Source organism: Vipera berus, assembly GCF_964194415.1.
Source record: "Vipera berus genome assembly, chromosome: 3".
In the NCBI taxonomy this organism is placed as follows: Eukaryota; Metazoa; Chordata; class Lepidosauria; order Squamata; family Viperidae; genus Vipera; species Vipera berus.
Window position 1 is genome coordinate 94,044,035 of NC_138204.1, and position 144,179 is coordinate 94,188,213.

Here is a 144,179-nt window from a genome sequence, read left to right on the forward strand (position 1 = left end):
TATCGAAATTACTTTTATCTCTTCTTCCATTATTTATTTGAAGTTTTAGTTGCTCTCGTTATTCTCATCCCTTTGCTCTTTTGTTCTTGTCCCTTCTCTCAACACCCTTTCCTCCTGTTCTATGCTATACTTACTGCGTTGCTTCTCTGTCTCGTCTCCTTGCTGTCTGATTACTCTTTCCCCTCTCAGCCTTTCTTCTTCTTGCTGCCCAAAGTATTGATCATAGAAAAGTTCTGCTTTCTCTAATGTGTCCATCTATGTCTCTGTTCTTGCCAATATCATTACTCCTTCTGGTATTAACCATCTAAAACTTATCCCTTTTTAAATTAAGCATTTCATCAGAAATTGATACTCCTTTCTCAGGTCTCTCACTCTTCTTGGGATCTGTTTTAACATCACTATCTCTCTCCCTTTGTATTTTATTTTAACATTTGTCAGCTTCTGTAGTATATCTGCCCTTAATGCTTTTTAAGTAAATCTTATATGCACCTCTCTGGGGAGAGAATTTCTCGTTGCATATCTAGTATGTATTCTAAATATCTCATCTACAGTATATCATTAATTACCTTTTCCTTGCTTTCCTCCAATGCTTCTGCTAATATTCCTGCCATTACAACTGCTAGGTTCTCTCCTTTTTCTTCTTCAACATTTTGGAATCTTAAATAATAATCAGCTCTATCCATCTCTAAAGTGATGATCATTTTTTTCCTGATTCCTGTCTGTTAGTGTAAGTCGGTTATCAATCTCCTCGTCTCTTATCTGTTAATTCAATTCTTTCTTCAGCTTGGATGAACAAGGGCGGGGCGGGGCCAGCACTGCAGCGGGACAACACATCCTTTGGGAGCTCCTGAAGGATTGTCGCTTTTCAGCTGTTTGGGGGGTCTGTCTGAGTTTCAGACAGATCAGAGCCGTCCTGTAGGGACGGTGAAGAAGGGAGGCACACTTTGGCAGCACAGGAGGGATTGCAACCTCCTGGAAAGCCGAAGGAAGCTTCCCGGACCAGCAGCTGTCAGATGGCCATTGCGAGCCGCCACAAGCCGGGGCGGCCACTTGGAAGATCTTGAAAGTAAGTTTGGAGGACTGCCTGGGTGAGATGATGGAGAAACCTTAAATGCTGGAAATAGTGTGTGTGTGTGTGTGTGAAATAAGAATTTGAAGGCGTGGAGAAGTGGGTGGGGGGAGCGGACTTTTAAACTGCTCCTCTTCCGGAACTGCAGTGGCGGACAACAATGGAAGGCAAAAGAAGGCAATGAATCAAGTATCTCAGCTGAGAATACTCTTGGAAGTTTAGGAAAAAATAAGGGAGAGTAAGTGACCTTGAATGACAGCTACTGGATTCACTGATAAGAAGTTTACAGAGTCTGTTTTTTAGTTTGTGGAATGGTGGATTGTTTTTCACTTTGGAGACCATATTTTTGATTTTCTCTTCTTTTGGACTAAGGCACGGAGATTCTGAAACTAACAAAGAGCATAACTTGTATGGATTAATTTCTTTCTTCCCCTCCTTTTTTTTAGATATAAGGATATTTGGCTTTTTCCTTCTCTTTTTCTTTCCTTTTCCCTTTGTTCTCACCTCTTCTTGTCACTGAAATTTTTCGTACTTTTCTTTTCTTTTTTGGAGCACATTTGGATTATAATACCCCATTGGTATTTGGATTACAAACTACTGGAGAAAATGAAGAAGACTACAACACACCCAGCAACAGCTGCCCTAATATCACAGAGTCCGGTGGCACAGAAATCACTGGACAATACAACGCAGCAAGAGAGATCCAACATGTAATTGAAAAATATGATATTGGCTCTACACACAGACTTCAAAGAAAGGATTGGCAAACTAGAAGAGGACCGAAAAGAGGTCAAAGAACTGATGGAGAAAAATGAACAAAGACTGCAACAAGCTGACATAAGCTTTCAAATGCTTATGAAAGAGGCGATCAGAGCCAACAACTGCTTTATCCTCTTTTTTCCCTTTGTTAGGAATATTACGTCCGGGTTGCAAAACTTCAAACCATCACTAGAGGGACCAACAGATGAGTAAACTTCAATCTTCTATTGCCACCAACCGGCCTTTCCATTTCATGCAGCACCAGCCACTTCTGAGCTGCTTCGGAAAAAAACACGGAGCTTCTCCACAGAACAAAACTCGCTTTTGTTTGCATCGGGTGGGTCCCAAGGAAAACCTTAGCCTACTTAAACGTATGCCTTCCCGTTTTATTCAGACGTGTCTGCAACGCCGAGCGGTTGCTCACAACGCAGCCCGCGTTTCCAAGATGAGCCGGAAATGAAGGCTGTGAAAGACCAGCCCCTTTTCCGCTTCGGAGGATCCGAGGCGCCGTGACGACGGCTAGAACGGCAGTAAGGGTTGGGAAGCGTAGAGATCCTGCCTGCTGGAGGACGGATTTTGTGGTAGGGTGATCAAGGAAGGCTGAATCGCTTTCCACGGGAAACCGGGTCTGTCGGTCGCTGTTGTTGCAAATCGCCGCCTTTTGCTTGCATGCTGCCTTTTGCATTGGACCGCCGTTTAGCCTTCTGGGTCGAGATATTTATCGATCGTCTATCTGCGGAGAGGTGCGGCTAGAGAGTATCGGATCCTATGGAAGAATCGTTTGAGATACATTGATCACAGATCTATGGGCTGATTTGCAGTAAGTTGGCAACGATTTTTGACCGGTTAGAGAGGGGAGTTGGTTTTAAATTACAACTAAATCTTGAGTGGCCTTCTCCTAGTTCAGGGGTAGGCAACCTTGGCTCTTTTATGACTCGTGGACTTCAACTCCCAGAATTCCTGAGCCAGCATGGCTGGCTCAGGAATTCTGGGAGTTGAAGTCCACGAGTCATAAAAGAGCCAAGGTTGCCTACCCCTGTCCTAGTTGCTTATGTTTTGGCATGACTGCTTTGCCGTTTTGTTGCCTTGACCCTCATCTGTGTGCAGCTCTCCTAGTGTCTTCGAGAATTACACATTACATTTTTGATTAATACATTAATCAGCTATGGTGCACAGAATAGGGGTACCAGGGCTTCCGCTGATTTTTATTATTTTTAGAATCTCGTTCAGACATTTAATTTCATTTTACATGTAGGTTTAACCCTGTTGGTCCATGAACCTGACTCTGATAAGTAGACCTTGGATTGGATTAAAATGAGAATAAAAATAAGGCCTAAATCTGGATTGGATTAAAATGAGAATAAAAATAAGGCCTAAATCTGGCTGTCCTGTTTTAATTCACAACTGCATTTATCACATACCTGTAAAGTACACTAAGGCAACCTTTTGTCTTTTTCCTGAGCAGTGTTGTTTTATAAATATTGTAAATCAAAACTTATGTTCTATGATAACCGTGATAGACATAAAATTGATTAATTGATGAAGTAGTGGGTCTTATTTAGAAGTCATTTTGGCCTTTATGATTTTAATGCTAGCTATTTCTTCATTTTTCATGGAAACATCTTTATAGGAATTACAAGGGGGATATTAACTGCCACACATAATCTGTTTAAAAACAACTGTTATCAAGTAACATTAGTAAAGGACAAAGTTAAAGGTGCAGACAACCTTTCCCATCTTCTCTCCATCTGAAAACATGGGATCAGCAAAATTTAGTTTTAACAAACATCATTGCTCGTTTATTCTCTGTTGCTTCAAGAGGACACATAATAAAGGCTGGAAAGGTTCAGCCTGAGTGAACATTTGGGATTTTCTTTTTTAATTTCATAGAAACAGTGAAGCAAAAGAGAACATTTGAGTTAACATGAGGATATGCTGATTTAGTCACTCAAGTTGTAAATCCTATTTCAGAAGCTCAGTGAGGATAAACTGACATTAAGATAATATATAATTCAGGACAGCTTTTTGATGCGTTTAATATGGGGAGTGGAGGAAGTACCAGAGTGAGGCTTGGAGCTAAAAAAGTAGGTAAAAAGTGAGGCCTCAGTTTTACTAGCCACTGATATAAATGATATTATTTTATCTTTAGTCAAAATGACCTGGGTTACACATCTGTACTGCTTCCAAGCAATGAGTGCTTGTATCTGTAGGACAATATTACTGATTTGGTACAGTAATGAGTTGCTTTAAGAAACAACGTTAATTTTAGACTCTGAGGCAATGCTTATATTATTAATTTAGAAATAAATGTTTGCCTCAGTCATTTAAACTGTACTATGAACAGTGTCCAGAAAGCAATGGAGGATGCCTTCTATTTAATGACACAGTGTTCTTTCTTATCACCTCAGCCTCTGCTAGTTAAATAGCTATCGCAGCAAAATTCCCAGAGTTATATTTTATTTCTCTATGTTGAAACTGGACCCTTTGCAGCCCTTCATAGCTCCATAACAAACAAAAAAAAACCAATTCAAAATTATGCTCATTGCTTCCATTATCAGAAAAATATTTATTGATGGATTTGGTTAAAAAAAACCCCAACTCTCAGAAAGTAACAGGTATTACTTGCAAGATTAACTCACTACTGTGCTACTTTTCTGGTATATAAATGCTGTAAGATGATCCATGAATTCCAGGTTTAAATAACTCGTTGTTGTTAGTTGCGAAGTCATGTCCGACCCATCATGACCCCATGGACAACGTTCCTCCAGGCCTTCCTGTCCTCTACCATTTTCTGGAGTCCTTTTAAGCTCACGCCTACTGCTTCAGTGACTCCAGGCAGCCACCTCATTCTCTGTCGTCCCCTTCTTCTATTGCCCTCAATCTTTCCCAGCAGTAGGCTCTTCTCCAGTGAGTCCTTCCTTCTCATTAGGTGGCCAAAGTATTTGAGTTTCAACTTCAGGATCTAGCCTTCTAAAGAGCAGTCAGGGTTGATCTCCTCTAGGACTGACCGGTTTGATCGCCATGCAATCCAAGGGAGTCTTCTCCAGCACCATAGTTCAAAGGCTTCAATTCTTTGGCGCTCAGCCTTTCTTATGGTCCAACTTTCGCAGCCATATATTGCAACTGGGAAGACCATAGCCTTGACTATACGCACTTTTGTTGGCAGGGTGAAGTCTCTGCTTTTTAGTGTGCTGTCTAGGTTTGCCATGGCTTTCCTCCCCAGGAGCAAGCGTCTTTTAATTTCTTGGCAGCAGTCCTTGTCTGCAGTGATCTTGGAGCCCAGGAAAATAAAATCTGTCACTACCTCCATTTCTTCCCCATCTATTTGCCAGGAATTGAGAGGGCCGGATGCCATGATCTTGGTTTTCTTAATGTTCAGTTTCAACCCAACTTTTGCATTCTCCTTCTTCACCTGCAAGAAGAGGCTCTTTAGTTCCTCTTCACTTTCTGCCATTAGAGTGGTATCATCTGCATATCTTAGGTTGTTGATATTTCTCCCGGCAATCTTAATTCCAACTTTTGATTCATCTAGCCCTGCCTTTCTCATGATGTGCTCTGCATATAAGTTAAACATGCAGGGTGACAGTATACAGCCTTGCCAGACTCCTTTCCCAATTTTGAACCAGTCAGTGGTTCTGTGTCCAGTTCTCACTGTTGCTTCTTGACCCACATATAGGTTTCTCAAGAGACAAATAAGATGGTCTGGTACTCCCATCTCTTTAAGAACTTGCCACAGTTTGTTGTGATCCAAACAATCAAATGCTTTAGCATAGTCAGTGAAGCAGAAGTAGATGTTTTTCTGGAACTCCCTAGCTTTCTCCATGATCCAGCATATATTGGCAATTTGATCTCTAGCTCCTCTGCCTCTTCGGAATCCTGCCTGTACTTCTGGTAGTTCTCGATCCGCATACTGCTGGAGTCTAGCTTGTAGGTTTTTAAGCATAACTTTACTAGCATGTGAAATGAGTGCAATGGTGCGATAGTTTGAACATTCTTTGGCACTGCCTTTCTTTGGAATTGGAATGTAAACTGATCTTTTCCAATCCTGTGGCCACTGTTGAGTTTTCCAAATTTGCTGGTAAATTGAGTGTAACACTTTTACTGCATTGTCTTTTAAGATTTTGAATAGCTCAGCTGGAATACCGTCACCTCCACTAGCTTTGTTGTTGCTCAGCTTTCCTAAGGCCCATTTCATTTCACATTCTAGGATGTCTGGCTCAAGATCAGTGACCACCTCACTGTGGTTATCTGGGATGTTAAGTTCGTTCTTGTATAGTTCTTCTGTGTAATTTTGCCACCTCTTCTTAATCTTAAACATTTTTATTCGAACAAGCCGGCCTGGCCTGATGGGGGATTGGTGGGGTTTTTTATTGTTGTTTTATTGGGGTTTTAATATTGTATTGATTGTTTTAGTGGGCATATATTTAATCCTTTTTTAATTTTTGTAATTCTGTATTTTTATTCTTGCCCTGTTCACCGCCCTGAGTCCTTCGGGAGAAGGGCGGTATATAAATATTATTAAATAAATAAATAAATAAATCTCTTCTGCCTCTGTTAGGTCCCTGCCATTTTGGTCCTTTATCATGCCCATTTTTGCATTAAACGTTCCCTTCATCTCTCCAATTTTCTTGAAGAGATCTCTAGTCCTCCCTATTCTATTGTTTTCTTCTATTTCTTTGCACTGTTCATTTAAGAAGGCATTCTTATCTGTTCTAGTTATTCTCTGGAATTCTGCATTCAATTGGGTGTACCTTTCTTTTTCTCCCTTGCCTTTCGCTTCCCTCCTGTCCTCAGCTATTTGCAAAGCTTCCTCAGACAGCCGTTTTGCTTTCTTGCATTTCTTTTTCTTTGGGATGGTTTTAGTTGTTACTTCTTGTACAATGTTGTGAACCTCTGTCCATAGTTCTTCAGGCATTCTGTCTATGAGATCTAATTCCTTAAATCTATTTGTCACCTCTACTATATATTCGTCAGGGATATGATTTAATTCATACCTGAGTGGCCTAGTGCTTTTCCGTACTTTCTTCAGTTTAAGCCTAAATTTTGCAACGAGAAGCTCATGGTCTGGGCCACAGTCAGCTCCTGGTCTTGTTTTTCCTGACTGTATAGAGCTTCTCCATCTTTGGCTGCAGAGCACATAGTCAATCTGCTTTCTGTGTTGACCGACTGGTGATGTCCATGTGTAGAGCTGTCTCTTGGGTTGTTGGAAAAGAGTGTTTGGTATGACCATCGTATTCTCTTGACAAAATTCTATCAGCCTGTGCCCTGCTTCATTTTGTACTCCAAGGCGAAACTTGCCTGTTATTCCAGTTATCTTTTGGCTTCCTACTTTAGCATTCCAATCCCCCAAGTTGATGAGGACATCATTTTTTGGTGTTAGTTCTATAAGGTGCTGTAGGGCTTCATAGAACCGGTCACTTTCATCCTCTTCAGCACCGGTGGTTGGGGCATAGACTTGGACTATTGTGATATTGAATGGTTTGCATCGGATTCGAACTGAGATTATTCTGTCATTTTGGGGATTGTGTCCCAGTATTGCTTTTCCTACTCTTTTATTGAGTATGAAGGCTACTCCATTTCTTCTGAGGGATTCTTGCCCGCAGTAGTATACCTGATGGTCATCTGAATTAAATTCACCCATTCCTGTCCATTTTAATTCGCTGATACCTAAGATGTCGATGTTCAGTCTTGTCATCTCTTGTTTGACCACGTCCAGCTTTCCTTGATTCATGGATCTTACATTCCAGGTTCCTATGGAGAAAACATCTTTACAGCATCGGACTTTCCTTTCACCACCAGACACATCCACAGCTGAGCGTCCTTTCGGCTTTGGCCCAGTCGCTTCATTCTTTCTGGCGCTACTAGTACTAGCCCTCTGCTCTTCCCCAGTAGCATATTGGACACCTTCCGACCTGAGGGGCTCATCTTCCAGCGTCATATCTTTTTTCCTTTTGGTACTGTCCATGGGGTTTTCATGGCAAAGATACTGGGGTGGGTTGACATTTCCTTCTCCAGTGGATCACGTTTTGTCAGAACTCTCTGCTATGACCTGTCCGCCTTGGGTGGCCCTGCACGGCATAGCTCATAGCTTCATTGAATTATGCAAGCCCCTTCGTCACAACAAGGCAGTAATCCATGAAGGGGTAAATAACTCTAACATGTGGTATAATTAATAGACTCTAAACACAGCTTACTTTATTCCAATTCAAACAAACTTGCTCCTGTATGAATGAAGAATAATGTTTCTTTGAGTTTCCTATTGCCCTTGCTGAATCATATGGAAATATTAATTTGTCAGAAGATTGCCAGTTCTAATGATTGTATATTTTCATGATAGGTTCTTGAAGAATGTTTGTTCCCAGATCTCTCAAAGTCAAGAGGAATGTGGTTGATGAGGAGTGCTGTCTCGCTAAGAAAAACAAATCCTCCCCCAATGAATTTGTATCTGAAAAGTCTACAGAACTCAAAGATTCCGAGTCTGACATAGTAGGTGCAGCAACTGTTGAGACTGATTCATTGAAATCAGTAGAAGGACACACTGCGCCACAGATATTTTTAGATTCAACTCTGGCCCTTTCTGAATCAGAGTCAGAAAACAATGAGGACTCTTGTGATGCAGAAGAACCCATAAAATCTTTCAGTAAAATTCAGCGCTGGCCACAATCTGGGGAACCTGTATGTGTGGTCTGTGGTCGGTATGGGGAATACATCTGTGACAAGACTGATGAAGATGTATGTAGTTTGGAATGTAAAGCCAAGCACCTTCTACAACTCAAAGGGGAGGTGGAAAGCTTAAAGCCTACTAAGAGTGAAGAAGCCATTTCTCAACCTACCTTACCTGGTGTTGCTTATGTGTATGAAGAGAATGAATTCCTGTTAAGCCTTGAGGATGAGCAGATCGAAAGTTTAAAACAGCAGCTTGGCATAGCTGTTGAAGGGCAAGGAGTTGCAAGACCCATTGTTGAGTTTGAACATTGTGGCTTCCCAGAAATTCTCAGCAGCAATTTAAAAAAAACAGGCTATGAAGTCCCAACCCCTGTCCAGATGCAGATGATTCCAGTTGGGTTACAGGGCAGGGATATTTTGGCAACTGCTGACACGGGCTCAGGGAAGACTGCAGCTTTCCTCCTTCCTGTTATAATTAAAGCTTCAGAAGAGGTAACCTTTGTTCATTGACTGGATCCAGGTTTGTTGAAAAGAATTGTTCAGACCATTCTAAAGCATTATCCTTTTGAGAAATTCTGCATAAGATCTCAAACTTTGTTGTTGTTTGCCAGAGAAACTACAGTATACATCTAAACTTTTTTTCAATTTAGGTTTTTATCTTTCTGTTACCTCATTTAAAATATGTGATTAAATTTGTGATATCACCTGTGGAAGAAATTTATACCTGGGTAATTGAAATATACTTACTTCTGAAGACTGATTTTTTTTTAAAGCATAATCATTGTAATGAAAGCATAAGCAAATCTTCCCATGATCAAATGACTCCTTTCCTTCTACTTGCTGTCACTTATTCACTTAAGGCAGAATATTGGTTTATTGATGTATACCGCTGCAATATGCTATACATCAAGGGTCTTCAAACTTGGTCCTTTTATGACTTGTGGACTTCAACTCCCAGAATTCTTCAGCCAGTGTGTCTGGCTGAGGAATTCTGGGAGTTGAAGTCCACAAGTCATAAAAGGGCCAAGTTTGAAGACCCCTGTTATATATGGTGTAATTACTGACATCATTAGATTAATCATGGATGTAGTGATGGTGTTGACTTTGTCTGATATAAATTAACCCCTCTTGCATTTTATTTTTCTGAAATTTTTAATGAAAGGAAGAATCAGTAACCTGTTATTTGTTTTTATGCTTTTTAAGACAGAGACTTTGTCTGCTCTTATTCTGGCACCAACAAGAGAATTAGCTATACAAATAGAGAAGCAAGCTAAAGACCTCATGATTGGTCTACCAAATATGAGAACCGTTCTTCTGGTTGGAGGATTGCCTTTACCACCCCAGCTTCATCGCCTGAAGCAAAATGTTAAGGTAAATCACGTTATGTTATGTCCTTAAGATCTGAACAAGCATTTGATGCAGTTTACGTTCAGAATGGCATAAAAGTCAGAGAACTTGATTGAAAGAGTGCATCTATTTTATTGGCAAGTTCCAGAATAGCAAATAATTATTTTCAAAACAACCATAAGGGAAAAAGAAAATAATTTTTTTTCTTCTTATTCATTCGCTCAGCAAGTTAATTAAAACTTTGTTAGGAGTAACAAACTTCATAAAGCAAAATGCAGTATTGTGACGTTATAAAAGTTACAGTAAAGCAAGAGGTAGTTCATGATTCATTGCTTCCATCTTTACAAAGACAAAGCCTTTTAGCATAGAGAATTTTGTGGTATTTGCCCTCTAACATTGCTGACAGTAATGCAGTTATTTGTAGGACTCAGTTCTTACTCAAAGAGTAAATAACAGCTATGGCTTGAAGGGCCTTGCACAGCTCCATCTTGTATACTAATTGTACCCATTCCTGGATCTGGAGGTTTTCCTCAAAGTTACTCATAGTTTAATCTCCTAGTGATTGGATTACTGCAGTGTGTATTCTACATGGTCTGCCCTTAGTACTTACTCAGAAGCTTCAGCTGGTCGGCTTCCGGTTCGCGTGTGCGGCGCTTCCGGATGTGCAGGAAGAGTCCACTCTCTGCGGTCCGATCTTTCTTCCTTGTCCCTGAAAAGGGTTGAAAGTCGCCCTGGAGGGGCAACCACCGTGAGGAGGCCCTCCTGTGATTGCAGAAGGGTGGCAGCCCTCCACTTGAATCCAGAGCAGCTCCTTTGGCCCGAAGAAGAGACTGGGACCAGAAGACCTGGCTCTTCGAGCTCTCTGGCCCAGGCTGAGAATTTTAATTTTAATTTTAATTTTAATTGGGGTTTTTACTTTTTTTTCAGGGATTGATGTAATTTTTTAAATTGTTTTTAACTTTTGTATTTCTTGTTTTAAATACCCTGTAAACCGCCCTGAGTCCTTCGGGAAAGGGCGGTATATAAATCTAGTAAAATAAAAAATAAAATAAATAAAGATGGCCGATCATTAAGCCACTCCCTGCCGAAAGCCAAAAGCACTACCTAGCACTAAGAAGCAATCTGGAGGACCTGGGTGAGACTTTACCTTCCTTATTCCCCTAACCATTTTCCTATGGGACTTTTCTGAAAATTTTCCTCCCCTTTTTTTGAAAGCATGGCATTTATATACGTGGGGAATAAATTTCAAAGCCTTAAAAAATCAAGTGATTCAGCAAAGAAATTAAGCAATCTTATCTCTACTTACTAAAAAGCTTTTATTTTTTGTGGGGATTTACTACCCTATTTTCTGTTTAAGCTGTGAATTAAGGAAAAAAAAGAATGGACTAATGTTACAAAAGTTTTATATTTATTTGGAAAAATTTTTTTTACATCGCATTCTATATGCTATTGATAACATCTTGTGGCGAAACGTGGTACAGCAAGTAAATCTTTTTCTTATTGTGAAAGCTGACTGAATACCAGAGCTGTCCTTGACATTACTTTCAAAGATAAGTGAGGGAGCACCTGGCACTGAAAACAACTCTTTTGGAGGTGGATAATCATTGACTGTGATTAAAATAGTCTCCATGGAAGATTTAGCTGTAAACAATAACAAAATGGATGAATACATCCCACCACTTAATTACAAACTGATATTGGACACGATTTTGGCAATGACAGAGCAAATTAAAGCCAAACTGCAAGATAAATCTGACATCTTAAAGCCACCAAATCAAACTCTGACCTTACATGAGGAACTGACAATCCAAAAGCAAACAGAGGAAGTGGACACTAACACTAAAATAGGAGACTGCAAAGAACAGCAAATGCAACCTACAGAGAAACTTAAAAGTCCAAATTTCAACGTCAGTTATAAAACTTGCAACTCAAAAAGCAACAACACCTGAAGAAAGCAACATTAAGAGTGAAGATATTAAAGGCCTTCAAGTACACTATGTTGAGGATTCAGCTAATCAAATGACAACCATAACACCAGCTACTACTTTCTATCTAACCCAGATGGAATTGGAAGAAGAAAAAGACCAGACTGTTCTAATGACAACTATATTACATCAAATATCAAAAACTGAGCTATTAAAGCAAAATTTTAATGGCTACAAAGGGGACACTTTCTTTACAAAACTGATATTTGGTTGGTCTCCCTAGATTCAAATAAGGGGTATAGGAAGAAAGGGAGATAGATTTGCGAATTTAAAGACGCTAAAAAGCAAACCTGATTGGCACAAAAGGAAGGCGAGAGTTAGATTTAAAAAATTGAATTTGTCTCTTTTTTGGGGATTCCTAAGGATAGAGTAAAAATATCTTTTAATGGATTAAGGGGAATCTCTAAAAAATATAAGGGAAAACAAAATTAAGCTCTTAGAATACAACCCTGAACTATATTATAGAATCTAGAATGACACATGGAATATATTAGTTGTAATGATATAGACAGAAACTCATCTTGTATTTAACTTTTAAAAGAAAGTTGGTTATTAGAACCGATATATATAAAATAGAATTTGGAAAGATATAATATAAGTTATCTTGCTATAATTGGTGAATTGTTAAGATGATAAGTAGACGGTACTGGTAAAAAATAAGAATGTTTTGAAATGAACATTGTAAGTTTTGTAAACAGGATAATTACTATTGAAATAGGGAAATGTGGGTTACCCAAAAAGTAAGCTTTCTTCCATTTAGCATAGGCTAACCTGGATTACTTTATTGCAATTAGGTAAAACCTAAAAGCAGGATATTGATATGTATTAGTGAAAACATATTGAATTTTTTTTAACTGACTAGGTCACAATTAGAAATGTATTAATTTGATTAATTTGACTGTTATAACTAAGGGAGTCGGAGAGGGAATCCTTGTTGATGTAAGCTGAACTATTTACAAATAACTTGTTATTTGATATTGTTTACTTTTGATTACCCAACCACTGCATTGCTTCACAAATATTTGAATGTAAATATTAAAAAATTAATAAAACTTGTATATAAAAAAAGAAGCTTCAGCTAGTTCAGAAATCAGCAGCATAGTAGTTCTGTATGTGCACTGATGTGTGCATATGTGCATTGATAATGCCTCTACTCTGTAAACTGCACCAGCTACCCCTACAAAATAAAGAGTCTTGGATTAGATCTCTTCTCCATTTCCAGCCCTTTGAACTCGTCCATAAAGATACCCTGGTCACTAGTATTTAAAGCTTCTGAAAGAATCAGGAGAGCCAGGGTGGATGTAATATTTTCACCTGAGTTTACCTAGGTGAGTAACAAATGTGATCAATGCTGGGCCCTTTGAACTACAGCATGACACCCTTCTTAGCAACCTTTCCTTAAAATGAAAATGAAGACAGGCTTCTTCAGCCATTCTTCAACCTCCTTAAATTCAGGCAGGATCACGCTTTGTCTTAAAACATTCACTTTTGGACGCAGCCATATACCAACCAAGAAGGGCATAGTTCTCAAATGCTGGTAGACACAGAGGTCCAAGGAATTGTCCTTTTTCTCCAGGCTAATAGAATCAAACTTTCCCCAGATAACTACATCAGTCCATGTTTCAACTACTTCCACAGAACCAGTGGATCCATCTCCAAGCAAATCTTAAGTAATTTTATGTTTCATGTGCTGTGAAAAATCCTGTTTTGCAAATGTAAACATTTTCTCACCTTGGACATTTGATTTAATATGTTTGTTGGAATTTGTAATAACAATGAATTTATTTTCTATTATTTGTATTTCCTGCCTTTTATTTTAGGTGATCATAGCTACACCTGGAAGGCTCCGAGAAATTTTAAAGCAATCCTCTGTTCAACTTCATAATATTAAAATTGCTGTTGTTGATGAGGTAAGTGTATATTATTGTTCAAAAAAATGTGTGGATAGTCACTAGTGTAATGACTTCTATTTTGAGGGGGGAGATTAAATGACTTCTGTGTGGTAACTAAGCACTGTAAACCATAGTCGGCAAAACATTACAATTTTGATACTGTAGTTTATGCATAGTTAGATTTTTAGCAAGTTTGGGTTAACTTAGCATAAAATGTAATCTTGTAGTATCTCAAGACTTTTTCATCTGCCAACTTTTAAAGATAGGTTACAACAGTTATAAATTACAGTGGAAGATTTTCTTGTACTTGGCAAAGAGGCAGCTGAGTATGTAAAAGTGTTTCCTTTCATCTGCTTTGGTCATTGAAATAGGCCAAATTTCAAACAACTTTCTATCATGCTGGACTGTTATTGTTGACAGAAGCAGTGGCCAGAAAAGAGACATAATTTGAGATTCTGGGAATATGTACTTCTTAATCAGGTTGCCTTTGTTACTCAAAGAAGCATTACTATAATACTTTTTCCCCATTACAACCACTATCTAAAGAGTGCACTTTCTCTCTACATGGGCATCAACATTCAGAACCTGTTGTGACTCAGGGTCAGCCTGTGGGTTCGGCACCCGGCTCAGATGTATCGGATGACTCAGATGAGGGGGAGGAGGTGTGTGTGGGTGACGAACCGGCTGATGATGGCTTGGAGGCTTTGCAGAGCCCTCAGCCGGGGACCTCTTCTCAGCTGCGTGAGCCCGATAGTGCGGAGGATGATGACCCACAGCTGGCCCTGTTCAAGGACGCCCGACGCAGGAGGCAGTCGAGCAGGAACAAACAAAGAAAGGCTGTGGGACTCCTCGGGAGGAGGCACAGGGAGACCACGCCCTGAACTCTAAATAAAAGGAGTGTTTGGGGAGGGGCTGGTTGCTGAAAGCAACCCTTCCGCTTGAGGATTCAAGTTCCTGTGTTTTTGTTTCTTGTTCTGTTAATTGACTATTAAATCTTGGCAAACGCTTTTCAGCCTTGGACGCTCTCCAGTCTCTTCTGTTTGAATAGGGGTTTGCCTTACTACAAGGCCGGAAGAGGGCTGGTTCAGAACAGAACCATCAGCTGGCATGATTATTGCTGAGAGATGAACTTCATGCCATAGTGAAGTAGTTAAGTTTGGGAAGCGCTGATCTGAAATTCCAGATAGATGTTGATAATGAATGTAAAATAATGTTTTCACGTATCTTAAGAATAAAACACTAGCTAATCCATTTCTTTTTTAAAAATAGGTTGACACCATGCTAAAGATGGGCTTCCAGCAGCAGGTGTTAGAAATTTTGGAAAATATTCCCAATGATCATCAAACCATCTTGGTGTCAGCCACAATGCCTTTAAGCATTGAACAGCTGGCAAGCCAACTTCTGCAGAATCCAGTGAAAATAACAGTTGGAGAAAAAAATCGGCCATGCTCCAATGTTCGCCAGATTATTTTGTGGATAGAAGAACCTTCCAAAAAGAAAAAGCTTTTTGAAATATTAAACGTTAGTATCCTCATGAAAAAACAAGTCTTTGCTTCTTTTTATCGACCATAGATGATTGGGAAAAAATGACCTAGAACCATTGCTATAATCAGTTCTGCTCCTGGAAATATAACCATTTAAACCATACATCTATTCCTCTTGGGCAGCTTCTCCATTGAAATGTTGATAGTATCAATTTTATTGGTTATGTAGACTTGCATTTTACAGCATGCATTCATATATGTATATGTATATATGTATATGTGTGTGCGTGTATGTATAGGTGTGTGGGTGGGTGTGTCTGAACCTGTGATGGTGGAAGTTGCTTAAATTAAAAAACAACTCATATTCAAAGAATTATGGCATACTCGAAGGCATTTTAGCTATGTTCGAATAGAAACCAGGCCACGCTATATCGTACAAAGTTTTCACAAAAGTGTTAAAATAGTTTGTATTGTGGCATGTTTCCTTGATAAGAAACTAAAACACCAAACCTTTGGGCTGTGAGAATTTAAACAGCTCTTTTGATTTGGTCAGATTACTTAAATCCTCATGCTGTTAAAAGCTTTTTTTAAAACGATGGTAATAGAAAATAATGGCTGATATTTGCCTTCTTTTTACTATTCGAAAACTAATCAAAACATAACTTCTTCAGCCTTAGTAATATTGGAAAATAGTTGGATAGTTCTTTTGCTTTATTTACTACAGCTAAATCTCACACTATTCCATTTATCTTTTTTTGGTACATAAATTAAATCTTTTTTACCTTATGCTCACTGTAGTCTCCCTGTTTCCCCCCCCTTCTTTTTTAGGATAAGAAACTCTTTAAGCCTCCAGTACTGGTATTTGTGGAATGTAAGTTGGGTGCTGATCTTCTGAGTAATGCGGTTCATAAAATCACAGGTTTACAGACAACCTCGATGCATGCTGACAAATCACAGTCAGAAAGAACTGCAATTTTACAGGTTTGTAAACATCTAGGGCCTATCTCGAAGCTTGCTAAATCTGTGGTTAAAGAACTCTTAAACCAAAGGTTCCCAAGGTTACGTATGAGGACCTATGGAGTTCCGCAAAGTCAAATATTTCAACATTTCTATGTTTTAATTTCTAATACATTAAATATCGATACAGTAACTACAACCCATATAAACCAAACTCTTTGGGGTACTTAGTCATTTTTAAAAATATAGAGGGGTCTTAAGACCAAAATAATTGAGAACTGTTCCTGTACACACACCAAATAGCTATTAGGTAGAGCAGGGGTCTTCAAACTTGGCCCTTTTATGACTTGTGGACTTCAACTCCCAGAATTCCTCAGCCAGTGTGCCTGGCTGAGGAATTCTGGGAGTTGAAGTCCACAAGTCATAAAAAGGCCAAGTTTGAAGACCCCTGAGGTAGAGAGTTTGAGATTTGAGATTGACCTCTTAGTGAGTTTCCTTTTAGATGAAAGTTATTTTTCATATCGCAAAATATATCTCGAGTTTCATTGTGTTGGCTAAAGCAGCAATGGAATCAGATTTGGGAATTTTAAGTTCATAGGAAATGTCTCGTGAGGAATATGCTTTCAGTTTTATTAAATTACATAGGTCCTTCTTTATCTTTATTGTTCAGCTGTTGTTTTTGTTTTCTTTGAAATATATTCAGAATTTTTGATGATGTCTTTGTAATTTTGAAAAGTATATTTCTATTCATGAAAATAATGTTTATATTTCCCTTGTCTTAGGGATTATTGCAAGGGAAATATGAAGTTGTAGTAAGCACTGGAGTCCTTGGGCGTGGACTTGACCTTGTCAATATTAAGCTGGTTGTGAATTTTGACATGCCATCTAGCATGGATGAATATGTGCACCAGGTAAATATACTTTCTGATTTAAAAGGCACAGTGTGATATTGAACCTTTCAACAAAAAGCAAGCCTCATTGCTCAAAAGTCCTACAAAGTGCTTGATGATACCAAGTGGACAGTGGAGAAAGGACTTTTAAAATTAGAAGTTCACTCCTGAGTATGTTACACATTTTAAAGAGTGCTAAAGAGGTTCGTTCTGTGTTATGCTATAGGGTTAAACAATGAATTTATTTTTCCGAGCACATTTTGAAGTAACAGGTAAGAAGACTAGCGTCTATGGAGATTCATTTAAGCATCTATGGAGATTCTTAATCATCCAGGTTATATTTGTCCCAAATGTGTTTTTCAAAAAACAACTGGACTTCCTTTGTTTTTTTTCTTGAAAACATTTTGCTCCTCATCCAAGAAGCTTCTTGAATGAGAAGTGAAATGTTTTCAAGAAAAAAAACTAAGAAACTCCAGTTGCTTTTTGAAAAGCACCTTTGGGAACATTCATTTAAATAACTTCCTTACTAAAATTAATTAAAATGCAGTTAGCAACATAGTTTTGTGATGTGACAATTACTCTACATATCCTGCCCCCCCCAAATAAAATAAAATAAAATAAAATCTTGTGGCTGTAAGTTCAGGACTATGTATAGTTACCTATAACATTTGTCATTGATTATAATAAATACCACTGCTTTTCCTTTTTTAGGTTGGAAGAGCAGGTCGGCTGGGTCACAATGGAACTGCAATTACATTTATTAATAATAACAGCAAGAAACTTTTCTGGGATGTGGTAAAGCGAGTTAAACCAACTGGCACCATTCTCCCACCTCAGTTATTAAATTCTCCATATTTACATGACCAAAAGCGGAAAGAACAGCTGAGGAACAAAGAATATCCGAATGATCTTGTAACTGGGGATAATCTTATGGACATTATTAGAAAACATGATAAAAGTACTTCTCAAAAGTAACAAGCTAAATTTAAAAATATAATTTGTTTATGTTAACTTGTTTTATATGCAAAATTTCAATCCATTTCTATGGATGTGCTTTAATAAAATATAAGTTTGTAGCCCCATTAATTCAAATGAAAGCTAAGCAAGGTATTAATTTTTTTTTCATTTACACTGATGCTTAATTTTGGTGAGAGCTGATAATTTATACATCTTATGAGATATAAAGAGTGCCAAGATAATGACTTATCCTGGATCATTTTATACAGTATTTCATTAAGGTCTTAGATCTCAGGTTAAATGGCAAAATACATTATGTATTTTCAGTGGCTGGGTTTAGTGCAATTTATGTAGAGAAACGGGGAATCAGGAAATTTCACTGTTATCAAATATTACAGCATTCCACATATACATTTATTTAGTAGCGATTAATTGTGCTAAATCTGAGGGATAAAGGTATTTGGATTAAAATAAAGGCTCTGGTAGTCTTAAACTTATTTAAAATGTACATTTAAGTTCAAATTCAGAAGATGTTGAGACAAGCAACTGGTCAAATACTTCTGAAATATATTATTTATTCTGCTGTACCGGTTAGCAAAGATTCAGTGTTGTAGGAGGGGGGGTTAATCTTGTTTTCTTACAAGTAATTATTTCCAGTCCTAGTTCAGATTGACAGTTAATTGGGCAAATAAATTCAATTCATGTGTGTCAGATTTTTTACCTGGACGGGAATCCAAAATTGAAAAAGGGCAAAAAGATCTTGAATCTAGGGATGGTTATCTATTCAACTTAGTAGTCAGAAATCTCTAGAATGAGTAATTGTGCCGTTTGAGTATCTCGTTTTGAAATTAAAACATGCAAAGATCATTGGCTACCTGGCTGCACAGTAATACATGTATATAGAAGAACATCAGCAGAATACAAATTTAATATGCAAATAGCGTGAGCTTCTGTTTTGGGCATCATAAATTAATGGGCAGATAAGAAAAGATTTCCACCTACCAAAATTTTGCAAGGCAACATTCAGCCAGTAGTGAGTATTGAGCTAGATTAGATCTTCCCAGTCTGGGTACTTTCAAGATAGGTGGATATTAATTTCTCAGGTTTTTGGCAGTATTCATGTTGGCTAGGAATTCTGGGAGTTATATCTGCACATTTTTTATTTAGTGCAAATATTGATATGTTGGCATGAATTATAGAGGGGGATTGAGTTGAGTTGGGGAAAGCTGGATGAGAGTGACCCAACAATTTACCTCAGTATAAAACAGCTTGGAATAAATATTGATGATTGCAGTGGAGGTAGAGTGGATTTCAAAAGGGAAAAAAAATACAATTCTTGAACCTGAGATACACTGATTGAATTGTGCAATCAAATTGGTGTCAACTCTTACCGAACACATAGATAGACCACTTCCAGCCTGTCCCTCAGGTCTTCCAATGTGCTGTAACTGAGTCCACTTTGTTGCTATTCATTATTCTCTTTCATTTCATCTTTCAAGCATTATAGATATCTCAAGATATGATATTTACTTACCTACCTACCCTACCCTACCTACTGTCAACTGACATGAACTGTCTATAAAACCCATGTTATAAAGCTGTATGAGTTTTTAATTGTCATGAACAACTTTATTTCTAGAAGAAAAATGGCTTCCTCTTTTGCTTTCCTTTTTAGTAAAATTATTCAAATAAAGAGTTAATATTTTTTTTATTCTACTGTGATCTAACCTTTTATTTAGATTGTGTTTAATAAATTCATACTGTCCTATAAAGCTAAAAAGTCCTAATGTGAAAAAAGGGAATTGACAAATCTGAAAAAAGTGTATGCTAATTTAGACCATGGCTTTTTAATTTGTCCTCTCAATTTTTCTTACAGTCTAGAAATACAGCCTGAGACAATAGTTGACTATGGCTAGCCACACTCAAGGCTACACTTTCATCTAGTTACAAGATGGCTTTACAGACACTTAGGGATTTGAAAGGCTGCTCTTAGATTGATTTATTTGTTTATTTAACATATGGCATGAAAGAAATGGATAGCAGCATTAAGGACATATAGAAAGAACATAATAGTATGATACATATAAGATGGAGATATATGGCCAATTTTGTAAGGTATAAGAAATCCAAGAAGTTATATATTAAATTACAAATTCCATTTTAAAATTGAGGGCACTCTGATATGCCATACTTATCAATTAGAAGGCTTAAATCTAGGAAGCCTCCCCCCCTCTTCCCCCTCCTCCCCCCGATATCTGCACAGCAGTTGCACAGTACTAACTTCGGTGCAAAATCCCAGTAGAAAGAAAACTGGATTAGTGAACTTCAAGACTCAGGAAAGAATGTAACTGACCATACACAAAAATTTAGCGGGTTTTGATGCTAGCTGCCAGTGCTGGAAAACTTTGAACAGGATTCACAATTTAACATGGTATCTGTCAAAATTCTCTGTTTAAATGGGGCAGAATATCTTCCCCCTGAAAGTGAATGCAGTGCTCCCCGGCAGATACTGATCATACTGTGCTTAGCTGCCATCTGAGAGCTTATGCAGGAGGACAAGTAGACTTCCTCCAATTAACAAATACTGTGCTTAATTGGATAAAGTCCTAGATATTAATATATAATTATTTTATCTTTGTTAACCAATATATTTTAAAATGCTCTTAGATAATTGGATTGTACAAGCTCTAGAGGTGCAAAATTGGAGAAGGGACATAGCTAGGTATCACAGAAAAGATGTACTAGCAATTTGGCTTCAAATTTGAAAGTGTAGTGGCTACCTTGTGTTTTAAAGTATTTAAAGGTGGCAGTTAACTACTCTGAATTTTCAGCAATATTGTCTTCATGCTGCCAACAGAATAGACTCTCCCACGTATTTCAAAACGGAACCTAATTAATCTTGTGGCCATCTAGGCTCCAGGAGTGATTCTTAAGCTTTGGGGCAAATACTATAATTTTCTAATAACTGAGTTCCAGCTAATTTCCTTGCAATACTGTGCTAAGGTCATCAGTGCTTTTTAAAGGCCACTTGGCATTTTTGAAAGTATTGTTGCATCATCTGCTGAGATACAATAGATATTTGTCTTTTAGCAAGTTTGGGGGAGTGAAAGACCATGTTATAGAGATGACCTACCATGGCGTTAATATGAAAGTTAAATAGGATCGGGGCTAATAAGCAGCCTTGCTTGATGCCCATCTGAGTTTTAATAGAACACAGAAATGGCCCTGGGGTTATATTTTACTTTAAGTGACATATCTTCATGCGGCATATGTCTTAAATGCAGTAGATGCAGGTCAGTTGAAGAGGTGTCCAACTTCTCCCACAATTTAATTCAGAAAATGGAGTCAATTGCTGGTGTGAAATCTGTGAATGTGACAAAAAGAGATGTATTGTAGGAGGAATGAATTCCAATGAGGTACTAGAATGCAAGCATCAGAAGCGGATAGCAAGTCTCCAACCAATCCTGGAATATCTATTATGGATAGATATGGAGCTTGCTGCTGATGTTAAAGAGGCTAAAATTAACACATTCTTTTTTTATGTCGGGAGAATAACTCAGGTTCCCAGTCCTTGGGGGCTTGTCCAAAGGTATCTAGGCAGGTAAAGAGTGAGAGCAGAAGTCCTGATTGTTTTTGGGAAGTGCTGATTGTTTTTAATGGCCTCTAGAGGGCTGATAGAAAAAAGAATGGGAAGGCTGAATTGTTGAAAATTGGGCATTAGATGGGAGTGCCTGAATGGTGACACCATCCTGTTATATAATTATTAGCCCCAATATACAATCACAAGGCCAACTGAAGCCAATTATAGGTGGAATTAAGTAACTACTTGTACAACTTAAATAACTGTAAAAATATCAGGAAATGAAATTTAAACACACACACACACAAGGGGGGGAGAGGGAGAGAGAGGGAGAGAGGGAGAGGAGAACTGATTTAAGGAAGTCTAAATATTTTAGGAATATTTTATATTCCAAGGGACTCTTAAGTACATCAAATAATTTATTATTTGTTATTAATCTCATTAGCACACACACAACTACTCGTTTGAAATCAATACGTTTCTCTTCGACCATATGCTAGTTATTCTACACATCCAACCATCTGAAGTAAAGTTTCGGAGGTCCGTTTCGCAGTTGCAGCTTTATCTTAATGTACGATCGAAACCAATGGCTTCTATTACAGAGATTTCGGGCACAAGCAGCAGTTTTATTTAGTTTTACCTTTAGAAATTAAGAAAAGCTCGAGATGGAAACGCAACCCTGAAGCAAGTATTTTTTTTTTGAGAGCTGATTGCAACGAAACTTCATTTTAAAGTATGCTGGATTAGTGTTCATTTAAAGTGACAAAGTTTTTCATTCTATTCTATATCTCTAATTTTTCCCTCGGCTCGCTTTAGGGCTCTTCCCATCGAAATGGGAAAGAGAGCAAACATCTCTGAAATATCAGGCTCAGCCCGATTCATTACAGCATTTTGGTCTTGGTTGACCGCGAAATGAAAGTGTTCGCTTCAGAACCAGAGGTATCGCTATAGCGCCCTAGAGGTAATTCCTTGACTACGTCTGGTCCTCCCCGCTTTCGGGAGCTGCGTGTGACGTCATCCACCCTCTCAACCAATAGCAAACATCGCGGCGCATTCGAAAAGAGAGTCGGATGTGCCGCTGAAATGATAGTCTGTTGGTTTGACGTCGAAGGGCAGGTAAGCAGTAACGCGCGAAAAGGTCACTTCTAAATGTGTCTTCCTCTTCTTTACTCGAAGGATTGTTTATTGAGTTTCTAGATTTCCATAGGCCGCCGCTTCTTTAATTGGACTCTTGAAGCAGTTTTTCTTGGCATGCGAGAAGCACTGTAAAGCTTGCCTTGGCAAAAAAAAAAACAACCAAGATTATTGTTTCTTTTAATGTCGGGTTCGAGAAATTGAGGCTTCCCAAATGTTTTGGCGTAATTTGATTGCAAATGCCATCATCCATATTCCCTACAAAAGGTGGGAATTGTAGGCTAGCAACATCAGGAAATTGAGGAGTCCCCATCGTTGTTTTAGTTCAGTGGTTTTCCAACTTGCCAACTAAGATGTGTGGACTTCATCTCCCAGAATTTCCCAGTCAGCACGCTGGCTGGGGAATTCTGGGAATTGAAGTTCACTCATTTTAAAGTTGCTAAGTTTGAAAAACACTTTTTAGTCCCTTCAGGAAGGATTTCTTTAATTTGAAAACAGTGTCAGATGGTTGTTTTTTTTAATTCAGTGAATGTGTGCAAGAATTGTAAGGAATTATAATTTGACACCAAAATTATCATGGATCAAGCATTCAGACCTTTTCAAAAATAATATAAGTAACAGGTTGATTGGGATCAAAAGATGGGGTTTGTACAACTTTCATAATTGTACAGAAGAGAGTTTTGTAAGCCTGATCAAAACATCTGCAGAAACTCCCCCTTTCACATAATTCATCAATTTAAAATTTGCTGCTATATTGTAATGAATTCATTGTTCCAAAGTACTGTGTTTTAAGAGGCAAAAATGCTTTTCACATTTCTTTATCTTTAAAGAGAAGCAGACTGAAAGTTTGATTTTTGAGTTCCATTTACTACTCCATCCACACTTTTTCAGTACAGGCCCTCACTTCGTGGAGTATCCTCACCTAGAAGAAGGGAGATTCCTGTCCTTGCTGCACTTTGTAAGCAGACCCAAACAATCTTCCCCTACTCTGAATTTGGCCATTAGTTTAAAGTAGGTTTAGTTTTATTGTTGACTTTTTAAAAAAGATATTACAAGTAGTCTTCCACGACACCCATTCATTTAGTTATCGAAGCTGCAGAAATAATGAAAAAAGTGACTTATAACCATAGCAGCTTCCCTGTGGTCATGTGATCAAAATTCAGGTGCTTCCGTAATCAGCATGTATTTATGACTGTTGCAGGGACCTGGGGTCATGTGATCACCATCTCCAACTACCCCAGCCATCTTCAGACAAGAAAAGTCAGTGAGGGAAGTTGGAGTTGCTTAATGACCACATGATTTACTTAACAGCTGTGGCCAAAAAAGGTTGTAAAATTGAATGTGACTCAGTTAACCACTTAATACCTGCCTTGCTAAGTAACAGAAATTCTGGTCTCAGTTATGCTCATAAATCACGATAATGTTAATTTTCTGTGCTTTACAATTTTCTCTGCTTTAATTTTGTTGTACCCTATGTAGAATATGTTAGGAATAAGAAGGATTATAAATACTGGGAAATAGATGAATAAATATGACTTTAAATGTCAGAAATAAATGCCACTAGTCAGTAAGATATATTCTAGCAGTGCAGTCTTATTTGAAAATTAAAATGTATTTTACAAGCTGGAATCATTAATCATTAGACTGAATAGGCTACCACCTACTGTACAATCCTAAAGCACTTTATTCTGAATTTTTCCACCTGAAAATAATGCTTTTTTCTTTTTTCTTTTAACAGATGCCATCTGAGTGAGATTAGGAGCCAATTCTTTTTTTTTTCCAGACAGACCTTACATGAGATAATTTCAGTTTTACAGCTGTAGTTGGTAGTATTCCGCTTTAATGTCTATCGTTTCTGTTCCTAAGAAAAGCCACGTTAGTGAGCTTGGCGGGTCTTCACAAAAACCGCCCTCAGGAAATGTCTCTTCAACACTTGGATTTGGACAACAATTAAAACCGTGTGTATTAGAATACGAGAGAACCAGTTCACTCTTACAACCTTTGAATAAGACTGCGGAAATAAACAGGACCTATGTAGTTTCCGCCTGTAACAAACTGTCCGGTGCTTTACCTGCATATACATCAGAAATTAAGCTGACTCTCCAAAGAGGAAGAGCAACCAGTAAAGGAGAATCCAATGTAGATAAAATCCATGGCAGTGATAGTACACTACTGGAAGAAAGATTAACCCTCCAGCCCCGAATTGCAACTACAGCAGCTGAGAAACTTAAGACAAATAATATTTATGAATCTAAAACAGAAAAAGCGGGATACTTGCCACCAGAAAGTAATAATGCTCCATTTTCATCCAGAGGTAACCACAGTGATGTTTCACTTATTAAGGCTACTGGAAAGACAAATTCTAACACAAATTATAGTAATGTTACTGGGAATGTCACACCCATAAAACCCAGGACACCTGCTGCTTCTCAAAATCAAAATGAGATTTCTCGATTATTACGCTTAACCACAACTAATCCTAACGGTAAGCCATCGGCATTAACAACATCTGGAAGGTTCAGTAAATCAAATGGAACTGAAAACCGGCAGAATAATCTTACTAAAAATGAATCTTTAGAAAGACAGAAGACCCCAAGGAAAAATACAGCAGAAGTATCAACCGTTCAGAATGCCAAGAGTCCTGCCACCTCCATCTTAAAAAGTAGGACGCCTTGTCTTCAAATCTCACAAAAGGAAAGCTGTGCTTTATTCACTCCAAGCAAAATGGGAAAGATGCAAGAAAATACCACATATACTCAACGAGCTGCTTCGGCAAAAGAAGACAGCATAAAGCAGAATGTGTCCTTTAAAGACAATCCTTTTAAAATAGAAAACAGTAAAGTGACTGTGGCCGTGAGGGTACGGCCCTTTAGTTTCAGGTAAGTCTTCACACAGACCATTGTAACTGTACCCAGGCATTATCTTCCAAGGTGATGATAATCATGGACACCCTTTTAGTGACGTACAAGAGTGATCCAATTTTATTCCTGTTGTCTCTTTCCCTAGTCCAGGGTTTCTCAAATTCAGCAACTTAAAGCTCTGTAGGCTTCAACTCTCAGATTTGTCCATCCAGCCTACTGGCTAAAGAATTCTGGGAATTGAAATTATATAAATTAAAGTTGTTGAGATTGAGAAACACTTTTCTAGTCTACTACCAAAGTTAATCTCCGGCTTCTTGCAATGCAGTATGATGGCTTCCATATTTTTTTTTGTCTGCTTTTAGCCTATCCAGAATCTGTGTAATTTTTTTTTTAATCCCATTTATATCCCGCCCTTCTCCGAAGACTCAGGGCGGCTTACAATCTAAGCACAAATCAATGTGCTTAGCAATAGCCTTCATTCTATGTATATGCCTGCTTATTAGGGCTTTCACCCCCCCCCCAGCGGCATTATTACAAAATCAGCTTATTGCCCCCAACAATCTGGGTCCTCATTTTACCTACCTTGGAAGGATGGAAGGCTGAGTCAACCTTGAGCCTGGTGGGATGTGAACCTGCACTAATTGCAGGCAGCTGGTGTTACTTAAGGAGGCATTAGTCCACTGCTCCACCAAGGCAGTGGGCTAGGCTGGAGACACATTTGCTCCCAAACCTATCGGCACCACAACTCCATTTCTAGCAGTTATTATTTTGATTCTCAGGAGTTTAGGTGCACTCCCTAATATTTCATAGAACTTGTGATTCAAGTCCAGTTCCAACAATAATATACTGCAGATTTGGCAGCAAAAAATCGTGTCTTCTTTGCCTTCCTCTGCAGGTTTATTTTGTTCAATACTAAACCTATTAAAATATCCTGGTGAATTCACATTTATTTTATATTGTTGTATGATACTAGATAATAGGGGGTGTGAAAGCCCTAATAAGCAGGCATATACATAGAATGAAGGCTACTGCTAAGCTTGTAAGCCGCCCTGAGTCTTCGGAGAAGGGCGGGATATAAATGGAATTAAAAAAAATAAAAAAAATAAAAAAATATTAAATATGCTTTCACTCAATATTTAAATGTATTCTTTTGTGTAGTGGACATATATTTGCATTCCATCATGTTCTACTTACTTTGGTTTTATTGCATGTATTTGATTTTGATTTTATTTCATCCATTTATAAACATGAGATTATATTTCACGTTTCATTCAGGAGCTCAAGGTAATGTACATTATATTTTCTCCTATATTTCCTTGCAACAACCCTGTGAGATGAGACAGACTGATTGCTCAAAGTTACCCATTGATCCTCTGTGACTGATGCTGAATTAGAACCTGGGACTTTCCAGGACCAGGTGTAACTACTACTACATCATGATAGTCTTGAAATAATTTCATCCAAGACCATTTCATATCTGAATTATATGGTTCTGATGATGTAAAACCTTAAGATATCATTATAACCTATTAGTTTCTTATTCTAGTTTAGATAAAGAAAAACACATAAATGTTATACTGATATGAAAACTTCTATAAAATAATATTCCTGATCACGGTAGCGTTTTTATCTTTTCACAACTCATATTCCAAATGTTGTGATCCCCTATACACTATAGTTCCTAGAACATTAACTAGATAATTAACTCTTTAGTTTTCACCATTATTATAGATCTAATGTGTTGAGCATTTACTTCATTGCAAATTACATTTATTTTGTGTTTTTACCTAGAGACAAAAATGAAGAATCTATTCAAGTGGTTTCTATGGAAGGGCAAGAGACTGTTGTTCATCATCCATCTACAAAACAAATATACAATTTCACCTTTGACTTTTCATTCTGGTCTTTTGATAAGCGTCTTAACTATGCAAGCCAAGAAAAAATATACCAATCTTTGGCAATGCCTCTACTAGAGACGGCCTTTGAAGGATACAATGCTTGTCTTTTTGCATATGGACAGACTGGTTCTGGAAAATCGTATACGTAAGTTGAGTTGGAAGGGAAAATTTTGGGGGGCAGATGAGAATCAGCAGCATTTGATATATGTTGCCTTCAACAGTGATCTTAAACTAAGATTTTTACTGAAATATGATTGCATCTGTTGAAATCAATGTAATCCATGAAACTAAGATAGAACCTCAGTTAGTCTTTGAGATGTGATAAGTCTCTTTGTTGTTTCTTCGCTGCAACAAATTAACATGTTTAATCCTCTCTAGAATATAATTAGAACGCAGCTACCCACTGATAAAATTTCACGCAAATCTTTGTGAGATGATAAAAATACACATGGTCTTGCAAACTAGGTAGAATAATATGGTGGCAAAGAGACTTTAAAACAGGAGTTTAACCAGAAATTCCTTGAAAATGTTATGAGTGTACTCAGTGCTTTTTTTCTAAAAAAAAAGGTGCCGGAACTCTCATGTTGGTGGGCGCAGGAGGCGGGGGGGGTGGGGGGCCAGTGCTGCTGCAGTCACAGGTGTGAAGGGTGTTGGCGGCGGGCTCCCCTCCCTGGGGCTGGAGCTGGCGCGGCTGGTGCTGTGGGAGCAGCAGAGCCCACTCTATATGGCAGGGCTGCGCAATGTGGAGGCGGTGCGGGCCAGGCGATGTTTTAATCTTATGATTTTAAAAATATATTTTTTCTATTGTAAGTTTCCCCAAACCTCGCCATGTGGATTGCATACAAATATTATATAATTGGTAAATAAAGGTAGAACATATGTTAAATATACATCAAATGATAATATGCTTCCCTACAAAGTCAATTCTTGCTCAGTGACAGACCAAGGAGTTAACTTGGAAAGGCAAGAGGAAAATCTAGAAGAGGTCTGTGCAGCTCTTCAACATCTTCATCAACGATTTGGATGAGGGGATAAATGGGGAACTCATCAAATTTGCAGACAACACCAAGTTGGCAGGAATAGCCAATACTCCAGAAGACAGGCTTAAGATACAGGAGGATCTGGACAGACTCGAACACTGGGCACTATCTAACAAAATGAAATTCAATTGTGAAAAAAGTAAGGTTCTACATTTAGGCAGGAAAAATCAAATGCACAGGTATAGTATAGGTGGTACCTTGCTCGATAGTAGTAACTGTGAGAGAGATCTCAGAGTCCTAGTGGACAATCACTTAAATATGAGCCAGCAGTGTGCTGCAGCTGCCAAAAAAGCCAACACAGTGCTAGGCTGCATTAACAGAGGGATAGAATGAAGATCACGTGAAGTACTAATGCCACTTTACAATGCCTTGGTAAGGCCACACCTGGAATATTGCATCCAGTTTTGGTCACCACGATGTAAAAAAGATGTTGAGACTCTAGAAAGAGTACAAAGAAGAGCAACAAAGATGATTGGGGGACTGGAGGCTAAAACATAGGGAACGGTTGCTGGAATTGGGTATGTGTAGTTTAATGAAGAGAAGGGTGAGGGGTGACATGATAGCAGTGTTCCAATATCTCAGGGGTTGCCACAAAGAAGAGGGAGTCAAGCTATTCTCCAAAGAACCTGAAGGCAGGACAAGAAGCAACGGATGGAAACTAGACAAGGAGAGAAGCAACCTAGAACTAAGGAGAAATTTCCTGACAGTTAGAACAACTAACCAGTGGAACAACCTGCCTCCAGAAGTGGTGAATGCTCCAACACTGGACGTTTTAAAGAAGAGACTGGCCAGCCATTTGTCTGAAATGGTATAGGGTTTCCCAGAATTCCTGAGCCAGCATGGCTCATCTAGGAAACCTCTCCCTTTCCCCTCAGCATGGCTGGCTCAGGATTTCTGGGAGTTGAAGTCCATGAGTCATAAAAAAGAGCCAAGATTGCTAGCCCTGCAAAAGGCTTAGGAAAACCAATAAGGTAGCTGGGTTGTTTGTTTGTTTGTTTTTGCAAAAAAAAAAGGTTCCAGAACGCTGTTCTCAGCGTTCTATGAGAAAAAAAGCCCTGAGTGTACTAAATGGTCTCAGGCAACCATCTTTTGGGTTGGATGCACAAATTGTGCTAGGCCATAGATTCTTTTAAATGTGGTTTGCTGAATAAATAAGAATTACTTGAATCCATGTAACACATTAAATAAAAAAGAAAAATAATTTGATTCAATTGTCTTGGACATCTGTCAGTAATATAGAATTAATAATGTTGCTCTCCTTAGAAGGCATATTGTAAAGATGGTTGTAACAAGGTTTGTGAGGTCCTTTAAAAATGCTATGCAAGTATTGTTAACAGGAACATTAATACAAGTTTATTGCATTAATAAGCAATACAATAAGTTCCAAGGGTGTGGGGGGGAGGCTTAATCACATGTTTAGAAGCCATAAATGACTGTTCTATGTGATTCTGGCTGCTCTGCTGAAGAATGAATTTCAAGTTTCCAGATATAGTTAGAAAGTCATTGCTGAGCTGCATCCTCTGAGATCATTCTCCAAAACATGGGATTTCCCCCACCCTCCCCCCAAAAAAAACTGAAGGAGAGAACTCCGACTTTCGTTTCCCAGCCAGCCTTCAAGGTTGGTACTTTCCAATAATTGGCAGTCTGAAATGAGAATAAAGTAGAAATGAAGCATTGGATGTGCTGAGAAGTTGGGTGGACCTTCTGCATCCAACAGCCTTCTAACTCAATTTTTGATCTGGAGAGTTTCCCCCCCTCCTTTACTAAATAAATGTATAAGGACAAAGAACCTATTCTCTTTTGTTTCTGTCTTGCCAGCAGTAGCTTAATAGCACATTTGCTTATTTTCAGGATGCTCTAATTTTGGAGTATCTAAGAAGGAAGGTAAAATTGCTTTGCCTTAATTATATTTGTTATCAGATATATTTACTATTATATCATTTGAAGAAAAAATATGTAAAAAGCTCCTACTTTTGTTATTAGATCGATTTGTATTAGAGATAGCGATAGACAGCGAGACTGGTCTTATTCATTAATCTAATGAGGATGGCTTATTTTTTTTTAATGCTTAGAGATTTTTCAGTATTCTGATTCTATAGAAGAATTCTGATTTCTTTAAATTGTTTTTTTAAACCTTGTTGTCAGGACCCACTTCAACTCCACATCTTAAGTAAGCAGAACTCTTGGAAACAGTTTCTTCCAATAGGAACTTTTATTAAGAGTAGTTGATAGCAGGCATAATAGACAGGATCTGAGATTTCCCACGCAGCGCAGTAGATTATAGTATCCCCAGACAAGACCCCACCCCACAGATCGACCGCCTGATGTGGGATGGCCAATCCCCAAGTGTTAAGTCCGTTGTGGGAACCGGGGAGATAACATCGGCCCGTCTCCAGCTCACGCAGCGAGGGTCGGCGGCTTCTTCACACCCTCCTCTCAGAGTGTAGACATAAACCAGGCACTGAGGTTACATTCCTTATTCCCTCCTTTGTTCTTCTGACAGTTTAAAAGATAAGAGTTCAGAGAGAGAGATAATGCAGGAAACAAGTTGTTACATTTCAGCGGGGCTGGTCGAGGATACAGACCCAATAAACAAAGTAAAGGATTACATTGTAGTGAATAGAGGAAGGGAAAGTAATAGCCCTGCAGGTACATCCCCCCTACCCCTTGGGAGAATGGCAGAACCCAGGAAAAGGTTGGGATTTGTTCTTAGATCAGAGAGGATAGATAGAAATGAAATGAAATAGGAATGGGTTCTGACACTTGTTCTCTTTCGTATGGAGAATGATTTGAAAAAATGCAAAAGGTCTTCTGCTGAATTGAATATATTCAAATTGTCATTACAGCATGATGGGGTTTGATGATGATGAACGAGGAATAATACCAAGATTCTGTCAAGATCTTTTTTATCAAATAGCAGAAAAAGAAACAAAACAGGTACTGTGATACTTATATCCTCATCAGTTTGGAATAGAAATCTTCTTTAGCCTGTAATAATTAAATGTGCATTTCAACATTAGTTTCTGGAATTCAGATGGAATTAAAATAAAATTTCTTTATAATAGTGCTTAAACTGTGATAAGTCTTTCTTATCTGAGATAGATAAAAGGTAACATTTATAAAAGTGCACATAAAGGAAAGTGTGATACAGGTAAACCTTATGCCATCTAAAATATTTTACTATGGATTATTTGATACATGTAGATCATTCAATACGTGTTGTCAAGGGTATGTAATCAAATAGCATAAGAATCCAATTCTATTTCTCCAGGTGAAGATTTTTACATTCTGTGCTTTTATTTCATCCAAGATGTACAGTATTATGATATATTGAAACAGTTTTGCAAGCATTGTGAAGTTGGATCACCAACTTCATAGTTTGGCTAGTGTTACAGAATAATGTGCCTTTTGAAAAAATTGAGCAAAACATGTATCATTGTAAAACATTACTAATTGGAGTAGAAAGAAACTTCAAGACAATGATCCTTGATTATTGTTCATCCTAGAAATTTTTAGGGTCTGCATTTATGCATTTGAAGGTAGGTTTGGCCATCCATCCTAACTAAGATATCAGCATAAGTATATCTTATTTTGGGAAACGGTTTTCAGGCTGTGAGATTGGTGCCTTAAGCATCTGTAAGCTTTAAGGCATCCATTTTGCCTATGAGGAATTTAAAACCTCTGTCCTGTTTGGTTTCACCCTCTCTGTATGAATTCTCAGAGTCATAAAAAGTCCTTAAGTCACATTTTTGCAGCTTCCACTATCATATAGTCAGTTTTGCTTTCCCAAAGTACTTAACCAGCAATTAAACTTTTCTTCTTACTATTAGACTACTTATCATCTTGAAATCAGCTATTTTGAAGTCTATAATGAAAAAATTCATGATTTGCTTATCTTCAGAACTGAAAATGGAGAGAAGAAACAACCTGTAAGTTAAAATGTTCGTTTTAAGTAACTAGTCCAGGTTATTTTTCCCCCCTGTCTATTATTTTGTTCTATTATTATGTTTTAACTATTACTTTTAAACCTCTTAAAGCTTAATCTGCATGCTGTTTTGCCTGGTGCAATTCTAACAATGAAGTATATTAATATTTTTTGTGGTTTATAAATAGAATGTAAAGTGAAACAATTTTGTTCAAGAAGTTTCACATTTTTATTGTGTTTCACTGAGATCTTAATGTTGTATGCTGCCTATATGTGAATTAGCCGGCAATGTAAAATTGTTTAGTAAATAACTAAAAATAATTAATTCTTTTAAAACATTCACATTTCTAATCAGCATTTTTTTTAATTAAAAGCTTCGTGTAAGAGAACATCCAGTCTTTGGGCCATATGTGGAAGACCTGACAGCGTAAGTGATTATCCAATGATGCCTTTTCTCTGATAGAATGGTATCTGCCAGGAGAAGTGATTTCTTCTTCCATTCTTCCTGTTTTCTCCAAATCTGCTCTTGAACTGGTTTGGGGAATGTGCAAAGAGTTAAAAGGAGGGGACTTAAAACTGATAGGAAGTTTTACTATGCAAAGAGGAAGTCTCTTTGGATATTCTTGAATTAGCCAATACATTTTACTTTCTGAATTTTTCTATGAGAGCCTGGGTGCTGAACTGCAGCTTTATTCAATGACGCCAAATATAACTACTTCTTATTTCTTAGCTGTTGTAAAAAATGAAATTCACTCCTCAACTAATCAAATTCCCTTTGGATATTCTCTCTTCTCATTAACCTCCTGCTCTTCTTCAGACTTCATTTTATTTTACCCACTGATCCTTGGGGTCTTGTTTCCAAATTGCTATCTACTGTTTAGACTTTTAATAGAACAACCCTCCATCTTGCTTCTCCTTAACTTGGTCCCTTAATCGGTTTTCCAGACCTCAGTCTACCCAGTGTGGACTCTCCTTCTTAGTCAAATATAAGCTCTAGTCCAAAAATTTGCTTTGTTTTTCTACTTAAAAGATAGATTGCAAATATTAAGTTTGTAATTCCATTTAGTTGGTTCTTGTGGCCTAACAAACAAGTAAAAAATAGATTTCTCTGTAAACCTTTGTAAACTCAGCAATTATGTCAGTATGCGTATATATTGTTCTATATCTATATATGTATACTAATATTACATTATACCAGACATGTCAAACTCGTGATGTCACGTGACGTCGTGCGACGTATCGGAGCTTTTTTCTCATTGGGGTAGGTGTGGTTTTCTGCTGACACGTCTGGCCCGCAGGCCGGCAGTTTGACACCCCTGCATTATACTATTACAACTAAGAAATTTAATTTAAGCTGATTACTTCATATATGTCAACATTAATTTTTCTAACTAGATAAAATTATCCCTTTCCTTTTAGGAATGCCATTAGTTCTTACTCTGATATCCAGGTAAAATTTTGTTAATTTAAATATAAATTATGAAGCTTTCAATAGAATATGTAAAGATATTACCATTAACTATAGTAAACAAAAGATTATAGAGTAACAGAGAGAGAACATGTTACATTTTATTGACTTTTGTGTGGTATTAAAATAATTGTGGCAAGTTCTTAAAGAGATGGGAATACCAGACCATCTTATTTGTCTCTTGAGAAACCTATATGCGGGTCAAGAAGCAACAGTGAGAACTGGACATGGAACCACTGATTGGTTCAAAATTGGGAAAGGAGTCCGGCAAGGCTGTATACTGTCGCCCTGCCTGTTTAACTTATATGCAGAGCACATCATGAGAAAGGCACGGCTAGATGAATCAAAAGTTGGAATTAAGATTGCCGGAAGAAATATCAACAACCTAAGATACGCAGATGATACCACTCTAATGGCAGAAAGTGAAGAAGAACTAAAGAGCCTCTTGTTGCGGGTGAAGAAGGAGAGTGCAAAAGTTGGGTTGAAACTTAACATTAAGAAAACCAAGATCATGGCATCTGGCCCTCTCAATTCCTGGCAAATAGATGGGGAAGAAATGGAGGTAGTGACAGATTTTATTTTCCTGGGCTCCAAGATCACTGCAGATGGGGACTGTAGCCAAGAAATTAAAAGACGCTTGCTCCTGGGGAGGAAAGCCATGACAAATCTAGACAGCACACTAAAAAGCAGAGACATCACCCTGTCAACAAAAGTGCGTATAGTCAAGGCTATGGTCTTCCCAGTTGCAATGTATGGCAGTGAAAGTTGGACCATAAGAAAGGCTGAGCGCCAAAGAATTGAGGCCTTTGAACTATGGTGCTGGAGAAGACTCCTGCGAGTCCCTTGGACCGCAAGGCGATCAAACCGGTCAGTCCTAGAGGAGATCAATCCTGACTGCTCTTTAGAAGGCCAGATCCTGAAGCTAAAACTCAAATACTTTGGCCACCTAATGAGAAGGAAGAACTCACTGGAGAAAAGCCTAATGCTGGGAAAGATCGAGGGCAATAGGGGTCCGGAGTACCTCAGGGAACACCTGCTGCCGGCGTCAACTTCCCTCCGCCCTGTGCGTTCCCACAGAGAGGGCCTCCTCAGGGTGCCACCGGTCAGAGAATGTAGATTGGTGGCCCCCAGGGGGAGGTCTTTCTCTGTGGGCGCCCCGGAGCTATGGAACCAGTTACCGGTTGAGCTCCGGACGGCGCCCGATCTTCGCTCCTTTCGCCGCGATCTGAAAACATACCTGTTCGAACAAGCTGGCCTGGCCTGAGGGGGGATTGGTGGGGTTTTTACTATCACTTTATTGGGGTTTTATTAATGTATTTATTGTTGGGCATGTATTTAATTACTTTTTAATTTTTGTAGCTTTGTGTTTTATTCTTGCCCTGTACACCGCCCTGAGTCCTTCGGGAGAAGGGCGGTATACAAATATTAATAAAATTAAAAATTAAAATTAAGAAGGGGACGACAGAGAATGAGGTGGCTGGATGGAGTCACTGAAGCAGTAGGCGTGAGCTTAAATGGACTCCAGAAGATGGTAGAGGACAGAAAGGCCTGGAGGAATGTTGTCCATAGGGTCGCGATGGGTCGGACACGACTTCGCAGCTAACAACAACAAAAAATAATTGAACTAGTAAGAAATGCTAGCATCTTAGTAGAAAGTTCCTTGCATTATCATGATTTTTAATTCATTTTCTTTACAAACTCCGCAAGAATTTGAGAAAGGCTCTGTTTTTACATGTGTTTATGTATACTGTAGAATTTCAAGAGGAAACTCATTAAAGAAGAAGTAACATGACAAAATAAAAACAGATGACAAGCATAAAATACAAATGCTAAACCAATTCTGTAATATAATACTGACAAGCTAATTTTAGGGCTGCAGTTCAAAGGGCAAGCAGTTCTGCTTGTTTCTTCTACATGTATAAAATAGCTTATGGAAGCCTTCTTTAAAAAATAATGCAACTCTTTGTTTCCCTATTTACCCTCCAAGATGAGACCATCCATTCTTTACCAAGGAGAATCTAGTAATTTGTTATTGCCATTATACTACTGATAGGTTAAATTGTAACTAAGCAACATAGTCCTGGGGAAGTGAGTAGTTAGAAGAGTGGGGAAAGCTTCACTTTAATGTGTTGGCCAGTGGAACGCTTGGGAAGACAGCAGAACTCAACTGAAGAAGGAAAGGCAATGTGAACTACTAGACCGAGAGATAGGCTTTGCCTATTTCTCTAAGGGGCCCAACAAGATTCTATTCAACAAGATGATTTAGATGCCTGTTTCCCAAAGGTGACACCTTTGGGACAACCATGACTTGGATGACTGAGAATCTCCATAGACATTTAGCTATGCACTTTGGGAAGAACACCTTTCGAATGCTGAGGGAGTATGAAGGGATTTCCAGAAAACATTGCAGACTACGGGAACAGGGCAGAAAACATCCTGCAGCCAGAAGGCTCCCTACACGTTTGCACTACTCAGGTGAACCTGAGGACACAGAAAACCTCCAAATGGTCCCAACGACTCTCTAAAAGAATGCAAATGACCAGCTGTCTGCAAGGAATATAAATCCTTCCATTCCCCACCATCCGGTCAGAGCTGAAGAAGCTTCTTGGATGAGAAGTGAAACGTCTTCAAAGAAAAAAAACAACCAGAAAGTCCAGTTGCCTCCTGAAAAGTCACCTTTGGGAGAACCGTGACCTGGATGGCTGAGAATCTCCGTAGACATTTAAAGGATAGTAATTTCAAATCTATGATAGCTAAATTCTATATGTATCGCTATATATGTTTTATTCACATTAGCTATTCTTATGCTTACTTTGAAGTAATAATGGCATACAAAGTGCTTTTTAAACTTTTGCATCTCCTCTCTTTTCATCAGAATTGGCTCCAGCTAGGAAACAAGCATAGAGCTACTGCTGCCACTGGCATGAATGACAAGAGTTCTCGATCTCACTCTGTTTTCACGTTGGTGATGACACAAATCAAGGTATTATGAGGACTCTCTTAAAAGGTTGTGTGTATGTTGCGTGCATGTGTCGGTGGTGGCTTTATCATAAGATTTTTTTCAAACCTTCAACATTTTAATCAAGTAACTTCCTTTTCTGAAGGAGATTCGCTTTTTAACATTGATATGGTATTCTGATAGCTGAAAATGCAAAGAATCGGCAAGCTCTAAAAATAAAAGTCATGGAGCACAGTGCAAATAAATTGGGACTAAAATTAAACATAAAGAACATCAGTAACAGGTATAACAACTGGTCTTAGAATTGACAATGAAGATATCAAAGTGGTTGATAGCTTCTGCCTTTTAGGATCAATCATCAACAGTAAAGGAACAAGCAGTCATGAAATATATTACAGACTAATGCTTGATGGAGCAGCCTTGCAGGCCTTGAAAGAGATATTTAGAGAGTGGGACATGCCCATAACTCCAAAGATCAGAATAGTGCAAGCCATGATATTCCATATGATTCTTTATAGAAGCAAAAGTTGGACTTCAGAGAAGCAGGATATGAAAAGTACTAATTCTTTTGATGTTGGAGGAGACTCCTGAGAATATTGTAGGCAGTCAAGGAAAACTTAACTAAAATGTAATAAAACCTTCCAGAATGTAATAAAACTTTAGTGTTGTAATAATAATCACCAGCGCTATCACAATAATAATCAAAATAATGATAGTACAACACTATCAGCACTGACAAATTCACCATCAGTCAATTGCAAAAGGCAGCTTTACTTCGAACCGCTTACATCTCATGACGATATCTGTAACACCATCCAAACATCCACATCTGCCTATCTAAGTCCTTGGGAAGGACCCAAAATCCAGTCTGAACATCTGGCTGAGTGTGCAACGAACCATGATAATAGGCATCCAAATAGTGATAACTATTGTAATTCCCCAAAGGGTCTCTGGAAAACCATCATTTAAAAAACTTTTTCGAAAACTATCAGTAAGGGACCATTCGAATTGCTAGAGTGAGACTGTTTCAGAAAAGCCTCTCTGATGAAAAAGCAGCATCTTCTGGCCTCAGCATCTCTCATTTCATGAAATAATGTTGAGGTGGAAGGTACCTGGTCCAAGTGGATTGAAACTTTTACATGCTAGGTTGGTTCCCTCAAATTTCTCTACTTCCTGCTCATTTGTCCCCATCTCACTTCACTCAGACAGATTCCTCAATATAAAGAGTGAATTTTATGGCTGTGTCGGCAGCTGCAGTCATTAAATCATGGGAACCTAAGGAATAGTTAGAATTTAATTTGGACTTCTCTGGATCTGCTTGGGTATCAGAGCAGTTTGTTTGTATTGGAAGAGCCAAGAAGTTCAAAATCATAGGTACAGCTATGGATAAAAGCTTTGCCATCCTCAAGGGTGGCAAAGAAATGAGATGATTGTTAAGTGAATCCAATGGGCTTTTTTTTGCCAGAAACCCCTGTTTCTGGGGGAAAAAACATTGTAAATCATGGCCACATGACTACGGCACATTGCAGATGGCTGTATATGAAGGCTGGTTGCTGAGTGCCCAAACTGATCATGTGACTTGGGGGGCAGCCATTGGAACTTTGAATCTAAATGAGTACCTATTTTAATGGGGTTCTCTGAAATTTCAGTCACTAAATGACTAGTCATAACTCGTGTGAAAGCCTTCCCCGTCATTATCTTGGTCAGGAAATGATTTTGAGTCATGACAAAAAATGGGCATGAAATATCCCTTCTCTAAGGAGCCTGACTCCACCTTTCCTGATCAAAATTCTTTTGGCTACAAAGAAGGCTCGCCCTTTGATGAATTACGGCAGAAAATAAAAACTGCTTCCTCTTGAATCTTCAGAATCCTCATTTGTCTTGAGCGTCGCCCTCTTTAACCTACAGCAGACTTGACAATCGTTCCTATTTAAGAGGTATCTATCAACAAAACCGATCTCTGATGTTAGCAACAGATTCTTCTTTCTATACTTTCATTTTTAATGTGCTGGCAGCATTTATTGACTATGCATGTTATTGCTATTAAAATTTTAAATATTGGAGAACCGTACTGTGTGCAGGAAGTGATCCTTCTGCATTTGTTATAAACGTATAAACTGATTTATTGCCATGGGGAATTTACAGTGTTTGGGCTGTGTTTAATCATAATGATTTATTTACTTGTTTTAGACAGAGATTGTGGAAAAGAAAGAATATGAACACAGAATCATTAGTCGTGTCAATCTAGTAGACTTAGCAGGGAGTGAACGCTGCTCTACAGGTCAAACCAGTGGAGAAAGACTGAAGGTAAAATGTATACATAGGCAGTTTTCTAATGGAAGTGCTTGCGTTGTTTGTCTCATTCTCTATACCAAACAGATATGCTGCTGCAGATTTTGGATGTTGATGGATTTCATTGCAAAACAAATAGTACATCTGATCATTTATAAGACTTAATTTTTGATCGTCTAATTATTGTCAGCTCCATACAGCTTACAAGAGTAAAACATGCACAAATCAGTCAGTTTGTTGCAGTCTTAGACCAGCACAAGAAGTGATTTGTGAGCAGTTATAAATCTCTCTTAAAAAACAGTAAATAAAATTTGAGACAAAATTAAAATGCATCCAAAAAACAATATGACTAGAACCCGTGACTCAATTCCAAAAGGAGCAATCTATTTCTAGCTATAAATGAGTTAGTAACATGTCCAAAATAAATATATCAACAATAAATCATTAGTCTAAAAAAAAAAGCATCAGTACCTCAAATTGTATATGTTCACAGTAAGAACCAAGAATACTGAGCCTGTAACATTAAAATACATTTATTAATCAGTATCGCTATACAGGTGATCTTCAGCATACGACTGGTCGCTCCGGAGTTGTTTGAAGTTACAAATGATCTCCCTAGGAGTACTTATGATCAGATTCTGAAATTCTGACAACTCTCTCTCCCCCCCCCCGCCCCCGTGGTCACATGACTGAATTTTGGGTGCTTGGCAACTGACCCACATTTATGGCTGTTTGCAGCACCCATAGTCACATGATCATATTTTACCAGGCTTTTGCGGAAAACCAGCATTTACTTCCGGTTTTTATCCAATTTGGCTCATAAAGAACCGTAATCACTTAATTGCCACAAAAAAGCTCAGAACATTGGATCAGTGACATGGGTGACCCGTTTTATGACCATCAGAACTTATGACTAATGGACAGGCTCCATTATGGTCCTAAGTTGAGCATATAATAGTATAAGAAAAAAAACACAATTGGAAATCGGCCAATTCCTGCAAGACCACATCTGTTGTTACCTTAGACTTATATGCCTTAGGCTTAGGCTTATAACGTATACCACCCCATAATGCTTTACAGCACTCTCTGGGCAGTTTAGAATGTCAGCATATTGCCCCCAACAATCTTGTTCCTCATTTTACCATACTTGGAAAGCTGGAAGGCTGAGTCAACCAGGCTGTGGACAGAGTTTGCCTGCAATGCTGCATTCTAACCACTGTGGCACCAGAGTTCAAGGACATATCTTGACATTATCATTTTATTGCATTTCTCTGAATATCATTTGATTTATCAGAATGTGTCTAGGTGTTGTGCCCAAAACTGGATATGTTACTTGATTTTTGAGGGTATCAATTGCAAACAGAGTAGAAAACAATTGTATATCTTAACTATTTGTCCATGGTATTCAGTGCCATGTGATGAGGCTGCAAATTGCAAAGCTCTCAACTGGCATTTGCAATGCTGATTGGGAATCCTGGGTATTCTAGTTCCAGCAAAGCTGCAGGGCACCAGGCTGGAGAAGGTGGTTCTATAATATTACAGTGCTGAAAATCTATTTCCATGGCAAATTAGGATTTTAAATGCATTGATGTTTCTTTTTATCAATGTAGGAAGGAGCAAGCATAAACAAATCCTTGTTAACTCTGGGGAAAGTTATTTCTGCACTATCTGAGCAAAATCAAAGCAGGAAGAAATTATTTGTGCCATATCGTGATTCTGTTCTTACGTGGTATGTACCTATTTTTAAGAATTGTAAAAGAAACTTGTTTGGCATTGGTCTTGATTTTACAAGAATAGGCAGTTATGACAGTAAACATTAGAACTACAGATAGTCCTCAACTTACAACAGTTCATTTAATGACCATTTAAAGTTACAATTGCATTGAAAAAAATGACTTATGACCATTTTTCACACTTATGACTGTTGCAGCATCCCTATGGTCACGTGATCAAAATTTAGATGTTTGGCAACTGACTCATATTTATGGTGGTTGCAATGTCCCGGGATCATGCAATCACCTTTTGCGAACTTCCAACAAACAAAGTCAATGGGGGAGCCAGATTCACCTAACAACTATGGCAAGAAAGGTTGTAAAATGGGCCAAAATTCAGTCAAGAGCTTTTCTCGCTTAGCAACAGAAATTGTGGTCTCAATTGTGGTCGTTAAGTCGAGGACTACCTGTATATCTTTTCTAAGCCTCTGATTGCACTCTATTCATTTTAGCAAAATAACTCTTCTATCTTTCTGCTGATGTATTTAAATTCTTTCATCTTTCCAGAAAGCAAAATATATGATGCTACCGAGCTCATCATATTTTGAGGCCTACATTTTGTCAAATGAGTTGAGTTTCGGTGCTTAATAACAATCTTAAGCATACCTACTCACCCTGAAGTTATAATCCTTTGCTTACTTACTTGGGACTTATGTTTCAGACAACACATGTAGGATTTCATTGTCATTTTTCACATTTTAATCATTTCTCTCAATTCAAGGGTTTAGTCTGAGGCAATGAGTCCATGCTTGTAAGAGAGAATGAGATCAGACAAAAAACATCTTGCTTCAACAAGTTTGTTTCAAGAGGTATCATATCTATCATGCAACTTGTACAACCTTAAATGAACCTAGAGATCATTTAACATCTGAGATGAGCTTAAAACTCAAAAATAAAATGGATCTGTTTAAGACTAAAGTTAAATATACTGCTCAAAAAATTAAAGGGAACACTTAAACAACACAATGTACTGCATTTAATAGTAGGATGTCTTATTTTCTGTTCCCTTTATTTTTTTGAGCAGTATATATTTATAAGGATTTCTATATTAACATTCTAAGTCTTTCTGAAAGGATTTGAATACATAAAAAGTACAGTTGGCATATCATATGTTTTTTATTTTATCTGCATTGATTATGTATACACCTGATAAACATGAATAATATCTTAATATTTGGTAGATGGAAGACAGTGCTACAAGTCCTTCAGTCCCAGAAGCTCATTTCAATAGCTTCTTTGGTAGATTCAAAACCAAACTAGGTACTGCTTTTTAACTAGTGTCCCAGCCAACCTATTATTGAAAGCCTGTGAAATGTTGAGTGTACTTTGATTAGCTGGTGTGAAATAAACCTACAGTTTTATTTATTTTATTGGTAATCCTAATACAGTATAGCACCACAAACCTAATGGCTTTTCCTTTACTAGTTCTTATGGTGCTGAAGGGAGAGAGATACTAGGGAAATAAGTTCAGGTAGTATTCCACTTACAGCTAGTTGCTTAGCAACCGTTTGAAGTTATGGCAAACCTCTGTGGGGGTTCTTATGGCCCAGTTCTGAAATCCTGACAGCTGCTCTCCCTGAGTGATATCTTGGGGGCTGCATTTATGACTGTTTATTTCCAGTTTTCAGCAAAAACATCCCATAGTGAATCATTGGTTCGCTTAATGACTGCCACATCCTCTTAACAAACGGTGCCAAAAAGGTTGTTGGTCATGTAGATGACCTGTTTCACAACCGTCATGACCTACGATCATAATGGGCAGACTCCATTATGTTCATCGGCCGAGGACTTACCTATAATGTTAAAAGGTCTTCTGGACACGTGTCCCTTTTGAAGTTTAAGTGGAGGACAAGATGCCCCAGAAAGATTCTTCAGTTCTCCTGATCCTAGCAAATGGTCAAACTCTGAAGTTTGAAGGAAGACAGATGATATTGATTCGATTAGTGGAATGGTGCAAGGATCTGATCCCACGAGTGAAGAAATCTGTTTGCTTTGCCTTAATTGGATTGGATTTTAACTATTAGTATTGTCCCCTTTTAAAACTGCAAACAACACACAAGTTTGTGGCTTTGTTCTCTTTCAAATAAAGGCTGTTAAAGGAAAGTCTGGGTGGAAATTCAAAAACTGCTATGATTGCTACAATCAGCCCTGCTGCCAGCAATATAGAAGAAACCCTCAGTACTCTACGTTATGCTAAGCAAGCTTGTTTCATAATCAACACTGCCAAAGTGAATGAAGATATGAATATGAAATTAATTCAGGGTAAGAATGATAATTCTGCTTATTTTCTAAATCACTCACTTTTTCCCCCCCTGTGCCAAATGTGTGAATTTACTAGAGAATGCGTATTTTGCAGGAGCAGTTTGAAATTGGTTTCACCAATTCATTAACCAAAGCTTAGTTAACTCTGCTGAACAAGAGTTAAAACTCACTGAACTTCCAAATTAGAACTTGTCTGATGGCAAGACTATTTGAAGGCGTTGATGATTCCTAAATTTAAGATTATAGATTCTTCTTTAGAATGCAGCCAGGTTTTATGTTTTAAAATCTTAATCTGAATTATATCTGAATTTTATATTTTCTTAAAATGCCAGTTTAGTTTGATTGAATGTGTTGTATTTATACCCTTGTGGAGCTCAAATTGTTACACATGCGGGCCTCCCCTTATTTCATGTCCATAAAAATAGCCGTTTGAAATAAACTGGGTTGAGAGAATGTGATGGTCCAAAATTACCCAATTAATGGTCAAGTTTGGATTGAAACCTTGCCTCCCTGGTCCTGTCTACTCTCCTACATTGGCTATTCTAAACTAAATTAATGGATTTATTTTAGAAAACCACATTTAAGATTAACTACAGTTTGAGTTCAACATAATTTTGGACTGCAGATAGTTCAAGATAGAAACAGAGGATTGTAGATTCCTTGTATATGTAACTCATATCTGAAGACCCAACATTTTATGCTGCATCTGAAGAAGACTGGTAGGTATTTGGGGTAGAGGCACAATGAATGTACAGGTAATCCTTGAATTATGACCACAATTGAGCCCAAATTTCTGTTGCTAATTGAGACAGTTGTTGAGTGAGTTTTGCCCCATTTTACGACCTTGCTTGCCACAGTTGTTAAGTGAATCACTGCTTTTGTTAAGACAGTAACCCGGTTGTTAAGTGACTCTGGCTTCCCCATTGACTTTGCTTGTCAGAAGGTCACAAAAGATGATCACATGACCCTGGGACACTGGATATATATGCCAAGCATTTGAATTTTGATCCTGTGACTGTGGGGATGCTGCAGCAGTCATAAGTGTGAAAAATGGTCATAAGTCTCTTTTTTTCAGTGTTGTAACTTCAACTGGTCACTAAATGAATGGTTGTAAGTTGAGGACTACCTGTATTGTAGTGTATGTTGGGAGTAATTAAGACTCTCATATGAATATAAAATGCCTTCTGCATCTTGAGATCTGCTTTTGAATGCAACCTAATTGTTACTTTTATCTGGCACAACTATTTTTTAATGAGATGAATTTTAAAACATCTCTATGAGAAAGGTTGTCAAAACACTGAACAGAGGGTTGGCTTCTGAGTAATTGCTGAGCCTTTTTGTTCAATCTAGAAATGAAAGCTGAGATTGAGAAACTGAAATTGGCTCAGAAGAACGCTCAGAACCTTGATCCTGAAAAGCAGAGACTTTACGTGCAGGAAATTACATCTTTAAGAATGAAGCTACATCACCAGGAGCGGGAGATGGCCGAGATGCAAAGGTAATAGTGATCTTACAGTATAATTAATTATAAGGATGTGATAATGAATCACTAATATTGTAAGTTTGTAAAAAAATGAGTTCTGTTTTTTCACTGTAATATGTAATGTATGTGACCCAATATAAGAAATGTTAATGAAAAATATTATAAGTATGTATACCCTGATAGACATTAGGTATGAAGTTTAACAATTTAAATACATGTTTTGATTCAGACTGCTTATTGCAATTTGACATGCAAGTCAATAGAACTTTAGAGATTTATGATTAAATTTCATGATAATCTTAAGTCTTGCTTCAGCCTATGACTGATATCTTAACCATTATACTTTATTATAGTAATGATTGTAATATAGATAGATAGATAGATAGATAGATAGATAGATAGATAGATAGATAGATAGATAGATAGATAGATCTACTGTATAGTTATGGATATTAAAACCAAATTTTATTTAATCTACTTGGCAATTTTAATGTCTGTTTCATTACATTCATTGGCTATTGCAAAGTAAAACTGTACATATTGCATATTATACCATATTCAATTTTTTCACATAATTAAATTCAAAGTAGTATATACTTACTGATTCTGTTTTAAGCTCCTATATTTTTTCTGCAAGGTTGAAAAAACTATTGTCATAAGATTATGCTGCTTTAATTTTTTTAAAGCTAAGGTTCCATAATGCACATGGATGCAGTTATAATTCCATTCTTTGGATTACATGTTCATTTTCAACTTCTTACCATGGCACCTGTAATATGTTTTAAGTATATTATTTAGTTGGACCAGGCAATCTTTTCATTTTGTGTTAAAGGGCCTGGAAAGAAAAATTTGAACAAGTAGAAAAAAAGAAGTTTGAAGAAACAATGGAATTACAGGTACTATTCTTTGTGACAATTAGTTGCTGTTAGTAATCCTGGATAAATTTATTTATCTATAGAAGCTTGCTGGCCTGATAGATTTCAGATACTTTGGCTCACATAATTCTCAGCCATTATTTATATTAAAGTGGGAGTAGAATTTCAATATGTTCAGAAGGTACAAAATTGCAGAAGTCAAGCCTTATTCTTAAAAGTTACAAATAATATAACAACTCAACTTTTACTAATATACCGTTTTCAAATCCCAAATATGAATTGCTCCCTTTCTTAATTCTTCATTTTAGAAAGCCGGCATTACATTCAAGGTGGATAACAGTTTGCCTAATTTGGTTAATCTCAATGAAGATCCTCAACTGTCCGAGATGTTATTGTACATGATTAAAGAAGGAAAAACTACAGTTGGGAAATGCAAGCCAAATTCATGTCATGATATTCAGCTGTCTGGCATCTTAATTGCTGATGATCACTGGTATGTACTAAATAAAGAAATAAGGAATGAGAAATGTCTTGTTTCTCCTTTTCTCTATGTTGAAGATTTGAATTCAGCAGGAGTTGTTGAAAGAGCATATGTGTCAGAACTGCCACCTCATGCCATTCTGCCATGGACCCTGGGGGGGGGGGGGAAAGTGAAACTGATGGAAAGAAGCATGCCTCTCAGACCAGTCTTCATGGCCGTTTCCCTGGGAGAAGAATGCTGCTGCAGGAGTGGCTGTTTCAAAAACATCTGTTTCAAAACTGATTGGATGACGGGGTGGAGGTGGGGAACCAGCAATGGGAAGTGTCTGGGAGGGAAAAGTTACAGGAATTTTTCTAGCGAACCTCAGTTTTGACTTTGCTTTACTGTAATCCAGTTGACCTTTAGTAAACTACACCTTTCTCAACAAATGGAGTCAAGGGCCGTTCTTACTTCAAGGTAGAAGTTAAGGCAGGACTGACCTTATACTTCTGAACATAAGCAGAGGGCAAAAAAAGAATACTGAGAAATTAGGTAGCAGAACACCCCATGGAAAAGAATTAAATTCCAACAACAGAGTTGTCTTGGATGCAGTGTATGGAATTTGACGGCTATGAATAAATGCTAACTCATTATATAATAATTCTCTCTTGCAGGAACTCACATCACACTCAAGAGCTCTTGCAAGAGAGTCAAGGACTTGAATTGGTTAGATAAGTTCAGGCTTTTTTTTCCTGGCAGATACTAAGCAACTTTGGTAATGATGAAGATCAGCTTCTTCAGAAGCTAAGAATATCTTTGTCCATCTTTTTGTCCCAAGTTTTAAATTCTGAATTCCTTTTCCAGTTATTTGATTGTAATAGATTGTCTGCAGCCTATTTCTCATGAATATCCCTGGTTCCTTACTATGAGCTTTTCCACCTCTGGCTATCAGTTCACGGTGCCTTTGTGACATGCTATGACTTTTCTAAAATCTATTCATTTCATATTTTTTAAAGGATAGCTGTGACTCCTCTAAACATGAAACTCATTCTGCAAACTTGGGAAGACAAAAGTTTTCTTCCAACATGCTTTGCCAAAAACAGTAGCACTAGGCAACAGTATGATCTATGAAAATGACAATCATGTCAAAGGACATGATTTATAATACAGCAAAGGAATCAAATGTTCCACTGTTTTTGATCAAATTCAAAAAAGCTTACTGCTTATTGCTATTCAGATGCAAACAACGTTTATTTCTTGAATGTTTTCTTTTTTATTTGTAGTGTTATCAGACATAAGGGTGGAGTTGTGAGTATTGTTCCTATTGCAGAAGCAAAGACATATGTTAATGGGGAATGCATTTCAGGAGCTACACTTCTACATCATGTAAGTCAATAGACACAGTTGTAATTATATTTATTTACATGTGGTTTTCAAGTTTAAGTTCATATACTTGTTTAGAATAGTCTGTCTCTCTATACTCTGCAGAAATTTTATGTAAGATGACCTAAATTCAATACTATCTGGATTTCCTAGGGTGATCGCATCATCCTTGGAGGAGACCATTATTTCCGATTTAATCATCCAGCTGAAGTTCAGAAGATAAAAAGTTTGTCTTGTGGGGCTTCATTTCCTGAGGATGGTCCAAAGGACTTTGAATTTGCAAAAAATGAATTGCTGGCTGCTCAGAGAGCTCAGTGAGTAATATCAGATGTTATGCTTTAAACAGTCCCTGTATTTTCTCTTGCATATGATATGAATGCTGCATGCTGGCTTGTAGAATTTTCACATACAGGCAGTTGGGGTTACATGAGGGTTTGATTGCATGCTGTGCATTATATGAAAAACCACAGCTGCCCGTTTTGCTCATATTTTTGCATCCTGTTCATAAAACCAAGATGACATTTGTCAGAACTTATGTAACCTGGGATTGCCTGTATAAAATATAACCAAATCATGTAATTTTTGTGTTTGTATATAAATATATAGGAGCAAAACATCAGGAGGAGTTTGGTCAATAAATATTGCAGCATTAAAAGGCTTAAAGTTTTGGGAGCTACTACTTATTTTATTGGATGCATAGTGGTTAGATTGTAGGAGGATTTAAATTGGAATCAAGTACAGGCCAGAGGGAGCGGTTGTATAGACACATGTTACATTTGACATACATTAGAAGTACTTAATTAATATTTGTAATGTGTTCAACTCCTGGAATTCTCGGAGTTGAAGTCCACAAGCCTTACAGTTGCCAAGGCAGGACACCAAGAGCCTAAACCATTTGAGATACTGTATGTGACTTCAGCAGTTTTCATTCAATGTTGTTGTTGCCAGCCTTGTTTTTTCCAAAATGAGCACTTTGACATTGGAAACGTAGTCTCCTAGGAGACTGAGATGCTCTCAGATTACTTTGTTGTTGTCATGAGTCCTGATGTCAAACTTGTCTCAATTAATTCTTTTACACAAAGTTTATTTTATTTGTCCTAAGTAACATTCAAAGGGGCATTGCGGGCTGATAATAGCACCTAACACATTAATACTAATCTGCAGGGTTTTTTTAAGCCAAAGAAAATGAAGCATGGTTTTCTGTGTGGCACCAACAAAAATACTTCTGGAGTATAACAAAACTGATCACCATTACAGGTTGTCCTAGTTTAATGACCATTCGTTCAGCGGCCATTTGTAGATACAGTGGAACTCAGCAAGGAGACTTATGACTGGCCCTTGGAGTTGTGGCTGTCACAGTGTCCTTGCAGTCACGTGATCACAATTTGGGCATTTGGCAGTGGGCTTGCAACTATGTTATTACAGCTTTCAACAGCCATATGCTCAACATTTTGATCCTCACTGCTGGCTTCGGATAAGCAAAGTTGATGGAGAAGCTGGTAGGAGGTCACAAATGGTGATCATTTGACATTTTGCTTAATGACAACAAAAGTATTCACCTAACAATGGCAACCAGAACTGCTGCAAACGCCATTGTAAGTCAGGTCAGTCATGTAATGTTGGGCTTTATGACCTCATCTCTTAGCAACCTGGTTCTTAGGAACCAGTTGCTGGTCCCAATTACTGTTGTTAATTGAGGACTACCTGTAATTTAAAGGGACGCGGTGGCTCAGTGGGTTAGGACGCTGAGCTTGTCGATCAGAAGGTCGGCAGTTTGGCAGGTCAAATCCCGAGTGCCGCGTAACAGAGTGAGCGCCTGTTACTCGTCCCAGCTTCTGCCAACCTAGCAGTTCGAAAGCACGTAAAAATGCAAGTAGAAAAATAGGGATCACTACGGTGGGAAGGTAACAGTGTTCCGTGCGCCTTTGGCATCTAGTCATGCCAGCCACATGACCACGGAGTCGTCCTCGGACAAGCACTGGCTCTTCGGCTTTGAAACGGAGATGAGCACCGGCCCCTAGAGTTGGAAACGACTAGCACGCATGTGCGGGGGAACCTTTACCTTTACCTTTACCTGTAATTTATTTTTTTCATTTGGTTTGTGTATGTCCTCTCATTCCAAAAATCAATGAGATTTAAATTTGAACTCATTATTTCCCAACAGAACTAATTTAGATCTAAAGTTAAAAAGAATTCTAGATGAAAGGATAGAGATTCAGCATAACATATTTGAGATTAAACGTATTTTATAAGTATAAAATATGTATGTTGTATGTCTCTTTAGAACTTGAAAACAACACTTCCTTCTTGGGAATATTCAAAGATTCTATTAGCATTTATAGATTTTTATTCTTTTGTATGTAGCATTTGTTAGGTATAAATTGTAGCATTAATTTCAAAATGCTCCTAGGCTTGAATCAGAAATAGAAGAAGCACGGCTTAAAGCTAAGGAAGAAATGATGCAAGGGATCCAACTTGCCAAAGAGATGGCTCAGGAAGAACTTAGTGCTCAGCAACAAAATTATGAGACCAAAATAAAATCATTAGAAGCACAACTGGTAGGTCATTACTGATACTTTTATAAACCAATATCTTAATCTAACATGCAATAACAAGTGATACACTTTGAAATGTAAGCAAGCTTATGTTTGTATGCATTTGACCATGCAAGTAAGAGAATAAAGGTAGAAACCCATAATAAAACTAGGTTGTGAGTTTTTAAGCAAACTGCAGTACATTTCCCCCTCCCCACCTTAAGCCTCTTTCTTAAAGCTGTCTCTCCATTCCGTATGTAGCCTTAGCAGTTAATTTCATTTCTCGTTCAGCCTTTCGTCTCTGCAGGGTCTGATCTTTGATCTTATAGAGGGGCACCTTGTTATTTGCAGGAGTTCTTTTCTAGCCCAATAGGACCTTGAAGAGATGGACTTTATTAATGTGCAAAATATACAGGAAACACAAGTCCTCCTTCAAAGAGAAGCCATGCTTGAAAGCAGCAGACCATTGAAATACTTTGCTGCAGATAAGGCAATCTGGTTTGCATTTACCAAGTGGAAATATGTTACTCACCTGTCTAATAACACTGCAGATAAAGAGGACCACTTGCATCCACTTCTCTAAATGGATGAAGTCATAAATCATGATACTTTCAGGAGAGAAGTGGAACTTTTTCTTTGTTCAAAACTTCCTGTCAATTGTAATCTGTGGCATTTATGTATTTTATCCCTGAAATTTAAAAAGTTTACATTTATGTTAATATGGACCCATCTCCACCCAAACATCTTTAACTTCATAGCAGCTTTTCTCACAGCCAAATAATAAAAGCTGTAAAGTGCTAATTCTCCATCCCGTATTTTTCTTCAATTGTTGTTCCATTGTGTCCAATTGCAAAGTCTTCAACAGGTCAGTGAGCATCCTTTGTTCCTGTGACAACAATTCAGAGGGATTTGTATCTTTATCTTTGGTCTGCTTCTTTGTTAATGAGGATAGGACTATTACACAGTATTAAAAAAAGATATATCGAGGAAAAAGTGGGAAATAGTCATATAGAAAATCTTTTTCTCCATTCCATGTACATATGTAAAATCAGTGCTTTTTTTGTAAGAAAAAAAGGTGCCGGAACTCACACACGTCATACAACCCGCCTTGCCTACCCTACAAAGTTCCATCCAAAAAAGGTGCCAGAACTCCGTTTTGGGCGTTCTATGACAAAAAAAAAGCCCTGTGTAAAATAATAAAATATTGTTCATTTTGGGCAGTGGCTTTTATGGAATAAAATCTTTGTATTAGTACCTATGATTCAGTCTCTTTTATTTTTTAGGAAGAGGAATCCCACAGGAAACAATTACAGGAGATGAACAATAAGATGGCTGCAAACAAAATTGAGGAACTGGAGAAAGCAAAGCGAGGCCTTGAGCTAGAAGTAAACTTCAACAAGAAGAGATTGGAAATAGAGACATTGGCTGCCAAAGAGGTAAATGGACTAACTTCATTTGTTAGTACTTTTCTCCAGTATCCTCAAGAAAATGAGCAACTTTCAGATGTCCTTGAGTTGATCTCTTCCATGAAATCCATGAAACTATTAGAAAAATTAACAACATTGCTGAAGGCTTAAGTTGAAGCTGTAAATTTGCAGTGATAGATATTTAGAGTCCCATTAGCAGGAATCAGAATTAATTAATTACCACATTTCTAGAGCTGTCCAACTAATTGACTCTTTACTCAATGAACTCTTTTTTATATATAGTATATTTTATTAATTTTTTAACATAGTCACCTTAATATTCGGTAAACTGTGTTGTCGGGGTTTACATTTAAAAAACATACGCTAACAATTGGTTTCTATGATCTATAATCCACATAATAGCTTTACTTGATTTCCTCTTCTTCCCATAATGTTCTCTTTTACCAACCTTAAGTTAATACAATTCTTATTGTTTTGATAGATAACAATTGAGTATAAAATTTTTCTAATATTTCCACAAATAATAATCACATCAATATAATATTTCTTTTCTATCTAGTCATTCTGGTTGTCTCATCATAGATCCCATTTACAGTTCTTGTTTACATTTGTTTTTCCCACAATGTTCAAGACATTCTTACTGCTTAAGATTTTCTCATAGTTTATTTATTTATTTATTTAGATTTATATACCGCCCTTTCCCGAAGGACTCAGGGCGGTTTACAGGGCATTTAAAAAACAGACAATAAAAACGTTAAAACAAATTAAAAAGGTAAAGGTTCCCCCGCACATAATATATAATACACAAGATATATATATATATATATATATATATATATATATATATATATATATATATATATATATATATATATATATATATATATATATATATATATATATATATATATATATATATATATATATATATATATATATATTCGTATATATATATAAAGGTAAAGGTTCCCCCGCACATGCGTGCTAGTCGTTTCCGACTCTAGGGGCCGGTGCTCATCTCCGTTTCATAGCCGAAGAGCCAGCGTTTGTCCGAGGACGTCTCCGTGGTCATGTGGCCGGCATGACTAGACGCCAAAGGCGCACGGAACGCTGTTACCTTCCCACCATAGTGGTCCCTATTTTTCTACTTGCATTTTTACGTGCTTTCGAACTGCTAGGTGGGCAGAAGCTGGGACGAGTAACAGGCGCTCACTCTGTTACGCGGCACTCGGGATTCGACCCGCCAAACTGCCGACCTTCTGATCGAAAAGCTCAGCGTCCTAACCCACTGAGCCACCGCGTCCCTTAAAACAAATTAAAAGAGATTAAATAGAACCCTGAGAAAATTAAAACCCAGTTAAAATTAAAATTAAAAATATTCTCAGCCTGGGCCAGAGAGCTCAAAGAGCCAGGTCTTCAGGTCCCGGCGGAATGAATGGAGGTTGGGGGCAGTCCTAAGCTCCGCAGGCAGCTGGTTCCACAGGGCAGGCGCACCCACTGAGAAGGCCCTACTCCTGGGTGTTACCCGCCGGCAATCTTTAACCGGCGGCACCCTGAGGAGACCCTCCCTGTGGGAGCGCACTGGACGAAGGGAACTTGATGCTGGCAGCAGGTGTTCCCTCAAATATCCCGGACCCTCGCCATTTAGGGCTTTATAGGTCATCACCAGCACCTTGAATCTCACCCGAAGGGCAACTGGAAGCCAATGCAGCTCGCGGAGTAGAGGTGTTACATGGGAGTATCGGGAAACCCCCATCACGACTCGCACGGCTGCATTCTGCACCAGTTGAAGCCTCCAGGTGGTCCTCAAGGGCAGCCCCATGTAGAGAGCGTTGCAGTAGTCTAAACGGGAGGTCACGAGCGCATGAGTGACTGTGTGTAGGGCATCTCGGTCCAGGTAGGGTCGCAACTGGCGCACCAGGCGAACCTGGGCAAAAGCCCCCCTGGTCACAGCTTCTATATGGTCTTCAAAAGTGAGCTGCGAATCCAGGAGGACGCCCAAGTTGCGAGCCCTATCAACGGGGGGTAACACCTCACCCCCCATCGTTAAAGATGGAATAGTCTGGTTGACCCGAGATGCCGGTATGCACAGCCACTCAGTCTTGGCAGGATTGAGACGAAGCTTGTTTCTCCCCATCCAGACCCGGACTGCTTCCAGGCAACGGGACATCACGGCGAGGGCATCGCTGGGTTGGTTTGGGGTGGAGAAGAAAAGTTGGGTATCATCAGCGTACTGATGATACCCCACCCCAAAACCATGAATGATCTCACCCAGCGGCTTCATATAGATGTTGAACAGGAGGGGCGAGAGAACCGACCCCTGAGGAACTCCACAAACAAGAGGCCTCGGGGCGGACCTCTGCCCTCCCCTCAACACCGACTGCGAGCGGCCCAGGAGATAGGAGGAGAACCACCGCAAATCAGTGCCTCCCACTCCCAACCCCCTGAGACGCCGCAGTAGGATACCATGGTCGATGGTATCAAAAGCCGCTGAGAGGTCTAATAGGACTAGGACAGAGGAACAACCCCTGTCCCGAGCCCGCCAGAGATCATTCATAGTTAATTACATTTAAATATTTGATTCTATTTTTTCTCATGTAAACCATCCCATAACTTTTACCTTACTTAAGGAGTAAATAAGACTAAAAAAAGAGAAAAGAAGAACAAGAGTAAAGAGGGTTAAAAAGATAGTATACTACTGAGAGTCCATGTTTCCCCTAAGCTAATATATATTTATTTCCAAAATTTTCCATTCTTTTTTACCATAACTAAGAATATATTTAATCTTTAAATATCCCATTTAATAAATCTAGTCATCTGGTCTTTTAACTCTTATTCAAAACATTTTTTAATCCATTGTAATTTTCTTAAAATCAATCACATTCAAATATCTAAAATATGTCCTTATATATAAGCCATTCTAACTCTTTTATATTACTCATATCAAGAAATAAGATAAGAAAAGAGAAGAGAGAGTACTATGTTATTTGAGGGACTCCTTCCTCTTAAAGTAAAATTCATATCCAAAATCTTTCTATTACTTTAACCATATTCAAACCGGTGCTTCTTTCTGCAACTCCGATTTTCCATAGTGGTCAAGAATCGAGGTTTTCTTTTCTCTGCAAATAGCTTTAAAGTTAGAGTTTAGTAGATATTTGTAATTCAAAAAGGTTCAAAAAGGTTTCCTGAAATTTATAATCCTCTCTTTGTCTGCAACCCAAATTGTTTTCTTTTTTTAGTCACAGCTGTTCTCTATTGTTATAGTTTTGATGGTCACAAGCACAGATTAGTTTTTTCCAGATTTTGCCAAGTCCTGTATAAAAGCCATAGCTGTCATAGTGTTTATTCACCACTAGGTGTCAGCATCAGTTTATTTTTTAAATTATCAAAATAGAAAATTGCCTTTAAAATGAGAATCTTAACCATTCAACAATTCCAAACTTATCCAAATTTGGGTTTTATATTCATTTCATTTCATTTCTGTGTTTTGGTCCTCCATAAAATGTTTAATTTGCCGCTTCCGTTAGTAAAACGGTGTGACAAAAATCCCCCTCCTTCACGTTCTGAGGTTTTTTGCTTCTTGGGAATTTCCCCCCCCAGGAAAGTTAATAAGTAGGATAGAGAAAATCGATGATCTTACCCAGATTCAAACGCACTGTTTACAATCAGCTTAAAATAGTGCTTTTTGACTTTGGTTGCTTATAGCTTGGGCTAGATTCTGAAGTTAGGCTAGCTTTTCTGCTGTTGGTTTCTGGAAGGCTTCTCCTGCACTGGTCGGGTCGACCGCTGTCTCTCCGTGGTCCGTGGGACTTCCTTCCTTCTCTGCTGCCTTTTTAGGGTGGCCTCTGGCCCATTTAGGGTCCCCTAACAAGAAGAAATTCAGCCAAAGGGCATGGAGCCCCGAAATCCCTTGGCTGCTGTGCTACTGAATTAATTAATTTTCACATTTCTAGAGCTGCCCAACTAATTGACTCTTTACTCAATGAACTCTTTACCCCCAATAACAGAATAGCCAAGAAGATGGCACAATTTGATTAAATGAATAACATCTTAAAAAGAACAAAATCCAATAATACAAGACAATAAAAGAAAAATAGCTTCATCAAAGGGCCTCCGGAAAAACCCCTGTTTTCAAGATTCCTTTCAAAGGGAGGTGGGAACAGGGGAATATGAATGCAGGGAAGATACCATTCCAGGGGGCAGGCACCATGTCAGAGAAGGGACACTTCTTGGGACTCCTTAATGACATTTAAGGATATTTCAAGGATGGAACCATCAAATAATTATTTCTTTCTCAAATCAAAGACTCACATCTGTCTTCGAATGGAACTTACATTTAGAATAGGAATAATAACTGTAATAAACTTTAAAAGCAGTAAAACTCTTTAGTATTAGAAATTTATAAAGCTGGATAAAAGGGGTCATCAACACTGATATTCCTCAGAATATGTCTCTTGCTGGTTGTCAACCTCTTTTCGAGGAGAAATGATGGAGACAGGGAACTACGAAATACAATTAAACAACTCTGGATTCAGAAGGACAAAGGATGTTCAGGGGTGTGTGGGAGTATTGCTCTAGCACTTTTCTCAACTTAAACAGCTGGATCTTTTCTAGGGATCATTGTCCTTCCCATTGCATCTGTTGTACAATCTCAGGAAAATAGAGGTTTGGTGTAAGGAGCTGGAGGCAGATGGTACATATGCATGACTATCCTCTCTGAAACACCTTTTTGCCTTCAGATCTGAAATGATGCACCATCAGAGATTTGTTTATTTATCTGAAGAACATATATGGCTACCTATCTCACATGGTGTTACTAGGCAGCTCACAGTAATAAAAAAACCCCATACTCTTCTTGCCAAGGTTCTAGAACGATCTATACTGCTAACATAAGCCTATCCTATGTCAGTGCTTTGGAGAAGAGCCAGGTCTTCACACCTCCTGGAGGATAAGGCCCCTACTGCCCACAAATCTCAGGCGAGAGGCTAAGGTAGCGACGGAGAAGGTGTGCCTCTGAGATCCCACCATGTAAGAGCATTTTAGGGAAAAGGCCTGGAGTTCATCTACCCTATCTAATGTACTGGGACAGGCAGACTCCCTTAAGGAGAGGCAGTCATACACATAAATATTTAGGGAACATTTCCCTAAAATGTTCTTACACGGTGGAATGTGTGTCCTGAGCGGGTGGTGTAGTCAAAATCAAGACTGCAGCCATGACAGTGCGATTGAGGCTCCACCCATTTTCTCAACTTTTTTGACATAGAAGTAGTCCTTGACTTACAACAATTTGCTTAGTGACCGTTCAATGTTACAATGGCACAGAGAAAAGTGACTTATGACCGTTTTTCATGATCTTGTAGCATCTCTGTGGTCATGAGATCAAAATTTGGATGCTTGGCAACCTTTTGTGTCCTAACAAGCAAAGTCAGTGGAGATGCCAGATTCACATAAAAACTGTTGCAAGAAAGGTTGTAAAATGGAGCAGGATTCAACAACTGTCATGCTTAGCAATAAAAGTTTTGGGTTTAATTGTGAATAATAATGATGATGATGATGATGATGATGATGATGTTGATGTTGGAAGGGACCTTGAAGGTCATCTAGTCTAACCCCCTGCTCAGACAGGAAACCCTATACCATTTCAGACAAATGGCTGTCCAGTCACTTCTTAAAAACTTCCAGTATTGGAGCATTCACTGCTTCTGGAGGCAGGTTGTTCCCCTGGTTAATTATTCTAACTGTCAGGAAGTTTCTCCTTAGTTCTAGGTTGCTTCTCTCCTTGATTAGTTTCCATCCGTTGTTTCTTGTCCAGCCTTCATGTGCTTCGGAGAATAGCTTGACTCCCTCTTCTTTGTGGCAGCCCCTGAGATATTGGAACACTGCTATCATGTCACCCCTTTTTTATCTTTTTTATATCATGGTGACCAGAACTGGATGCAGTATTCCAAGTGTGGCCTTACCAAGGCATTATAAAGTGGTATTAATACTTCATGTGATCTTGATTCTATCCCTCTGTTAATGCAGCCTAGCACTGTTGGCTTTTTTGGCAGCTGCAGCACACTGCTGGCTCGTATTTAAGTGATTGTCCACTAGGACTCCAAGATCCCTCTCACAGTTACTACTATTGAGCAAGGTACCCCCTATACTATATCTGTACATTTGGTTTTTCTTGCCTAAATGTAGAGCCTTACTTTTTTCATCATTGAATTTCATTTTGTTAGATAGCGCCCAGTGTTCAAGTCTGTCCAGATCTTCCTATATCTTAAGCCTATCTTCTGGAGTGTTGGCTATTCCTGCCAGCTTGGTGTCGTCTGCAAATTATAATAATAATTTAAATTATAATAAGTGGAGAACTATCTGTTCTCTTGTGAGCCCACCATTCTATTATAATGCATCGTCTGGTTTTGAAAGCTTTTACAAGAAGGCTCCATATCCTGACTTTGTTTTAGGTTTTAGAAGATCATACAGTTCGTCATGTTAAAATTCTTGAAGCTCTGGAGGCTGAGAAGCACAAAATTGCTCAAGAAGTGGAAATTCTTCAGCAGAGTCAGGGAAATAGGAATAAAGGTATGGCTATAATGTTATGAAATTACCTGTCTGGTAGTTGCCCATAAATAAATATTAATGCATTTTAAATAAGTAACAAAAGTGGTTTTTTTTTAGCAGAGCTCTGGGAAGGCCCCCTTCCTCTGTTTATAATGGGAAAAACAAAATATATTGTATCTGCTACACCATGAGAATTTCAAAGAAGAAATGATAGAATTGTCTCTGTGTACGGAAGGATACAGAAAAATATTTGCATCTTTACAGTTATTTATATCCAGAGAGATATAAAACCTTAAAAAAATTATGTGTTGAATAAAAAATAATTGGTTAAAAAAACTTAGAAAAATTTAGAAGGGGTCAACAAATAATATGCTAGTGCTCTTATAAATAAGGAATTTTTACTTTAATTTCCAAAGTTGATAACCCTTTTCAAAAAACATTTTGCAGAGCCAAACTGGGATTCTTTGAAACTGTCTATGATGCTCAGAGAGGCCAACACAATCAGCAGTAAACTTGACAAGCACACTGTTTTTTGTAGGTATGTTGTTGGATTAAAATATTGGAAGTTGTTCCTTTTAATTACTGTAATTTGATGATTGCCTTTAAGCAATCAAATTAAAGCCATATTTCAGAGTGGACTTTGTAGTCTGAATAGTTTCTAAAAATAACACCAAAGGATCTTTTGCTGTTTTTAAAATGTTTCATTCTGAAATTGAAACAGATAATTTGTTATCTATTCAACCTATAAAATACAACCTTTCCCCCTAGTTGTCAATTATAAAAGGGATGGTGCATCAGATGGTGATTGTCACTTTATATTCTGGGAATAAGTTTATTATGCTCTTTTATCAGACATGATGTCATGGCTCAAGAAAATGGCCTTCAAGTGCAGGTCCGTAACATCAGGCTGGGTGTTGCAACATATTGGAGCCTTGAGAAATTTGAAGACAAGCTGGCTGCAATGAAAGAAGCATACGAGGTTTGTTTTTTCTAAAAAAAAGCCTGAAATGCTTCCTACTGCTTTTATGAATGAGAGGGAGAGGAACTTTCAGAATTTGCCAACGTGAGTATCCTCTCATTGCTTGCCTCTGCAGAAGTGCAAGAAAAATAAGAGCATGCTTTGACATCCAGAAGAAATATTTTAACATAGATAGCCATTAGTTATCTGTCAGTGTCCTTACCAGCCCTGGTCCCCACAGAAGGCAAATGATGGTTGACAAGGTAGCTGGCAAAACAGGAACGGTCTGACCAGCATTTAGTGCTGGGAGTGATTTTCTCCCAGCGCCTTACACACAGTCAGTTCCTTCAGCTCCAACCCCCATCCAGCTAGCCAGCATCCAGCTAGCATCTTCAAAAGCAGTAACACCGGCCCCTGGTTCCTTCCTCTGGCTTGCTATGCAGTCCCCTGCATCCAGTTCTGTGCCGATCAGCTGTTTGTCGGCGGTGCAGCCACCCGGCATTTCAGTGGTGTGGCGGTTCAGGTAGGACTGCCCCCTTCTTTTCCCTGGGTGCCGTTCTTGCTGTTTGCCGCTGTTGGGGCTTCAGCGCTGGCCAGCTGCTCCGCAATTGAGCCAGGGACTCCCTGGGCGTCGTTGCCAGTCTAGCGCCGTGCCGAGGAGCCTCTCAGCTGTTCCTCAGTCGAGCTGAGGGATTCCCCGGATGTTCGGCATCATCACCAGCCTGGCGCCACGCCGTGGAGTCTCACGGCAGTCTCCCTCCCCACTTCCTCAAATGGCAAGCCCATGGGGCTTGACATTATCTTTGAAACGAGTCTGCGTTTTACAACGTTCAGCTGACTCTTAAACATTTTATATGTGACACAGAAGTATCAGTGAGAGAAGTGTGAATGACCTTTTACTTTTGCAAAGAAAAGTAAGCACTTGAATCTCATTCAGAAGACATTTTTCTATGGAGAAACAAATTGGAGATACCTGTTAAGGAGTGTGCAGAGTGTGTGTGTAGAGAATAGCAAAATAGTTTCTGTCTAAGACTTCAACTCCCTGTTCATTGCAGCTTTCCATGATGCCTGATCTCATCATAGTTAGAAGGCTCTACATTAACTTGACATATACTAGCTTCATAGCGATCAGGTGGATGTCTGATGCGTGTTGAACGCCAAGGAATTACAGGGCTTTGAATTTCTGGCTCCTTTTCTTCCTCTGATTCATCTTTTATCTCCCCTATCTCCTCTTCATCTTTTATATTTACAGGAGATGTATTATCATTACTAGTTACGTTATCAGAGGAGTCCTCAAACACTAGAGGATCAGTATTAACAGTTACTTGCTCTAACCTATCCCAACCAACGTGCTCAAGGAATCTTGCACTCGCACTGTTATATACATTAGTTGTGCCTCGTTCCCAGAAACGATAGGATCTGTGGTTAGCTTCATAACCTACGAAGTATAATTGCCTAGCCCTATGTTGGCCTTTACTCCTGAGTTGTGCAGGAATGTGGACCCAAGCTGGGGTGCCAAACGTGTGCAGGTAATCAAGGTTTGGTCTTCTACCATGCCATATAGTATATGGTATTTTACCAGTAGAAGTATTAACAACTATATTCAGAACATGGTTTGCACATTTTGCTGCCTCCCCCCACAGTCTATCTGTTAAGCCAGAATCTTGTAACATGGTTCTCATCATGGCTTGTAACGTTTGCCCACGTCTCTCAACAAAAGCATTATGTTGAGGCCTATATGGGGCTGAACGTTTATGCTCAATGCCAGCTGATTGTAGCATATCAACAAAACGCTTGTTTGTAAATTCAGTACCATTATCAGTAATTATGCACTGAACCTTTCTCTTTGTTTTTCTCTCCACGAACTTCAGCCAGTTTGCAAATTGTTGGAAAGTGTCTGCCTTTGACTTAAGCAGATAACAAAAACCATAACGAGAGTAGTGGTCCAATATACTTAAAATATAACATGACCCTCCTAAACTTGGTTTCATGGGTCCAATTAAATCAGCAAACACAACTTCCAAAGGTACAGTTGTTTTGAAGCTGTTTATCCTGTTTGCCGGACTTGCCTTACTCTTTTCCTGATTACAGGCATTGCAATTCAAATACTTACTACATGGCTTCAGTTTAACTCCCTCTACTAATTCCACTGTTTTACGTAGTGAGTTAAAGTTTACATGCCCTAACCGCCTATGCAATAAATGTATACATTCATCATGTGGCTTCTTGTTCTCACATATTGATTTAGCTTTAACTGTACTAACCTGGTTACTTGTGAGAACGAATAAACCATTTTTCAAATTAGCAGTTACACAGGTTCCACTCCTCTCAATAGTGCATTGCTCCCCTCTGAATGTTACCACAAACCCAACTTTAACCAATTCCCTTACAGATAACAGGTTGAATCTTAGTTTAGGTATATATAACATAGGTAACTGTTCATCAATGCATGGACAATAGGAATTACCTTCACCAGAGGCCTTCATCCTCCAACCATTGGCCAGTGAAACATATTGGTTGCTGTTTTTCATATTAACAAACCTCTCTTTCACTTTAGTAATGCATTGTGAAGCCCCACTATCAACAACCCACAATTCATTGTTTCTGGATGTTGGTTCACCAGAAATAGCCAAACCAATGCCCTTCTTAGCCTTCCCACTGCTATTCACATTCTGTTTTTTACCCTTTCTACAGAATTTGGCTATATGCCCTCTAGCCCCACAAGAATAACATTTCTTGACGTTGTAAGCAGTGGTGAATTGCTGCTCCTCTCGTGGCTGTGTCTCTCTCAGCTGGTCTCTGTCACGCCTCCTTCTGGACTCTTCCAGCAGTCTCCCAGTAATGTTAGTCAATGTCAGTTCCTCTCTGGTCAGGACTTCCAAAGAAGAAACATACTCATCATAACTCTCATCCAAAGATGACAGAATAATGTAGACCTGATGCAACTCTGAAAAAATCAGCTCCTTTTCATGAAGCTCTTGAAAAGTTGCCTTCATGTAATTTAAATGGGTCAGCATATCTCCATTCTTCTGCAGACGAGCCCTAAACAGCTTACGTGTAAGGTGTATATGTGCACCCACACTGTCACGAACATAAAGCCTTCGCAAAACATCCCAACACCTAGCAGCAGACTCCTCACCACGAATATGGACAAGCTGCTGGTCATTCAGTGTTAGTCCAATAATGCAAAGAGCTTTCTCGTTGCTTCGTTTAAAGTCGTCTAACTTCTTTGCATCCTCTTCGTCATCTGGATCCCAAGCAGTAGTATCTGGTGGGTTATTTACAACAGCCCATAGTCCTTCCTTGCGCAAAAGCAAGCAGCATTTTGTGGACCAGGAAACATAGTTTGTCCCATCCAACCGGGTTATCCAGGAGATGCCTGACAACAGTTCCTGTGCCATTTTACACCAAATACAAACTCAGCTAGGAATACTGTGTGTACTAACTCTCAGTACAGGCCTGGGCCCATAACCAGTGTTAAGGAATTTGTAGTGTGCAGAGGTCTCCTTGTGCTACCAAAGAGTTTGCACAGACAAGGAATGGTACTGAGAGCAGTAAAGTCACACAAGAATACACTGAGTTATAAAAAGCAAAAAGTATTTTACTTTGAGGTGGTGTAAAAACAAAAATGCACAGTCAAAAATAAACAGTCCAGGTCATAGACAATAGCAACAGTCCAAGGAGTAATCCAAACTACAAAGTCTTCTTACCGGTCCAGAGGTCAATACACAGTTCAGGTTTACAACAGTAGTAAACCAACAGCAGAGCAAAAACAGTAATAGTAGAGATCAGTGAATTCAGAGAGAGAGAGAAGCTACGTTCCTAGCTTCCTCTTATGGCCATGAGAACACTTTCACACCCATTGGCCAATTAACAACTTAAAGACATAGCATTATGGTTAATATATTTTCAACCCAACATTGTAGGCTAGCACCATATGCCTAACAATACCCACATACCTTTCCATAATATCAGTGTGCACTTTTCTTTTTTATTTTACTAATTATTAGATTTGTTAAGGTCACCTGACTTCCAGAAGCTCCTTAAGTTTCAAAGAAAGGAATGTCTCTATGTTCCTATAAATCACCTGAACCTCTGATCAAACTCATTTAAGGAAAAAAAATGCAGAGAAGAACTTTTTATGAGGGCTAGTACGGGTTTGGTATGTTAGCTGAAGTACAGTACTTATCTTCAGTAATCAATGGCTACTTTTAAGTATCAGTTATTGATGTACAGTATACTGTGAAGAGCAGGCCTACATTTGGAAATATGATATGTGAAAAATGTTCTTCCGTAGGCTTTAATCTTTGTGGAAAAAGTAACGAATTTTGAATATGAATTTTGAGCATGAGTTTTAAAAATAGTAGGTTGAGCCTGCATTTTAACATGTGATCATATCCTAGTACAAGTTGAGTCTTAAACTGTGGAAACGACCTTTACGAAAACAAATTCCTTTATTTTCCAGATGAACAGCACTGAGGGAGCTGATGAGATTTTTTATGATCCCACTGATGAGTGGGAACCTGATTTTTCAAATGCATCCAACTGTTCCGATTCTACCAGGAGGTAAGTAGAACAGATTAGGTCAGATTATGACTCAAGGTCACAAAACTGCATTCCCTAAGAGGAAACAGATGTCAATATTGTTGTTGAGAGGCTTAATTTTTTATAAGGAAGCCAATGATGTTCCTGAAGCAATTCTATAAGTATTGATCATTACATTTAGTAAAGGATGTTTCTAATTATTATAGAAAGGATAAGCCCATCCAGTGCAAGGCTAGAGATTCCCGAAAATCTGGGTCTTTACACCATAGCCTTAGCTTGCAGAAACAGTTTCTTACTTCCTACTGCCACTACCTATTTTATTAGGGGTGCCAGCCCCTAACCCTAGAATGTGTGTGAGACAACTCTCACAACAATGCTGTCTTTCTGGCAATCAAAATATCAAAAGGTTGAAAATGGAAGAAATTTTAAGAATACTACCTCCTGACCAAGTTATAAGTAGAAGGAGAAGCATGTGACTAGAGGTTTCAACCTTTCTTTCCCTACATGGGAGGGAAATCTCATTAACAATAAACAAAATCAAACTTTATTCTGTAAAGAAATGAAACAAAAAGGTCAAATTATAAACTTTAAATATTAAAAATGCAGACAGTCCATCTTTTAAGATTACAGTCATGGAGCTCTTCAGATTATGAGAAGAATAAAAGCTTGACTTAAAATTCATCAAAGAATATGTTATCCTGCCAGATGTTGCTGGCCTATTCCGGTTGAAGATTCTGCCAGAATCTAAAAAAAAATGTTGAGGGAAGTTTCAAATTTATTAATATAGATCAGAAAAAATCTACTTAAAAAAATCTTAATACCCAGTCTGAAGAATAGAAAGACTGGGTTCAAAAACCAAGCTTGTGCAGAGAAATTGAATTTAAAACAGGAGATAACACATTGTACTCATAAACACAGGAAAAAAACACATGCTAAATGTTCAAATCAATTTCTTGCGAAATAACCTCACCTAAATATCTGTTTCTCAGCTTCAGTTTTCCTGAACTTATTTACTTAGTTCTCTTACTTAGATTCCAGTTTTGGGAAAGACAGTAAATCTCACTCTTCCAACCTCAGTTCCCAGTTTTTTCCTGTGTCCTCTTCTCCATCTTTGCTTTTGTTTAAAAGGAATCCTAATTTTCCTATCTCTAGCACGGAGGCAGGCCTTAAAGACACTACCTTTGTATGAGGCTCGAAGCCGACCTCCTTAGGAATGAAAGTAGACTGGCATGAAGTCGATACCCTCGGAATGCAGACTGTGAAATAATGTTGGCATTTTTAGAAGTGTTACTGGAAACTAAATATGATCTTTTTTACTTGGTTCTTGCACAATTTTAGGAGAAGTAGAAGTCTGAGAAAGAGCAAGAGAATCTCTGGCTGTTTGTCTGAGATAAAGGTGAAACTGCACAATTCATATGCAACAGGTATGTGTGTTGTAATGCTCTGCCCTTCAAAAAGTGTTTTTAATCACTGTTTTTATTTTATTGGCCTTCTATTAAAGTCCTTGAAGTTTTATAAAAGTTTTTTAAAAGTATATTTTACGTTTTCTTTGATATATTTTCCCCTCTTTCAAGGGATTTTTTAAAAAAACAATTATTTGTTTTGCAGAGGGAAAACTTGATTAAAAGTAAAGAAAATCGTACTTGCTGTCATGATGCTCAAGTTTTCTTTTATCCTAGGCGCAACTGATACATTGGCCAAACTGATGTCAGATTCTCCCGAATCATTTATACCAGGCATTTGTAAGGAACTGCTAAGTTCAGCTTTGGATATGCTGGGACAGGTTCAGGAAGAACAAGAAAGCATGGCACAAATTCTTTTAAAAACTTTGATTAAAATATATATTCAAGTCAAAGCTATGACAAAAGCTTATGAACAAGCTGAAGAAAATCCAGAGAACTGTAAGCTCTATTTATTAAACACAAATCGGATTGGATTAATTAAAACATAAGGGGCTATTAAGTTTTTCCCAAATCTCAATTTGCATTCTAATTGAGGATTTTATCTCTGTGTTTAGTTTTCACTGTTGATCAAGCTGCTCAGTCCTGCAGCATAGCAATTACATCAGCTTTCCAACAATTTGTTGTTCTGACTAATCAGTGGCTGAAGAATTTCCAAAAAAATAATGAATTTGTAAAAATTTCCGATGAACTAAGGGAAGACGTAAAACATTTGGGAGGATATCTGCAATTGCTCTTCCAGGTAAGGGATCTTGCAGGTGGCCCTTATAAATATCAGTACTGGAAGTACTGTTTAAATGAATTTAAACACTTCATCAATTTAAATTTAGTTTATGCTATTTTAACCTTGTAAATTGGGATGAATGAGGAAAATGCAAACTGCAAACATTTCCTCATGCTATAGGTTTATCTTCCAGGGTGGCTGTGCAGACTTGTCGTCAGTAGTAGCAGAGGCAGAGAAGAAAATAATGCAAATATTGAAACACCTTGCTAAATACATAGGGCATTTGGCAGCAGTGACTGGCTCAGATCTAAGTTTTGCAGATGGAAACAGAGGGGATGAAAGCAATGTAAAGGTAAGGTAAGGGTGTGTGTATTTATGTGTACAGTATGTGTGTGTGCCCAAGGGACACAGTGGCTCAGTGGGTTAGGACGCTGAGCTTGTCGATCAGAAGGTTGGCAGTTTGGCAGGTCAAATCCCGAGTGCCGCGTAGCAGAGTGAGCGCCTGTTACTCGTCCCAGCTTCTGCCAACCTAGCAGTTCGAAAGCATGTAAAAATGCAGGTAGAATAATAGGGACCACTATGGTGGGAAGGTAACAGTGTTCCGTGTGCCTTTGGCGTCTAGTTATGCCGGCCACATGACCATGGAGACGTCCTTGGACAAGCGCTGGCTCTTCGGCTTTGAAACGGAGATGAGCACCAGCCCCTAGAGTTGGAAATGACTAGCACGCATGTGCGGGGGAACCTTTACTTTTACCTATGTGTGTGTGCATGTGTATACAGGTAGTAACAGTTTGAAGTGCAACGGATCTCCCCAGGGCTACTTATGATCCTGATTCTGTAGCCACCCCTCCTCCCCCCATCACATTTTGGGCACTCAGAAACTAGCCTGCATTTATAGTCATTTGCAGTCTCCCACAATCACATTGCCATGATTTACAACATTTTTTTGCTGGAAATCAGCATATACTTTGGTTTTCCAGCAAAAACTGCTCATTGTGAAAAATGGATTTGTTAATAACTGCTTTGTTTGCTTAATGAGCACAAAAATAAGTTTGTAAAATTGGGCATGGTGATCCACCCAGCACTATCTGGGTAGTTTATGCCAGCATATTGCCCCTAACAATCTGAGTCCTCATTTTACCAACCTTGGAAGAATGGAAGGCTGAGTCAACCTTGAGCCTCATCAGGACCGAACTCCAGGCTATGGGCAGAGTTTGCCTGCAATATTGTATTCTAACCACTGTGCGACCGGGACTCTTTATGACTGGTATAACTTACAACCATAATTCCAGACTCATTTACAGTTGTAAGTTGAGTACCTGTAGTGCCAAGATACCTGCAGATTTTCCATCTTCAGCCAGAATTGACTTGCCCTATGCGCATATCACAGGAAAACTATCGTAGGTCTTTTGCTTCCATTAAGTCTGGGCTGGGACTCGGAGTTGAATCCAACAGGTGGAATTCTTGTGTTCTGGAAGCTGGTTAAGACAGAACTTCTTTGGTTTAAAGGGATATGATGTACAGCTAGATTGTTGTATGTTGTTTTAGAAAGGATGTTGGTTTTGGTTTTCCCCCCCTTATAACCACTTATTATTTACCTCAGAAGTTTTATTTATTTTTCCATTTATGTTTCATGATGTTGGATTATGTTGCTTACCTTTTTGATTGTGGCATAGAAATGTAACAAATAATTTTTTAAAAGATGGTTCTCTCAAATAGCCATGATGTTTGAATGTATGCGTATTGAATTATTAACCATGCTAAGCATTCATTGCCATTAGAAAACTATAATTGAGTTTTTACTTGTATTTTTATTTTGTCTTTCTTTGTGTTGGAAACAGTTCATACCAGATATCTGTGATGGAATAGACTTGGGACTGAGATGCCTTTTAGATTATATACAAAAAACATGCAGGACAATGCAGAAGGAATTCTCAAAATGGTACCCACAGAATGAGGTAATGTGGAAATAAAATTATTATTTTTTCAACATCTTGGGCAAAGTGTTTTTTTAAGTCTTCACAAATTTAAATTTGACAAGCTTCACCTTGATTTTATTGAGAATTTCTAGAATATGTTAGCGGCTCTCGTATACACAACTGTACCTTCATAAGTAATTCTTTATAGGAATTTCTTTTGCCTTACTATGCCATCTGTTACACCATGCAAAAACATATAGATTAAGGTAAATTTTAAATGATACATAGTTGTAGTTATGATAAATTTAAGTTCCAGAAAAACTGTTTTAATCACTATCCTACTACTTTGTGTTTTTATGAATTATTGAATTTAAAGCCATAGCCTTTTCATACATGCTAAGTTGTGTATGATCCTTTTCTCAGGATGAATTGCAGCTGTAAATGGCTTTTTTTCTCCTTATTCACTTAATATGAATAGAATAGAATAGAATAGAATAATAACTTTATTGTCACTTGAATGTACATTAATCAGCATACATTAAAATGAAATTTCGTTCCATTCAGCTCTCAAAGGGTCACCACCTCCAATACACATAAATATGACAAAAATAAATAAAGAATTATGCAAGTTTGTAAAGCCACCCTGAGTCTTCGGAGAAGGGCGGGATATAAATGGAATTAAAATAAATAAATAAATATACCCACATATATTATAATGACATAGAAAAACAACATAGTCTAGTTTAGATGATACATGTACATGGCACGAAAAACCTGCGAGTACCAGATGGATGGCATAGGGAACAAAGCTGTTACAGAATCGGGTAGTCCTGCTAGAAATATTTTGAAGCCTCCTCCCAGAGTGGAGCAACAGAAACAGATTGTAAAGTGGGTGTGTGGGGGTCTCTAACAATGATTTCAGCTCTAAGCACATAGTGCTTACAAGCAGCATCCTAAATATCAGGAAGCGAACTTCCTATGATCTTCTCGGCTGTTCTTACCACTTTTTGTATGGACTTTATCTGAGGCACTGCTGCCGTCAAACCAGACAGTGACACAGTTTGTTAAAATGCTCTCAATCGTGCCTCTATAAAAAGTAGCCAGGACAGAAGGAGAAAGATGCGCTCTCCTCATCCGATGCAGGAAATGTAGACGTTGGTTTGCACGCTTCACAAAGGATGACGTGTGGAGAGACCAATCTGTGAGTGATGTTTGAGTGCACAGTCTGTAGTGTATGTAGCCTCCCCTTATGAAGTGTTCATATATCGTGACTTGCCTAACAAAGGGTTACAGATTGATTTATTTAATTTATGTATTAATTGTACCCTCCTCTTTTGCAGTTCCTCTAGGAAGTTTTCAATTTCTGGGGCTGGGCGGTACAGGCTTGCAAAATTATTTGGAAGAACTGCTTTGAACCTTGCACAAGCCCAATACCTCTCTGATATGTGTTAGAGCAGCTGAAAACCAATGCAGCTGTTTTAAAACTCACATTAAAGAAGGGCTGCTTTAATTGCTCAAATACTAACTCCTTAATATTTTCTTTTCAGGTTCAGAATCAAATGAAGAATAAAGCGATTGAATTGGCTAAACACCTTGAAGAGATCATGTCTGAGTGTAAAAAAGTAAGTAAGAACTATAGGTAGTCCTCAACTTACAACTATTCATTAGTGACCATTCAAAGTTACAACAGCACTGAAAAAAGTGACATAACCATTTTTCACACTTACCTACAATGGTTGCAGCATCCCCATGGTCATGTGATCAAAATTTGAACAGTTAACAACTGACTCATAGTTATGACGGCTGCAGTGTCCCAGGGTCATATGATCCCTTTTTGCAACCTTCTGACAAGCAAAGTCAATGGGGAAGCTAGATTCGTTTAACCGTGTTACTAACTTAATGACTGCAGTGATTCATTTAACAACCATGGCATCAAAGGTTGTAAAATGAGGGAAAATTCACTTAACAAATATTTCACTTAGCAACAAAAATTTTTAGGCTCAGTTGGGGTTGTAAATCGAGGACTACCTGTTTTACATTTTTCATCACAATTTGAAATGAAATTTTCTTAATCACTATACTGTTGGAATATAACTTTTCACAATATTTTTGACATGTGCATAATGACATATTCATTTTCCAGCATTATTTTTGTTTTTGCCTTATAGCTTTTAAGTGTAAATGAAATGGCCACAGAAGCTTTATTTAGTGCATTACACCAGAGGTCCCCAAACCTTTGGACACCAGGGACCGGTTCTGTGGAGAAAGGTTTTTCCACGGACTGGAGAGTGTGGTTTTGTGTGCTGCCTGCATCCCACAGGTGGGGCTTTGCTTGTTTGTGTGGCCTGGTTGTTGGCATGCCGCAGCTCGGTACCAGTCCACAGACCGGGGGTTGGGGATCCCTGCATTACACTACTCTCTTACACTATTCTCTTCACAACTGATTTTCCTTGTTACCTTCTGGGAGGAGGCTCCGTGGTATCCAAAGCAGAACACCCAGATTCGGCCACAGTTTTGTTCCATACAGTGTTAACCTTGTGAACATTCAAGCTTCCTCCTTCCGCTATGTATTCAAGATGGACAGTGATTAATATTTATATATTATTTATAAGTAAGGGTGTAGGTCTATCCATGTGTTGTTTATAGTATGTTTAAATGTGTGTTATGTATGTGTACACTTTGAGAGCAAGCCACTAAATTTCATTTTTAATGTGTGGCAATGTGCCCACAGTAAGAAATAACAATAGTTATCTATCTTACTGATATTTACCAGTTTAAGTAGTTTTTCAAATACTAACTTATTTTTCAAAAGTGTTTTTTGAATTTTTTTTATTTGTATTAACAGAATGAAATAGTAAGTCTATTAAAAGAAGAAAAATCTGTTGACCAAGAATTAAAGAAGGCACATGATAAAGCTACTGAATTCTTGGAATTACAACATTGCTTAGATCAAGTCCACCAGATGATTATTCATTTATTAGAAGGTATTTACTTTTATTATCTCGCAAAATCATTTTGAAAATATGGCCACAAAGTTGTAAGAACCGATGCAGGGATTCTTTATTTTGTTGTGATGGAAATTGACTATTATAATCATTATAGTTGGTAGCATAGTCAGCCAGATGTTTAGATTGGATTTGGCATTTTAATCCATCTATTGTATCCTTCCTAAGGACCAGGGATAAGCATACAGTATATTGTTTAATGGTGTTAAAGATATCATTGCAGGATATAAGCTGTTCCAAGTAAAACTGCCTTTTGTAACTGACTGATGGTGATTTTGTCAATGTCAATTGGTGATTAAGTATTGCTCCAGATATTTTGGGATTGTATCAAGGTGCCAATTACTATTGGTATAGTCTTTGCTTTCTTTTGCCACAGTCATTCTACTTCTATGTGCAGATTTTTGTATTTTGTGATTTCTCCATTATTATTATTATTATGGTTGGTTACACAGTTAGCCAGATGTTTAGACTGGATTTGACATTTTGATCCACTGCATCTTATGAAAAATATGATTTGTTGCTGGATGTGCAAATTACTGATACAAAGCAAAACCAAATATACAAAAGCAATTTTGATTGATCTCCTCTTCTATTTAAAGGCAGTCTTTGGGTTAAGAATGAGTTCCGTTCCCGAACTCTGTTTTTAACTTGAATTTGTATTTAAATTGGAACCTATGTTTACAAATGGTCTGCCTATTACTAAAAAACATGAAGGGTATTCTCCTTACTTGAGTTGACAAGAGGCAAAAGCCACCCAATGCTTTCAGGAACCATGGAAGCTGCATATTTTAAATATACAGCCTCTTCTCAGTATTCCTGAAGGCATTCTGGAGCTTCAGCATTTCATCAGCTGGAAGAAGGACACCGTTATTAGTAATAGGTAGCCCATTCACATCTAGGGCTTGTCCTTAAGTTGGACATTCTTAACCTAGGAACTACCTATATATGGTAGCTAGTCCTATTGTCAAGTAGGAGTGAACCTCCAAATGTTCCCATACTAAAGGGCCCAGCACCACATAGGTCAGGGGTAGGCAACCTTGGCTCTTTTATGACTCGTGGACTTCAACTCCCACAATTCCTGAGCCAGCTGGCTCAGGAATTCTGGGAGTTGAGGTCCATGAGTCATAAAAGAGCCAAGGTTGCCTACCCCTGACATAGGTGATAGTTATGTATGCTAAAGCTGCTGGGAATTGTAGATTAACAACATCTGCAGCTTCCTCACCATTATTCTCAGTGGCCACATAAGAGTGTACACACATGGCTTGTGCATTATGTGTGCCTAACGTTAACCTCTATTAAAACTTTAGGGAGCATTCTGTGGCCTAGCTTGGTTGGTCAACTATTGTTCTATTTATATACATTTCATTTGAAGAGCATTGCAAGAAACCTATGCAGTCTTGCTTTCCCATTATATCTGTATGCATTGTTTTCTCCCCTCACTCCTTTTAAATTTCCCCACTTTTGAAGCTCAGGGACACAGCTTTTAAACCATGTGCTGTTAGATTATTTATTGGTTAGTTGAATTCACTTAGAGGTTCACAAAGCAAAATATTTTCTGATGAAGCTTAGGTTTTAAAAACTCCTAGATGCATACAAGCAAAATGGAGGGCTCTAAGAGAGAAATTAAACACATGGATAGTTAATGGCACCCCACTGAAGATTCCAAAATTAGAAAGTCAGCTTAGGAAAAGGGGCAAATTCCCTGTCTCACCTACATCACAGAATCGTTAAGAAAAAGAAGGGCAAAATAAAAATGTAAATTCTAATTGTAGCAGCATATAAAATGAAAGTTTACTTGACTCGATTCAGCCATTGGTTGGTTGGTTGGTTGGTAAGTAGGTAGATGGAGCATGGTGGCTCACAAGCGTTAGGACGCAGGGCTGACAATCAGCAAACTCGCGTTCGAGGCCCGTTGCTGCTGAGGAGCAAAATGAGCTCCCATCACACTCTCCAGCCACTGCCAACCCAGCAGCTTAAAAGTGAGTGACCGCATGTAGATGAATGGGTACCGCTTTGGTTGGCAACTTAAGGGGGACATGAAAGGACCCTCCCCCAACTGGGTGTCCCGCAGGCAATGGCAAATCCTTTAACTACGGAAGAACATGGGAATGGGGGAAAACAGAGAGTATGCTTGAAAGGTATGCTTCATTGGTCTTATAGCAAAAGAAATATGAGATAAGAAAACAGATGATGATTAAACATTTTTACTGCTTTGTGTCACTCTGGCTTTGATTCCAGTCAAGACAGTATGTCATGAGCCAGTAAACTGAAATGAATTTGTGAATTTGTCCCTTTGTCAGGAAGAGCTAATTTGGGTTGGACCTCATCTTTTTTTCCCTTACTGTTGTCTCATAGTATTATCTCAACTAATATTTCCAAATTAGGTGTGTTTTCACATTTCGGAATCTCATGTATCAAATAATTTTGGATAGCTGTAACTTGTTCCCAATTCTATGACCACCATGTATTTATCATTATGATCAATTTGCAAGGAATATATTTCCACAATTACTGTAGTCTATTTCTATCTGATTTGCTCTTTTATTCTTGAGTTAGTTTGCTGATATATATACAAGCAGTTCCTATTAATTTCCCTTCCAGAAATGTAGCTGCTTCATAAAAACCCTTCTTAAAAAGTGAACTTTACCAAAATAGATGCCTGTTGAACAGCTTCTACATATTATTATTTATTGGAAGGTGTTTTTTTTTAAAAAAATAACTTTATGGTTGATGTTTGAGGGAGCCCTAAGTTGATTTCCAAATACTGGAACAATTACAGCCCTGAAAAATAGTCATTTCTATAGTTAATAATTGTGCCTTTTATACATTTTTTCCTTAAAAAATCTAAATCTAAAGAATATAAATTATTTTTGTCTCTTTTCAGATAACGCATAAGTTACTTAACTCCTTAATTTTCAATTGTTTTAGACTTGATTTACTCTGTTATTTTCGGCAGGTGCCTATGGAAACAAAAGTCCATTCAGATTTCTTATTAAAAAGATCTGCGCTCTAACTGGGAATTTCACAGCTCTCTGTCCATCACCTATTTTGCCTGGTAGCTCAAAAGATTGTCCTCTTCATGAAATCCCACAAGTGGTGAACCAGGATGAGTTTAACTGTGTAGCACAATCACTCATTATAAGTTTTGAACTTGAAGAGAGACAAAATTCATTCCACCTTCAGGATGGTTGCATGCCTAATGCTCAGTCTCAAGGAAAACATCTTGTAAGAGGTGAACCTGCAAACTCTGCAAAGCGAAAAACAGTTCCAAAAAAGGAGTATAAACTTAGGTCTACCCTTGAAAACCTAGGGGAAACTTCACATTGGGTATAAATGGCACATTTACCTTGGATTGTACAGTATGTGAATCGATTGTGGATAAATTATTGCTTTAGATTTGGGATCGTTCAGAAGGCTATATTTACATACTGTAAAGTTCCTATATCCTGATATAATGGTGTCACAAATGAATATCTCAGGAGAACTGAAATTCAATTCACAATTGGCTCATATGCTTGCCACTACTTTTCTGGGATGTGGAAAAGCAAATGCATGTGTTTCTCTATATACTGCATGTAAAATATTGTACGAACCGATGGCTTTGTGTAGATTTAATTTAATTCTGTCACTAAAGAAATAGAGGAAAATGCCATGAAAAATGGTCCTTGGTCCACAAATATAAAACCTGGTCTTGCTTTCATTGCAGATGAAATTTAGATAGAAAAAATTACTGTTCAAAATTCAATTCATTCTGCAGGAACACAGTAAATTTATTTTAAATCTCTGAGCTCATATCAAAGAAGACGTATTACTTAATTCAGCACTGGTCTTATATTTATGAATGTCTAATGAGGTAGAGTTATTTTATTTACTGCTTATAACTAGGCCAACTATATTCAAGGGTTTTTCCCTTTCTCTGGAAAATGAGGGCATTGTTACTTAGATTAATGTTGTGCCATTCGGTATTAATAAGAGAAGAATATGTTCTCTGTTTGCAGTAAGACTTTCCTTGACAGCATATTGAGCCTAGTATACAGCAAATGGATTTGTGAGCAAGTGTGCAATGCACATATGTTTTACCATTTAGTAGTAATGTCTTAACCCCAATAGAAAGGTAGACTGGAGGTTGCCTTAACCTTTAGCCATGGTTTTTAATGGTTTATTGAAAATTGCTTTAAAAAGGAAGGTGGAAAGATTATACATAGCAATATGGATCCCAGGTGATACATGGGGTAAATATGATGGGACAATACAGTGATTTAAATACCTCCACATACATTTTTGTCATCTCAGGGACTAGTATTTTTTTTTAAAGGAGGGAGATAAGTTTCTGAATAGTCCTTCCCTCAGTTGTTCTTTTTATAGTGCATATACAGTTTGAAAGCAAAAACGTTGGCTTTCATAGTGGGGAAAGATTGATTGAAGTTTGACTGTGTAATTGTATTCATAATCATGTCCTGCCTATGTTTTCCACAAACATTTGCACATATACTATATGTATGTAAAATGTCTCTTGCATTAAAGTTAAATTATAAAAATTTTGCATATAGTCAGAATTTATAGGAGTAATAAAATGTGTTTTCTTTATAACGTAACTGTCTTTGTATATATTTAAAATGCTGTGCAAAACTCATATTAAACTATTATATTGAAATATGTGCCTTGCTTTTTATTCATACACCTATATTTTAAAATTTTTCCTTCATATTTTTCCTTCACATGGATTGATTTTATTTGCAACATTAACTGAATGTAATGCAGACTGGTATTATGCTTCTGGCTGGGATTTATACTGGTGGTAGCCCTCGGTTTACGACCATAATTGATCCCAAAATTTCTGTTGCTAAACAAGACAGTTGTTAAGTGAGTTTTATCCCATTTCACAACCTTTCTTGCCACAGTTGTTAAAATGAATCACTGGAGTTAAGTTAGCATGGTTGTTAAGTGAATCTGGCTTTCCCCATTGACTGCTTGTCAGAAGACTGCAAAAGGTGATCACGTGACCCTGGGACACTGCAACTGTCAAAAATATGAATTAGTTGCCAAGCGTTCTGAATTTTGATCCCTTGACCAAGGGTATGCTGCAATGATTGTAAATTTGAAAAACTGGTCATAAGTCACTTTTTTAGGGCCAGTCACTAAATGAATGGTTGTAAGTCAAGGATTACCTTTACTGTGCAGTGCAGAACCGGAATTGTGAATCTTTTGTTTCGTGAGTCAGCATTTCTTGAGCTACGTTTTCAGGAAACTCAGGCAGTGATCCACCAGAAGAATGTAGAAAAGTCTCTGTGGACTACAGGGTATGTAGCCTAGGGAACTCCACTCCTGATAATTAAAATGGAAGACTTACTGAGGCTTCTAGCAGCAGAACATGGCAGCATGTGTGGAATAGTGTCCTTGTTCAATTTCTCCAGAAACCACTCACATTCTATTAGCCTTAGCAGCAGGATTTGTCATTTTTGTGCCTTCAAGTCGATCTTGAGAATATTGACAACAGATTTCATTACAAGCCCTTGTCTACTGGCTGTTGGTGGGGCTTGGCTGCTGTGGCCAATCAGTGTTGAGAGGCATGGCTGATGCTGCCAGGTCTTGCCAGTGAACTGTAATGAAGAGGAGCTCTCTTTCCAGCTTATTTCCTTGGAGGAATAGAAAGGCAAATTGGACAATTGATTGTGTTTTAGTTGATACAAGGATGTTAACTTCTGTTTAGAACAGATTTCTTCGGGTTAACACTACTCTTGTGGAGTGAGTTGACTGCTCAAATGATCCCTTTTTGGTATCCATACATGTAACCCTTCCCGTTGAGTTGGTTAAGCTGTGTTTCATTTTGAAAGGATTTAAATTTTTGTTAGCTTATTTGCTTTAAAATTAAACACAAGATTTATTGGCAGAAGACAAGTAGACCTCAGCATAAGACTTGAAAAATATACATTCACAATAATATTGAGATAGAAATACATAAACTTGAAGCTGGTTAATGTTGAATCAGTGTATGCATATTTCAATTGGAAGTGTATGCACACATTTCTCTCTGACGTTATAATCTGCCCTCTGAAAAAAGGGATTGTTTTCTGAACTTTATTCCCTTCCTTATATGGATTTATGTATGTTATCATTTAGAGCACCGCAGTGGCCTAGAGGTGCAGATACTCAGCTCTCAAATGAGGTTGAGAGTTCAATCCTCAGCAGAGATAGATCTTTCTCTACCAAGGTGCAAAAAGAAAATACCTGCTGTGAACTCTGTTTAGGTGTCAGGAAGGGCATCTGGCTAGTAAACGCTCAGCTTTATTGGGGTGGAGTCAGTCATCCTGACTCCTAATTCCACCCTGATAAAAAGGATTACAGGATTGTAAAAAAAAGTATGTTATCATTTGATCAGTTTATATTTCAAATGCACCCAACCTAAGGTAACATCCTTGCCTTTCTGCCTGCATCTGAGCCAATTTCCATGCCAATACTGGCATAGTTTGCTAAAAAAATATTTCCAAACTATCATTCTTATTCCCTCTGTGAATAAGCTGTATGTGAATATTCAACACTACACTGAAATGTGAACTAATTTACAATTAGTACCTTTTCCATACAGTATGTAACAAGCTGAAAGAATTCCTAAGAAACAGGAGGAAGACCTACAACCAGGTTACCTCAGATAAATGATATCTAATTCCAAAGCAGGAGTGGAGTGTAAGAAAGTCACTTGACAATCCCTTTATTCTCTTGAGAATAAAGGCGGGGACGTGAGGGCACATTTAGCCTTGCAAGATTCTAATACTATAACTATAATAAAGGCAGGCTTAGAATCCATAACTTTGTTTTTTTTTGTGTGTGTATGATCTACCCTGAAGGGCTGACCCAGAGATTATGAAGGTCCTACTGTGTTCAAAATCCTCCAGTTTTGCACTGGTATTCCTGGGCTTCAGTGTTTTGGCCTGTGGAGAGCCACGGAGATAAACTTGGAGAAATTAGGCATACAGGGTTATCAAAAGGTACACAAATGTTAGGAAGAAGCTCATTCTGACTCTACCCTAACTCCCTGGATAAAAGATGGAGAGAGGAAAATACAGTCAGGCTTTGAAAATTCTGTTTACTGTGGCCTAAATCAATAAAACAGTTCCAGTCAGACTTCTGGAACTGGTTACTTGATCTGGCCTACCCTGAAGGGCTGGTGCTATCAGTTGAAAATATATTAGATGTATCTTAGGAGATAAAGTGAGTGTCACATTTCCATTTGTCTATGGAAACAACAGTCTTGACTCCTGGCAACTGCCTGGACTAGTCTCTGGAGTTTTCTTGGCAATATTTTCATTTGCCATGATGTTCTTCCTAGGGGGTGAGAGAAAGTGATAGGCCTAAGGTCACCTAGTTGACTTTGTGCCCAAGACAGAACTAGAACTCATGGTTTCCCAGTTTCTAGCACAATGCCTTAACTACTATACCAAACTGGTTCTATGAAGACTTCATTACTGTAATGAATTTGGGCTAGTTTAATCGAAATGTCTATCTCTTCATTAGTGTTGATTCCATCACTTTTAAATGGGTCAACATTAATTCCATATAGTTAGCTATATGTGTTTTATTGGCTAGTAACCCAAAACTCTTGGGTTTAAAATTGTTCTGTAGGAAGTGCTCAAATATTATCTCCAGTTTAAGTTGGTTTAGAACTCTTAATGCAATAGCACTGTTGAATTGAAAGTGTAAAATAGAGAATTTGTATAAATTACATCATCTATAAATGCCAATACCTTTTTTATTTTTAAAAGAAAGCAACCCACATTTAAGAATTAGGGCATGTTTTTATGCCCTCAAATATTAAATATTGTATAATGTTCTGCTTCAGCTCTGTTTTTAGAGTAATAATGCCACCCAATGGTAAAAGAAAGAATTACATCTATTTTTCCATTCTATCTAGGTCTGCTCTGTTTGCAGGAATTTGATCAAATTTGATCACAAATTGTCTATACTCTGTAATGTAATTGTCAATACTCACTTGGAAGATGCTAATAAGACCCACAAAAACAGTTGTAAGTAATTGTTCAAACTGCATGTAAACTGGAAAGAACGGAGGTCTCTAATTATGCCTGATCAATGGTTTCATATTCTTAAAAATGTTAAAATGATTTGAGGTTAATGTTGATTAATTAAGTATGTATTTTTAGTATATTGGACTCCCCAAAATATATTTGAAAGGATGGACATCAAATTTTCTTTGTTAGGGATGTAGATAATATAAGGGTTCATTGACCCATGATCATCTGGTAACTTTCTGGAATAGTATTTTAATCTTTAATCATGGAAATCTTCAAATGTTAAACATGTTAAGGTGATGTTGAACTAGATACCACAACTTCGTAATATACTTAGATCCTGGAGGTTGGATAAAATAATTTTATTGAAAAACTGGGAAAGTTATGTTATTCCTGATGTTAAGGACTGTGGGCTTTTGGAAGGGCAACCTAATTATTATGAAAAAGTGATATTTTCTATCAGTCAAAGGATAAAGCAGTAAATACTACTGTAGAAAAGATTTTATGATATGTGTGATATTGTGTTATATATGGTATTAGTAAACCAGTAATTAATGTTAAGTTTAATATATAAATTAGGGTTTTTTTCTCCTCTTTTTTTAAAAAAACTTTGGTTTTCTTTTTTTTAGTTTTTATTATTTTTTTAAAATTAAATTTATACATGGTCGTTGAAAAGGGTTTTTTGGTATTTATGGGTGTTTTGTCAATTTTGCTGACAAATTTTGAAAACTAGAAGTACATTTTTGTTTAAAAAATAAACCTTGCCATATGTACACTTTCTTTGTGGAAAGTTAGGCATAAGGTTTCAGCTCCGTAAAATCCCTGATTTAAATATTATTTAAATATAAAACAGTATTTTAAACTGCCTAGACATTTTTTATTGAAAAGTAAGCCCTTCTCAGCCCATCATTTACACAATTGAATATTAAATAAGAGGTTTCTATCAGAGCTCATGGTAAGCATCAGAAGTAGCTTTTTCTTCCTACTATCCCCTTTCCAGATGTCTTAACATAATGTCTTGCTTCTCTGTTTCTAGAGTAAAATACGAAGAGAGTTTTTCAGTTCCACCCTTCAAATTGAGAATCTGACCGTTGATACACTTAACTATTGCTTTTCATTTCTTAGTTATAATGGTTAGGGAATGGCTTTGCATTTATAACAATGGAAAACGATTAGATTAGGATCTTGATTCTAAAATTCAAAGTTCTGTATTTCAATTTGATTCAGGTTCAGCTAGATCCCCTGTTTTTACGTTCACTTTTATATGAAATATAACCATTTGTTTAGTGATGGTTCGAAGTTACAACAGCACTGAAAGTGACTTATGACCGTTTTTCATACTTAACGACTGTTGCATCATCCCCATGGTCACATGACCAAAATTCAAATGCTTGGCAACTGGTTCATATTTATGACAGTTGCAGTGTCCTTGGCTCATGTGATCACCTTTTGTGACCTTCTGACATGCAAAGTCAATGGGGAAGCCAGATTCACTTAACAACTGTCGCAAGGAAAGATGTAAACTCTACTTATTTATCATACTTAGCAATAGAAATTTTGTGCTCAATTGTAGTCATAAATTGAGGATTACCTGTACAAAGTAGCCAATTTTTAGAAGCCAGATTCTTGATAACAGAAAATTATGAAAGCTAGCCCTTTATGATATAATATTATTACAGCTATAAGCTTAAAAGCGGGTGGCTAGTTATATTTCTCTCCTCTCTCTCTCTCTCTCTCTCTCTCTCTCTCTCTCTCTCTCACACACACACACACACACACACACACACACACACACACACACAAATACACACACACACACACACACACACACACTATGAGCCATGTATTGTACATGGACACTGAAATGCAGCTGGTATTCTTTAAAAAATTAGGTTTGCAGCCACAAAAGTTCAATCCTGGAAAAAATTACTGGCAAATGCAAGGATAGTGATGTCATATATTTGTTTTAATGCTTAAACATTCAAGGGGAAAAGCATTCATCTGCTTTTATTTCAAGTCATTTTGAACTAAAATCCATTTCCTTTTTGGCAAGCATAGAATGTGCATTTTAAAAGTTTAAAAACTGGTATTTCTAATTAAGCTAGAAGCACTTGAATGATGTTTCTTCAACAAGAATTATATGGCATTGCCTGCAGCTTACAGCCCCACCCAATAACTTCAGTATCTTTTACTGAAGCCAAAAAGGGGCTTAAATCCAGCATTGATAGACAACAAATATTGCAATTTTAAAGGCATAGACGGAAGCTTTTAATGTAGGAAATGTCCTAGATACTTTAAATATCTGGTGATAAATTAAGCTGTCAGGCATGATTATATGATGTGGAACAAGAGCAAATTTGTCCATTGGTAAAACTGCTCGGCTGCAGGCATTCAAACTCTGCATTTTTTTAAAAAAGAAATCTACTGAACAAGATCACAGATCAAGGAATTTTATTTTAGGAGACAGCAATGGAGCTGAAACATTAAATGAAATATATTGCTAGTTTAATTTGGCATAAAAATACCATCAATTCAAAAAGTATACTGCAGATAATAGTGAAGTGATCTGCTTAATTCTGAATGTATCTTTGCTCTCCATCATTTAGAGACTGACTTTACAAATATAAAACATAGTAAGATGAGAGCTTTAATTTTCCTAATAGATTACAGTATAAAGTAACACACAGGCAGTGTCTTTATTAGGTAAAAAGAAAGTTTATAAAGATTTTTCTCTAAGGTTATAAACTGGCCTCTCTTTTATGGTTTCTATTTTCGTTTTTATGTATCACAAATTAGTACATGTTTAAATTAGTCCAGCTTTGCTTTCCATCTAAAAATCTTCCACTTTCCAAAGGTAAGGATAAAACTTTTATTGTACTAGTTGATTTTTATGCTTCCCAAAATGAGGGAACGACAATTTTTTGCTTTTCCCTACCCCAAAAGTCTTTGGAATAATCTGTGGTAATTTTGATTTGGTTCTAGACACGTTTTTGTATTTCCTGACTATTCCAATGTGAATGAAAAGTGCTATTGTCATATCTTGAACATTTTCCACCATCCCACCTTTCCTTCCTGATACTTCATTTTAAAACAATATTTATATAACACTTTTATTATTTTTACAAATAACTCACGGTAGCAAACATACTTAGTACTTCTTCCTCCTATTTTCCCTGCAACAACCCTGTGAGATGGGTTGGGTTGAGACAGAGTGACTAAGAAGAAGTTACTCAACTGGCTTTCATGCCTAAGGTAAGATTTGAACTCACTATCCCCTGGTTTTTAGCTGGTACCTTAACCACTAGGCCAAATTAGCTCTCTTTAACTACTTTATCTATCTTCAGTTTATCTGGATAAAATTCATTGGTTCAGTGTAGATTTTTGGATTCCTTTTCTTATGGTTCATTTATCTGTTAAAGCTGCTAGAGCAAAACAAAACTGAAGTAGATGCTATATCTTGATTAGGAGACAAAATTATTAACAAAAGAAAGGTACAATATAACCAATATGCGGAGATATTTTGATGGTAAGTTTTAAAAACACGTTTGGCTTTATTTCAGTACCATGAAGATTCATTTTTATTCCACTAGATGGAAGCATTTCATAATATACTGCTACAATTTTCGTTCCTTTTTTTCAAGGAGGGCTTCTATTTCTCTCATAAAAGTAAGCTATGCTCTGGAAAAATCACCTCTTTCCGCCTCCACCTCTTTCCCAAATCGAAAAAGTTTATTTTTTAAACGCTCACATCCTAACCTATTCCATAAGAAAGTAAGTAAAAACCTGACAAATTCTATAGTTAGGGAATAGCTATTTTTGCTATTCTGTTATTAATGTCTGTAAGCATACAGACAATATATTCTTAGCAGCCAGATCACGTTATTTGTTCAAATAGCAGCAGCTTAATATTACTTATTTTGATTGGCAGTCACTTTTTGTAGGGCTCTAGCAGACTTTTTCAATTCATCTACTCCTTAAATTTAAAACAAAAGAAAAGAAAATTGGATATGCTAAAAAAATCTGGATTCAAAATATATGATCAGTCACTGAAGTGTGATCCACCCTCCATTTAATCTCCTTAATGGAATTGAGATCCCATGATAGGCTATGACTGGTTCTGGTAAATGTACTTTCAACATGTTCGTGGGGTTGGAGTATAGAAAGCACAATCTGTCTCTCTCTCCCGCTCCCTCCCTCTCTCTCTTTCCCTCCCTCCCTCCCTCCCTCCCTCCCTCCCTCCCTCCCCCCCCCTCTCTCTCTCTCTCTCTCACACACACACACACACACACACACACACACACACACACACACACTTGGGTCATTGTTGACTCCTGTCAATTGCCTGGATGAATCCCTGTAGTTTTCTTGGCAAGGTTTTCCAGAAGTGATTTATCATTGTCTTCTTCCTAAAGCTGAGAGACAGTGACCCATCCAAGGTCACTCATATGTCTCCTAGCCTAAGGCAGAACTAGAATTCACAGTCTCCCAGTTTTTAGTATGGTGCATTTAACTACTGCACCAAACTGGTTCTTTATTTCATCAATAATAGGGACAAAAAATTTTCTCTCTCTCTCTCTGTTGTCTCTTTCTTTGCTTTTATAAGAAAGGAAGTAAAACACTAATTGCTGCCCTGTAATTTTTGCATGTTATAAATTTATAAATACTGTACTAATTTGTTTTGTGCCTTAGTTACCCACAGTCCTGGTTCTATAATAAATATGCTTAATAAATATTTTTGTTTATGAATTTCTATAGAACCTGTTGACAAATAATTATGATTTATTTATCTGTCATCAGCTATGTAATATATTCAGTAGGTAACTCAGAGATTAAATGGTTTCCACTGAGGGGTCCTGCAATTTATGTAGAATAAAACTTATGCTATATAGCAGACATGTCAAACACAAGGCCCGGGGGCCAGATCTGGCCCGTGAAGTGGTTTCATGTGACCCACGAAGCCATCCTGGAAACAGTGAGGGAACGGCCCCCACTGCCTTGGCCCTGGCCCAGAGACCCTCCTTCTGCCAGAGACCCTCAGATCTGTCCCACTCCTGCCCAGGCCCCCATAGGCACCCTTGATGTGAATGATGTAGAGCTGGCCATGCCCACCCAGTAGGCCATACGCACTTTAGCCACACCCACCCAGTAGACCACGGCCACCCAGGCCACACCCACCCACCCCCCTGAGGGCAACTGCAATGCTGATGCGGCCCTCAATGAAATTGAGTTTGACACGCCTGCTATATAGGGACACTTTAAACAGTACCTTTTAATCTGAAGTATACTGTATATGTCCCGGTGGATCAAAAAAGGCTACCTCTCTAACATATATGGAATACAGTCTTATAAATATTTACATATACTACTGTATCAAATTATTCTTTATAATACATCCTAGGGTTCTACTTTGTTTATTTATTTACTATTTATTGTAAAAATCTATGTGGTTGCTAGGAGCCAAAAATTACTTGATGGCACTTATTCAATCAATCAATCAATCAATCAATATCTACTTTTATTAAGATGAACTGAAATGACACAAAGCATAGGCCCAAAAACAAGCAGGTAAACTCTTTTAGTGATGGAACACTTCCACCAATAACGTCATCTCTTTAATTAAAGCAATTTCACCCGTCATTATTACCTAAACCAGTATACTGAAATCCTAAAATAGTTGATGATAATTACAGGATTGACCATGTTTTCAAATGTTTAAAGAGGAAGGGAATATCTAAGTTGTCTGAGGTAGCACCAGTCTCAAATGCAAAAATATTTTTAGTTTTAATAATAACCGAATATTATTCGGTTATTGCCTCACTCTGCCTCCCGGTTCATTTGCTCATTACTGTCTCTCTTCTGCTATTCCTCTTCCAGCATGTTTTCTCACAAGCTGCCTTCCCAGTGCAAATTATAAAAAAACAGTGCTATGGGCACAGCTATTCTGGAAAAGTGCCTTGCAAAATTGCTGACACATTATCATTTCACCTTCCTATATCAGGGGAGCATTTAGAATGCAAGAAAAGTGGCTTGAAAAATGTTTGATGAGTTAAATGATTTTATTACATTTAATAAAATATAGCTTCCCTTGCATAGTTTTCTGGAAGAGCAGCTTCTCTGGTTTTGTTTTGTTTTTGGAAACCATCAGAGAAATGGACACAAATACTTATACAGAAAACAAGGTTAGAGAACATTAGAAATGTATTTTATTTTCATTTTGGGAAATGGGGGTGAGGAGCTTTTTGTTATTCTGTGATAGCTCAGAGGACAGGACCCTGACTGGATTATATTCTTCGGTCTCTGGTGTCGGTAACCTGGAAGGGAAGACGGTGAGAACTGACTTGCTTGTGGTGTGCATAAAATCCTTTTTGGAAGGTTTGCAAGAGAAATGGTCAGATGTAAAATTCAATTTTAAAAAATGAAATAGAGACAATTCAACGGGTGGATGTTAATTCAAATGGAAATTCTAGTTCTTTCTTCTTGGATGATATGCCTGCTAAAATTACAGCATGTGGGGGAATACATTTTACTAAGATGCTATCTTTGAGAATGTATATGATGAAGATTACAAACAGAACATCACATTTTGTTGCTGTTTCTTCCATCTTATTGAACAGTTGTTGTTTTTATATCAATCCAGCTCACAGCTTAAAATGTACCATAAGGGTGAACCATCTCCTAAGGGAAAAGTTTGATTTTTATTCTTTGAATAATAAGTTCTATGCCAAGGAGAGCTGGATTTCAACAATATCCTGAGGGCCCCAAGTTCCTCAACTATTTTCTGTCCTTGAGAAAATCCCACTCCATTTACAAGGGCACTTCAGAGAGACATTGTTTTGAATACATAGACATAGTTGTACTAATAGTTGGATTATAACCATATCACCACATTCAGGTCTAATATATAAGGCAGAAAACTTATATTCTGTGGACTGAGAACTCAGTTGGGCTTGCATATTCTTGCCCTTGCATAAATATTCTTGTATGACATTAAATTGTGGGAGATGAATTATAAAAATATCCTTTGCCCCAGGGAGTTTTCATATTAAATTTGGGTTGTCCAATTCATGATTTGACCTTCTTTGAATGTTTAATTAGATTCTGTGGATTTTCTTGCATCCTATTTATTTATGGAATATAGTGCTTAGTGTTAGTGATATAAATGTTGCTTCTCAATGACAAAGTATTGTTAGAGCTTTTCTTCATTCCTCAGACTGTCAACTGAGTTGATGATGTGTAAGCATGAGCCTGGTGTATCAATTACCTAATAAAGCATGTTACAAAGCTCTGAAAACAGGATGAATTTGCCCTGTTATCTTAACAAAGTGCTCAAATGATTCTGAGGAATGAGTAATGATCCATAATTGACACTGTACAAATCCACCTCTTCAGAAAAGATATTATGCTTCTCAAACCTGTTTGTTCTTTACCACCTAAAATATGTAGTGATGACTGAATTAAGAAGCAGGCAGTCAACTAGATAATTAGTCTGAAATTATTTTGGATATTAGATATTTAATTATGTACTTAACAACAACATTGTATGCGGTTTCAGAGATCACTAGCTTATTTTCTAACTTGTAATGATTTTTAAGAAGTAAATATGCCGTATTTGGTTATAAGTGTACTATATGGGCTGTTTACTGTTCTAAAGGCTTATCGTGTATTCAGGCTTATGTGAATAAATCAGTGCAAAAGTGAATACAAATGCAAATGAGTCAATTGCAATAGAATTTCATCCCTATTCATATCAACCTCAGCATTATATATGTTGTTTCCAGAATGTAGAAGGTCTACATACTCCTGCAGGTACCAAGGAAGCTACAGATTCCAATACGAGAAATGAAGGGAAGGTTTAATTTCTCTTAATCCTGCATACAGCACTGCTCACATGGAATGAATAACTGAGCATTGAAGGGTGAGTTATTGTGTTGGGTGAACTAAAAAAAATTGATTCAGCTAATTAACACTGAAGGAGTTAGTTAGCCTCCAAAATCAGGTTTGTTTGACACTAATTTAATTTTCTCCAGTCAATAAACTGCCACTCTGTTCTGTGAACTGCTTAACCCAACATAAAGAACTTCCAACATCTGCGATTGAGACAAGTCCTACTATTCCATTTCTGTGGCCATTTCGCCCCTTTGTGACCACACAAGAGGGGCTAATAAAGGGAGAAATAAATGGATATGGGTTTCATGGATGTGCTGACTCAAATTTGAATCACAGATTTTAAAATGGGTTTTTCTCACTGTAGCAAATAAACAAACAAATAAATACCAAGAAGTGGTTCCTTCTCCTTTGTAATGGCTAAGAGTATTAACAATAGGGTTGTTGCAGGACTGCCAGAGATATCCTGGATCATATATTGCTTCTTGCAGAGAACCTGGCCACAGGATGAGATTAGACAGCTGGGGGGGGGCAAGAATCCATTGTATGAATTATGTAGACTGCAGCAGACCCATTCGTATCTTATTTAAATTAAAATGTAAAACATTGTATTTTTCAGGCTTATGAATTGAATGCCACATGCTGAAAGGGTCATAATGCTGAAAAGGTCAGGAAAAAAAGATAGAGTTCATGAATAACTACATCTGATTTAATGTTAATGATTTTTTAATTTTACTTAAATTTGCATTAGTTAAATAATATTCGTCCATTTATTTCCACATGTTTAAAACCTTTATGATATTTGCAAAGTTAGCATTTGTGGATGATTTTTGTAGGGCTTTGGAGTTATGCGTTACCCTTGAAATTTGAGGTTGTGTGTTCCAGATATAAAATGGCAGGACTAGGCCCTAATTTGGGGCCTGGTGTATGGATCTGAAAACTATAAATTTTCCCAGCAACTGCTTGCTTCCTCAATCTCTACCCCTTAGGATTTTTTTTAATTGATTGATGTTGATGCTAAATTTAACAGATATTCCTCAGCTGAAATTATTTTCATTCAGCAGACATAAACCCCAATCCCCTACTTTTATTACATTTAAATTCCTTTTAAATCCTTTATCACAAGTTATTCCTCTTTGTACTGCTTGTATTTTAATTGTTTTAAAAGAAAATATTTTGACTGTGGACATTTAAGACAGGGTTGCTATATGAACTAGCAGCTGGATGGAGTGTGTGCTGCCATTTTCACTTGGTGCACTCAATATATATAAAACAGGCAAATCTTTGATTGCACTGTTGGGGCCACCATCTTGACTTTTCTGACCTCATCCTGCAGAATACCCTACCTGCCTCTTTTCTTCTAAAAGGTGAACTGGCTACTAAATATTTATTGCCCTGTACACTACCCTGAGTCCTTCGGGAGAAGGGCAGTATAAAAATTTAATAAATATAAATATATAAATGGGGTGAATAATTATGGAATCATTAGCACTGGTTCCAAAAGATATCAAAATATCTAGTTGGAGTATAACTTCACTGACTTCAGTTGCTCTTTTCTTTATGTCAGCTTCATTAAAGTACCAGTGATATTAAACAGATTATAATCCTCAAAACCAAGGGAAAGACAAAACTGAATGATCAATTGTTTTTTATGTATTCATGTGAGTTAAAATATGTTCCAAGTTGGAAATTGGTAGATATTCTATGTTCCCAAGCAAAATGTTATTACTGCTACATTTGTTAGATGTGTATCTTAGCTTTCATCTAAGAATTCAAGGTGGCGTACATACCGTAGCTCCCCCTATCCATTTGTTCCCTACCACTCCATGGCAGGAAGATGGAAGATGTTCAGCTGAGAGGCAATGTTTGCTCCAAAGTCACTCAGTGAATTTTTATGTCTGAAGGTAGATTTGAAACTGGGTCTTCCCAATCCTATTCTAGTATAGGTAGTTCTCGACTTATGACCGTATATGACCATTAACAGCTCAAAGTTTTCATTGCTAAGCAAGACAGCTGTTAAGTGAATTGTGCCCCTGTTTTATGACCTTTTTTGCCACAGATGCTAAATGAATTACTGCAGTTGTTGTGAGTCATGCGGTTATTAAGAGAATCTGGCCTCCCCCATTGATTTTACTTGTTGGGATCCAGTTGGAAAGGTTACCAAATGGTGATCACATGAGTCTGGTACAGTGCAACTGTCATAAATGCACGCCAGTTGCCAAGCTCCTGAATTTGGATCATGTGGCCATTGGGATGCTGCAACGGTTGTAATTGTGAAAATTGGTCATGTCACTTTTTTTCCAGTGCCATTGTAACTTCAAATAGTTACTAAATGAATGGTTGTAAGGTGAGGATTACCTGTATCATGTCATTACTTGACAGGTAAAGCATCGGCTAGTCGCAACAGGAACAGAATGGGTCAAGCACCTCAAGTTCTTCCTCCTAGACCCCATTATATCAATAAAGTGAGAAAACAATATAAAATTCCCAGACAAAACTTGGGGAAGAACATTCTAGTTTAAGACTTCTCTTGTTTCTTTTTCTTCTGTCTTTGTTTTCCCCTCATCACCGTTTGTTTTTCTCCCTTCCCCATAGTTCCTTTGTTAGCAAAAGGGGGAGGGGATGAATTGGCCCTGATGTTTCACTGTTACGCTTTTACAGACTGTTATATGATTATAGTATGTCCTTCTGCTATTATACTGTTATTCTATTTCACAGTTATACTATTATACTGTTATGCCTTTTAAGATCAGCATTGCGTGCCAAGTCTTTCCTTAATGTTTCTCACGCTGCTAAGTCCAATCTCTTTAGAGAGTGGGTAGCAGAATAGCAGAGAGCCAGTCTGGTGCAGTGTTTTTGCAGCATTGGGCTAGAAACCAGAAGACCATGAGTTCTAGTCCTGCCTTAGGCATGAAGCCAGCTGGGTGACCTCGGGCCAGCCACTCTTTTTCAGCCCTAAGAAGGAGGCAATATTTCTGAAAGCCATTTCTGAAAAACTTTGCCAGTCCAAAAACAAAACAACAAAACAAAACAAAGCAGAATAGCAGCAGAAAACAGGGACCAAAGGGGAAGAGCCTAAAACAACCAATACAGATAGTTTTCAACTTACAACTGTAATTGAGCCTGCAATTTTGGTCCTAAGTTGTGATGCTCACAAAGCAGGTCATGCCATGACTGCATTCGGTTTCATGAGCTTTTTTTCTGGTGATCTTTAAGTGAATGCCAGTTGTTAGCCAAACCCATTATTCGCTATGGGCCGTCTTTTTTGCCAGAAATTGGAAGCAAATCCTGTTTTCTGACAAAAAAAAAATTGTAAATCATGATCACGTGACATGACACATGGTCACATGATTGGGGCCGTTGCTGAATGTCCAAAATGGGGTCACATAACTGTGGGGGGGAAGGGCAGACACAGATACTTTGAATCTGTGTTATAAGTCCTTTTTTAGGGTCCATTGTAACTTTGAACAGTTGCTAAGCAACCAGTCGCACAGTCAAGAACTACTTGTGAGGCCTCTCCCAGATCACTCCCACCAATGATAATTTAACTTCACCTCCAGTCAGGTCTGATAAAATATAACAGGTTTTACATACTTTGAGGCTGCTGTTGTGTGTTGTTGGAATAAGGGAGAAAATATGACTTTAACCGCAGTTCAGCTAAGGATGACATAAGCCTCACTCTCTCAGGGGCTGGAGAAAGATGAAGGCAACATTATAAGGGGAAAAGGTGGTGTCAAGGAATGGTTAAAGGCAAATGGGGAAGGCATTAGATATCTAATTTTGATTAAGAATCACAGATTAAGCCTCTGTTGAGCACACTGTTATATTGAATATCTTTGAGTTGATCTGCATAACACATTTTATGCTGATAAGCTCATTTGTTCAATCCCACTTCATTTTTATTGAATGTGCCCTATTCGTACTAAACATTAAAATCCCATTTTTATAGTTAAGATGTGGCAAGCTAAATGCAAGATTAAGAAGCCAGAAAACATGCTATTACAGGTCTGTTGGCATCATACCGTACTTCTCCCAGTTAAATTAGGCCGGGGGTAGGCAACCTCGGCTCTTTTATGACTCATGGACTTCAATTCCCAGAATTCCTGAGTATGCTGACTCAGGAATTTTGGGAGTTGAAGTCCATGAGTCATAAAAGAGCTGAGGTTGCCTACCCCTGAATTAGGCAATGATTGTTGACATCCTGCAAAACTTGCAGTTTATGGCAATGCTGTTTTGCAGGAGTGGAGGGTAGAAAATCTCACTAAAACTAGGAAATATTGTTGTGTTCTGTTTACTGCCTGGAACACCACCTTTGATTCTAAATAACTGCAGACCGAGTGGTTGTCCCTCCATGCATGTATAAACAAAAATGTGGGTAGTATTCAAACCAGCGTGTGAACCTTCCAAAGGACATGGCTATTTTAATGCCAAGAGACATTGTAAAGTGCCTCTCTTGAATGCTTTGTACAGCTTTATTATTGTTGCTGGCCAGCCACTAAGTTCTGTCTAACTCTGCAAATAGTGCTAAAATCCCTAAGAAGTCAAACAGCAGAGAAAAGCATTTAGTGGGAGTTGGTGTTGTTAAACAACTAAGACAATAGAGATATCATTATTCAGAGGTAGGCACACATTTCCATTGTCCCACTATCAACCCTACTCAAACAAGTTTTGCAGTTTTGAAAACATGACATCATGAAAGACCTTCTAATGGAAATTACAGTGGAATGAATGTATGAATTGGCACCTATCCTGTACAAAATCCATCACTGCCTGCCTGTGGTCTTTTATTCAACTTCAAGTGTTCTCAGTTGACAGTTCTCGGTGCATAATTGCTGACGTATTTTTTTGTGATATTATTTTCATAGCTTGATCTCCGAGCCTTAATTAATTTCCTTACATACCCCTAGGATATATTTTTAATGACTCGCTTCATTCTGGCTAGGGTAAAGGTTAGCTTGTAATTTAGTCACAGTAAACAGATGGGATTTAGGCTGCCAACAATGAAAAGTCTGCAGTAACACGTACAGCAGAGGCAGACAAGCACCCCCCCATCCTTTACATGGAAATCAAATGAGACATTTTTGAAAGAAATGGTGAGAGAGTGCAAAACAGACCTACAAGCTAAAAGGCTTATAAATATGTCGTTTTTTAAAGAAAAAAGAAGAACGAAGAATTGCATTAATATTTTGACTATAAGTAGGAACAACAGTTCTGCTGTCATTTCCTCAGATGAACAGTTTTTCAAGTGGATTATAAGGCTGAGCAGTCAGTTTCTGAGAGGTGGCGTGTGGTAGATCTGGGGGGCCTGCTGAGATTGCCATTGATTAATGGATGTTGTGATAAGCAGGGGAAAAGATCAGTGTGGACTTATCCTGGTTTCAGCTGTCACAGCTGCATCTCTTTACTCTTCTAACCCTATCCTTCTCTCTGGGAGCTTTTAAAGTACCTTCTTTTTCTTTCTAGCAAATAATTTAACCAGATGCCAAGGTACCCAGAAACAGCTGTTTCTTTGGAAATTTGCTTCAGGCTTACATATTTGGTATGGGTAAGAATATTGCTTGTGGCAATGACTCCTTGTGGAAATGGTGACTAGGGTATATGGGAGCCCTGAGGATTGTTGTTTATCAAAAGTGGTTTTGTAAAGGATAGCAATTTGAACAAGTGCCAGCGCTCCCTTTTTGGGTTTCCCATAAAACAACACAATATTTAATATATGAATATGTGTGTTCCATTGATTTGTCGGAGATAAACTACTTGCATTGAAACATAATTTGAAATGTAATGAAAGTTCCACAGAATTGAATCAGTGTTGGCTTTTCCACATATGCAAGTTTTGCCTGGAAGATGAAGGGAAGTTATGGTAACAGGTGGGTTTGTTTCAGATGGTCATTTAATTTTGTTCTTGAGAATTGTCCCATGGGTATCAGTGGACCCACTAGTCAGAGAATACTACGTATACTGATCTCTTAATATGCATTTGAATAGTAAATATTTAAGAGGCAATTGGCTGAGATAAGTGGCTATAGAAATTAAATAAATAAATAGATAGATAGATAGATAGATAGATAGATAGATAGATAGATAGATAGATAGATAATCTGTTCTAAAAAATCTTTTTTACTCTTTGAATGAGTGCAGTGGAATTATATATTCAAAATGCAGGAAGGTATTAAGGTACTAAGTCTCTAATCTTTTCCTGTTTGCTGCCCAGAGATTCCAGAATGCATCCACTGTTATCCCCAACAACCATATAGATAGCAATGATTTGGAATTGGAATCATGTGAGAACTACACCAATGAGAACTAGTTAGAAACCATAGGCAGGTCACTCTAACCTCTTTGAAAGCAGAATAGAGTATGAATCAGCCTGTTCTCACTGCTAGGAGAATGAATTCCTTAGTTCCAGGTTGAATCTCTCTCCAACTAGTTTCCACCCATTTCTTTTTGTCCTGCCCTCAGGTGCTGTGGAGAATAAATTGACCCCCTCTTCCTTGTGACAGCTCTTTGACTATTGGAAGACGGCTATAATGTCACCTGAAGTCATCTCTTTTGTTAGGCTAAACATACCTAATTCCCTTAGCTCTTCATCATATGGTTTAAGCTCCAGACCCCTTACCATCTTTGTTGCTCTTCTCTGCATTTTTTCTAGGACTGGAATTGTGGGTGCCCCATCATTGGTGGTTTACAAGAAAAGATTGGACAACCATTTGTCCGGGGTGGAATAAAAATTCCTGCCTAGGGCAGGGGATTGGATTAGAAGACTTCCAAGGTCCTTTCCAGCCATGGAAATTCTATGATTCTTTCAGAATAATATCCCACCCATGTTGAACATGATCAAAGAAATGATAGGAATTGAAGTAAAGACTGACACTAGTGTAATATATAAAAGAGAATTGAGATCCAATGAATTTCTAAGGATGAAATGTTACTATTTTTGACTGAATACAAGAACTGTCTTTTCTTCATTTAATAAGATGAAGACTACTGAATCACTCTTGAATGTCTAAGTGGATGTGTCCATGTTATTTTCTTGGCAATGTTGTACCATACCATATACTATTTTTGATATTCACAGAAACATATTGGAAGATGAGAAGGGACAATGAGTTCTGAGTTTCTGATGGATTAGGAGATCTTAAGGAGGTAGTTGTCAATGTGTAAAAAATAGAGGAGGACAATTTTTATATATAGATAGACAAGGTGAACATTTTAGTGATTTAAAGTAAGTAAGGATTGTCAGAGAGAACAGCAACATTCTCCCTCCACCTCTCTCTTTCTCCCACACTCCCTCCTTTTCACATACACACCACTTATGATAGACTAAAAATATTTGGAATCTAATGAATCAATGGATTTGTGTTTTTCACACATCGCCTCTTCTCTAAAGTACCATATAAGCTCTATTTAGGAAGGGCATGGAGCTTTTAAAAGGCATATTGTTATGTGCTATAGATCTGGAGGTGGGTGGGAAACAGTTCATTTTTCATGTAAGTTAAAATGGCAAAGAGGTTGTTCTTTAAATTCTAGCCTTTCAATATATTTAAAATCAAGAACCTTATCTATCCATAATTAGCAGCTCGGAATTTCCACTGAATACATTGGGAGAGCTAAGTACAACCTTATGATTATCTCACTAAAATCAATGAAACATGATTTCCAGATCCACATTTTGCTTTGGCTGTTTTGATTTCAGTGAAATGACTAGGTTCTTCTGCTACCAAATTCAAATTGAGTAACTTATTTCCTGTTCTATCATTAGAACCTTTTGCTGTTATAGGTTTTTTTGCTCCTTTTTTGTAAGAAAATTGCTTGCTACTTTTTCCATAGCGTATGTTAACACTTACATATGACAAACCTTACTTTAGTTATTTGTAGCTGAGCAAGACACATTTGATGGAAAACTATTTCTGCATCAAACAAGCAAATAAATCTTGGGCTTTAAAAAAAAGAACATTACTTTACAAAACATATCTGAGAACCTTTGTATTTCAAAATCAAACTATTTATTTATTCAACCATAATACCATGTGTCAGCCATGTCTTGTAATGTCTTCTGTCATATAAAAGCAAACAAAGTCATGTTACATTAATGCCTTGTCTGAGATCATATGACTGACTGGCTATAATTCCATGCCCCTTTGCTATTAAAAACATGACCCAGAATGTTAAGCAGCATTTGAATAAAAGCACCTACATTTTGCACATGGTTACAAAAGCTGAGGAGATTATTTCTGATTTCAGTGTTTGTACTGCGTGTGTTTGTTTGAATTATCTCATGCATCCCATGAATGTTATTGAAATTGATAGCAATAAGTTCATTTTTTCATAGATGTGCGCCCCGATTGTATACTTGTTTATTCAGAATTAAATCCCATATATGTATTTTGCTCAAGGAGGTATGCATTGGATTACTGTCTTTTAAGTTTGCAGGTTTTTAACAACATTCATGAAACTCCTTTCAAACTGCTTTCAAGTTTCTATAATATACAACTGTTTCTTGGGAATGAAATACACATTTCTTCACCTTGGAGGCAAAATCCAGATTTGGCTGAATCCCTTTCTTATAAGATAAGAAATCAACTTTGTGCACCAGAGGTAGTGCTGGCAATAAAAATTATTGTGTTCTAAGTCTTTTGCCCAACCTTCATTTCCAATCTTTAGCTACTGCTTTATTATAGGTGGGAAATTTAAACTTACGAACTCTGTGCAACATGGAGTCAGATTAGCTAGAGTTTTCTTATTCTCAGATTCTTTCATGAAATATATTTCAACTTAAAACCACAAATATTTTCTATAAACAAACTTATGTTTACATTCACTTTAATTAAATGAAGATTTTAGTTCAGAGCTCTGTAAACTTAGAGAAAAATCAAGGATTTTTTCCCCATGTGAAAGAAACATCTTGATTTTTCAATATTAGGTCCCTTATGAGAAAAAAGGAGATCTATGCAATTTCTCACCCACTTTTGTCTTTCCTGTTATTCTTGCCTGCCCATGTCTCTTTCCCTGCTCCAAACCAGGAAATGTGTTCACTTTTCCAATAATTCCTTTCAGCATGAAGCAGCTTTTATTCTCTTCAACAAGTGTTTATGGGAAAGTGTTGATGCTTATTAATCTGTTTCTTGTCTAGCAAGTGGGCTTGTGCATGATTTCTGGTAAAACTGGCATTTTTGATGGCTCCCAATGTGTGCTGCAGGGCAGTTACACTGAACAGATGTGGTTTGCAATTGTTGTTCTTTGTAATTACCCTCATTAAATGAAAGCGTGTGTCAATCAGCTAGGTACTTTATACACACCAATCACTTGCAAGAGATTTACATGTATATATTTTATGCACATATGTGGGAAAAATATCTAAACAATGTGAGTACTTCATTAGATTTAATAATTTGGCAAACAAATGCTAGTTACTTGAGATCTGTTGATAAATAATTACCAATTGGTTTCAGTTGGTTTGCGGCCTGGAATATTACACCCTTTATGCACAGACCTGAATCCTTCAGAATAAAAATACTCTAATATATTATATAGTATGTATGTTGGATAGGAAAATCATACACAGTCCATCAGTATTAAAGAAAATAACAATCTCTCCCTTAAAACATCTAGTGCCATTCAGATATTTAAAATTTGTTAAAATACATTCCAGTTTTATCTCGCCTCCCTACAGTGAAAGGGAATTGACTCATGTTTGTTAAGTGAATCTGGCTTCCCCTTTGACTTTGCTTGTTAGAAAGTGGCAGAAGGTGATCACATGACCCCAGGACATTTGAACCATCATAAATATGAGTCAGTTGCCATGCGTCTGAATTTTGATCACGTGACCATGGGGATGTTGCAATGGTCACAAGTGTGAAAACTTTGTGGGCCTCACCTCTCATCGCTTGGGCCATGGAGTTCTGTCAGTCTTGCGCCCCTGGGCTTGGGGTGCAGCCATCCTTGACGCAGTGGCTCACATGTTGCCAGCTGCTGGCAGTTCCAGGGCGCATTCCTCTCTCTGGCCCCACCACGTGGCGGAGAAGGCGACCAGAAGGTGACCCTTGCCGATGCTCAACTTGTGCCATCGCATGCTCCCATCTCCCTGCCTTTCGTCCCACAGGCTGGTTCCCATCCGCCAGGTGGCATGGAGGGAGGAAGGAAGGAAGGAGATGGGATTGAGAAGGAGGGAGGCAGGGAAAGAGGGAGGGAGGGAAACAGGAAGGAAAGAAGGAAGGAAGGAAGGAAGGAAGGAAGGAAGGAAGGAAGGAAGGAAGGAAGGAAGGAAGGAAGGAGATGGGAATGAGAAAGAGGGAGGCAGGGGGAAAACAGGAAGGAAGACAAGGAAGGATATGAGAATGAAAAAGAGGGAGGCAGGGAAAGAGGGAGGGAGAGAAACAGGAAGGAAGAGAAGGAAGGAAGGAAGGAAGAAGGGAGGGAGATGGGAATAAGAAAGAGGGAGGGTGGAAGGGAGGGAAGGAAACAGGAAGAAAGAAGGAGATGGGAATGAGAAGGAGGGAGGCAGGAAAGGAGGGAGGGAAACTGGAAGGAAACAGGAAGAAAGAAGGAGATGGGAATGAGAAAGAGGGAGGCAGGAAAGGAGGGAGGGAAGCAAAGAAAGGGAAGAAAGGAAAGAATTGGGAAGGAGAAAGGGAGTCAGGGAGGAGGGAAACAGGAAGGAAGAAGAGATGGGAATGAGAAAGAGGGAGGCAGGGAAGGAAGGGGGGTAGGGATAGAAGAAGGAAGGAAGGAGGGAAGGAAGGGAGGAAAGGAAGGAAGGAAGGAAGGAAGGAAGGAAGGAAGGAAGGAAGGAAGGAAGGAAGGAAGGAAGGAGATTGTAATGAGAGGGAAGGAGGGTCTGAGGTTAAGTCCTGCCTTAGCACTTGGCCACCAGCAGCCCTGCTGCCCTTTCACCATCCCCTTGCCCCTTCCTCTTGGCCTATCCTGGGGGTCTCCCATCCTATTGCTAAGGATGCTTTAGTTACAAAACCAGGTCTCCTTGCATGGAGAGGGAGTGGGCCTCCCTCTGACCCATGCACCTTGCCCTCCTGCACCTACCATGAGCAACCTGGCCAAGGAGAACGAGCATAGTAGCAGCAGCCTTGAGGAGGAGGTAAGTGCAGCTGGGTGCCCTCTGGGGGAAGTGGGGCTGCGCTAGGCTGGGCTGTGGGGTCTTGGTGCCACAGGAGCTTGAGGGCTGGGCTCGGTACTTGACCTCTGCTGCCCAAGTCTCTGGGCAGCCTGTGCCACCATCCAGGCCCCTCCGCATAGCTTCAGGGGGTCATTGAGGCTCCTCCAGTGGACCATGCCCTGGTGCTCACCTCAGTCCCACCACCCGGAGACCCTCATATCCGCCCCAGTCCTGCCCAGGCCCTCACAGGCGCCCCTGATGCAAGTGATGTCGAGCTGGCCACACCCACTCAGTAGGCCATGCCCAGCTCAGCCACACTCAGCCAGTACACTGCGCCCACCTTGGCCATACCCACCCACCTACCCCGAGGGCAATCAAAATGCTGATGCGGCCCTCAATGAAATTGAGTTTGACACCCCTGCACCAAACAGAAAAGGAATCATAGGCCCGTGCCAAATGGCTGAACACTATTTAGTAAAATAGTAGGAGGAGTCCTCCAACTGCACAACCTTTTGTTTAGATGGTCTTTCTGCCAGAAAACCTCAGTCCTTCAAAACTATATCATCAATCTCATTCTCTATGGCTGTACATGCTTCAAAAACCTTTAGGAAGAAATGCTCCAGGCTTCACAAAAATTGAGCACCTCTCTGCTATTCATCAAAGAAACCCAACTTTTCTCAGACATATTTCATATTGGTTTCTTTCCAGATGCCTTAACTACTACAGCAAAGTGGCTCTCAATATGTCCTAGTGTAACAACAATGCGTAATAAAGGTAGGCCCAATATAGTAGCCTGGTGCCAATCTATCCTGATTTCAGTATATGGTCTGATTTTAGACAGGTAGTATTACAGGCAGGGTATTGAATCTTTCCTCTCTTTACAGTGGCCATCATGGGAAAATAATTTATTTCATTTCCTGTTATAATCTGGTCTTTGTATCTTCTACTGGACAACTAATTACAGTTTATTTGGAATATTTATTCAAATGGGATCAGTTGATGTATACCACACTATCAATGATCACTATTCCTATTAGTATGCATATGCAATTCTAAGTTTGATTAATTATAATTTTGGGACTATAGTACAACATATGTTACAGGCAGCAGTTAATAACTTTGGCAGATAAGTACATGATATACAACTGAAATACGTGCAAAGGTATAAATCAAGGTGTTCATTTGTTTTTTTTTTGGGTGATTACTTTTTCAAATATAATTAGCTTCTTTTGACTTCCTTCCTTCCTTCCTTCCTTCCTTCCTTCCTTCCTTCCTTCCTTCCTTCCTTCCTTCCTTCCCTCCCACCCTCCCTCCCTCCCTCTTAACATATATATTGACATTCAAATACAGCTATCAGACTGTAAGGAAACAAAAAAAATGAAGTAATATTTTTCTGACGTTATATGTTAAAATCCGAGTATAGAGAAACTTTTATTTTCTCTTGATGAACAGTAATAATTGTCTTCCTCATAAAATAGGCACTGTGGGTTTTGCGTGTGCATATATGTCAGTGTCTTTGTTAATGTGCAGAATTCTATAACTGTATTTGGGGCATCAAGAATCTTGGTTTGGCAAAAATGGTCACTTAGGCAACAAGGTGGTTAAGATATAGTTCAAAATAAGAGGGAACTTGCTTCCTTATTCTCTTCACCTAACTCCCCTGTCAGAGGATAACAGAATTTCATAATAAAACGACCACAGGAAGAGATGAAAACCTATGTTTAGAATCTTTTTTTTTAAAGAGCACATGTTTTGTTTAAATGCGTGCACATCCTTCTGGCTGGAACATCTGTTTCTAACTGGTTGTTCCTCTTGGCTGCTTTTCAATTGGATTTCCTTGAGCAGGTCCAAAGCTTGTCACCTTAGCCAGGGTCTGTTAGCTATCACTACTGGTCCCACATTAAGTAGGAGGTTCAGGGCTAAGCTAATAACTCTTCTGCTTTCTGACTGATCACAGCATTTCTCGTGGTGGCTACTTATCATGTTAGCTCCTCAGGGAAGTTGCCTTCTTTGTCTGTGTCTTTCTGCAGAAACTGTTCTCTTCTGTCATTCCTCCAGTTGCATTAGAAATAGCAAGAGAATTCTTGCTTGCATGAAAATGCTGTTTAAGCCTCACCTGCTGTTTGCATGCTGCTCTAGTCCACTTAGTGCTACCGTTTACATCTAAATTATCTGCCTACCTATCTTCCTGACTCCTTTCCCCCCTCTATGGTTGCTTATGATGAAAGACACAAAATGGCGTTCCTGTGAACATGAACGCTGGTTTTCAGCTCAGCATGTTAGCATAGCAGCAACCTCACTTTTGATGCTTATTTTAAATATACTGAATTGTTTAATTTAGTAGGGAGGGTTCCCCCACTTCTCACCCTTACTGCTCTCCTTCCAGAGTATCTAAATAGATATCTCACCAGTGCAGCTATGAAAATACTGGCAACCTTGACATTTCCACCATAATCTCTAGATTCTGATTTTTCCCCATTTTCCCCCTCATCTAAGCAAAGACGGGTCTTCATAATAGTATTTTGTCTTGTTCTAATATGAAGCCATTGGGTGTCTATCCCATCTTTTCCTCCTTAATTGATTGGAATAAGAAAAGCAATGGAAGGAAAACATTTAATTCCTATTCCAGCCTTTGGGGGAAGAGCCATTTCTTTCTATACTTCTCTTGAAGCTTAAGAGGGTGGAGGTCTGCCTGATCTCCAGGAAAATTGTGTTCCACAAGTTAGGAACTGCTACAGAAAAGGCATGCCTTACTGGTCTCACTAGACCAGGGGTAGGCAACCTCGGCTCTTTTATGTATCATGGACTTCAACTGACTCAGGAATTCTGGGAGTTGAAGTCCACGAGTCATAAAAGAGCCGAGGTTGCCTACCCCTGCACTAGATGGCAACATTGAAGGGAAGCTTGGCCTGGAGCACGCCTCCTCAATCCAATCTGATGAACGGGCAGATACTTTCTGGGAACAGACAGAAGATGACCCCATCAGAGCCACATTTTCCCAATCCAATCCCTCATATATAAAATTAAACATTAGAATTAGAGCAATCACTAGGACTATCATACCTGGACTGCAAAAATCAGGGCGCCTGCTAGAAGGCAACAGAAATATAGAACATGTTACGTCATTGCTGCTGTCATTTAATGGCCACCCAGACTTTTGGAGGGAAGAAATGGCATCCCAAGCTGAAGGGAGTAATAATATATTCTTCTTTTCTTCTAGATGTTATGCAAGGGAGCTAGAACATAATCTAAGTTCCACCGGCTTCTTGCTAAAATCAGCTGATTCTCCATTTTCTTCATTGGTAGTAACAATGGGACATGTGGAATTAAATCAAATATGGAGTTATTACCCTTGTAGAGGATCATACACATCAGTGGAAGATGGGACCGAAACAAGATGAGATGCCAGAACTCAATTTATTTATTTTTTTAATTTAATTTATTTTTTTTTAATTTTAATCCCATTTATATCCCGCCCTTCTCCGAAGACTCAGGGCGGCTTACACTCTAAGCACAAATCAATGTGCTTAGCAATAGCCTTCATTCTATGTATATGCCTGCTTATTAGGGCTTTTGCCCCCCCAAGCGGCATTATTACAAAGTCAGCTTATTGCCCCCAACAATCTGGGTCCTCATTTTACCTACCTCGGAAGGATGGAAGGCTGAGTCAACCTTGAGCCTGGTGGGATGCGAACCTGCACTAATTGCAGGCAGCTGGTGTTACTTAAGGACGCATTAGCCCACTGCTCCACCAAGGCTCTCAATTAATCAGCTTGTGATCCACTTTGAACACTTTCTTGTCTCTTTCCTAAGCAGGCTGTTGGCAAAGTAACAGATTATTTTGTACTATCAATCTGAACTTGAGTTCCTGTAAAAGGCTTTTGTATTAGCCAAAGGGTTGCTATTAAATTTGGATTGAGGCTATCAGGTTACACTTGCCCATGGTAGGATAGGTGTCTATTACTCAAAGCTCCAGAATTGTAGCTTGTTCTTAAAAGCCCTTAATGTGCCCCTTTGGACCTCAGAAAATGACCAAATTATGTTAGAAGGAGAAAATTATGAAATACCTTATGGAATATAAGAACATTGACCTTATTAATTTTTATTAACATTTGCAATGTGAATGAACATCACATTAAGGTTTTGCCCTAACTCCACCTGCTATGTTTTTGAAGTGTGGCTTTAGCCAAATATGCCATGAATTCTGCAGAACCTCTAGCTGACAGCAGAGATGATTTTATGGTCTCTGGTGAGTGGGTTAAGAGTTCAAGTGATTTTCTGGCTCTTGTAACCTTCAGTCTGATAGACTGGATGATCTACATCACTATTTTGTACATGTTATAGCCAGTATAGCTAGATTTTATATTGTCTTTTGATATTGATTTTATGAATGCTCTAAGTATGTAATTTTATGTGCAATGTTCTGTTGTATTCAGTTATGTCCAGCTATACAATCAGACCTACAGAGTTGCATGCATGTAGTGAGTAGAAATAATGGGAGGTAGGATGAAAAAACAGAAGGGAACATATGTTAATTGACTGATAATGACATGGAATTTACTTCAGGATATTGAAGCAAAAGTTAGCGGATTATAAATAGCAGATCCATTATGATCTTAATACTCAGTTTACGTTACACCATATAATAGCACTGTTAGTACTATTTAATCCTGGACCTGTCTTAGAAATGAATATTCTGGAATTTTTCTTTTAGATTTAAATATTCAAATAGATTTCTTAATAAAATAAATATCTATTATTGCTTTGTGGATTCAGATATAAATAATCTTCATTTTAAGCCTATGTTAACACAAGACTTACTCATTGTTAATATAAATTTTTAAAAGTCACAACAGGATAAAAGATCACATCCTCAGTTGGAGTGATGGATGATCATGAAGTCATTTGTCACTCAGTCTCTATTAATAACTACATATCTGTTGAGCTTAAGAAATGTGCATGGTTGTTAAATATAAATTTATAATATATCCTTACAATTATATTGTATGTATTTGTACAACATTTGTTAGCATGAATGTAAGAATGAATATTACAACACATATACAACATTTGTTATCATGACTGTTAATCTTCAAAATATAAAATTAACTTGCAATTTTAATTTTGGAATCAGAACGGAATCTGAGGTTGGACATTAGAGCCACTAGCAAAATGCTAGTAAAATATTAATCACTCAAATGAATACTTTGGCTTATTGAAATGCACACACATATACACCCAAGATGATAAGTATCCAGAGCTTTTCATGTAGCTATGGAAGGTTAAAAAGAATGTGCCAAAATGTTTCCCATTAACATGCTTTAATTATTCTAAAGGGTTTTTTCTTGATGTTGATTTTAAAAATTCATTTCTGCCTTCAGGTCATTATAAAATAAATACCTGTTTGGGGAGACAGTCCTTTCTATGAAGAATGGTATGATAATTCTGTCACATATTGTCTTAAATCTTTGTATCATTGAAAATGATGGGAATGACAAACCTATGTTGATAATAATACACATGCCCTTTTCTACATTTTTCATATGATACTAGAGCTTTGTTTCAGCATGCAGTCTTTTAAAGAGATGGTCAGCTGTGAAAGAGGTTACCAGGAATACTAAAACTGTTGGATGATCAGACTCCTCTTTGGACTATGCTATCATTCACTATTGGATGTCCTTGAAGGCACTTGAGTAAAGAGATAATTCTGAAGAGTCCTCTGTGATAACACAAGGTGTTAAGGAGGAATGCATGTCAGATTGCCCTTGTTGGCACCTTTCTCTGAATGAAGTAGTTTGAGGCCAGCAGTTTTGTAAGTCAGATAATATGGAGAAGCAAGGATAAGTCAAGAAGAGCTAGGAGATCAATCTTAAGATCTAAATGATCATCTTTGTTTCAGTTCTTTGAGATGCTTGCCTTACATTATTATTTGTGGAACTTCTACATGTATATTTACTCAGTTATCATTTTATAAACTGAAATGTAAGCATTGTATGAGAGGACTGAGTGATTTATGTAATAGAAGACTGGGAGCTTTCCAATGAACCATGTAAAACAGTTCATTAAAATGTTTATGCATTTGGCCGCTTAATGAAATGGAAGCTATACTGCTGACTTATACAACCTTGGCAATGTTTAGGCTAAAATAAAAGGAGCTGATTGTTATTTAATCCAAGTTGTGATCATCTTCATCTTCTCAAGTTCACATCATCATCATTTTCATCATTGTGACAAGCCATTATTCAATTTGGATTGTAGTGATTTAGACTCCCTAGAAAAAGGTAAACCTACTTGGTTTTTGTAATCCCATGTGACTAAGAGATCTCTCTCATTCAAGACTTAAAAATATACACCAGCTAGATTCCTCGCACATCTCGAGTACCAAAACCCAAGAAGAGTCATGCTAGATCTGACCAATGGCCCATGGATTTCATAATTAAAAGACTTACGTATTCCTTCTAATCTGGTGAAGCCTAGAGTGTTTTATTATACAAATAAACACAGGGGTGAAAATAAATATTAAAGGAAGTTAAAGGCTAGAAACAGCAAAACTGAAGAAAAGTCAAAACCAAAAACCAAAAGACCTACATCTCTAAAGCTCCTTTATGTAAAATGGGGAGAATGAGAGTTAGTCCTGTAGAAAAGGAGTCACTACAGAGAAGGTGCCTCTCTTTTAAATGGCGAAATGACAACATTTAAGCTGTGGCACAGAAGCCTGGGAGACTATTACCAATGGAAAACTACTTTCAGGCTCCAATTTTATATACTACAGGTAGTTCTTGGGTTATGATGGCAATGGACAGAACTAGAATTCTGTCACTAAGCAATATAGTCATAAAACATGACATCATGTGACCACATCGCTTAGTGATAGCAATCCTGGTGGTGCCGGTTGCTATCATAACCCCAGGACCATGCATCGGTCATTAAGCAGGAAGAGTCCCTGACAAGCAGGCTGGTGGATGACTGCTGTACGTGAAAGCTATGGGGAGCGTTGTGGGCCCATTCTACAGAGCGTGAGTGGGTGTACAGGTGTTGCAGGAGAGTGGGCAAGTGCTATGGAGCGTGGGCATGCCATAGATAGGTGAAAAAGCAGCAAGAGAGTGACTTGTGATTTCCTGTCGGCTTGCCCATTGACTTTGCAGAAGGATCATAAGTCCATCTTGTTCAGTGCCATTGTAACATTAACTGAATGAGTGGTTATAACCAAAAGACTACTTGTAACTCCAGTTTTCAAGGCTGGTGTCAAAACAGCCAGTTTGTATCTTGCCCTGAAAAGCTTCTCTCTGCCCCTAAAAGGCAATATGTTTTCCTCCTTATTCCATATTCAGAAGTATACTCATTTTGAAAATAAGAGATTTCTATTAAAATCTTCAGCAGTAACAATTCTCAATTGTGAAATAAAATTATAAATAACCGGTAGCAATTATCAATGCAAAATGCTCAATCCTTAATAAAATAATCTGACGAGATCAATGACCAATGGGAAAAATCTGAATTTTTTTTTAAAATGGCCCAAGTTCAAAGCACTGATCTTGCAACAAGAAATAAAATCTCTCTCTCTCTCTCCCCCCCCTCTGTCTTTCTGACATTTGTTTCTTTGGTTCTCCTGCCTTTTGTTCTCCTATGGGGAGTCTGATGATGTAGGATTGGAATGGGACAACTTGCCACAGCCAACTCGTTGTGGCCAACTCACCACGGCCAACTTGCTGCTGGACAATTTAACAATTCTATTTATAATTATTTAAAATGCCATTCACATTTCATTCTGCCATCCTTTCGCATCCTTTCTTTAATGATTCTATTCCATCATATCTTTGATATCAGTATTGTCCTGTGCATTTGTAAATTGTCTTTTTCCAGTTGCAGAGATTCTTGTGCAATAGTTGCTTAATCACAGTTTTAAAAGAATTTACGTTAAAGGGAGCTTGGAAACTGCCTGTTGCCAGACTAAGCATCAAGTTTCTAAATGGCCACTCTTTTCTCATCTTACTTGAATGAACATGGGCCATCAATTTCTTTGTAAGGTGAAGTAAATGTAAAGCAGTGGTTTAGCATCCTATACATTATCTTGCTTTTATGGTTACAAATTGGGTACTTATGTGCAGTGACCCATATCTCATACTGGTTATCGGTAGCTAGTTGCAGGTTATTGTTCCAATAGTGTATTAGGGCCTCACAATGAAATCTAGTCCCAAAAGGTATATAAGGCAATTGCATGATTGGGACAATTTTGCTGTTTGTCATAGTTGTTAATTATACATTGTGACAGGGGTTTAAAAATGGGAGCAAAAGAACCCCAATGAAAGGCCAATTCATTGAACTAATTGTCTCAATTAATATTCACCTTTTTTCATTTCAAACCTTATAAACTTACTTTAAGAGAGCTGAAACCTCTTTTTCTATCTGGGTTTTCCCAAACTCTACTGACTTTAATTGCAAACGTAAATGCCTCTTGGTCCTGGATCATATCAACTTGATGTCTATAATTGATAGGCAAACATTTTTTACAGATGGCTAAATGGTAAGTCTAAAATATAATATCTGCATGCATATACACACAACACACACATATATTGTTGATTAAAGTACTTTTGTAGAAGGGGTCAGAAACATTAGGAAGTTAAAAGAGAGTGTGAGCTCTGCCGTTGCACTTTTAACCTGTTTGCTTGATGTGTTTCTATAATTGATCCCATACGCTGGCTTGTAGAGCATTTCTTGTCAATTATCATATTGCAAAAAATCAAATTTATTTAGAAAGGAATTCACATTTGGATTGGGACACTACACAGAATGCCCAGCAATTTACAATACTCATTTAATAATAAAAATATTAAAAAGAAACAATTGAAAGCACTACAGAAGCTTATAAATGGCTGTTTTGATATCACAATTTTAGTGTGAAAGAAAAAGAAAGAGAAAGAAAGAAAGAAAGAAAGAAGGAAAGAAAGAAATACTAAATTAAATCTGAAATGGATTAAAATGGATCCCTGCATGATAATTGCTACATAATTTTGTTTGGATTGCAATTTGTGGTGTTATTTTTATGGCTGACATGAGACACAATATGTTTCCCAGGTTTTGCAATTGCTAGCCGACAAATGGAATCTGTCAGAAAATATTTGCAGCTTCCCTTTGTGAAGGTTGTAAGACTCTGGAATACAATTGCATACCACAATTATTTAATACAGATATCCATGAAATATTTTTCTAACCAACTAGTAAGAACTACAGACATATTCAGCACAATATTCCTGTTCATTATACTTTACTAACAGCAGTAGTTTATTTTACAGGATTTCAGATCAGCAGCTCTTTCATTCTGCAAACAGAAGCATCCTCTATGCTCAGCAGTATATATCAACCAGTTTGGATAGACATACTAAAACCCAAACCCCAAATCCTAATGATGTCGTTATATTAGAAAATCTTATTTTCAGGACAAGGATAGCCTTTCTGAAAGATTACAGTTTCTGTTAAACACTCTATCAATTTTTCTTAAGAGAGCCAATCTGGTCTAATGGTTAAGGCACCAGGCTAGAAACCAGGAGACTGAGTTCTAGTCCTGCCTTAGGCATGACAACTGGCTGGGTGAATTGGGACCAATCACTCTCTCTCAGCCCACAACATCAGGCTCAGGAGACAAGCTGGTCAGTCAATTCCTATTGCCAATGGATCACCACTCAGTTGATTTAAAAAAACACACCAGATCATGCATTTGTGGGAAAATGCTAGGAAGGAAAAAAATGCTCAAGCCAGTTCTTTCAATGAATGATTTGACCAAATCAACCTATTACCAAAGTGGGGACAAACTGCTTAATATCAATGATGCTTGCACTTATTTTATGTAATGAACAGAAAGGTGTAGTCTAACATAAAATAGTAATTGTATTTTAGATGTAACATTATAAGCTCCTTATCTTTCCACATTTGGACCTTGCATGCTGCCATCTTAAACTGAGAAAGTTGTCAAATGCATTGAACTTATAGACTAATGTCATATAGCCTGAATGTTCTAAAGCTAAGTTTTTAGCTGCTTTGTGCTTTATTTTATCCATTTATTTATTTTATAGCATTTTATTGTTAAATGTTATTATGGTGATTTGACTGATTTGTTTTTGAACCAGGGATATATCCAGTCTTGACTGCTAGAAAGTGCTACACTTGGGGCTGCTCAAGGTACTTCAGCAACTTTAGAACGTGGAGAAAGCAATTGTTTGTTATTGGGATGGAAATGTTGGTGAAGTTATTGCTTCACTTAGCCCTTTTGATGCAAATTGCCTTGAGTGAGTAATACTATTGAAAAACTGACACACAATTATGACAAATATCAATTATTGATGTAATTAAACAGTGGAACCGCTTGCCTCCCGGAGTTGTGAATGCTCCCTCTCTGGAGGTTTTCAAAAAAAGATTGGACAACTATTTGTTCCGGATGGTGAAAGGTCTCCTGTCTTGGTCAGGGCATTGGATTACTAGAAGACCTCCAAGATCCCTTCCAGCTCTATGATTCTATGTTCTATTATCAATCATTAAATGCCTTTGAAAGAGGTATTTCACCAAGTGTGGGAGGAGCAAGAATGATCAAGATTCCCAGTGAATTGCATAGGTATGGAGAGACAACTGGAAGGTGCTATCAAAGCAGCTATGGGAATCTTAGAAAAGCATGTCTACTTGGACAATTAGAAGTGAAGTGCTTTGTTTGCACTCCTGTGCATTGCAAAACACTTGTTTTGAAGGATCTGCACAGTGTCAGTGTGTATGTTTCATGAGGTGGTAAATTGTGCTGAAACCCAGCTGAAATGGAAAAGTGTTTAGAATCCTTCCTGCCAAAAGGTCCAATGACCAACCTGGCTATGATACTGAGGTTAAGCATGAAGAATGCAGAGATCAGAAATATGTGATAGGGTAGAAAGAGTTATGAAGCATGTGGTCCTCAATGGAACTGCATCTACATGGAGGGATGAGTGTAGTGGGGTGCCTCAGGGCTCTGTTCTAGGCCCACTGCTCTTTAACATCTTCATCAACGATTTGGACGAGGGGATAGATGGGGAACTCATCAAATTTGCAGATGACACCAAGCTGGCAGGAATAGCAAACACTCCAGAAGATAGGCTTAAGATGTGAACAAACTGGAACACTGGGCGCTATCTAACAAAATGAAATTCAATGGGGAAAAAAGTAAGGTTGTACATTTAGGCAAGAAAAGCCAAATGTACAGGTATAGTATAGGTGGTACCTTGCTCAATATTAGTAACTGTGAGAGAGATCTCAGAGTTCTAGTGGACAATCACTTAGATATGAGCCAGCAGTGTGCTGCAGCTGCCAAAAAAAAAAAAAACAAGACACTGTTAGGCTGCATTAACAGAGGAATAGAATCAAGATCTTGTGAAGTATTAATACCACTTTACAATGCCTTGGTAAGGCCACAATTGGAATACTGCATCCAGTTTTGGTCACCACGATGTAAAAAAGATGTTGAGACTCTAGAAAAAGTGCAGAGAAGAGCAACAAAGATGATTAGAGGTCTGGAGGCTAAGAGGAATGGTTGCTGGAATTGGGTATGTCTAGTTTAATGAAGAGAAGGATGAGGGGGGACACGATAGCAGTGTTCCAATATCTCAGGGGTTGCCACAAAGAAGAGGGAGTCAAGCTATTCTCCAAAGCACCTGAAAGCAGGACAAGAAGCAACGGATGGAAACTAGTCAAGGAGAGAAGCAACCTAGAACTAAGGAGAAACTTCCTGACAGTTAGAACAATTAACCAGTGGAACAACCTGCCTCCAGAAGCAGAGAATGCTCCAAGACTGGAAGTTTTTAAGAAGAGACTGGACAGCCATTTTGGTGAAATGGTATAGGGTTTCCTGCCCAAGCAGGGGGTTGGACTAGATGACCTCAAAGGTCCCTTCCAACTTCATCATCATCATTATTATTAAAATAGCTGGGAAAGCAGATAATAACAAGACCTGGCAATGGCTAAGAGCAGGAAAGTTGAAGAAGGAGACCGAGGGACTAATTCTGGCTGCACAAGACCAAGCCTTAAGAACAAATCCATATAAAGTCAAAATTGAGAAGACAGCAACAGACAGTAAGTGCCGCCTATGCAGAGAATCTGAAGAAACAGTGGACCACCTGGTAAGCTGCTGCAAGAAGATGGCACAGACTGACTACAAGCAGCGGTATGACAAAGTAGCAGCAATGGTGCATTGGAAGATCTGTAAGGATTATCATTTGCCTGTAAGTAACAACTGGTGGGATCATAAAATAGAGAAAGTCATAGAAAATGATAAAGTTAAACTGCTCTGGGACTTCAGAATTCAAACAGACAAGCACCTGCAACATAACACCCCAGACTTAACAGTTGTCGATAAGAAAGACAAAAAAGTCTGGATAGTGGACGTGGTAGTGCCTGGAGACAGCAGAATAGACAAGAAAGAACTGGAGAAGATAACAAAATACAAAGACCTACAAATAGAAATAGAAAGACTGTGACAAAGGCAAGCAAGGGTAGTACCAATAGTAATAGGTGCCTTGGGTGCAATCCCAAAACAACTGGAGCACCACTTGAACACCATTGGCATTGACAAATTCGCCATTAGTCAATTGCAAAAGGCGGCCTTACTAGGAACTACTTCCATCCTGCGACAATATCTATAATACCATCAAACATCCACATCTGCCTATCCCAAGTCCTTGGTAAGGACTTGATAGACAAAAATGCCAAATCCAGTCTGAACATCTGGCTGACTGTGTGATTAATAATAATAATAATAATAACAATAATAATAATAATGATGGAGTTGGAAGGGACCTTTGAGGCCTTCTAGTCCAACCCCCTGCTCAAGCAGGAAACCCTATACCATTTCAGAAAAATGGTTGTCCAGTCTCTTTTTAAAATCTTCCAGTGTTGGAGCATTCACAACTTCTGAAGGCAGGTTGTTCCACTGGTTAATTGTTCTAACTGTCAGGAAATTTCTCCTTAGTTCTAGGTTGCTTCTCTCCTTGATTAGTTTCCATCCATTGCTTCTTGTCCTGCTTTCAGGTGCTTTGGAGAATAGCTTGACTCCCTTTTCTTTTTGGCAACCCCTGAGATATTGGAACACTGCTGTCATGTCACCCCTCATTCTTCTCTTCATTAAACTAGACATACCCGATTCCAGCAACTGTTCTTTATATGTTTTAACCTCCAGTCTCCTGATCATCTTTGTTGCTCTTCTCTGTACTCTTTCTAGAGTCTCAACATCTTTTTTACATCGTGGTGACCAAAACTGGATGCAGTATTCTAATTGTGGCCTTACCAAGGTGTTATAAACTGGTATTAACACTTCACATGATCTTGATTCTATCTCTCTGTTAAAGCAGCCTAGCACTGTGTTGGCTTTTTTGGCAGCTGCAGCACACTGCTGGCTCATGTTTAAGTGATTATCCACTAAGACTCCAAGATTCCTCTCACAGTTACTACTGTTGAGCAAGGTACCACCCATACTATACCTGTGCATTTAGTTTTTCTTGCCTAAATGTAGAACCTTACTTTTTTCACCATTGAATTTCATTTTGTTAGATAGCGCCCAATGTTCAAGTCTGTCAAGATCCTCCTGTATCTTAAGCCTATCTTCTGGAGTGTTTGCTATTCCTGCCAGTTTGGTGTCATCTGCAAATTTGATGAGTTCCCCATCTATCCCCTTATCCAAATCATTGATGAAGATGTTGAAGAGCACTGGGCCCAGAACAGAGCCCTGGGGCACCCCACTGCACACTTCCTTCCATGTAGATGCAGTTCCATTGAGGACCACATGCTGAGTACAGCCAGTCAACCCGCTATGAATCCATCTGGTGATGATGCTGTCTAGCCCACATTTTTCTATCTTATCAAGTAGTAGGTTGTGGTCTTTTGGAATACTTTGAAAAAAAAATAGACTATTTTTAGTCAACTATTTTAGTCTATTATTATTAATCTACTAAATCTAAGGAAAATGTTAACTTCAGTCAGACTAACAACTTTTTCTCCCATAACTATATTGTAGTTCTTTGAACAAATAAACTGAACCAATTTGGCTAATCAGAATTAGAGACTTTCTCAGAACAAATAGATTATAGAGTTAATCCATCTACAAATGGGTACAGTGGAAAGAAAGGTATGATTTCATTCCTGTTGTATTAGAAATTATAGAAATCATCATATTGATGCTCATGTAGAATGATAAGTATCTTTAGGTTCATACCAATATATGTTAATTTTTTTAAAAAACCAAATAGAAATAATCTTGGAAAACATTGATTATTTGTTTGTGGTATTATATATAAAGTAAGGAGTTATATAAGTATATTACAGATGTATTAAATACAATATAAAGAAGAAACCAATGTATTACTTATTTATATGTATATGCTCATGTGTACACACATGCTTCTGGATGTGCACACACAGTCACACGCAGTAGATTAAAGATATGTGCAAATCTAGTCTATCATTGTCCTCATAATGGAATATAACTGGAATGCTGACAAGAAGAGCATTGCATGGACATACTATATGTACTTTAATTCACCAATAATATATCATAAGGAGACTGATTTTATTATTTGTTCTTAATTACTTTACTGTTAGAATATTATAATTGGCAGAGATGAATTTTTAAAGTCCCTGTGATGTACCGAAGCCAGAAAACAGAGGTACTTGAAGAGGAAAGAAAAGGAAATGATAGTTAAATACAAAAGCATTAGGTAAAACGTACAATTATACAAATAAGTTATGCGAATTATAATTTAATTGAACTGACTTGAAATGAGTTGCCAACTAGGGGAACCAGTTGCTTTAATATATAAACATGTATATAAAATGTATATAAATATATATAAAATATGTATAAGATAATTTAAAAAAATAAAAAAAAATATTCATAAACTACAGAAACCAAATAGTGATGCATACAATATTTATTTATTTTTTATTTTAAATAGACTGGCTTTAAGGCCACTACTGCTTTTCTCTATTTATCTTGTATTGTTTTGGCATTTACACTTATTGAAAATTAGTTATGTTTCCAACTGAATAATTTTCAGATCAGAAGCTCATTAATTCAGTCACGACAGGCTTTGGCAGAAGTTTCATTTAAGGGACAAGAGCGCTGAAGTTACAAACATGTTTGTCTCTTTTTTTCATGAATAGCCTATGTCTATTCTCTATGAAATTGATGTCAAAAAAGTATTATATATTTTCTGTGGGAAATAGAAGGCTGCCCTCTACTATCCTTGTCAGGTCGTTGTATCCTTTTAATCATACTTTTCATTTCAGTACATTGAAATTTCCGTTACCAAGGACAACATCATAAATAAAAGTGTTTGTGAAATTTTTACCTGCAGCTTCCTAACTTTGTGCATTAAGCATGAGACTAGCAGAGAGGTGGTCAAATGTGAAAATTTATAATCATTTATTACGTACGGCTGAAGCAAGAAGGGAATAAAAGCGTGAAGGCATACATCTATAAACTGGAGCAGAAAAGCTTAAATGAAAAGTAAAGTGAATTTCTGTGTCTTGTCATAAAGTAATGAGAAGCTAGAGCTTTTATTCATAGCAACCCAAGATGCATTTACTCTCAATCTAGCTTTAGCAGTAAATGCTCTTCTGATGTATGGCTTCACACTTACAAAGAAATATTTGTGCTCTACATAATCGTATAGTTAGGAGAATTACTGCACGGTTGAGAAGATTCTATAAAGGTTTATAGCTGATGATGTTACTGTAATTTAATCATGATCTAGCTAATGTAGTACTTTAATATTATAGGTTACTTTTTTATTTACCATTTATTAGTAACTGACAGAGTCAATCATCACTACATCATAAACAAATCATGGAGAATTCTGGTGCAGCCCTACAGTGCTGGATCAGATGCAGTGTAGTGTTTTTATAGAACAAGTTCCATAATGAGTTAACCATCAAATTGTTATTTAACTGAGTATTGCTCTTCTTAACCCACTGGCCAACGAAAACCCTGGTTCATTTACTCTATGAATACAATTAGTATGGTATGTGGTACAAACACACCAAAATATGTTGAGAATCACTGCATGCAATATTGAGGGTTGACATCTAAAGAGGTTTAAGCATCTCAAAAAATATTAAGCAAAGTCCTTTTCTCTTATAAATTTTATCCTCATGATCAATATGTTAATCCCAAACTAGTTAATGGTTGCCTTTGCCGCGAATTTTAGCAGCAGTGTGTTTCCTGGTATTCTGAAGATAGGATTCATATGAACTCGTAATATTGATTACTACTGATGGTTTTCTTTTATCTTGTTTGCTTAGCTTAAGCTGTCCTTCCAAAATTATTATTACAGTGGTACCACTAAGAGAAAACAAAAATGCCGATGCAGAGTATTGGTACAATTCGGTCTTGAACCTTGGTGATCACTGCTTTAATATAACCCAACCTTCCACATCATGGTGTTGCCAGATGGGGTGGGATTATATATGTTAAATGTTTGTTAAGCATTCAGAATACACTTGCTTGGTCCCAGACACGGGACAAATCTTATTTCCAGTAGTGGCAGCTCATATTTGTGTAAATATATATAATTTCTTTTGAGGAGGGGACAGTATCATTGAATAATGTCCATCTTCTAAGGTTATTAGATGGAGTGGGAAATAAAGATACATTAATATATTAAACATGCTTGTAAATGTAATTAAGTTGAACCACTTCTATGAATTACTTTCTTGGACTGTGGAGTTGACATACATTTAAAAAAGTGATAGGAGTGAGCAGCTACCAGGAATTTAATTCATTTAAATTACTTGCATAGTATGTATTATTTACTTGGTAACTCTTAATTTGGGGGATTATATTTATTTTATAAAATCAGTATTTTGCACAATGGTAGAAAGCAGAAAGGTAAAATGATAGCAAAGGTTTTTTGAAACCTCTGAAGACAAAGGCAGAAAGCTGCTTGATGTTATATGTGGCACCTTCAACTAGTCCAGGGTTTGCTGTGATAAAGACACAGAGAGTGAACGGTAGATGCACCTCTATGTATTTGGCTCAAATCACCGCGCATGGCTGTGGCAAGTTAAAAATGTGTGCAAGAAGAAAGTGCTTTATGGCAGAAAATGCTTTTGAATTTTTTTTTAAAAAAAGGTTAAAATGAAATACATTTATTGTAATATTTTGCCTTATTATTCTGAAAGATCAGCTAAGCTTTTCATAGAAATAAAATGTTAGAAAGGCCAGTTGGAGCAAGATAAACATGGAGACTCGCAAGCTACTTTATTTGAATATGTGTCTGCCAGGGAAGTGAAAGTAAGGAAGCCTGAAATGAAAATAAGATGCTATGGTATTTGCAGCTTCTGTAGAAATGAAACTACCTGCTCTTTGCTGACCGTATAATCCTGACAACACAGAACCTTCAAAAACTCAAAAATATATTTCATTTGCATTGCAAGTATTATATTTTTAGGTAAAGCAATTTTTACTATGAATATGTGCTTTAGAAATCTGAGTTATAAATATAAAAGCTAGTATCACTAACACAAAGCAAAAAAACCCCCACAGTATTGTTAGCATTTGATTGCACAGAAAAAGTTCTCAGCACCACAACATACTCTCTTGATATCTTGCTATCCAAATCTTCCTCCAAGAAACTGAGGGCACACAATGAGTTCCCTCCTCCCCTTTATTTACACAATATCTAATAGGTTAGAAGTCATAGCTCAATTTGGCTATAATCATTCTGCTAGCCTTTAGGCTCAGTAGAATTTAGATCCTAATCTTCCACTCCATCTGTTCCACTATGTATTTGATAGTGAAAGGAGATGAGGAACTGAACCTAGAATAGTCAAGACTGTGTCCTTCAAACTTCTGATGAGCTGTGTGATACCCAGAAAACTCCTGGCCTGAAGCCTTAGTATTTAATATCCTCCAGGAATCCTCCTGCTTTTAAACTTTAAGTGACTTCTGCCTTGCTGCTTCTGAGTAAAGAAAGGCAGAATTTCTCTGCCACCAACTCCTTCTCCCTATGCCATATGGAATCAATTCTCCCTCTGCTTTGAGAATTCTGAAAGCCAAAGGGGGAAAAAAGAACAATGGTTTTATTTTCTTTCTACTGTATGTCCTGTAGAAGAATGGCATGGTTTGGGAAAGTGTTGGTTGCTTCAGAAGATGCATCTGTCCTACAGGCTGGAACTTCCCTTCTGCTGCACCAAATCATATGCTGACGCATGCTATATTCATCCAGCCATTAAGTTTCCCCCTATTTTAATCAAGCTCTTAGTTTTTTATTCGCTTAATTCTAGAAATGTGGAGTTACAGTAGTTTGGAAAGCTAGCATGAATGGGGAAAGGGAAGACAAGGGGAGGCGAGGAGAAGCAAGGCTAGGCCAGGCCAGGCGCGTAACTAGAATTTTTAACATTTATTACTGTAAGTTTAAACATTGCTGAGGTAGTATTATTCAGCTGCCGAGGAGCCTTTCTAAAATTCTTTTCATTTTATTTTTACTTTAGAGGTAACCCACTCATCAAATCAAAATGGCTGAATTGAATTGGGATCTCCAAGCATTCAGTATATTAAATAATAGTGCTTGCAAACCATTAGAAGTGAAGCATGCTTACTCAGGAGCAGAATGTTTATTGGCCTGTAATTCTGTAAATTTTCTCTTTTGGACTGCCTAACTGAGAACTGGGTTTATTTGCTTATTAAATTTACTTAAGTAATGGAGTTCATTTTACTATTGTTCTCCTAACAGACTCTAGGAAGATCTAGCATGAACATAAATTTAAGAAAAGTTAATGGTTAAATTAACATTCCTTTAGCTTGTATGTAAGAATCCCTGTACTGAAGTAGCATGCCTGTCCTCACTGATGTATAACCAAGAAGGAATGGTGCCTGGCCCAGAAATAATAAAATATTTTATATAGATATTGTTATCACAAACAATGATTTCCTGTGATATCAACTGTATTTTCTGCATATATGACAAATAAATTATTTATCCATAAAGTGTTTTCAAAAATTATAGTTGTTAAATGCTAAGACAAAACATGCCCTCACATTAGATCATGAAGTAAATGAATATAATTAATGCTGTGTATTTTCATATAAACTCTTTTCTTTCTTTGTCCAATTCCCCATGTTATCAGTTATATAACTGCAAGTTAAGTTTCACTATTGCAATTTATTTCCTCTAAAATAACCAGGTTTATTAGATTGTCAATTTTAAAACATTTGTTAAAGTCTTATTCATTTATTCATTTTGATTGTTTATTTGTTAGGAGTGAAATTCTGACTTTGTGTAATTTCCTTCCTGTTTTATTTTTAGTATTTGAAAAATGTAAGCATTTAAATTAAGGCTGCCAACAGTTAAAAATCTTCACTATGTTTTATGTGACCCATTTTCAATTGATTGGTCAATTACACAAGTAAAATATTGTTACATCCAAGCATACATACAATTAACATTTTGACAGTATATATGATTCTATAGAAATCTTATCTGTGACTTTTTTTTGAGAAATTATTTTGAAAACAAAATGAATGAAAAATTAGAATTCAAGATGCAATTCACTGATCATCTGTGTGTATACATGTGCACACAGATTTCCTTGAAGTGAATAAAATGTGTCTTTCTCTTTAGCAATTTCAATTCAATGCCTAAAAGTGCTACTTGAGAGTGACCAGTAATTTTATTACCGGTATGTTCACAAAAACATTGTTCCAAGAAGTTACAGAGTCTTTGAAAGCAGCTTTTGGTGTAATGGAAGGAGCTCTGGTCATAAATCCTCAAAGGGGTAACACATGCAAGGGGTATTGTAAATGGATTAACAAACAGGTGAAGTTACTAACACTAAAATTTTTAACAAGAGATCATTGAAATTAAAATTTTGGACATGTAATTTCTAATTTATGTTGTAATGTTCTCCCTGGCGGGTGCTCTTCTGATTATTTCGAATTAAAAGCATTTGGCAAATGCAGAGAAAAAAAGTATTTCGCCCCCAGTAAATAAACCTCCGACAGCAATCAAGATTGGTCTGCATATCTGGTTCTTTGGTGATCATCCACCTCTGGGAAAAAGAGGATCCGGAGCCCAGCCCAGATGACTTAACATCTGTAGACTTTTAAGGTATTGTCTTTTGAGCCATCTGTCCCTTTTACTGGGCAAATCATAACTTCAAGATTCAAGGTGCTGGTGATGACCTATAAAGCCCTAAATGGCTTGGGTCCAGGATATCTGAGGGAGCACCTGCTGCCGGCATCAAGCTCCCTTGGTCCTGTGCGCTCCCACAGGGAGGGTCTTCTCAGGATACCGCCGGTAAAAGATTGCCGGCGGACAATACCCAGGGGGAGGGCCTTCTCTGTGGGTGCGCCGGCCCTCTGGAATCAGCTGCCTGTAGAGCTTAGGACTGCCCCTGACCTTCGCTCATTCCGCCGGGACCTGAAGACCTGGCTCTTTGAGCTCTCTGGCCTCGTCTGAGCATATTAATTGGGATTTTAACTGTTTTTTTAACTGGGGTTTTATTGCAAGGTTTATATAATTCTTTTAATTGATTTTAAGTTTTGTAACTGTTGTATCTGTTTTTTAAATAACCTTGTGAACCACCCTGAGTCCTATGGGAGAAGGGTTATAAATTAAATAAATAAATAAATAAATAAATTCAAATGCCTATTTGGAAGGCAGAACTCAGAAAATGGTGCTGTCAGATTGCTTTTCTGTTCTATAATATTTAACCTGTAGGGTACATAAGATTCTGTTTCATCATACCACACTTTATCAACATTCTGCTGTTTCCTCCAATGATATCTCTCTTCATTTTATTTCTGGAAAAATAAGTAGACGCAGGTGATCTTGATAGATCATGATTCAAAGTCACTTTGTGGGTTCCCATGACAAAGGGGAATTTGAGTCTTTTCAATTCTAATCCAAAAGTGGTTTTTTAACTCTTATTGTTCCTATTTTGTCACACCTTTCCCTTGCTTGTATGGTCTCTGATACATTCTCCAAGACTCATTTTTGGAATCTGAAAGAAGTCTATGATACACCACTTGTATGCACTGGGAGAAAGCAATCTTACTCTACTTTGCTTTTAGTTATCTTCAAATAGGATTATAGCAAAGCATTTTAATTAAAGTTTTGTCTTTTCTCATTGGAATTCTTTGAATTATTCAGATCTTCCATATAAAATTAATGGTTTACTGGGACAGAGAAATGTTGTCATGGTTACTGTCCTTCCTGGCTAACATAATGTATTGTCTTCATTGATGGGAGAAGAATAACTTAAGGGTGCCGATTGGCTGATAAATAGCCAATGACATATTGTTCACAAAAGATAGAGGCACCTCTCTGGGGATCTACCAGTGAGTGTTTATAATAGTATCTGACCAATAAACATATTTCTCTGAAAAATGGTGGGGAATATACAGCACAGCCCTGCCCTGACTGAAGTGGGGATCAACCAATTATTTTCTAGAGTGGGAAAATCCAGCAAAAAGTGTTTATATATAAAGTTGTGGGAAGGAAAGTAAGACAAGTATTAAGTAATCTAGGAGTATTGAGGTTACTAGGATATTCTGGTGTTGAAGTTCATGGCAAATGATGAAAGGGCATTTGACAACAGCTTGAAAGCTTCCATTTATACAAAATGTGGTAGCTCTACTTTTGTTCAGTATTTGCAGTTTTAAATATCGAACTCGGTCATATTCTAATTCCCTTATTTTGCTATTTGCTTTTAGGACCCACTAAGATCTGGACTTTAAAGATTAAATTGGCTTTGGGCCAAGTACTAATGTGTTATTTCATGCTGTAACCTCTAGCTCATTAACTGAGGATGTCATGGACTGCCAATCAGCTTTGAACATTTTTTGGTTCTTATTCTACTATTTTAAAACCCTTTTTGTCCATGATAGTTCTTTTTTTTGTCCTTGATTGTGTGATCTTGTGATAGCCACTGCAGCATGAAAACATTTTGGGGTATTTTACTACTGGTAGTGGTTCCAGTCTGGTATTGGACAGTCACTTTACTTTTTTATTTTGAGCTGTAGGAATGGCTCTGTGAAAGGACCAACCAGGCTAAATATCAGCTGTTTTTCTTTAAAAAAATCTATGAAATCTTTGTATATCTACAGAGATTCAGAACTATGGTTAATTGTGCATTTTCTTTTAATGTGTATGCAAAAATGATCTTATAGAAATGGGAGTCATTTGTCCTGCACATATATATTTGAAATAATGCCTCTGCTATGTAATTAAAGTACATCACACTGTTAAATCAACTATTTGGTGCCAATGGCTTCTCTTTGAAAAATTTTCCTTGCCTTCTTTCTATCTCCCTGCCTTTGTTCCTTGGATGAGAAGCATTGTTTTATACAGTAACAACTTTTCTCACTAATCTATCAAATCATATTTGTATTATCCTATTCACATTTGCATCATCATCCTATTCATATTTGTATCTTCATCATCATCGTCCCATCCATATTTGCATCAACTTCTATTCAGTGCATAATAAAATGTATTAACTGACTACAAATTTAAGGCATTGTCAGAAGTATCAATGGTATATTGCTTAAGCCCATAGGTAAAACCGTTACTGCAAATTGTCAGAGAAGAAGTGTCAGTATTAATATTGCTCAAAACTGTAGGGTAACAGATCATTGATTTTTTCTTTTACTTTGTAAACATGGAAATCATTTAAGATCACTGCAAGGTACACGCGGCATTCTATCTTCAAGTTCCAACTGTAATATTCATGAATCAGAAACATTGTGAAGCTGGTATAGTCTACAGTACTCCTGAAATACAGTAATTTAAAACTGTATCACATCATCAATTGTTTTTAACAGTTCTAGATGTTTCAAGTCATTTATCATGCAATTTAACCCAGCTCACACCATAAACCAGCTAATTAGGAAATCATTTTGATGCACCTAAAGCATAAGCTGATGTGAAAACACTGAGAGGATGCATTAACCATCATTCTAATATACCAGATCCTGAAATACCCAACTGTAAAATATAAAGAGTGTTTCTCAACCTCAGCAACTTTAAGATGTGTGAACTTCACTTCCCAAAATACTTCAGCCAATATGCAGGCTGAGGAAGTCTGGGAGTTGAAATCCAAGTAACTTAAAGTTGCTGAGGTTGAGAAACATTACGATAAAATATCAAATCATAATATAGTTACTAAAGGCTGGCGTTCAATATTAGGACTTCTACTTTCCTTAGGAATGGTCCTGGACATATCTGTGGTTCTGGAAGCATCCTTATCTGAATCCCTGTATAACAAAGGTTCTCCCAAAGTAGACAATATGAGATGAATCAATGTCCTCTTTAACACGGATTTTACAAATGAGGTCTGCAATATCCTGAAAAGCTGCATCAAGTATATGTAATCTTTTGGCATAATTTATAAACATAAAAGAACCTCTGTTATATTTAGGCTGGCATTTATAACAGCCAAACATACCTAGCATAAATTTCTGGTTGGGAATTTCCCCTCCAGTCAGAACCGAAGAAGCTTCTTGGATGAGAAATGAAAAAACAAAACAAAACAAAAAAGTCCAGTTGCTTCTTGGAAAAAAAACACTTTTGGGACAACCTGGATGATTGAGAATCTTAATAGACATTCCTTGATCTACTTCTGCGAAATTAACAGTGGAATTCTGTATTTATTTGAAAATTAATACACTTTTCAACAAGAATCCCAGGAACATTGTAGCTTAAATTATGATTTGTTGTTTACATTGAGAGCAAGAGAATTTGGTTTGAATCCTCTTTTGAGGAGAGAAGCCTCTTTATACAATAATTGAAATACTCTGGACCTTGCTTGCTAACAGAAAGATGTTGCGTGCAAAATAAAAATTACCACAGAATGTAAACTTGTGTCACCCAAACTTCAATGCACCTGTTTCAACTGAACAGCAAAAACTACTTTGCTGATGTTTAGTGTTTTAAAAGAGGCTAGCATTAAATTTAAACTGTAGAGTATTGTGGCACCTTTAAAACTTTCCAATCAGTTGAGCCTTTTTGTCAGAATTCACTGTTTTTCTCACAGAACAACTGGAATTATTTCTGCAAGACAAAAATTCCTGTCTTAGAGTATTTGAAGTAGATCACTTGTGCAGAATCCTGCAGATTACTGCTTCTTGATGTTGAAGTAATTTTCAAACCTATAAAACTGTATACAGGTTTTTGAATACATTTTACTAGCTATTTCTTCTTTATCTGTGAACACTTTAGTGTTTATATTTGGAGAAAATAATTTTTTAAAAGCCACAATATGGAAGATAGTCATGCAATTTGTGACAAACCCTTGTATCCATGACATTATGTCAGCTTTCACATATTTTTTCAGACAATTATATGGAAAAATCAGAAGTGATTCTTGCTATAAAAACACTGTTTACATTATTTATATTATGTTTTGCTTAAAATTTAGGTGAATTTAGTAGTTTTGCATAGTTTGAGGTCTTAATTTTGAAAGTGCAGAAATTTGAGCAAATATTTAAACAAATTCATAATTCAACTCAGTTCTCTTTTGTATTTGTAAATATATGTTTCTTTAGTCTAAGAAAATAGGTTCTCTTGAGTAAAATATTGTAATCTTTTTTTGTGAATGATACTTTGGTTACAAATCTATTAGTTGATTAAGCCTGACAATAAGATTTGTTGAAGTAAAAAATGAGCCAATTTGGTCTCAATTTTTAGTTTTTAAAGCTACTGAAATATGTTTTAGGCAGTAGTCAATACTGCATATTTTTCAAGCATAATTTAATAATGCATATATTGTGTCTCCTGAGCTAGTTGCAAAATTTTATTAAGCTTTTTGTTAAACATTAAGTATTACTCATTTTATGATGCATTATTTAGATATTGTGTGCATTTCTCTAATGAATATTTTAGATCTTTGATCTCTTTTATGCCAAATTGTTTAACAGCACTACAGTACACAGTTCACCCCCATGTTATCAAATAAATGCTCAAGGTGCACTTTATAATGTTGAAAAATAGAAAAATAAATTGACCTTGATGAACTGTGTCTTCTTTTGTCTGTTCCCAGGAAAGTTTATTTCAGGTATTTCTACTGCTGAAATGATTAGAGTTAACAGCTTTTTCCCTCCATTTTATTTTACAGGGTCTCTTCATCTTCCTGATATATGGGGTGTACAACACAGAGGTAAGTCTGCTCAGAGTATCTCAAGGCTGACAGAGTGAATGAGAGAAATGACAGGTTTCTTATCTTGATAACTGAGGGACAAACTTGGCTTCCCATATGGGTGTCCTACTGCCCTTCATGCTTGGACTAGCTTATATGCATCCCAGCTTACCATTAAATACATACACCCTGAATGAAGGGACAGACTCATTTCTCATAGACATTGACTAATATTTTACTGCTGCTTTAAGTTTTTGAATTCTCAGTCTTTTTAACACTTCACTACACTTCGCAGTCTTAAAACTTCTCAAACTTAGAGTACAGGTTATATCCAGTAGACGAACTTTCCCACATTATTTATGTAGAAGAGGGACGGCACAAATATTGTCATGAAGTCTCACACTGGTTCAGAATGTGTATACGTAAATGCTCTAGGCCACGGGTGTCAAACTCACCATGCCATGTGATATGTTGCGACATACTGTGACTTAGTTTGCATTGTCGGAGCTGGGGTGGTCACAGCCTCCGTATGATGCAACCGGCCCGTGGGCCGTTAGTTTGACACCGCTGCTTCTAGGCTTTGGTAGCATGATACAGCATGCAAATTCAGTTGGATCACTGACACTTTGGATTGCCTTCTTTGCATATGCTAGAGATATATTTTCATGGCTGCATGTACATACCCATGTCATTCTTTTGTGAGTATATCAGGCAATCTTGTGCCAGAAAATTTGATCTCTTGGCTTGAAGATAGGACAGAAATACTGTAGATAAATGTTTAATCTTTCCTTGGTAATCAGCTGCAGAAGTTACGTTTGATTTGCCTAAAAGATTCTGATGTGATTTACATAGATGGATGAGCATATGTTATAAACTGTTGGAGAAAATCATTTCTAATTTTATTATACTCTGACTGGTAATCTAATAGCAAAACCAAAAGAGGAAAGGAAGAAGGGAGAGGAAAAATAATGTCACTTTCAGTTTAATCATTTTTTTAGTAGATCCCAATTGGTTTAGTGGGACTTACTCCCAAGTAAATATGTACAGAGAATTTAATTAGAGTAATTCTTTTTTTTTAGCTGGCTGTACTGAAGAATATTTTGAGGTTCACCTTATATTTGCTCAATAATTCTGAATTTGGGTTTGCTCTTTTATCTGAAAAACAATTTACAGCACATTTGTCCCCATATATATTTAATTGAATAATTTCATATTGTATAGTTTTGATTTTCAAAGCAATTAATTTTACAGGAACAGATTTTGGTAAGATTGAGTGATAGAAGCCAGAGGAAATGTCCTCTGTATAAATAATGTGATTAATGTAAGTGCCATTGCACTTGCTGTTGAAACATGGAAAGCTGCATGTAGCTGCATCTTATTAACAAATTGTACAGAATATTGCTTCCACTTTTAAGTCAACATAAGGAGAGGATCACTGAAAATTTAAGGAAGGGCCTGCAGTATATTGGAGGGTACGTATTATTCCAAAGTTTATAATACGGTAGATTCCTATGCCAAATAGAGCACTGGAATATTATCTGAACTAAACAGAAATGAACTGAGTTTGGACTGATTTGATGGCCCTTTGTAATCAATATAGATAATATATACTCCAGCTCTGCATCCTTTTTTCATATATAATCTTTATCTTTATAAAATTTTAGGCTGCAAAAGCAAAAACAGGTGAGGTATGTTTAGCTGATCAAATAATTAGAGCATGAATATGTTGAATTAGAAAAGTATCAGCAAAGGCAGTCAGAGGCTATTGAACATCAATACAATAATGAGAAATGCTGCTTTCTACATTGGCTTGTATTAGGAGGTATTTAAAGCAGTTATTTTGTGATGATTTTTTTATTCTTTCCACATTTCTCAATTTACACTTGTACCAACATTATTTTAATAACTGTTGAAACATATTTCTGCTCGCTTGTACTGGGATTTGGTATATTACATTACAAATTTGCTTCATGCTAATTATAGCTCTTGATATTATTTTACTTTATTTTATAGAGGTTGCCTTTTCATTTGTGAAGGAACTTAAAATTGTTTGCACACCTCTTAGCTTTTCTCAGGCAGTTGACAGAACAAAGAAATATATCCTGAAGCTTTGTTGACGGTGACTCCCCTTTTCTAGGATAGTCATTAGACTAACATTGTTTTAAAGCTGCAGAGCAGATAGAAATGCAGAATGTAGGATAAGTGTTTTCTTTTAGTATTCTTTACATCTGGCACCTTTCCCTAAAGGCTTTACGGTTTCAAAGTGGATGTGACCTACTATATAAAATTGCCTCTCAGGCACGATTTGTGGGCAGTTAAAATAGGTCTGATTGTTAGATATCATATCTCCATCTCCCTTTTAGTAAACAGGGAAGGAACACGAGGCAGGAAATATGGCAGGAACTAGAGATTCCTTAAGTTTAAGTCCACAACTACAGACCGCATAAAATTTGAATTGGATACCTCGTCAATAACTGAAAAACGCTATTGACAGAAGGGTTTTCAAAATTTCTATTGTCAATGCGATCTGTTGCACAGTACTGGTTTTGTCAGGAAGTATTTCCCCTAATTCGAAACTATATAGTAGTCGTTTCAACCTCTAAACCTTATTTGGCAAAAAAAGAAGAAAAAAAAAGTATTGCTCATGTAATGGGACTTCAGCGATTAGCTGCAGGAAACACAAGTGATAGCGTTTCTCCCACGCTTCATGCATGCTTTCGTGGGGAGGAAGCCCGTTCGCGTTTAGTGCCATTTACACTTGAGGAACAACGCATCGAGTTTTTCAAAATCCAAAAAGAACGTTTGTAACGCCTGGGCCGCCTGCAAGCTGGGTTAAGATTGCTGCTCCCCTCCAGACATCTAGAAACTATGCAGACACGCGTGTTAACTGCATACGTGTGTGTGTGCGAGAGAGAGAAGTATGGAACATGCACGAGGCCGAGTGGCCCTTAACGCGGCCACCGGTGCCCCTTTATGGAGCCAGGGGCAAGTGCCCTACCGGGAGCGACCGACGATAGCTCGATCGCGTTGACAGTGAGGTAATGGGCTCGCGGGAACGAACCAGGGGGGAGGGGGCGCGCGAGGGGGAGATGCAGGGGGTCAACCCGCGCCTGCGCCTTCCTGCCTCCCCAACATTAGTGCCCTCCTGACTGGGCAATCCTTCCCAGCATGCCGCGCGTGGCGCATGTGCAGTAAAGGCCTTCCAGGAGGCTCTGCTAATTCCATTGTGGCGATATTTTTAACCGGAGGCGGCGGCCGTCAGGAGGAATCAGCGGCGGCGGAGGCGGCGGGACGAGGTTGGGCCGGGTGGGGCCGAGCGGCGACGAAGGATGCGCCCGGCTGTCGGCGGCCGCCACTGGCGAGCTAGCGAGTGTTAAAAAGCACGGAGCGCGAAAGAGACCGGGCCGGCCGGCCAGCCGGCGGGTGAGTTGAGTCAAAAGCGAGCGAGGGAGCGAGCGGCGCAGCTGCGGGGTCCGGCAGCAGAAGCAGCCCCTACGGGCCGCGCCTCCTCCCGGTTTTCTCTTCCCCCGGCTTTGCGGCTTCCCTTCCTGCCTGCGAGCGGAACATGAAACTCGGCAGCGGCTTCCTGAGCGGCGGCGGTTCTTCCAAGAGGACGGCGATGGAGCCCACCTTCCCCCCCAGCATGGTCATGTTCAATCACCGGCTGCCGCCAGTCACCAGTTTCACTCGCCCGGCCGCGCCTCCGCAGCATTGTGGGCTGACTTCTGTCTCTGCTACCGCCGCCGCCTCTTCTTCATCCTCGTCCTCTTCGTCTTCCTCCTCTGCCACCGCCACCACTGCCTCGGCCGTTGAGACGCCGGCTCCTCCGCCTCCTCCCCACCCTCAGGGCATGACTTTCAAGAAAGAGCCGACGACGGGAGGGTTTCCTCTCGCCTCCTCGTCCTCGTCCCAGAGGAGCTCGTGGGGTTTCTTCCATTCCTTGGTGAACATCAAACAGGAGAAGCCCAGCGATCAAGAGGATGAAGAGCAGCAGCAGCAGCACCATCATCATCACCACCACCACCACCATTATGGGGGTCTCTTTGGTATAGCTGGGGAGGAGAGGCATCCCACCCTTGGTGGTGGAGGAGGTGGAGTGGAAGGGGCCAACCAGAGTGTGATCCAGGACCTCAGTCTTTTTCACCATCTGCATCATCATCCCCATAGAGGAGATTTGTTACTGGGCTTCAGAAGCAGTGGTGAAGTAAGTGCTTCTGGCTCAGATGAGCCTAAACAGGATGCTCAGACCAAGAAGGTGAAGAGGCCAAAGTCAGAATCTCAGGGAAACAAAGCCAAGAAGAAGCCGAACGCTTCAGCCAAGGCCCTTGTGGCAGGAGATGGAGAAGCTGCCATGCTGTCCCCTAGCCAGAAACCTCATGTCTGTGAACACTGTAATGCTGCCTTCAGGAGCTCTTATCATCTGCGTAGGCATGTGCTCATCCATACTGGTGAGAGGCCTTTCCAGTGCAGTCAGTGCAACATGGGTTTCATTCAGAAGTATTTGCTTCAACGGCATGAAAAAATCCATAGCAGGGAGAAGCCGTTTGGATGTGACCAATGCAGTATGAAGTTCATCCAGAAGTATCACATGGAGAGGCACAAGAGAACGCACAGCGGAGAAAAGCCATACAAATGTGAAACCTGTCAGCAGTATTTTTCAAGAACTGATAGACTTTTGAAGCACAGGCGTACATGTGGAGAAGCCATAGGGAAAGCAGGTGCTGGAATGGATCCTGGGCCATCAAATCATAGCATGGGCAACTTGTCTATGTTGTCTCAGGGAAATACAGGTTCATCAAAGAGAAAAAGCAAAGCAAAATGTATACCCACTGAAAACAAAGAACACAAACCTAGTCATAAAATATCCGAATCTCAAATTGCATCTAATATGTCCTTGCAGAATTACGCAGTAGAGATTCCAATAGTGTCTTCCAGTGGTGGCTTGATTGGCACTGGGTTGGAAGAGCTACAGAAAAAGGTGCCAAAACTAATTTTTAAAAAAGGAAACCGGAAAAGTGCAGATAAGAGCTTTCTTAATTTTATGTCACCATTACCAGACCTCCTTGGTCAGAAGCAATTTTCTGGAAAACCAAGTAGCTCTCTTGGCCTAGTCGCAAATACCAGTGTAGATGCTATTGGCCTTCTCCAAGCGGCAAGTGGCAAATCGGGTCAAATAAGTAGCAATTATGATGATGCCATGCAGTTTTCAAAGAAAAGAAGATATTTGCAAACCGCCAGCAGTAACAGTGCCTTTTCTATAAATGTTGGGCATATGGCCTCCCAGCCGTCTGTTATTCAGTCCGCAGGGGTAAGTGTTATGGACAGTGAGACCCCATTATCTCTTATTGACCCAGCGTCTCTTAATGCTGACATCAAATCTTGTCACGATAAGTCTGGCATTCCTGATGAAGTCTTGCAAAGTCTTCTAGATCAGTACTCTCACAAATCAGAAGGCCAGAAAGAAGATCCCTTCAGCATCGCTGAACAGCGTGTGGACTTACAAGCTTCAGGAGAACATACAGAGATGGTTCAAGAGGAGAACCTGAGTCCCAGTTCCCAGGCAACTTCAAATGACAAAGCAAGCATGTTGCAAGAATACTCAAAATACCTCCAACATGCTTTTGAAAGAACAACCAATAGCACTGGTTTTGCTTTTGGTCCCAGTTTCCAATTTGTAAGTTTATCTTCAAGCCTTCATAACCATAGTTTGTTTCCAGACAAACAAGTGTACACTACGTCCCCACTTGAGTGTGGTTTCAGCCAATCCGTTACCTCAGTGTTGCCAACTGCATTGTCAAAGCCTCCCTTTGGGATGTTGCTTGGATCTCAGCCGGGTTTTTATTTGTCTGCTTTGGAGGCAACCCATCAACAGTTGACTCCTTCACAAGAACTAGATGACCTGATAGACTCTCAAAAAAGCATAGACACGTCATCAGGCTATCATTCTACACCTCAAAAACTGAATAGCCAGAAGGAACAAAAAACCCTAGAAACTTCAACAAGCTTTCCCATTCCCTCTCAGGAGCTAGCTAACCAGATAGATCCTCAGAAGGACCTAGAACATCGAGCAACATATCAGATAGAGACCTTTGCACAAGCATTTGGTTCTCAGTTTAAGACGGGCAGCAGGGTGCCAATGACTTTTATTGCTAACTCTAATGGAGAAGTGGACCATAGAGTAAGGACTTCAGTATCAGATTTCTCAGGGTATTCAAATATTATGTCTGATGTTAGTGAGCCATGTAGTACGAGAGTAAAGACCCAAACTAGCCAAAGTTATAGGTAGAGTCTCAAGTATGACTAGGCTTAGGGGGATGGTCTTAATGTGTTAGTTTTATTTTGATAACACTGCCATCGGAATGTTTCTACACGATCCTAATACAAATAATGTAACACGCCCTTTCAATGCAACTTTTCATACTTAGTTTTGTTAATGTAATTTTAGATTGGTTTGTATTATGATTTTTAATCAGATCAATAGACATTATAGTTTGCATTTTTTGTCTTTATGGGACAGTGTTTAGCAATCAAACTTACTTAACTTAGTTTGTCAGGGAATAGCCCAAAAATTACATCTGCAAAAAAGAAAAAAATATTAAAAAAATCACTTTTGTTTTAGGATTAAGATTATGTTTAATTGCTTTACTCTCAGGAAAATGTAATGAAGCAAGGCGACTCTGTACACTGTTGGTGTATTGGAGATTTGAATTTACAAATAAGTGGTAACTATTCTGCCATTTAACTAAGGGTTCTAAGACTTTGCAAATTGCTGTCTTGTATCTGGGTGATATAAAATTCTGAGAATTTAGCTGCCTAAAGCTTGTTTATAGTTTTTAACATACTATTTTATTTCTTTTTCCAGAGGATAATGCCCATTCCATATTTTTAGGATAGCTACTCTCAGATCCTTGCTATGTTTCCTGGAATAGCTTTAAGAAAAATAATGTCCATCTCCCTTCCCCCCCTGCCCTTAGAAAATTATAATTCTGTAAAGAGATATTAATGGTATAATCTACAAGAGGATTTTGAAGTAGTAACTTGATGTCATTGTAGCCCCAAATTCAAATTACAATAATAATTTATATACACTTTGGAATGCATTATTTATTATATATTTTTAAAAATGTGCTCAGTTGGCCTCCAACCTTTGCTCATTTTTTAAAATCATCTTAAGCTGTCTTTTTTTCATCATCTGTTTTCTATACCAAGTTTGTTTGCCAAGATTGTGATTTTTTTTCTTGTCCCTTAGCTTAACAGCTGGAATTTTAGAAGATGTACATTCCAGAAGATTACATGACATTATGTACTTTCAGATGTCTCGTGATATCAGGAGTTAAAGCAATGGAATACTCCTTTTATTTTAGAAGTCTATAAAGTTTTCTATATAAGATACCGTAAAGAACAATTAGTTGTACATAGAGAAGTCTCCCAGTGTGCATTGGGATTTGCATCCACAAATACTCTTGCATTTTGGGATGGGGTGGGGTGCAGATTACGTGTGGGTTTTAAGGATGTGTAGAAGACTTTGCAGGCTTGAGTCATGAGACTACACTTGGATTCAGAGATTGGCCTCGACATATGAACCATGTGACAGGTACCTATTTGGTTTCTTGTAGCCAGAATCTTCCTAATGAATTTTTTGCTCAAATTAATGTATATTTTGTGGTACTTATTTATGACATGTGACTCTTGATTAAAGCCTGTGAAGCCACAAAAACCTAAAGAACCTAGTGGCTATTTTAAAACTGCTAAAAAGCAGTTGCACTGTCCAGAACCACTTTTTTTGCAGATTTTTTTTTTAAAAAATAGTTTTTAAATGTAATTTTCGTGATGTTTTTGCAGATTTTTTAAATGTACTTTTGGTGATACTTCTGCCTTAGGGGCTTTCAGAAGGCAGAAAAATACCAGTGGTTGTTTGCGGTCTTATTGTGTAATTGGCCCGTTTCAGGTGTTCATGTATAATAAAGTGATTAACATTGTGCAAGTGTAAAACACTTCAGTAATGAAGATGTTTACACAAAAACTATAAAATCTTAAATTGTTACAGAATGCTAAATATACCCATTTTTTCTCTTCTTCCTACCTACCAAATCAACTTGAACACTTCACCAAATGAGACATCACCTTATTACTAATGAGTAATTAATTAAATCTCATATATATATATATATATATATATATATATATATATATATATATATATATATATATATATATATATATATATATATATATATATATATATATATATATATATATATATATATATATATATATATATATATATATATATATATGATAATGTATGTATTTCCTGTCCTTCAAATTAGTGCTGTTAATTTCCTGTGCCATCTAGTTATAGAGCACACTTTTATCATCAAAGGATGGAATATATCTTAACCACTGTGTAGTTCTGCTATGGGTTTTTCTTTGTCTTTTGGGGTATTTTGTTCCAGTGCAGTTATTTCTTTTCTTTATTTTGTGTGTACTGGATAGTGTGAATAGGGATTGTTTGCTTTAGACTGTGACCAATAAAAATGCTGTTCACACAACTAAGGAAAGAAGATGCCATTGTATTATCTATCCAGTTACACCTCTGGCTTTGTCAAAACAATTACATAAAATGCTTGAAACTGCTGGAACAAAAGAGGAACATCTTGCTTGCTTTTAAAAGGTATTTTTATTGTAAAACTTCTTTAGGTGAACAATAAAAACACAGTTTTTTTTGTTATTTTGAGCTTTAAATTATTTATCTTACTTTATATGCCTTAGGGCTTATTTCTTTGGAGATGCTTTTCAAATGAGTGATTGGTAATATTAGATTACTTACAGTAAAGGATACAATTTGACATATTTATAATACTGAGAAGTGTTAGCAGTGATTTGGTTTTAGTTTAGTGGCCTTGGAATTCTGTTAGAAGGATAGGATGTCAGTTGGATAAATTAGAGTATTGCATTGCCTCATCATTTTATATATTTGGGAGTAATTAATAGGACTCCTTGAAATTGAAAGGAAGCACGGTTTTACATGCTAGGTTAAACCAAGGTTTATTTTAACCATTAATTGTTGAATTATGATCAGATATTTAGTATAGAACCAGAAGGCTAAATTCATTTTCACCTGATTTCCTAGACCCACCAGAAAATTGAAAGATGGCTCTTAAAAGAGAGCTTCCAGGCATGCAGTCAGGATCTTTCCACTGAATTCAAGGGCAAATATTTTAATATCCAGATGACGGGATTAAACTCTAGACCTAACCTAGGTAGGGTTTAGTTGTGCTGCATCGATGCCAACATAACATGTTAGGGATACTCAATGCTTCCTTTGAATGGTTTTCAAAATGAAGTGCTGCTTTGAAATCTGACACAATTCTGCTAATGAGCTCAATGAACTAGTCATGAATATGAGCAAGTTTTATTTTCCAAATTTGGTAAGGATAGCTTTCAGAGGTGGAGATTAATAGGAAACTATGGGGAGGGGCCCAAAAGTTACTGTATGATACATGATACATTTTTGTTCTAATACCTCATATATACTATGCTATCGTATAATCCTTGCAACAGTTGTTTAAGACATATTTTTGAAAGAGAACACCTTTTATATTATGTAACTTTGTGTAACTATAGCAAAATGTTAATGCACTGAAACCCAAAAGTTTAATTCTTTATGGTTTCCAAATAACCAGTAGGGGAAATGCCCTCTAGGACCAATATAAAGGTAGATCTATTATTAGAATCTTGGACCAAATATGACGGTAAATTGGCTGTTGAAAGCAAGGGAAAGAAAGATTTCCCAGGGAAGATCTTTCAGTTTTTAGACTGAGATAATAAGTAGAAGAAGAATAAGCTTCAGAAGAGGAAGCATGAGAACCTAATCATGGAATTTAAGATAACTTATCTTTTTAGTCCCATTTTCTAATTTCATTCTACCTTTGTAGTAAATAGTGTTTAAATGTTGGTGAACCCTTTTGGGTTTTCAACATTTTTACACAATATGACCTAAAATGTGATCTGTTCTCCACAGTCCTAAAACTGGATAAAAACCCAATTAAATAAGTTAAAAGCGTTATATTTGTTCATTTATTTATTGAGGAAAATGATCTAAAGTTCCATATACGTGTGGCAAAAGTATGTGCTTATCGATTCATTTATAGGAGAAATTATGTTTCAGTCAGTGGGATGATAGGTGTGAGGGTGATGTCTTGCCTTATTTAAAGAAGAGAATTGTGGGTATTCACTATGAAAGTCTGATCTTCATAACACTGGTATGTGGAAGTGTTTAAGGGCATAGATATCTGAGGACCTCTGAAAAACATTGTTGATGCTTACCAGGCTGAGTTCGACTTCTGATGATTACCTGTACCCGCCCATCTTTTTTTCAGTTGCTTTAGGACAAATAACCTAACAAATGATTGAAGAACTATTGATACTCTGGTGATGATAGTAGCAGCAGCAGCAAAATAATAATAATAATAATAATAATAATAATAATAATAATAATAATAATAATAATAATAATAATAATAATAATAATAATAATAATAATAATAATAATATAGATAGATGATGGCCAGTATCTCACATAATTAAGAAATTTTGTAAAAAATTGGATTTTGATCCTAACGTGTAATATTGCACTTGAAAATACCCAAATCTTGTTAAACTGGGTGAATTCCCAAGCTTTTAAATTAAAAAGGGCTGACTTCTCTCAATAGTTTCTACAGTACCTGTCCATTTTGGCCTAGTATACTGGGGGTGTGTGTGCTGCACTCCTGTCAGCCAAGGGACATCGGCCTTTGGGGACGAAGAGAAGTACCTTCTTGGCAGTAGCCCTTGCCCTTTGGGACATTCTTCTTTCAAAGCTTAGAATGGCCTCAACCCTGTTAACCTATCCTAAGGCTTTAAAGATGTGCCCAAGCCTGGAGTCCTGAAAGTGTTAGAGGCTGTTACCTGACTGCACATTAATTTTTATGTAATTATAATTTTCAGCTGCCTAAATGTGTAATTTGTAATTTGTTGTCTTTTTTGGTTTTAATTATTGTGACATTGTTGCCCAGAGTCAACTAGCTATAGAAATTGAACAAATAAAATTAACTGAAGGGCTCCATGTGTTGTGATGCCCATATGGACCATGTTGCTAAATCCTAGCTGATGTAGTGATCCTCAAAAGCTTTGTGACAGTAGAGATAGGCATGAAGGCCTCAAGGAACTCTGGAACTAAGGTAGCAGGACGTACATCTTTAAATATTCCACTTGATAAAATACTGTCAGATGTAGTGGACAATAAATAATTGGAAATAGTCCTTCCAAGATGCACATGCCAAAACTGCAAGTGCCTTGTGTGTTTTGCTGGGCAAAGTTTCCTTGGATTTTACAAATGCTGTTTTAACAAAGCGGTTATTTTGATCTGTGTTATCTATAGATAGCTAATTGAGCAGTAAAAAAGAAAAATCCCTCCCACTGCACATTATTAGTAAGAATACTAATAGCATACTAAGAATTTACCTATTTTCTGAGACATACAATATTAAACTTCATCCTCTTTCTAAAATTCTTGTATACATGATGTGTTGAAATTTGGGAGAAAAATAGAAATGTTCTTTTTTTATTCTTCCCCTGCAGTTCTGCAAAAAGGCTTAGTTTATTAACTTAACATGTTACATGATTCTGGCCAATACCTTGTTTTGCTATAAGGCAAAGCCACACAGCTCACGAACCATTTTATGGGTCTTTCAAGGCAACCTAGAGCAAGTACACTTTGGATATATTACACTTAATCTCTTGCAGAAAAGATGACTATGTCAACTCTCGTTGTGTATTGGACTCTGAAGTTGAGCTTAATGGAAAACACATCCATTCTTGGACTTTGAATTGAAGTGCAATTCATTTTAAAGTTGACATGTATCTACTGTATGTACTATTAAAAAAACCTCTTACGCCTGTAGCTTTCAATTGGGCAAAACAGGGCATCATAGAGCAACAATTTGTGAATCAAGGTACTCAAATGAACTAACTTACAGAATGCATCTAAAATCTGGGCCCCATTATTCCCAGGGAATTGAAATTTGGAAAATCACTGGCTGCTTCAACATTGCTGTAGTCAACTGCAGTCATATGATTGTCATTTCCAGTGCTCCCTGCCAGTTTTCCAGAAGGAAGGCGAGTGTAGAAGCTGGCAGGATGTTGGAAGTCCCAGGCTGGCAGGCAGGTAAATGACTGTTGCCAGGTGGGACAGAGAGTGAGGTGGTGTATGGAAGTGCAGAGGAGACACTACATAGGTTAGGGAAGATGCCCGGGAGGCACCACATAGGTCAGGGAGGATATGCTAGTGTGAGTGTGTGCAGTAGGCAACCTGTGGGTCAGGGAGGATACATGACAGTGCAAAGGGGTGCAGAAGAGGCAATGTGTTCAGGGAAGTTGTGTATGGGTGCTAGAGGGGTGAAAGGATGCGAGGGAGGTGAGAGGTTTAGGGAGGGCGTGTGAACGTACATGTTGATGTGCAAGAGGGTCAGTGTGGGTTGGGGAGAATGCATGGGAGTGTGTGAGAGGTGTGCATGGGTCAGGCAGATTGTAGAACAACGTGATGTAGATTGGGGAGAGTGCAGGAGTGCCCAAATGATAGGTAAGTAAATATGTCTGAAAGGATGACACAATGGATCATGTTGTATCTAATTTTGTATAAAGACATAACCAATATTCTAGAAAAATATATTTGATTGCATTATAGCTTTTATTTTATTCCATTTCTTTTTCTACCTGGGTTACTTATTACTTTTTAATCACTTAATTTTAAAAATACATACTTTAATTCACATTGTTTGAATGGGTCATGCAAGTTTTGCTTTTCTATTTCTGTCTTATTTTATTCCTATTCTTTAAGAGAATCTATAATGTCATTTTTTTTAAAAAAAGCACCTGAATTTTCTGGAAGCTTGCATCATGCATATTCAAAAAAATTGGGAAACGTTTTTCAGTTTGGACAGAATCCTTTTGGCCCTCTCCCCCATGTTCATTTACTTGAGAAAGCATGCTTGGACTGACCAATGTTCATTTTGATTTTGCACCTCCTTTGACAAGGCCCAGAGTTAATATAGTTAAACTCTATATTAATTAGCGCTCAGCTAGTTTAGATATTGTAGGCATTCCCAATTTCATATGTATTACTTTGGATTACAATTCCTATTATCCTTGACTAGTTAGATATAATGCAAATTGTGGACCAGGACATCTAGAGGATGCTAGCGTGGGCACAACTTTAGGAACCTAATTGTATCAGGTGGGGCTAAAATGGAGGTGGAAGATGACTACATACTATCACCCCTGTTTTCCTCTAGTCTTTTTTTGAACATTCTATATGCTGGTTGGCACTTTCACATGGGGATTTAGTGTTAATTTGGTTCAGTGGTACATTCCTGCATTTCTACCCAGTTGATTTGTTTTGAATAACTGACCTATGGTGCCGGTTTATTTTTTGAGATGAAACTTCCTTTGGTAGAAACTCATTTCATTCCATTGTCCTGCCACTCCATCAAGTAATCAAGTATTACTGCTTGGCCAATTTTAATAGCTCAAAAGGTCTTGTCACATTTTCCTAGTGAGAGCACTGTGGTTTATAAAAAGTGACAAACCAGTCATTTTATTGAAGACTAGGTTAGGACACTGATAGAGTGCCATGTTTTGCACTCTGGTCAGCTGGGTGATAGGAGGATGGCGACAGTGAAAACCACTTTAAACTTTCACAGGATATGCGTGTGTGTTGGGAAACAGTGGCAGTGGCAATTTCAGATCAAATACATCTTCATTACAGTGATAGACAAGCATAACAGCAGCAGCAGGCATGCGGCAAAAATGAATTTCTGATCTTAATTCTACTACTGTACTTACAAATTTGTGTCAGTGACATAGGACCTTTTTGGGTAGGTCTGTTGGAGAGCCTGTCAATAACTATGTCCTACCTTTTTCAGTTAGCAGGTTTCATTACAAGGCAGATTTTCAGTGCCTTTGACTGCAGCAGGATAGAAATGAGAAAAATAAATAAATACAATGTTACCAAATTAACATATTAAACGTGATTGTACAATAGTTCAAATGTGGGTGCATATTATGCCCTTGGGTATTATTTTCTCCATAAGATGCAAAGGGTTTCTTATTTGCATGTTCTAAAGAGCATGAACTAAATAGGAATATTCAGTAGGCTGAGAAGTACATTAATGATAGCCTGTGAATATCTGTTACAGTTTGAACTAGTAATTACCAAGAGGTTCAGATGACAGTTCTAAGTAAGAGATAAGGTGGGTTTTTCCTTGTCATTTTTCTTCTTTCTACCTGCTTTCTATGATATGTATAAAAATGTTTCACTGGAGTATTCTTAATTTAAAAAATTGGCTTTAATATAAATTCTTCTCGATATTAGTCTAGGGGGATTTTAACTCAGTTACTCATGCCCTGAAAGGTTAGAACCTCTCATTTTTATGACATTACAATCAATTTCTGAAACGATGAGTTCAAATCTGTCTTTTGCAGAGACCAGGGCAAGTCTTTGGAAATATTTCCGTTTTATTTCTATCTGGGCTCCTATTCAAATCAATATTTTTAACAGGACATGCTAAACTCAATATGGTGTTAAAGGGCAAAATATTCAGAAGATTGTCAAGTTGGATTCTTGAAGCCGAGAGCTATTTCCAAGGTGAATTATACTTTTATAGGAGTGTATTTTTTTCTTTTTTTAGAAAAGAAAAGGCAAAATGGCAAGTAAAACTGAATAAAATGGCTTCCACTGATGATAATTTTTAACCAGACTATACTTTGTGCTGAAGAAAGATTTGGTGGCCTGTTGATTGCTGTGAAAGATAATCAATCTCTCTGCAGTGCCTTAAATAGGTGTTTCTGGTTGTTTCTTCCCTCCTCAGTGTAAAACTTTCTTTAAAAATACACACAATGGGTTTGTTCATCTGTATTTTTTTCTTTGAATCAAAAGTGTATCTGTCTTTTAATGAATGATTGTGCAGTTGTGACACAGTCGAGGCAAGGATTTAGCTTCAAATAAATCATTTCTGCATTCTTGCTTAAGTGGCTGTTTTAGAGTATGAGAAGATTTGCTACTGAGACCTAATACTGAGATTTCCTTGACCCATTTTTTTTAGCAATATAGGTTAACTAGAAAAAGAGTGACAAAATATAAGTAAAATATGTAAATGTGATGAATTTAGAAAATGAATATAAGCATTTTTAAAAGGATACTTTGACAGACAAAAATTTCTGTGATTCCATGATTCAATGGAGACACTGTCAGCTGGAGGTGGTTGGTACAGTAACAGAGAAGACGCCACCTCTGCTCTGCTTGAGCCTTTTTAGTTTGTATTTAATCTTCTGGAATTTGATTGTTTTTATATTTATAATTATTTTTATATTTCTTTTAAAATTACATTGTAAGCCGCCAGAATAGAATATCTTTATTAGAGTATCTTTATTGTCATTGAGTATCCCACAACAAAATTAAGTGCAGTCCACAGTGCACACTACACACAAATAAAAACCACAAGTAAAAAAAATATACATTATACACACACATCCTTGTGGCAGGAAGAGGTGGCATATAAATTAAACAAAGCAAGAAAGGAATAACTATTCTGTATTGTTGAGTTCTGCATAAGATTTCCCTTTTTCTACTCCCTTAGGGAAAGGGAATAGGGACGCGGTGGCTCAGTGGGTTAGGACGCTGAGCTTGTCGATCAGAAGGTTGGCAGTTTGGCGGGTCAAATCCTGAGTGCCGCGTAACAGAGTGAGCGCCTGTTACTCGTCCCAGCTTCTGCCAACCTAGCAGTTCGAAAGCATGTAAAAATGCAAGTAGAAAAATAGGGATCACTACGGTGGGAAGGTAACAGCGTTCTGTGCGCCTTTGGCGCCTAGTCATGCCGGCCACATGACTACGGAGACATCCTCGGACAAACGCTGGCTCTTCGGCTTTGAAACAGAGATGAGCACCGGCCCCTAGAGTCAGAAACAACTAGCACGCGTGTGCGGGGGAACCTTTACCTTTACCTTTTAGGGAAATGGAAAAGAATCTTTACAATTTCTTGCTTGGAGAGATAAAAACACTAAGGTGTGTAATATGGTAATATACTCATATATCAAATTTGCAGAAAGTTACTCAACTTATTTGAATTTGAATCTTACTTTTCAGTTACTACTCCCACCTATAATTGATAGACACTGTACAAAAATTAGAGATGACACAGGCCTATACTGCCAAAGGTTTCTGTTCTGTTGAAAAAAATCTTAAAAGCTGATTATCTAGTAAAAAATAAAAGACTGGTAGGACCATAGAGATCCTTCTTAATGAACATTGATTACTGGATGTGTATTCAGTGGGTTATATCTGGGGTCAACTGGGCACCCTAAGAGTAGAGGCTTTTTCTTTTGTTGATTTGTTGGAGTTGAAAGCGAAAATTTAGGGTATTTATCTAGCAGAGGAGATGGGTTTGAAGTTTTGTACTTGTGTGTAAGCATGTCCTGCTTGCTTTGGGAGACTTCAGTCTAGAGCTGTTTTAAATATTAGTGTTGTATATCAAACTGTTGGCCTGCTCTTCTGTTTAAGTGCTGCATATCCATGAATAGAAGTTACAGAAAAGTCACTAATATCTAGTTATTTTATCTTAGAAGAAAACTGACTCTGTAGAAGGTAAAATTCATGAATATTCCTCTGGGAAACTATGAGTATGTAGGATTGCCTAGCTGGTAGAGGAAAAAAAATTCTGGGAGGGGCTTATTTGGAAACTCTTAGTGCCATTTACAATTGTGTAAGATTTTTTTCCCATTTAGCAGGAAATCATTTCAAGACACCTATCTCTCCTAAATACAAAAGTTTCAAAATACTCAGAAATATAGACAGGGACACAAAACCATGTCTCCTGTTACAGTGCTCCACATAAAATTTAATTAAATTGCAAAACCAGAAGATGTCTTTAAAGTATAAGATGGCTGTAATTGAGATTATTGTTTTTCTATTTGAGGAAGTTATAAATCTGCTCCTTTAGCTTAACTAATAAATATACAGTACTATATAATATCCCTTATTTCCTTTCAAAATTACAAAGCAAATATGTGGATGTAGAAACATTTTGGTCAAATTTATCTGAGAAAGAACAATGCTTATTTTTATCATTGTATTTCAGGTTTAAATGAGTTAGGAAAATAAACTATCTAGTTTTGTTTCACTTTAGTAGAGCTGAAAAAACTGAAGAAGATTTCTCTTTGTAATTTTTGTTTCAGGAAAAATCATTGCAAAGTATTATTCACTCTTAGAGATGTCTAACTTCCATGGGATTTATCCCTTATAGGTAGTCCTCAACTTATGAGCACAATTGAGCCCAAAATTTCTGTTGCTAAGTGAGACATAAGTGAATTTTGACCCCATTTTATGACCTTTCTTGCTACAGTTTTTAAGTGAATCACTGCAGTTGCTAAGTTTAGTAACCCAGTTGTTAAGTGCATCTGGCTTCCCCATTGATTTTGCTTGTCAGAAGGTCACAAAAGGTGATCACATGACCCTGGGACACTGCAACAGTCATACATATGAGTCAGGTGCCAAGGGTCTGAATTTTAATCACGTGACACTGGGGATGCTACAGTGCTCATAAGTGTCAAAAATGGTCATAAGTCACTTTTTTCAGTGCTGTAACTTTGAATGGTCATTAAATGAACTGCTGTAAATCAAGGGTTACCTGTAATCTGTATATATAGGTGGCAGCTTTTATTGCATGATTCCCTTTTCTTTATGTATCTTCAGCTGTAAAAATAAAGAACAAAATCATGAGTTTTAGAAATAAAATGCCAACAAAGGAAGATCTCAAAGAGGAACAGTTATATACTGTATCCAAGGGAGCATGCCTATGATTTTTCTAATATCTCTCAAATTCCCAGTCCAACCTTAAGACCCCATTCAATCTGCAAGGTAAAAATACTTGTAAACCAGTGACCATACTGAAACCAATGACTAATGTGATAAAATTGTTTGGTGTGTGTGTGGGAAATAATATTTTTTTTCTAGCTTATTCTCTTCTTCCATTTGAATTATTCATTGATTTACAGCATGGGTGTCAAACTCACCACGTCACGTGACGTGTTGCGATGTATTGCAACTTTTTTTTGTATTGCCAGAGCTGGGGTGGGCGCAGCCTCCGTAAGATGCAACCGGCCCACGGGCCAGCAGTTTGACACCCCTGATTTACAACAGTTATACTCTTCAAATTCAAAAGTTCTAAACTCAGCTTTCAAAACAATAAAAGTGATGGCTCTAAGTTTATATCAGTAAAGGTAAATATTTGTAGCTAAAGGTTTGAAATGAGGGGTTCTTTGGTTCTCTCTGAGCTTGGTTGTTTTCTTTCAGACATTTCATTACCCAAACTAGGTAACATCATCAGTCAGAACTATGATGTTACCTAGTTTGGGTAATGAAACATCTGCAAGAAAACAACCAAGTTCAGAGAGCACTAAAGATCCCCCCCCCTAGTTCATATCATTAGAAGACATTGTAAAAGGAAGAGAGGGATGGAGAGCGAGGAAGAAAAAAAAATGCAAAGCACCAGTTTTGGGTTTATTGTTTCTGTAAACCTGGATGGAAATGAATTTCTGGGAGCTACCTCCGGAATCTATAGTTCTGCCACTCTTCTTCCCATGAGAGTTGATCCAGTGGCCTCTGAGGAATAGCTCGAGCCATTTGTAGTAACAAACAGAGGTGGCCTTTTGTTGCAGTTAGCTGCTGTTTCTCTTCCTTGCAGAGCAGCTGATCTTCATTCTTGGTGAGGGAAAGAATGTATTCTACCTCCCCGACTGTAAACCCCTTTGAAAAACAACATGGGGGTTGCTCAATGCCATGTTCAAATTGCTGTTCTCTAGAGAGATTGAGGTGGGACGCCTGAAAGCCCTTAGCAAAGAGTTGTCCTGAAATACTGGGCTTGCTCCCTCCCACCCAGAAAAGTTAAATGAGATGCACTGTAGGCAGCACTTCTGATGAGTCAGGCTTTTGCAATGATTTTGCAATGACCAGATTTGTACAGATTAGTGAAATGGAAAAACAAAAAAAGCCAAAAGGACTCTAGATGTGGCCTAGTGCCTTTTAGGTCATCATGTTGCTGTTGCATCATTTGCATTGCTAGAGGATTATGTGTACTTTCAAATTCAGGGGGAAAAATATGACTAAAGAGAGAGTCTTCTACTTTTCTTCAGATGTTGCTATATGAGAATAGAAAGTCTACAAAGTGCATTGCTTTTCCTTCAGTCTCCCTATCTATGGGACAAAATAGTTCATTAAAGGTAGTTTAAGAACGGTGCTGTGTCTTAGAAATAACAATACTATGTCTGGAAAAAATATTTTTACTTTCACATTTCTTTCTTTTCTTGGTAGTGAAATCTGAAGGTAGATATGAGAAGTATTGTTACAATGCTATTTTATGTTTTGCAATGTTTCAGATTTATGGTGAACATATCCCAAAGTTTCAGCAAAAAAAAAAAAATCATTCAGCAGAGGCTTTCCTTTTCAGGTTAAGTGGGAAATCTGATTATATTAAGCTTACATTATTTTATGTAGCTGATTTATAAAGATTCTTGCAACTGACATGGCTGGTGAACATATAATTGGAAGCAATACAACCAGAGCAAATAATAACAACACAATAATAATATAATAACTCATTAATATATTATCTGATTATTTTGTTTTTTAGATTTTTCTGTTGCTGTATGCCATTAATATAGAGCTTATTGCAATAGATTTTTTTTTTGCTTACTGGTTCTCATTTACAATTCCAGCTTTGTTTGGATAGCTTTACATAAGTTTGTTTGTTTAAATGTGTCATATTTACAAACTGTAGACAATGTTTAGTGTGTTATAAAATGTTTAATTTTTTTAATAGGATTGATATTTGTAAGACTTAATAAAACATAGACAATATATGCAGGATTCCTGGAAATGACTATAGATGAATTAGTACAATTTGTCCCTTGTTGGGACTCTTTTCTTATTCTCTTCCTCTGACTTAATATATTTTATAGATGAGACCATTGTTATGCTATCAGACTAGTTTATCAACTCAGGCAGTCTCTGTTCTTATCTCCTGATTGCTTTAGTGAATTCTAGCATAAATGGCACAGAGGGCTGATCTAATCATTAGATCCAGAGTTACGTTTCTGGTTTGTTTTTTTTTTTGCCCCTTTGAGAACCAGTTTAGTCATAAACAGTCTCCTAAAAGTAGAGCATATTCAAACAGCCATACCATAAATGGCTAGGCTGAGTTACTGTGGCTACTAGAAGTTGTGGATATTTAATAGTGAATACTTTGGAATAGTCTAGATAAGAAAAAATATTCAGTTCTTTTACGTGCTTAAAAAGCAACAACCATGTTTTAGCTGTGGCCTGGCCGCTGATCATTCTCTGTCAAATACGAAAAAATAAAGCTTTCCCTGCATTTATTAAGGATACAGGAGAAGCTGCAACACACTTGAAGAAATGGAATGACTGAGAAACACAAAATCTCTCTGTGTATCTGTGTTGCAAGTACTGATTTTTCCAATGTTCTTCCCCCGCCTCCCCCAAACATGAAGAGAACACTGAGGTTATATTCCCTTACAATATCACATGTTTATTAACTAGGTTCCTCCTTTGCTTTAACTGCAATTCGAGATACAGATATTAACCAAAGCTTTCATATGTGCACTATAATCCGATGGAATTTCTCAGGTTTTTAACTGCTTTTGTGTCAGTTTTTGATTCACCCAAAGACAAAGAGGATGCAGTGTTGGACACAGCCTTGCCTGCTGGGTATCTGCTTGTCATGGGAAAGATATAAGAATCCTTTCAGCAAAGGATACAGTCAAGTTATATTTGCAATATTCCGACAGGCTGTTAAAGAAGTTAATCTCTTTATCCTTTTATCTTTGAATTAATCTCTTTATAATTTGCACTAGAATTTTCCCAGGTTATCAGTGTCAGGCCGATCTGTAGTTCGTTGGATCTTCCTTCTTCCCATGTTTGAGGAAAGGACAAAATTTCCAGTCATCTGGCAACTCATCACTTCTTCAGGTTGTCTCAAAGACAGTAGGTAATGGTGCAGGCAGACAAATAGCTGGTTCTTTCTCTACTGGAGGATGCATTTCATCTGGTCCTGGAAACCCATTCAGAGGAAAAAGGCATTGCGACCATCATAACAATCTTAAACTTCAGTTCTACTTTATTCAGTTTGCTGATAAAAGGCAAAAGAGTTTTGTTCGAGAACATGAAACAAAATTGGAATGGTGTGGCATTGCCTTTTCTTTTTTTTAATCTTTTAGAAGATTACACCATTATCATTTTATCTTGAATATACCTAAATATTTTGTTATTTTTAACAGACTTCAATCATCTCAGCTCATTTTGAACTTTTGCTTTCCAAACACCAGCTACCCTTTCTGTAGTCTTTCTTAAGGACTGATTTCTTTCTATTTTTTTTATATCGCCTTGGGTTGTTGT

At 37.7% G+C, this 144,179-nt stretch overlaps 3 protein-coding genes across 4 annotated transcripts; all 3 read left to right on the forward strand.

The window, feature by feature from the left end:
* The first annotated feature begins 2,359 nt into the window (after positions 1 to 2,359).
* DDX59 (DEAD-box helicase 59) lies at positions 2,360 to 19,717 on the forward strand. Of its 2 annotated transcripts, none has more exons than XM_081322196.1 (8): positions 2,360 to 2,648; positions 8,166 to 8,986; positions 9,698 to 9,865; positions 13,647 to 13,736; positions 14,988 to 15,239; positions 16,031 to 16,183; positions 16,942 to 17,070; positions 17,761 to 19,717. In XM_081322196.1, exons 2-8 carry the CDS (start codon positions 8,177 to 8,179, stop codon positions 18,022 to 18,024), a joined length of 1,866 nt encoding a protein of 621 aa, XP_081178322.1. In that variant the 5' UTR covers positions 2,360 to 2,648; positions 8,166 to 8,176; the 3' UTR covers positions 18,025 to 19,717. The 2 variants fall into 2 exon arrangements, with proteins under 2 accessions (XP_081178322.1, XP_081178323.1); XM_081322197.1 differs by having other exon boundaries at positions 2,378 to 2,409.
* Positions 19,718 to 24,186: 4,469 nt separating this feature from the next.
* Positions 24,187 to 75,164, forward strand: KIF14 (kinesin family member 14). The gene is made up of 29 exons (XM_081323686.1): positions 24,187 to 25,599; positions 27,373 to 27,624; positions 31,366 to 31,456; positions 32,350 to 32,448; positions 32,819 to 32,871; positions 33,864 to 33,894; positions 36,788 to 36,895; positions 39,062 to 39,178; positions 40,774 to 40,892; positions 43,025 to 43,197; positions 44,548 to 44,695; positions 45,513 to 45,576; positions 45,864 to 46,048; positions 47,299 to 47,401; positions 47,552 to 47,712; positions 49,809 to 49,956; positions 51,216 to 51,368; positions 57,809 to 57,926; positions 58,353 to 58,443; positions 58,758 to 58,884; positions 63,329 to 63,429; positions 64,747 to 64,832; positions 65,088 to 65,309; positions 65,426 to 65,610; positions 65,786 to 65,944; positions 67,434 to 67,550; positions 69,059 to 69,133; positions 70,357 to 70,495; positions 73,473 to 75,164. The coding sequence occupies exons 1-29, from the start codon at positions 24,563 to 24,565 to the stop codon at positions 73,847 to 73,849; spliced, it is 4,839 nt and encodes a 1,612-aa protein (XP_081179812.1). The 5' UTR covers positions 24,187 to 24,562; the 3' UTR covers positions 73,850 to 75,164.
* Positions 75,165 to 125,972: 50,808 nt separating this feature from the next.
* ZNF281 (zinc finger protein 281) lies at positions 125,973 to 129,944 on the forward strand. The gene has a single exon (XM_081324782.1). The coding sequence runs from the start codon at positions 126,240 to 126,242 to the stop codon at positions 128,958 to 128,960; it is 2,721 nt and encodes a 906-aa protein (XP_081180908.1). The 5' UTR covers positions 125,973 to 126,239; the 3' UTR covers positions 128,961 to 129,944.
* Positions 129,945 to 144,179: the final 14,235 nt, after the last annotated feature.

Coding starts and splice junctions, on each gene's coding strand:
- DDX59 (XM_081322196.1), top strand. CDS start 8,177: ATGTTTGTTCCCAGATCTCTCAAAGTCAAGAGGAATGTGGTTGATGAG. Junction 13,737..14,987: donor AAATTGCTGTTGTTGATGAG/GTAAGTGTATAT, acceptor TTTTAAAAATAG/GTTGACACCATGCTAAAGAT. Junction 16,184..16,941: donor AAAGAACTGCAATTTTACAG/GTTTGTAAACAT, acceptor CCCTTGTCTTAG/GGATTATTGCAAGGGAAATA.
- KIF14 (XM_081323686.1), top strand. CDS start 24,563: ATGTCTATCGTTTCTGTTCCTAAGAAAAGCCACGTTAGTGAGCTTGGC. Junction 46,049..47,298: donor TTAATTGCTGATGATCACTG/GTATGTACTAAA, acceptor TTTTATTTGTAG/TGTTATCAGACATAAGGGTG. Junction 57,927..58,352: donor TCAGGGAAATAGGAATAAAG/GTATGGCTATAA, acceptor AACATTTTGCAG/AGCCAAACTGGGATTCTTTG.
- ZNF281 (XM_081324782.1), top strand. CDS start 126,240: ATGAAACTCGGCAGCGGCTTCCTGAGCGGCGGCGGTTCTTCCAAGAGG.